Source organism: Emys orbicularis, chromosome 10, assembly GCF_028017835.1.
Source record: "Emys orbicularis isolate rEmyOrb1 chromosome 10, rEmyOrb1.hap1, whole genome shotgun sequence".
NCBI classification, from domain to species: domain Eukaryota; kingdom Metazoa; phylum Chordata; order Testudines; family Emydidae; genus Emys; species Emys orbicularis.
In genome coordinates this window covers 50,981,696-51,103,591 of record NC_088692.1, presented here as the reverse complement: position 1 = coordinate 51,103,591, position 121,896 = coordinate 50,981,696, and the positions used below count along the sequence as shown (strand labels likewise).

Here is a 121,896-nt window from a genome sequence, read left to right as displayed (position 1 = left end):
TAGGGGTGTCCGTGTAGTAGATGGTTGGGGGTCAGGGCCTGTGCGGTGCCTTTCCCCAGCCAGCCATAGAATACAAGGCACAGGGAAGAGGAGGGGGAGAATTCCATTCCCTGCCCGTGTCCCTGAGCCCCTCCCAGGCAGCCACGCGGAGCTGGAGACCTCCCACTCCCCACCCTGTAGGCTGATGCTCCCCCGTGGAACTACAACTCCCATCGTGCCCCGCGCTGCCCCGCCCCTCCCAGCCGGGGGGCTGTTTAACCCTCCGGCTGCCGGCGAACAGTGCGAGCGGGAGCTCAGGTACGCGGCGGGGTCTGCCGGCAGGTTCTGTGCTGGGACAGGCTTTGGGGGACCCGGAGCGGGGGGGACAGGTTGAGGGGAACGGGGGGAGCTGGCCCTGTGCTGGGGTTGTGGGCGGGGACTGCGGAGCCGGCCTGCTGCGGTGCCTGGTTGTGTAACTGCTCCAGCCCCGCTGCAAACTCGGGCGGGAGCGTTATAAGGGGAAACTGGCTGGGGGGAGCCGGCCCTGTTCTCGGGAGGGGGGCGGGACAGACTGGGGGGGGGAGAAGCTGGCCCTGTACTTGGGGGGAAGCTGGCCCTGTGCCGGGGCAATGGCTGGAGGGGGGATCCGGCCCTGTTCTCGGGGGGGGGAGAAACTGGCCCTCTGCCGGGGGAGGCTGGGGGGGCGGATACTGGCTGGAGGGAGAGCTGTGCTGGGGGTGGGGTGGGGGAACACTGGCTGGAGGGGGAAGCTGGTCCTGTACAGGGGCTCCTGAGGGGAGCTTCCTGTCTCACGGGGACCCAGGGCCCATCTCCGTTCCTGGTCCTGGCCAGCTTGGTGGTGCCCATTTCCTGGCTGTGCACTGGCTCCTCATGGAAGGGGTTGGTGGCTCAGCCCATGGCCAGGTGGTCCCTAATTCCCAGGGCCGGCTCCAGGCACCAGCTTACCAAGCAGGTGCTTGGGGCGGCCACTTCGGAGAGGGGCGGCACGTCCAGCTGTTTGGCGGCAATTCGGCAGACGGTCCCTCACTCCTGCTCGGAGCGAAGGACCTCCCGCCGAATTGCCGCCGCAGATCATGATCGCGGCTTTTTTTTTTTTTTTTTGCTGCTTGGGGCGGCCAAAACCCTGGAGCCGGCTCTGCTAATACCCATCCTCAATGGTATCCTTGTCCACTGGCTCAGCCTTGCAATTGTCCCCTGCACACCTGCCGTTGGGTCCATGTTCACAGGCCAGGCGGGCCCGGCAAAGCCAGGGACAGAGAGAGCTGCCCGTCCTGATTGGTAAGATGCACGTGCTACAGTAGCTGCTCTGCCTTATGCCTGGGTCTTCCCTTCATTTGGGCAGGTGTCTAAGATGCCAGAGGGCCCAGAGCTGCACCTGGCCAGCTGCTACATCAACACGGTATGTGCAGGGCTCATCTTCTCAGGGAAGGTGGAGAAGTCTGAAGTGAGCAAGAACCCAGAGGTGCTGTTTGAGAGCGACGCGTACCTGATCTCTGCCACCTCACGGGGCAAGGAGATCAAGCTGACCCTGACGCCACTCAAAGAGGAGAAGAACACGCTCCCTGGCAGAGGGAGGGACAGGGAGGGGCTGAGCCAGAATGGTCTCCAGCAGCCCATGGATCTTGTCTTCCGCTTTGGAATGTCAGGCAGCTTCAAGCTCGCTTCCGGGGCCGAGCTGCCCAAACACGCCCATCTTCGGTTTTACACCAAGGAGAGCCCACACCGAGCCCTCTGCTTCGTGGATATCAGGCGCTTCGGGAGGTGGGAAGTGCATGGGACGTGGCAGCTGGATCGAGGGCCATGTGTGATGCTGGAGTATGAGAAATTCAGGTGAGATCAACCATGACCTTTCATCTCTGCTTGAGAAACTGACCAGGAGTGTGTGTCGAGGGGGGTGGGGGGGAATGAATGATAGACACAATATTCTAACAGTGAATTCTGTGGGGAGCCTGGTGATAGAATATGGGGCCTTTCACCATTACAGGGACACTTGTAGCTCACGTTTATGGAAACTCTGTCTTGGGTTGAAGACTGTCTGGTGCTTTGCATTCCCAGAGATCTCGCTATGAACAAGGGAACAGGCTTGGTTTAAACATCCTCCTGTTTGGCTTTTTCTTATATAACAAGCAAACAGCACAAAAATAATTCTTAAGTATTGCAAAAGCGAAGAGCACAGCTGAGCGATTTAACCCTCACAGCAATGGCTCTCCAGTGGCTATGCAGACAACCTTGCTATCCACTCAGTTCACCATGTTGAGAACCAAGCGGGGGGAGGCTGAATGGTTGGGAATGAGGTACGTCCATGAGGAGATGTCTGTTATGCAAAGTGGGAGGCTGGAAAAAGCTGGAGATCCCCTGGGCTAGGACCTGTTAACTGACTATGACAGAGACCCAGAGGACTTTGGTCGAGCTCTTGTATTATTTTTTACAAGTTAATGTTTCACTCTTAATATGTGTCTGTTACAGTCATGAAACAGTGCAAGAGAGCAAGAACCCTGCTGTAGCTACTTTAACACCTGCAAAATCCCATGGCAGGCAAGGAGGGGCTTGTAGCTTGGTGGACAAAGGGCCAGGTCCCCAAAGATATTGAGGGTCCTAACTTATGCTGGAAGAGCCTAAATACCTTAGAGGTTGTGGGCCAAAGTGCCTACTTTGTATTTCACAGGTAGAATTCATAGTTGAAGGGCGTATCACCGACTGACAGAGGTTGGAGATTGAAAGGGGTCATTGGGTTGTCTGATGCACACACGCATGCCTGCCTGTCCAGGTACCATGTGGTATGTTCATTAGTGGATTTTCAGGGTTAGTTTTGAATTTGCTGAACATTGGGATTTCCACCGCTTCCCTTCCAATCTTTTCCCCCCTCATATTCTCAAATCTTCCTTTCCCTAATTGTATCCCATTCAGTCATCAGAGGCTTGGTGAGTTTGTTGGTTAATTCCCTGAGCACCTTGTCAAAGGCAGATTGCATAAAAGGATTCCAGAGTCTCAGGCATTGAGTCTTTGTTCATTTCATCCCCCCCCTCTTTGATGAATGAGCTACTCCCTCTTCAGTGCATTTCTGCATGGCCACTTATATTTATTTCCCTTTGGCAGCATTCCTTGAATCCTTGTCTCTCCACTGCAAGCCTCACCTGACTGTACATGTTGGTGTTCCCTTATCTCTTTGCTCTTCTATGTCAAGATCTTAGAGCAGGCCTTCATAAAGCCACTCTTCAAAGGCTCCTTCTTGTTCTTTGTATTCGTCAGTTTCGGAGGACTCTTAGACTGCCTTCAATGCCTTAATGGCGATGTCTCTTGCTGTTCCTCCAGCCTTCTTTGTGCTGTGGTGGGTCTTTAATGCTTCCTCTTATCACACTCAATTTCTTAATTTGCTTCCCTGCAATCAAATACCTTGATAATTGCTGCATTCCGGGAACCCGTTCCCTACGGGGCTGAATTCAAGTAGCTTACAGCACTGGAACTGCAAGTCCGTGCGCTGCTCCTGCTAAGGAAACAGCGGGTCATCCCTGTACATTTACCCAAAGGGTTTCGCCGCTACCTTTATCGTTACCTGTTTTATTGTAACACCTCTTGATGTCTAATGCTGCCCCCTCCTCTCTACTACACAGACTGTCTGCATCTATATTTACAGTCTTGCTATAAGAACCATCCCCCAAGGTTTCACTTGTGCCCGCTAGACCATAACCTCCATCATTTTTAGTTTCACTTCTCCCTGCTTGTGTCTGGAGGCAGACCCTTCTGCAGCAGAAAACCCCACTGGAGAACAACCCCACCTCCCATGTTGGTTACTGTGTTGGAAGCACATCACAGGCTGAGTGAGGTGGTCGTTTCCCCACCCCCTCCTCCCTAGCTGACCGGCCCTGCTGTCTTCCAGGGAGAACGTGCTGAGGAACCTGTCTGACAAGGCTTTCAACAAGCCCATCTGCGAAGCCCTGTTAAATCAGAAGTTTTTCAATGGGATTGGCAACTACCTCCGAGCCGAGATTCTCTACAGGTGAGCAGGGCGAAGAGCGGAGAGGAGGAGGCCTGGCCCGATGGAGATGTGGGTCCAATATCCTATTCCACCCCAGGCTCAAGCCAGGCCTTGTTTACGCAGGGACGCTGAGGAAAGTTCAGATGAAATAACTAAAGCTGTGAAGTTAATGTGCGGGACTTCGAGTGCATTAACCCCCTGAGGAGGATTCAGCTACAGCAAACTAAGAGCACTTTACTTCTGAATGAGCCTCTCCAAATGGGGGTTTATGATGCACTTTCACTGATGTGCCTTAACTTCACAGCTTCAGTTAACTGGTCTGAACTCCCTATGGAGACAAGCCCACAGCCTCTCTGTGCCTCAGCTTCCCTATCCGTACAATGGAGATATTAGCACTGCCTTAGGGGTTGGGAGGATAAATTCATTAGGAAGCATGAGGTGCTCATGTATGTATAGGGTCCCTTTTACATAGTAAGTAGACAGCCAGACCTTGTGATTCCCATCCCTGTAGCTACGAGACCAGCACCATGTAAGGGTCCAAACTGTTGAGAGGCCACCCATTTCCCTTGCTGAAATGCAGCCGGCCCATATCCATTCCAGCGCTAAGCACCTACTGACAGCACTGCCAGTGCACCTCAGCTTTGAGCACTTTGCAGTTCCTGCACTGCACTCGCTACCAACGCAGCCCTGACCTTTATTTTTTTTCCTGAGTGCCCTATATACGCTGGGCATCTCAGATTTGGCCTGCGGTGACACTTTCAGTCTGGGACCTTGCCTGGGGAGCTGAATTACACCCTGCTCACGTGCCATAGTCTGAATGCACCAATGTTTTACTGTGTAGATTACATCCAGCTCTTCAGAGGTGAAAAGCCAATGCTTCCACCCACTGTGTCAGCAATCTTCCTCCCCTCCCTTAGGCCGGGACTCCATTTGCATTGGCTGGCATTTGTGTTGGGGTCCTCACGTAACAGATGGACTCTCCTAGGTTAAAGATCCCTCCCTTTGAGAAGGCTCGGACGGTGCTAGAGGCTCTTCAGCATCGGAAGCAGGTGAGGAGGGTGGAGAAGGCTCACGCACGTGCACAGAAATGTTCCAGCTCATCACATAGAACTCGGGGTTCAGTGCTCGCCCTGTAGCGCCTGAGGATCTGCAGCCCCAGTTACGAGTTGTAGCTTTAACCTTAGAACTTCCACCGCTTCTGGTTCGGGTCCTGTTGCTCTTTCTTCTTGTTAGAAGTGGCTGCTGTCTTGGAGGTGGATCCTCACCATGAATCAGGAGGCCAGACACTCTGACTTCAGGGCCTGTTCTGTGTCTCACAAAATCCCTTCTTACGGGGGATTCTCAATTTAATTCTTCAGGCTTTACCTCCCCATGACGTGCGGCCACACTGCCATGGCCTGGAGTCTGTCAGATCCCCCCGCTCAGCCATATCATTATGTGCATGGCTTGGATAGGTGACCTGTGCAGACAATAGTGCTGCCCATTTAGTAGCTGGCTCTGAGTCAGGCCTGGAGCAGGCAATGCCCCAGCATGGGGTTTGGAGGGGTGGTTTTCTGGAGAGCTGTGAGACAGGGCCTGTTCCCATGTGGTCGTTAAAGCTCCTCTGGCACCTTGTCCAAGCAGGGATGTTAGCACCAGAACTTGCCAAATCCCAGCTCTGCTGACTGCATTCTGGCTCCTCAATGAGCCACGCAGCTTGAGCAGGAGACGGAATTCTTCCCTCCCCGTGCTCAGACTTGCTGTGGGCTCTTTAACAGTTTAACAGTGATTGCATTTGGCTCCTCCATGAAGGAATCACTCGCTTCCTCGTGTGATATACAGCACGTGTATGGTTAGTTTATAAAGCACGTTGGGGTCCTTTGGGAGGACAGATGCTACGCAAATGTCTGCTTCTCCTCCAGTGCCTTTAACTTCTAGGAGTTGCTCTGCAAAAGTGCTGCATGTAAAACTTGTTTGCAAATCTTGAGCCAGATGGACCATGACTGCCTATCATGGCATATACGTCTATGGCTCCTGCGTTGTGTATACATTCTCCTTTGCTGAGGGGGACTGCACTCTGCCTTGTACAGTAGCCACTTGCATATTTCGGTCACTTGGCCATTCCCTCCCCCTACCAATCTCAAATATACTCAAAGGTATTTAGGCACCGAACTTCCACTGATTTCAAGGGAAGTTAGGAGTTTAAATACCTTTTGGGGATCTGGGCCAAAGATCCTAGTTCGCTGTGAAAATAACCCACAACTAAGAGGACCACAGTAGTTTAGGCTCCAAATCTGACTATTCTGGTCTAGTGCTGTGTGGCCTCTGGAGGGGAAGTAGCTATTTAAAGAAAAAAACAAATACCGTTTTTGTCTGACCGGCCTTTCTCCCTCCCCTCCCCTCCCCCGGCCTGTCTCTGTAGCAGCAGTTAAGTTACAAACACCTGCGGCGCAGTCAGTGATGCGTCCCAGCCGTAAGAGATCTTTAGCCTTCAGATGCTGCCAGGCTAAATTCAGCCCTGTGTGGAGTGGTAAAGTGACTGATGTATACAAGTGGGTACTTTACAGAGGCAGGTCAGATTCCCACTCAGCAGGGGCAACTGCATCAAAGTCTGTGGAGTTAGCCCTGCTTATGCCAGGGCTGAATTTGGCCTGGCATCTGGAAACAGGGAGCATTTAGCACCTGGAGGGAGAGGAAGCTGGGTTGGTCGGAGCACATGTCAGGGCAGGTTTAGGCTCTGGTAAGGGAAATCTGGGGGAGGGGCGAGGAGCAGGATGGCTTGGCAGCTGTGGAGGAGTTGCCTTATAGGAAGGGCTGGACAGCTGGGAGGGGATTAGGCTGGTTGTTTTTGGAGTGGGACCAGCAGCTACAAAGGGGCTTGAAGTAGGGTCTGCACCGCAGTCAGAGGTGTAAGTGCAGCCCATGTCGACATAGCCAAGCTCCCTTTGATTCTGCTGGCTCGCTAAAACTAGCAGAGAGGCTGTGGTGCCCGGGCCAGCCACCCGAATACAGGCCTGCCTGGGACCCGGGGTGTGTACGCTGGTGGCTATTAGCAAGCTGGCTCAGATATGTCTGCACCTGCTGATTGCAGGGTTGGGCCTACCCTTGCTGGGAGGAGGAAGGGCTGGATGGCTGGGGAAGGGTTGCATGGGAGAGGGTTGGCTTGGGCTGGGTCTGGGCTGCCTGTTTGAATCTCCTCCTCTCAAACCCAGCAGAGTCCGGACCTGACCTTGAGCAAGAAAGTGAAGTTAAAGCGGGAGAATCCAGACCTGCTGGAGCTCTGCCATGCGGTGCCCATGGAGGTCATTCACATGGGTAAGGAGGCAGCTCAGGGAGCACAGCCCCGGGTTCCTGCCCTGCAACGGGCCATGGAGCCTGTGGGTGGGGGTGACTCAGCTGCACCAGCAGGAGGAGGTGCAATGAGATGTTGAAGTTGGGATTGGATCCCTGCTGCCTCCAGCTGGGCAGACACTCAGCGACGGGGGAGGGGTGGGACAGAGCCCTGCTGGGGTGGCAGGAAGCAGGGGCGCTGTATGAAAACGCTCGGGCTGGGCATTTAATGCCAGTGGGAGGAGGCTGGGCCTTTGCGTGAGAGGCAGGATGACACCAGATGTGCCCTTTGTGCTGCGTGGGGCGCGCCAGTGGCCCCTGCAAAGCTACTTCCATCGCGCTGAAATTGTTCGGATTTCAATGGGTAGCTATTGTCATAGGCCAGTAGCAAAAATCCCCAGCAGCCAGAGACGGGACACTCGATGGGGAGGGCTCTGCGTTACTACAGAGAATTCTCTCCCAGGGGTCTGCCTGCTGGGTCTTGCCCACTTGCTTAGGATCTAATTGATCACCATATTTGAGGTCAGGCAGGAATTTTCTCCCAGGTTAGATTGTCCAAGATCCTGGGGATTTTTTGCCTTCCTCTGCAGTGTGAGGCACGGTTCACTTCAGGTTTAAACTAGTGTCGGTGGTGGATTCTCTGTCACTTGAAGTCTTTAAATCCTGATTTGAGGATGTCAGTAACTCAGCCAGAGGTACAGGAGTGGGTGGGTGAGGTTCTGTGACCTGCAATGTGCAGGAGGTCAGACTAGATGATCCTGATGGTCCCTTCTGACTGTAAAGTCAATAATAGGAGAGACCCATGGTGGCCCTGTTCGCTGAAGAGCAGAGAGCAGGTGCATGTACTGTCCCCCTGCTCAGTGTTCCCGACACAACGGTTGATTGCACAGGACAGACTTCACTCCCTGTCCCAGCTGGGATGTGTCCCTGACTCCGTCTCTGGGACTAAGCGAGGAGAGGCCCCAGGGCCCATCCATTATTTTCCCTCTCTTGCATCCTTTTTGGGTCTGCCTCCGCTTCAGCCTGCTGTAGGTTTTGCCCAGACTTCCCCTGAGGATTTCAGCAGACAGACCCCTCCGCCCCGCCAGAGCTAACTGCATTGCACTCTGACTGTGGTGAGCGAGCCAGACAGCTGCAGACATTGGGGGAGATGCAAAGGAAAGACGAGTGAGCCCGGATACAAGAGAAATCGACCTCTTGGCTTATCAGAGCAGTCGATGTCTCCAGCTGGTGTGGAAATAGAGGCACTCCCTTAAAAACACCAAGCTCCAGAGAGCTGAATGCTTTCAAACTGCATGTGTGCAGGCTGGAGAGGTGCAAATCCATCTCCAGGCCATCCCACACGTGAGAGGGAGCCCCTGGAAGGGTTCAGAAAGATGTAGCTGAGCATTGCTGCTGCCCCCAGCAGGGGTCACTGTAGCATAGAGCAAAGCCCACAGCTGATCAGCCCCTCACTTCTGGAGTTGCAGTGGGAACCCTGTAGCTGAGAGTTTTCCTTGATGCTCATTTTTGTGTCCCACCAGGGGGGAAGGGTTACAGCCCGGAGCCCTCTGATGATGCCGCGGCCTTTGAGGAGTGGCTGCAGTGTTACTGTGTCCCTGGCATGAGGTCGCTGCGTGATGGCAATGGCAGGACCATCTGGTTTCAGGTATGAACCGCGGTGGCCTTGCATTTGGCGGGGCTTGACTCATGATTGCTGTCCCTACTGTGGGGCTTGACCCTGCTGCAAGAGGAGACCGGCAGGACGCCTACCCCAGGGCTGGACTAATGCAGGGGCTTTAGGGGCTGCAGCCCATGGCCTCGGGCTAAGGGGGGCTCTGCGGGCCAGGTGTGGCCCACTGCTTCTTTTAATCCGGCCCACGGCAAGTCTCGGCGCCGCAGGCTGGACACCTGTCCCCTAGCCTCGGCGCCCCACCCTGGAGCTGCGAGCGCCAGCTCGCCAATGTGCCCCTGCGGCCCCTAGGTGGGGGTGTTCAGGGAATCTCTGCGCACCAGCTCTGCAGCTCCCATTGGTTGGGTACTGTGGCCAACGGGAGCTGCGGGGGCAGCACCTGCAGGCACGGGCAGTGTGCACCGCGCAGAGCAGTCTGGCCCCTCTGCCTAGGAGCTGGACATGCCAGCCACCTCTGGGAGCAGAGCAGCGTGGAGCCAGGGCAGGCAGGGATCCTGCCTTTGCCCTGTTGTGCCGCCGGCCAGAGCCTACACCCTGCACCCTAATCCCCTGCTCCAGCCCTGAGCCCATTCCCCACTCCAAACCCCCAGGGGCCCCACAAAATCTAATAGCCCCAGGCCCACAGGAGAGAGAATCCAGCCCGTCCTGCTCTGCATCACCAGGAAACATTAGCTAAGCCTAGAACAAAGTCTGTCCCTTTGTTACCTGCACAAAATTCTCTGTCACTTGCACACTCTAGAGCACCCACCTCTACCTAGTTCCTACGGCTCAGGTGTAACGCTCTTAATTTAGGCACTCTAACTTTACCCCTCCGTGGGCTCCAGGCTCTACTCCTCCAGGCTCAGAGCAAACACCCATTCCCTCTGGACTCCAGGCCTAATCTTTTTGAGGGTTTACAGGGTCTTTTACCAGTGAAAGAGCCTTACACAGTAATATCCTTAACCTCTATTTATTAACAGTCGCCAAAACAGAATGCACATGCTACACATACAATGCTCACCACTCCCAATAAGACAGATGAACTTTCCCTGCTGGTCAATCAGGATCAGGTCATCTGGGGGACTCCAGTTTCTGCACAGTGTGATTGGCGGTGTGTTGAGGTCTGGCAGCTCTGATCCTGGAGTTGGTTCCCAAGAACTTCCTTTTGGACCCCAGTTTATATAGTGAAACTTGAGTTCTGCTAAGCTATACCGTAACCAATCATTTTACTAAAATTTTAGTAACCAATCCTAACATATTGTAACAAAATTCTCTAACCAATCATACCCCCTACCTTAATTAATTTACACCTAGCAAAATTAATTATGTAAGACAGAAACAATCAAAGAACCAGACAAAGATAATACAGACAAATAATAGGGAAGTGGGGACAATAAAGACAAAACAATAAAGAAGTGAGGATTTCACAACCACAACTATTGATAAATGATTTCTTGCCAGACGGAATGCTGTCAAACTAAGTTTTCTTTAACCATCTTAAGATCCATTTCTTTATCTGGTGATAGTGGGTGCTATTAGGACAGGGTCTCCTTCTTAACAGCCCGATGTTACATTGTTTTAATGTAATTTAGATGGAAAGTGAGGATGTGACTTCCTGCTTCTTAGCTAATGGCTGTTGCTCTCAATATGGCTGCAGACAAAGGCCTTAGGCCTTACCATATGGCTACAAGAAAAGGCCTTATCCTTAAACTTAGAGACTCGGAGATCTCTCCCGCTCACCAGCAAGGAGACCGGATGTGCTCAAGAAATCCTGTCTCGCTCACCTGGGCAACTTGGAGGAGGGGTGGAAAGAAATGGACGAGACAAACACCAAGTCTAGGGTGCCAACATTTGGGCTTTTACACTACTTTGAGTGAGCTGCTGCTCCAAGACGCCATTCTGTCACTGCCTGTTGCTCTGGCTAATTTACGGGTGCCCCTGCTGCAGGGTCTGGCAGCATTGCTGAGACCTTTGATGCCTGATGGGGGTTTGAACTGCCCTTTGGATTGGGCTAGGGCACTATCTAAAAGCTTTTTCTTCCTTTGCAGGGGGAGCCTGGACCTATGGCCCCGAAAGGTGAACATCAGCTTTACTCTTCCATGCTTTGCAGGGTTCTCTTGCTTCTGGTTGGGTTGGGAGAGGCAGGGAGATCCGTCACTTGCTGTGGAATTATTAAGGTTAAGGAAACAAGCGATGCTCTTCTCAAACTCTAGCTCACTGCCCTGAATCCAGTAGTGGTTACGCATCATTACCCCTGGGTGACCATTCAGCAGCCCGGGTGAAAGGAGATAGTGAGTCTCCAAGGGTCCTATTATTGTTGGCAGCCCAGTATCAAGTGGCCTGTGTACCCTACAAGTGTCCTTACATGTGAACGTGGGGAAGCTAGCACTGTCCTCTCTGTGCTATACCTGCTCTGTGGAGGGAGAGCTACGCAAACCAGCCCACTCTGAGCACCCTCATTACACTCAGGTCATGTATAGTCCAGGCAAGATGTCTCCAAAACCAGGCCAGCTGTGTCCAACCTCTCTCAGAACCATCTCCAAGCTTCCAGACCAGCTGGGGGAGCTTTTCTTCCTTGGATGGCTTCCCAGAGGGAAAGAGGGCTGGGGATTAGACCTCTGACTCAGCTGCAGTCAGGCCCCTTTCTCGCCTCCAGAGTTAAACTGTGGTCTTAACATTCTCTCCTGCAGGAGAAAAGTCCCGCAAGAGGCGCTTGCGGGTGAATGCTGACCCTGAGCCTCCAAGTCCAAAGGTACAGAGCCTTTGTCTAGACATCTCCTGTATCTCAGTTTTTATGGGGGCCCCTCTACTCCCAGAGTCATTCTCCTGCTGCCCCATTGTGCATTTCATTGGATCTTTGTATGGAAGAAGTTAAACACCATCTCAGCCTTCACAGCCCCCCCATTATTCCCAGATGAGAAAACTAGAACAGAGAGGGACCAATGTGTTGCCATTAGGATTTGGTGAATCGGGACTAGAACTAATAGACCTCAACCTCGCACTCTTGTCCTCTAAACACTACCCTAGATAATACCACCTCTCAACTAGCCCCCTAAGTCATGGACACTTTACTGGCACGTATCCTGACACTAGGCGTGTGTGTGCATGTTTGTACACACGTTTGTACACACATCTCTGTAGAGAGGCTCAGCATCCCAGAGATATTCTGATAGCTGGGATCTCAACCCCACGCTCTCATTAAGCTCATCTCAGGATGACACGAACGCAGTATAAGAATAACAGGTTACTTTATTTTTTAGTAGTCTCTGCTAGTTCAGCAGTTCTAACTCTTATCCACTGGCCTCAGGGGTGGGGTTAAAGAAACACACTTCTATTGTCCAGACATTATTTAATCTCACGTTTGAAGGTGAGCAATGTACTGCAAATGTCTCTTACTTGAATAAGAGACAAATCGCTAACAAGGTCATGCTGACCAAGGGGTGTCTTTGGAACAACGGAAGTTGTGCGACTTGGCGAAAGGAAGCATCTTAAGGGTGGGTACAAATGCAGCTTTTTTTAACTGCTTAAGTCCCTGCAAAACATTTAATCAAAATACAGCTGCTATTGACCCGAGGCTGTGGCATATGTTACTGGTACTACTGCTCTTGTTTGGGTAATAGTGAAACAGCTAATCTAGTCCCCTTTGTTGTTAAACTGTGCAAATCCGCAAACATCCCTACACATCTCTGACTGGCAGACTGTCAAATACCTGTGTCTGTCTGTCTGTGTAACATAGGCACTATCAGAATAAATATGATTCTTTCTAAGGGCCAGCCAAGAACCCCACTGCACTAGGTGCGGTACAGACAGAGTAGTAGATGGTCCCTGCTCCAAAGCCAATGATGTGAGCTCTGTCTTTGCCTTGCACAGCACCAAATGTTCTCTCAGCATTTATTGTAAGGGTTAGTAGTGGCTGCATGAACAGCTGGTGATGTGCATTCCTGAGGTGGAAAACTTTAGGGAGAACAAGGCCAAATTTTCACATTTGGTGCCTGACTTTAGGCAGGTTAAGTTTTAAAACTTGCCCCAGTTTGCTCCCAGCTGATGTGTGTGGAGTAAACTCCATAGAACAGATGGTTAAAACTGTGCATCTGAAGGTTGATCCCAGAACAGCTACAGCACTTCCCACAACAGCCTTTGCCCCCGGTTCCCCTGAACTTTCTAGAGAGATCCCCAAACATACAGAAGAAGCTAAAGTCGCTTCCCCGTGACTGAGAGCGCACATTTCAATCATCTGCCTAGGTCACAAAGCCGGTGCCTACGAGAAGTTCGAAGGGCAGCAGCAGCCAAGAGAAGGTAGCAAAGCGATCTGGCAGGAAGAAGGGGAAAGAGCCCGTCCAAGGAGCTGAGAACACCAAGGCAAATGAAGCAAGAAAGCCAAACGCCAGGTCCAGAAGGAAAGCATCAGCAAGTCAAGAGTCTCCCACGAGCGAAGCTCCTGCTGCAGATAGGAAGAGGCAGGCATCTGCTCGGAGAAGCACAGGTTAGAATGCTGCACTGGCTCCAACATAAGCATGGGAGGGGGATAGGCCCAGATGGCTTATGCTGGTCAGGGTCAGTCTGGCATTTTTTCAAAAGTGGAATAAAAGAGCTAGTGTTCTGCAGGGAAAGGGAAGCCCCATCCACCACCCACGCTCTGTAGGATTGTTGGCCAGGCACTGGAGTTAGAAACTCTGAAGCTAATTCTCTGTGCACGTGTTGTGTGACCAGATCACTGACCGTAGGCATGGTGGGTCCACAGCGAGTGATTCCTTAATGGACACCAGGATAGTAGACTGGTGGGTTGGGGCAGGAGATACCTTACACAGAGTCCTGGGGCCCCAGTTCTGCTGCTTTGACTGCAAAATTTCCAAGTACCAGGATGCAAATCTTTAAAATCGCCTGGTCTGCTCAAGGCAGGGTGGGTACTGAGAGAGAGAGAAGGGTTAATCGTGAGGTGATGAGGATGGCTCTGAGGACCCCAGCTGCAGTAGAGGGGAGGAAGGAGAGGATCTGGCCAGGACTGAGATCTGAGTTCTATTAGGAAATTGGCACTCCCCCCAGCGCCCCCAGGATTCTCAGGCAGCAGAGGTAGCTTCCTGCCCCCTTCAATCTTCCCGTGGGAGAAAGTGAATTTCCCTTGCTGCAGGGAACAGGCAACTTGACTGTCAAACTTTGTCCTCTCACTGCTCTGACTTTCTCCCCTGTCTTTTTAGGAGCAGCTACTGCTGCCCCAAGATCCAGGCGGGTGAAGGCTGAATGACTGGTCTGGCACGGCATCTGTCCTCGCTCCAGCCTGGGGTAACTCAGATGGGAGCTCGCTTGCTACTGCTGCACGTGCTGAGGGAGACGCGCTGGGAGCAGCTGCTGGGGTGACTCTTCTCTCAAGCGGGCGTGCCCGCTGCATTGTTTCTTAGATCCTTCCTCAGAGGGGCTTGCTGCCGGGGCTCTAAGCAGCTGACGCAAGAGCCATGCCCCATGAAATGGAGACGGTGATGCCGTGGCGTCAGCCTCCCTGCTCAGTTACGGGGTTTTATTCCTTTTTAAATGCGGCTCCAGGACACAGCAATTGGGTGACTTTGTATCGAACCCCTTGGAAGCTGCCGGGGCACCCGCTGGTGACTGCAGCTGAGAGCTGGCGGCTCTGGGCAGGGAGGTGGGAAACGCACCGAGTAGGGGAAGTCTGAGGTTGAAACTGTTTCCTGAGGGTCAGGTTAAAAATCCTCAGAAGACCCTAGCTCTTCATTCCCTGCTCCCTGCTCTCAGCTGCCCTTTGCAGCCTCCCTGCCCGCAGCCACGAGATGGCTCTGGCTTCAGAGGCTGTGTTTGGCCCAAGTTAGTGAGGACAGAGCGGAGTTTGCAAATGTTTTTATTGCCCTGGCTGATTCCAGAGTCTCTAACCCTTGCTCTGCAGGAGGGCTGAGCTTTGCAGATCAGCAGCATTTTATCTCGTGTAACTCAGGAGGAGGGTGGCAGTGGCATGTCTGAATAAGGGATCAACTTTGCTACCAGAAACACGTGCAGTCTCTCGGCAGTGGGCGTGCAAGCTTTTCCTTGCTGTCCCGCTCGTATGCCTGAGCGCTGGTGGGGATCAGAAGGTAGGACAGCCTGGGTGGCTCTGTCAGAAATTCACCTCTGCAGAGGGGATGTGCAGACACTTAGCTGTTGTGTGGAGTGAGTCCATCAGTCAGTCACTCCTGAGCTGGGCTGCCCAGAAACCAGTGCCCTGAGGTTACAGGCTCAGCTGCTGTGCCAACCTGCCCACCCTCCCCATAGTGTGGTTCTCTGACTCAACTGCCAGTGCTTTTAGCAATCTGATTTTAGTACTAACAATAAAACTTTTCCATAAACAATCCCTTGTGTGGCTGCTTTGCTATCCCTGCAGAAGACTCTCTGCTGTTCTGGAGGCCAAGTATTAGGGCAAAGCAGCAATACAGTAGTAGTATGGCTTACAGCCAGGTCAGGGCATTCTGCTGGGACCTGCCCTTTCTGGGTGCTAGTGGTTCGGATCTGCCTCTTTTGCAGCTAGTTAAAGGGAGTTCCTAGTGGCCATAGCTAAGCTGTACTGGATTCCTGTTGTGAGCATTCACATGAGGATTCAAATGGGGAAGGAAGCTATACAAATACCTGTCCATAAATGGAATAAAGAAGCCCTTGTAATAACTGGGAGTTAATGGCAGATTCTTCTGGTGCCAGTTCAGGTGCTAGCCTGGATCATTTGACTAGAACTATTTTTTTTTCATGTCTGGAGGGAGTTGGGGGCCTTTGACCGTGGGTGAGAACCCTGGCTCCCCATCTCAATTAGGAAACTGTTGCAGTGAAACTGAAGGGCTCTTGAGAATGCCCCCTGTGACAGTCTGTACCCTTATGCTCACCACTTTGTACAAGAGTGATCATGGTTTTATAAAAGTATGCCTTGTGAGGTATCATTTGAAAGGTCATAATCGGCTGAACATTATTGTCCTGGTAAAATATGTGCGGCAACATTGTGTGTTCAATTATAAGATTCTACTGTGTGATTTTACTGAGACATGCTCCAAGTTTAGAAAAACCGCTTCAAACTATTTGCCCAGAGACCAAGGCTAGCCAGCACCTCAGCACAATCAAATGGACTATCACCTAGTTAAGCAACCATTCTTTGGCAGTAAGAAAGGTGTGAGCGAGAAATTTACATCTTGGCAATAGAACAGCTGGGCTAAACAGACTGGCTGTCACATGAACTCCAGCTGGAGATGATCTTCAAAGAGGAGGAAAAGATATAAAAATGAGGAATAGAGGCCCCAAATCACCTTCCTCTCCTCATCTCTACTCACAGCATCGACAATGTTTGAAAGATAAAGAAAGCATCACTGAACCTGGGGAGGGGTCATGGCTTGGGAGGAATCCAGTCAGACTGTTGTAAGCCTATCGTGAGAGAAACCTTCTTGCTCTAAGTTCACTTAGCTAGTTAGGTTAGGTATTAGTTTGCGTTTTACCTTTTATTTCTTTGTAAACAATTCTGACTTTTATGCCTCATTCCTTGTAATCACTTAAAATCGATCTTTCTGTAGGTAATAAACTTGTTTTCCTGTTTTATCTAACCCAGTGTGTATTTGGATTGAAGTGTTTGGGGAAACTCCATTTGGACAGCAAGATTTGTGCATATCCATTTTCTATTAATGAAATGACGTGTTTTCTCTGAGCTTTTATTGTCAAGAAGGAGAGAGCTGGGCAGTGCAAGTCGCACATTTCTGGGGACACGTCTGGGACTGGGAATTTTCTTGTGTCCCTCTGCAGTATAATTCAGGAGTGGCTAGCGAAGAGCACTCATCTAAGGGTACATCTACACTTACCGGAGGGTCCGGCGGCAGGCAATCGATGTTCTGGGATCGACTTATCGCGTCTAGTGAAGACGCGATAAAATCGATCCCTGATCGCTCTGCCGTCGACTCCGGAAATCCACCACGGCAAGAGGCGGCAGCGGAGTCGGCGGCAGCGGTCGACTTTCCCCCGTCCTCACAGCCAGGTAAGCCGACCTAAAATACGCAACTTCAGCTACGGTATTCACGTAGCTAAGTTGCGTATCTTAGGTCGGACCCCCGCTGTAGTGTAGACCTAGCCTTACTCAGCTGGGAATAGTTTACATGCTAGAGGCTGTGAGTGCAAGCCAGGAGTGGTTGCTCTCACAGCGAAGCAGTGTAAAAGGCAGCCCATGTTGGAGAACTGAGGAGACGCAGCTGTCCAACAGTCCAGATTGTACCCTGGACCGGTGAGAGTGAGCCAGTATGGCGTACTGGTAGGAAGCCAGTCCAACCCGTACGCAGCCCACATTAAAGCTCTACAGGCAGCGCTTTAACATTCCTGCCCCTTTTGCCTTCCCTGTCGGCCCTGCTGGTAGGGTCCATACCGGCAGGGCCACTGACGGGGGAGGCAAAAAGGGCAGGGTGCTTTAACGTCGTTGTCCCTTTTGGCCCCGCCCAAGTCAGCAATTTAAAAGGGCCAGGGGCTCCCAGCTGCTGCTACTGCGGCAGTGGCCAGAGCCCCGGGCCCTTTTAAACCATCGCCGGAGCCCTGGGCGGTGGGGGCTAGGCAGCGTGGATGGGCTGGCTGTGGGAGGCTGACCCCCCCCCAGCCCCGCCCCTTCCACCTGAGGCCCTGCCCCTTCTGGAGCTGGCCCCCCTACCGGTAAGAATTTATTATTACTTTCACCCTTGACCCTGAAGAATGTCACAACCCCCAACTTTTCCACTTCGTCATCTTTAGCAACATCCGAGGCTCCTATGCTAACAGGCAATGGTGAAGTCGTTCACCTAGGAAACAAGTGACCAAAGCAAGTTGCTACAGAAATGCAGCTGGCTTTTCATAGGAAATATTTCTCTTGGTCTGATGAGTGATAGCACAGCTAAACTGTGCCATGATGAGAGGTAACATCCTATCCCCAAAACAGTGTTTTTAGAAGTGACTCCTCCTGGTGCAGGGCATGGTAAGGGGATTCATGGCCCAGGGTGGCACCTACTGCTACAAAAGTCCCAGTTGAGCAAGAAATGCCCCCTGCACCTTGATTCCTTTCTTTCACATTTATTTATCAGTGACCTCACATGCATGTGTCTCTTGCGGTAAGTGGGGAGCAGGGAGACACATGGTCCAGTGGATGGCCCGCTGGACGAGGATTCTGCATCTAGCTCACCCACTGGCCTGCTGGGTGATCTTTAGTCTATTAGCCAGATTTAAAAAGGGGTCTTATTAGTGACCTGTCAGCTAGAAAAGTGTCATTGTTATCACGTTAGGTGCATACCTGGTGCTCATCACCAGGGTGTATGGCGCTGCGGAAAGAGGGTCAGTTTTGTTATATCATAAATGTTATTAGGTAGCCAATTTGGAAAAATCATAAAATCACAAAGAGCAATAACTTGAAGCAACATAGTGTAATTTTGACCAGAATTGGCAGAAAGCTTCTAAATACAATTGATAATGTAACTCTACACTCAAACTAGAATTGGTTGGGAAATATTTAGCCCCAGGTGATAACTTTTATGCATTTTCCCTTTGGTTAAAGCAAAAGTCTGTAGTCACATGACAGCATGAGCTTGTTTGACCATGTGTTACATTGTCAACTGGATTTATATGAGATTTTCTGCCTGATATTTTATATTTTATGACTATTGGCTACTGTCCAATGGTTCCTGCACTGGCAAATGATGATAATACAGTGTATACCATGATGAACTATTTTCAGGCTATGTTCTGCTCTCTGGACCAAGACTGGACCTATGTTGTGTATGATGAAGCAATCTACTGCAAAGCACAGATTATTAAATAGAGGAATCAAAAGGAATTTGACCATGACCACCTTGATGTGGGAGGCATGCATCGTGCAATGAATTTCATGGGTGGTGTAAACAGTATGATGCAGGAAACTGGATTTGAAGACCTCTTTGTTAAAGCCAGCAACTATGGTGCTTCAGTCAGCCATACACTAAAAAGGACAGCATTAAAATCCACAAACTTATAAATGAGGCAATGAATCACTTGAAATGGATGGCACTTGGCGATTCCATGATCTCCCAGAAGATGAGAAGAGATGCATGTTGGAGAAAACTTGAACATGCTTTGACGCTGTGGAGAAAGCACACAGAGAAGACAGAGTGGAAGCACAGAATGCTGTGGCAGACTTCATAAACAGACCCCAATCAGCTCATGGACTCTTATGTTACCCAAGGAACAATCTGTTCAGATACATAGTTTTCCCAGAACAGAAATGTAATAGAATTCTCCCAACTACCGATGGATTACATAGCAGCAAAGAGAGACGATAACAAGTCTATGGAACTTGAGACATCTGTAGTGTGATCACGTGAATTATGCTAGGTGGGGATGTGTAACTGTAGCAGAAGCCAGACTTCTGGAGGAGCAGAAGCCAGCTATATATCATGCCCTAGCTGATAGCCAAGGAGCAGTATACTGGACTGCCAGACCCTTCAGTGGCATATGGCGTGACATGGCCATCGAGCAATCTCTCAAGAAGGACTGTGGGAAGCATCATCATCTTTGCACAAAAGATAAGGCTCTGACCAAGTATTACCTGACTGCACATTTTGAGGCAGTTGTAACAGCTATGACAAAACAAATGTGTGGAATGCAGCCTTCAGCAACAGAGCTCCACCAAGAAGCTACCACACAGCGCATGGCTGCAGATGAAACTGCTGTCCCAGATATTAGAAAAGTTGTGACTGAATGACAAATCCTTTTAGCCCTGAACACGTGTGAACATTGCAATGTGTATTGGGGCCCCACCTGAAATTGCAGAAAGTTTGTGAATGAGAAGAGAGAATGGCCTACAAGTAAGGAAGCAGTTTGTAACCAGTAGGCTGCAAAGGGGTGAGGTAGATCTCTTTGATCCCATAGAAAGGTCTAATCTCAAATCATTTGGTAATCTCAACAAGACAATCGAACAAAAGAAGCAGCAGATAGCACAAGAGACAGCTATTGATCATCAGATATTCTGCAAGCTGACAGTTATTGCCTAGCTCAGAGAGGTTGGTAGCCAGGGTGATATGAAGTGTGAGCTGGCACCTGTTCCACTTTCCCTCTTCAACTTGGATGGAACTCTAAGGGCTTGTCTATACTACCCGCCGGATTGGTGGGTAGCAATCGATCCAGCGGGGGTCGATTTATTGCGTCAAGTATAGACACGATAAATCGACCACTGATCGCTCTCCCGTCGACTCCAGTTCTCCACCAGAACAAGAAGCACAAGCGGAGTCGACGGGAGAGCGTCAGCTGTCAACTTGCCACAGTGAAGGCACCACGATAAGTAGATCTAAGTACGTTGATTTCAGCTACGCTATTCACACAACTTCAGCTACGTGATCTTAGATCGACCCCCGGCGGTAGTGTAGACAAGCCCTAAGAAAGAACCCAAAGAGCAGCGCATTGTCTTGGCTGGAGAAAAATCTATCAATGGTTGAGCTAGCAGCATCCTGTGAGCCAACATTAGCTATTACTGACGTCATGAGGATTCTGCCAATGGTGTGCACCAATCCTGCCAAGTGAAAAACTTTTGGGGAGCTGTCTGATCAGCTACTGAACATTTATCCTTGACCTAAAATGTCAATAGCCTGCTGTTGGTGCAAATGAAGAATCAATGAAAACTGGTGAGAGAGCCCACAAGGGGAATGTCCAAATGCAAGAAATTTGGAACTAGACTGTGGTAACGCCATTACCAAAGCAAGATTTGAAGATCATATCAAAGAAATACACGTAACAATGCAAACTTTCTCCTCAGTGACGGGATCGGGGAGTGTGAACAGAGATGATCAGCTGGTCGTGAAGTATACCTTGCTGGTGGGTTTCACGACATCGCACAAACAGTGAAAGTAGTGCCTGGCACCTATTCTGCAATACCAGAACTTGAGACAGATCACAAGGAAGCAGGTTCGTGAGCCACATGCAAGAACGTGCTTGAAAGTCTCAGGGAAGGAGAACACCAAGTTGGAGTGGAGGGAAACAATCCCAGAGTTAGGACCCTCCTTCCAGGTGATGACATGATATCCTCTCACATTAAGGATACTCCTCCATGGGAGGTAACCCCAGTTATTGGGAAGAGACAAGTAATTATAGGACTAGAAGGGACCTTGAAAGGTCATCTAGTCCAGTCCTCTGCACTCATGGCAGGACTAAGTATTATCTAGATAATGGGGATTCGATTATTAGAAATATTGATAGGTTTTGTGATGACTGGGAGAACTACATGGTGAATTGCCTGCTGGTTGCAAAGGATGTGGACCTGTCAAGACATCTAGATTGACTTATGTGCAGAGCTGGAGGAGGAGCCATTGGTTGGGGTATGTGTTAGTACCAATGACATAGGGAAAGGTAGGAGAGAGGTCCTGCAGGCCAAATTTAGGCTGCTAGGTAACAGTTTGAAGTCCAGGAACTCCATAGTCACATTCCCTGAAATGCTTCCAGTTCCACACACACGGCCAGTTAGACAGGAAGAACTGCAGGGTCTCAATGCAGGGATGAGATGCTGGTGTTGGGATTTAGGTTTATTGGGAACTGGGGAACCTTTGGGGAAAGGAGGAGCCTATACAGGAACGATAGGCTCCAGCTAAACCAAAATGGAACCAGATTGCTGGTATGTAAAATTAAAATAGATCATAGTTTTTAAACTAAGGGCTAAAAGCTGCAGAAGAGCATAGAGTTTGGACAGAGACATCCCTTAGGGGAGGATTAATTTAAAGGGGATACTCTATATCCTAATAAAGAGGAGAGGATAGAAGCTGATAAAGTGCAGGTAGGAACTGAAGAGTCAAACAAAAGAGAGTCCCATTCAGTTACATCACATGAAGGCAGACAACTAAATGTGATATTTTATAAGCGCTTGTGTACAAATGCTAGAATTCTAAATACAAAGATGGGTAAACGTGAGTGCCTCATATTAAAGGAGGCTATTGATATAAGAGACATCACGGAAACTCAGTAGAATGGTGATCAATGAGACACAGTAATACTAGGGTACAAAATATATAGGAATGACAGTACGTTGTGCTGGTGGGGGCGTGGCACTATATTTGAAAGAAAGCATAGAGTCAAATATAGTAAAAATCTTAAAGGAATCAAACTGTACCACAGAAATTCCATGCTTGAATAATAAGAATATAGCAGTAGGGATATGCTACCCCCCACCTGACCAGGATAGTGACAATGACTGTGAAATACTGAGGGAGATAAGAAAGGCTATAAAACCAGAAAACCCAGTAATAATTGGGAGATTTTAACTATCTCCTATTGTCTGGGTCCATGTCACTTCAGGAAGAGATGCAGAAAGAAAATTTCTAGACACCATTAAATGACTGCTTCTTGGAGCAGCTAGCCCTGGAACCCACAAGGGGAGATGCAATTCTTGATTTCGTCCTAAGTGGTGCACAGGATCTGGTCCAAGAAGTGAATCTAACCGAACTACTCGGTAATAGTGACCATAATGTAATTAAATTTAACAGCCCAATAGGGGGAAAATACCAGAGAAACCCACCATGGTAGCATTTAGCTTCAAAAAGGGGAAGAACACACACACAAAGGAGAAGGCTAGTTAAATGGAAATTAAAAGGAGCCACAAGAGTGACATGCCTGCAAGATGCATGGAAACTATTTACAAACACCATAATAGAGGCTCCAATGAAATGTACTGTATACCCCAAATAAAAAAAATAAAAAAAGAGGACCAAAGAAATGCCACTGTGGCTAAACCATAGCATAAAAGAGGCAGTTAGAGGCAAAAAGTCATCCTTTAAAAAATGGAAGTCAAATCCTTCTCAGGAAAATGGAAAGGAGCATAAACTCTGGCAAGTCAGGTGGAAAAGGTAGGTCCAGAAAGAATTTGAAGAGCAACTAGCAAAAGTAACTGGTTAAAAGATTGAAAACTGACAATTTATTCCTACCCTTTGTTTTCTAAGTGGAGAGAGGTAACTAGTGGGGTCCCCCAAGTATCTGTACTGGGACCAGTGATGTTTAACATATTCCTAAATGATCTGGAAAAGGGGGTAAACAGTGAGATGGCAAAGTTTCCAGACAATAGACAATTACTCAAGCTAGTTAAGTCCAAAGCTGACTGTGAAGAGTTACAACTAAATCTCACTAAATTGGGTGACTGGGTAACAAAATGGCAGATGAAATTCAATGTTGATAAGTGAAAAGTAATGCACATTGGAAAAGCACAATCCCAACTGTTCATCCAAAATGATGGGATCTAAATTATCTAGTACCACTCAAGAGAGAGATCTTGGAGTAATTGTGGCTAGTTCTTTGAAAACAGCTGCTCAATGTGCAGTGGCGTTATAAAAAAAAATATGAGGAACCACTAGGAAAGGGCAAGATAAGACAAAAAATAGCATCATGCCACTTTTTAAATCTATGGTACCTCCACACCTTGAATACTGCATGCAGTTCTAAACTAATCTCAAAAAGTATAGAGGAGAATTGGGAAAAGTATAGAGAAGGGCAAGAAAAATGATTAGGGGGGATGGAACAGCTTCCATAGGATGAGAGATTTTTAAAAAACTGTTCCTGTTCTGCTTAGAAAAGAGGTGACGGGGGTGGGTGATAGAAGTCTATGAAATCATGAATTGTATGAAGGAAGTCTTATTTACTCCTTCACATAACACAAGAATCAGGGGTCACCCTATTAAATTAAACAAACAGAAGGAAGTGCTTCTTCACACACACAGTTAACCTGTGGAACTCATTGCCAGGGGATGTTGTGAAGGCCAAAAGTATAACTGGGTTCAAAAAAGAATTAGATCAATCCATGGAGGATAGGTCCTTCACTGGCTATTAACCAAGATAGTCAGGGATGCAAACCCATGCTCTGGGTGTCCTTAAACCTCTGATTGCCAGATGCTGGGACTGGGTTGCTTAATAATTACCCTGTTCTGTTCATTCCCTGTGAAACACCTGGCACCGTCCACTATCGGAAGACAGGATACTGGGCTAGATGGACCCTGGGTCTGACCCATTATGGCTGTTTGTACGTTCAAAGCAAACACTCAAAGTAAGCAGGGTGATAATGTGGAGCTTGGACTCAGATAGTGCATGTGTGCACTTTTTAGGTTTTTTTTATGCTTGGGGGTTCCTTCACTATAAACTGATATCTTCTAGTGTCTTTGGTCTGTGGGATGCAACTTTAAATAGCTAGTTAGTTAACAATGTTTTTTTTGTTTTACATTTCTTCTGGTTTTTAATAACGCAAATTTAATACACAGATTAACTTTGTTTACAGTGTAATGGGGACCAAGTCTTTTATAACACAAGCTATACTTTTGCAATTGTATAGATATTCATTTTTATTTAAGGTGCATTACTAATATTTGATACTAAATGTAATGCTTAATTGCTAGAACAGATGCTCACAATCTTCTATTAGAATGTGTATTGCTTTCCCTTGCTGAGCACTCTGTTTTAGCAAAAGAGTTAGTAACATAATTTTTACCAAGCTTTTTAGAGTTAATTTGCTTGTGATACCAATTCCACTTTTAAGTATTTAGAAACACAAACTTTAACAACAATTACTTCCCTGTAACAGAACATAAACCAAAATAAATCTTAAATGCAAGTTCATGCAAACACTTTGAGAGTATTAAATTTTTATGACACTTTGTGTTTGGGAGCCAAAGGTGGAAACCTGCTGAAACTGTTTGGTTAGCTTTATGCATAAAATTGTTATTTTAAAACATTTTTGCCATGACATTTTTATAGGGATATTTAAAATTGCAAACAAGTTCATAAAAACCCAAACAAGAAATTGACATTTTAATATTACCTTTACCTTAATGTTGAGATTTCCCCTTACATTTTTTCTTTATTTTTATTTTTATTTTTTATTCAAACTGTGATTAATAAAAGAATTCTTTTGGTTTTTAATTGTACATCTATTTCTGCCTCAACAAATAATGCATATATTTATAACTGAGACCTTTTTGAACTTTAAAAAAATGGTGGTAATAATATTATGATGCTTATACCCCAAACATAATAGTAAAATAGTGTGGTACCACTTATATTTTTTAAAAAAGGTATAAAATTGACTTTTGTTGCAACAAAATAAAAATAATTAAAAAAAAAAGTGATGTTACACACACAACATACAAACAGGACAGCATACATGACGTACATGACAAACTTACAATTAAAAACAAATGGCGCCAGACTTCTTATTTATACCTATATGAAATAAGAAAAATAAAAAATATTTTAAAAAATAAACAAAATGGTTAACCATTTAAATAAGCAAGTTATTACCTTCATTTTTAATAAAATGAATTCATATTAATATTTGAAAAAAATTATTGTATTAATTTAGTAACAAGGCATTTTCCATTATTTTATATTAATTTTATTTTAAAACTCTGTGATAATAAGGAAAGCCCATGTTTCAAATATTAGTTAGTGGTTAGGATTAGAAGCAGAGTGTGCATTTCTGTTGCTTGGCAACCCTATCTTCAAGCAAGTTAGGAGTAATTCCAGCTATTGCATTCCTGAAGAGTTAAATTTATTTATTTACTGGAGTTTTTTAAAGTAAAATGTTTACCTTGTTTTTTAATTTGTTTGATTGTTGTTTTGTTCTATTTTTAAGCTTTCGGAGGTTTCTGTAAAAACTATAACTTTTAAGGGGGGGAGGGGATGAAGAGCAACCTAGGAAGGTAGTGAGACCTGAACATTAACTCTATAAAGTTATCTTAAGGTACAGGCAGCAGCAGCAAGTTTAGCAAACTGAGAAAGGAGATAAAGGAAAACTTAACCGTATGTAAAAATATTTGAGAAAGAAGGTTGCGTTTTTAGCCATGAGCAAGGAGTGTGGCTCCAGGGGTTAAAGCACTTGGGAACCCGCACCCCTGGTTTTTATCCTGGCTTTGAAAGAAAAGTGAGGATTGTTACCTGTTCTTGCAAAACCTCTATTTGTTTCCCCCAGTGTTTGTTGCTTTTGTCCACATGCCAAATGGAGTGCGGGAATGCTCTTACATGCTCCAGTTAACTGTTTTTGGGCAACGCCATCTGTTAATGCATCTCTTAATTTTGCTAGGGCCACCTTTTTCCATTTCTGTTCCCATTCTTCAGGCACAGGGTAGCTCACGCTTGCTGATGACCACAAATATTTATAACAGGACAGCACATCTTTTTTTTTTTTTTGTAGGTTTTTTACAGCTGTTTCCACAACGTTTTATTCTGTTCCCATGCTTGCTGTCTCTGGACTGCTTGCCACCCTGTTAGGAGAACGGGAGCATTCCAGAGCTCTGTGGCTTCTCCTGCTTTCTTTTAACTCTTTCTTTGTTTTTGTTATTTGCCCTGCCAATTTTGTGGCATGTTGTCTTAACTGTAACAGCCATGGTTATAGTTTGCAATATTCTACATTTGAAGGCTACAGTCTCTGCCCTAGCCTTACAGATTCCATTCCATGGTCCTTCCCCACATATGTCTCCGGCACAGCAGATAACCTCAAAATATGTTTTATAATTAAGGAGTAGGGGGTCTTATCTGCATAACTTCAGAAAAATAGCAGACAGAAAACCTTTTCTCAGCTGAGTACATTCTACAAATAATGACGAATATTTTGATGTAATACATGGTACAAACAAACTCATAATGTTGTGTGACTACAGACTTTTGTTTTAACCAAAGGCAAAACAACACAGGCATCTGTATAAAATATATCATTGGGGGCTAAATATTTCCCAATCATTCCAAACCAGTGTTATTTTGAGTATGTAGTTCCATTATCAATTGTATTTCAAAGCTTTCTGCCAATTTTGGTCAAAATTAAACCACCTTTCTATGAGCTGTGGCTCTTTTTGTGATTTTATTATTTTTTCAGATTGGATGCCTGATAACATTTAAACATTGTGTGATACAGAAAAACTGCACCACTTTCAGCATCTCTATCCACCCTGGTGATGAACACTAGATAGGTGCCTAATGTGGTAGAAATAACTTTTTTCTAGCTGATAGGTTACCCCTTAGCGCTCACCCAAGGGCCAAGCTAGTAGACTACTTGGGCAAGCCACATCACCGCTCTGTGCCTCAATTTCCCAGCTGTCAAGTGGGGATGATGATACTGAAAGCGCTAGGGCCTGAATCCACAAAAGGGTCTGAGGCATCACAATGTTTAACGTTTAGACACCTAGAAAATCACAGGAATAACCCTGCGGTAGGGGCCTTCACAGTGAATGGGGTGAGACAGGCGCCTTTAACAATCCACAAAGCCAGCAAGGTAGGTGGGGAGTCAATGGAAGAGGCCAGCAAGAGGGATGTGCTAAGTTCCACCCCGCCCCTCTCTGAGTTCAGCCCCCAAGTCTGGGCTGGTGGAAAGCACCTATCGTTGGTAGCAATCCACAAACCAGGAGCAGACAGGGGTTTGGCCGCCTAAGTCACAAGCAGGGCCCAATCCAGTGAGTGTACTCAGAAGCTGCCTAACTCCACAAAAGAGCAGGGACAAAGGGGTTCAAGTCCCTCCTCTGCCAGATGAGAAGGGATTTGAACAGGCCTCTGCCACCTCTCAGGTGAGTGCCCCAAGCAGAGTCATTCTAACTTTCTCTGCCCTTGTTAATTATTCAATTATTTAATTAAAGTGAAACAACTTCAATAGGAGAGATTGAGAGAGACTACAAGAGAATATCCCATTTTCAGGGCCCTGACCTGAGAGTTAGCAGATCCCTGCTCAAATCCCTTCTCCTTATCTGGCAGAGCGGAGACTTGAACCAGTGGTCTCCTCCCAGCACTCTAACCACAGGGCTACAGCTGACAAGGGAAGGCCTCCCCCCACCCTGGCTGTCCTGTGGAGCTAGGCAGTCTCTGAGCATGCCCACTGGCCCCACCCATGACTCAGGGGAACACCAGGCTGTGGCTCACTCACTCTGGGGTGTAGGTGGGAGGCAGGTGCCTAGACACCTCAAGTGAGGCAATGGCATGCATGTAGAGAGGCAGAAACCCAGCACCTACTGCAGAACCTGAGGTGCCTGCAGGGTTAGATGGCAGCTGAACAGGAGCTTTGAGGGTCACAGCTGAGCCTAAAAACAGGGCTTAGGAAGCTTTGTGGCTCCTACACTAGGGATTTTATTATCTGCCTGGCGCTGGTCTCAGTGAAGGGCAGCGGCCCCATTTCTGATGCCACAGGCAAGAGTCAAACAGTCAGAACTTTACTCAGCACGTGATTCAGTGTTTAATGCTCAGTTTTTACAGAAAGACCAGGCAAAAAGACGCTGCCTGTCTGCAGAAACAGTAAAGTGCCTGCAAACAGGGAAGCACAGGACTGTTAGAGTTGTAGGACACGCAGTAAAAGGAACCGATTCTGCCATTATCAAGGCTCAAACCCCAGCACCACTCCCCTGAAAGGGACAGGATTCTATTCAGGATGTCCACTTGTGGGTTAAGCCAGTACACCACCAGCTCTGTGATCCCCGCCCCCAATCGATATCTCCCCACCCCTCGGCATTACTAAGGCCATGGCCCACCATCAGGCATTTACACTCAGAATCAGCGCTGACTTGAGCCCAGAGGCTGCTGATCTCTGTCCTGACGCCGCCCCTTGGCGCACACTGAGAAGGGGCAACTCCTTACTATCCCACTGTGTAGCCACAGTGCTGGAATCGACGTGTCCATGATTTGAAAAGCTAGTGAATCGCCCAGAGCACGGTGATTTCTGCCTGGTTCCGGGATAGGGGCTGGGCTGCCAGCAGCGGTAGCCCTCTTACTGCCTCAAGATCAAGAGGACAGAGCGCACTTGGAATGGCGTAAAGGAAAGCTTCAGGCCATGCTCCTCCAGCGGCAGATGGCTGCTCGGGTCTGGCCGTTCCAGGAGGTCACAGCTGGGGAAGGAAGAGAAAGAGAGAATGAAGCTGAAGCCCCAGAATAAAAAGGTCTCACAGCAGCCTCTCCCTTCCCCCACCTACTTACCTGATTGCTTCCTTCACAGGAAGGGAGGTCTGGAGCCACGTGACCACAGTGCTGCCATGTGACTCATACAGCCTGACCACCAGCCCGTCCAGCCTGTCCTCAGCCTTCATGGACAGAGAGAAACATTATTCTCAGGATCAGCCAGATGACTGATGATACCTGATCTCCAAATGCTTTACAAAGGGGGGGGGCAGTATCATTACCCCATATTAGAGACATGGAAACTGAGGCACAGAAAGGGGAAGGGACATACACTGAGTAGGCCTGTGGCACAGCTGGGTCTAGAAGCCAGGTTAGCTGAGTCCCAGTCCAGTGCTCTAGCCACTAGCATATGCTGCCTAGACGGCACGGTGCCTCCTCCCAATCATCAATGTGCAAGAGCAGCTTTGGTTCACCATTTCGACTAGAGGATAGCCAGCAGGGAGAGGTCAAACTCTGAACCTGGCTGGGTCGCCCCTTTTAGAACAGACGGACCCTGAGTTCTGTAAGTCCCTGCAGGAGGCTGTAATGAGGAGTAATGCTTTGCAATTCTCTTCCAGAGCCCTCAGAGTGCTGACGCAGGCAGGAATTGTTCAGCCCACCTGGGCAACGGAGATACCAAGGCCTGAATTTCCAGAAGTGGCCACTGAGTTTAGGTGCCTGCACTGTGAATGTTCACATTGGGCCTGATCTCCTGAGGAGCTCAGCCCCATCCCCACCCAGCAAAGTACGCTGGATTTGTGGGCACTCAGCAACTCTGAGCATCAGGCCCAAGGCACTGTAAGCTGGGGGCCTAAAAATGGAAGAGAAGCTGCCACTGCTATGGGTGCAAGATTTTGGCTAATGTGATTCTCCCAAGTCCAAACAGCGAGCCAGGCTGCCTGACTCCCAGACTCCTGCTATAACCACTAGCCCACACTGCTTGCCCTGTCAGTGTAGGAAATTCCTGCTCAGCTCAGCTCAGCTGAATGTGAAAGATCTGGGAGGTGTGGGCAGATTAAGGATGAATGGAAAGGTCCAATCACTGGACTAGGACTGAGAGCTGTAGCTAACTCTCCTGCAAGGCACTTGGCCTCTGTCAATCCAAAGTGCTGTAACAATGCACAATGCTAATACAAGAGCTGCCAGTGCTTTGTGTCTGCAGATACCGCAGCTGGCGTCTTTCAACACACCGCTGCCCCCCTTGTCTCTCTTTGGGGCACGTGCCTGTTTGACGGTTTCTAGCACAACAGCTGGTGAATGCACAGAGAAGGCACTCCAGGCTGGACACTGCGCTGACACAGCTGGCACGGTGTGCAGAGGGAAGTTCAAGTTGTAAGCATAACGGATCACACCCGCCTCCTGAAAGGAACCTGCACAGAGAATACAACAGCAGCTGTCAGGAGTTAAGCGCTCAGCACAGTTAGAAACAGCAACAGCGCCATCCCCAGTGAGACGGGAGCAGGCACTGTGCCGCGGTCCCACACGGGAGAGAGCTATTTTCTTTGCCCACATGCTCCCTTCAGGAATTGGCAGGCTCCTAGGGGGCATATCAGTGCTGTGCTGCTCAGCCCCCGAAACTCACCCCTGTGAGGCATCACGGCATAGGTGAACTCATGGGGTCCAATATCTGCAGTGGCATCTGGTGACTTTGGCGCTCTCAGCCTGGAGGAGAGGGATGAATTAAGGGGGTGGAGCCTCTTACACTGGCAGTGCCTAGAACCAGCCCCACTTCTTTTAAACGCTAGTGCACATGCACTACCGGTGTCAAACCACCCTGCTGTTCCATCACGCAGCAGGGACCCCTGCAAACTGCACCACAGTCAGGCTCCGTGGCAGTGCCCCGTTGGGGGAGGAGCTCCTGCCACAAGACTGCGAACGCCCGCTGCACTCACACGCCAGAGGCCTAGGGTCTGTCTTGACTTGTCACCAAACACTGACCCAACACTTGGATCAAAGTATTCAAGAAATTGATCCCACCATAGAGAGCAAGGTGCTGCAAGCTCAGTAACTAGATCAGTGACAGGCAATCCTTAGTGGCATGAATTCCTGACCACTGCAGGAAAGGGTTAAAACCTTGTCATCTCCGTACTTGACGGGACGGGGCAGAGAGCAGATCCCGTTATAAATGGGACACATTCTAAAGCACAATATGCACTAGGGTTTCCATTTCCAGTCCAATCCCGCTGCTACATACAGGGTGCAGACCACAGTGTTTGCAAACTTAAACGATAGTGCACATGGGACTGCAGCATCCCCAGTGAGCAGAACTGTAAACCCAAGGCATCCATTGCCCAGCCCCGCCTCCCACCCACTCACAGCGAGAGGCTCATCACGTTCTTGTGCACCGACGCGCCGTATTTGCAGTCATTCAGCAATGCCACCCCGAAGCCGTGCTCAGACAGGTCCATCTACTTGTGACTCCACACCTTGGGGAAACAACCGGCCTGGCATTAGGGGGCTGTTACCCGGGATGGTTATTTGTGGAGCAAGGTGGGTGCCACGCAAACTGTCTTACTGACCAAGAACACAAAGGGTGGCTGGGGGAGGCAGACGATGGCCCCTTGGGCTCTGCAGAGGGCCAATCCCTGTGAACAGCCTAGATCACCAATCAGGAGCGTAACTGGAAAGCTAGTCCCCATGAAGGAAAGGCGGATCGGGCTCCTCATCAAACTGACCGGCAGCTGCAGTGAGGCCAGGATGCAAATTCCCTAGCTCTGGGGAACTGCATGACCCACTAACACTGAAATGCGACCTTGTCTGCCCCAGGCTGGCTCTACACAACAGCAAATCACAGGCCATTCTGAGACAGTTCAGCGCCCATCTGGATCCCCCGGAGGGAGCTTGTGATTGGGCAGTGGGAGGCTGGTATTTTGCTATGTCAGTGTACAAAGCCATATCTGCGCCCTGGCTGGGAGGGATTTGAATAGCGACACAGACTCAGCGACCCAAGATTTTGTTCTCACTGAGGTCCCTGCTTAAAGCTCTACTCTCTTGGGATATGGGGACTCTGCTCCTGCTGGGTTCACCTCCCCCCAGGAGACAGCCTATCCCTGCAGCAGTTCAGCGAGCAGCTGTGGTCCGAGGCGAGCTGTTCTCAGAGGGCACGCGGGGTGGGGAAAGAAGGGACGGTGTCGATCTATCAGGGCTATTTCTACCTAGAGAGCTGGGGCAGTGGCAGGGCCCAGCCTGCTGCCCTCCTACCTCGAACCGAGCCCAGTCCCAAGACGTGTTCCAGTGCGTCGGCCTCTGCAGGTGCCCAAACTGAATCTCATACGTTGCATTCATGCTCCGAACCTGCAATGGGAACTCCACCTTCAGGAATCGGTGAGCCTCATTCCAGTCAACCTAGAGCAAACGGGGCGGCCAAAAGGAGGCTCAGGTCATTGTGGGGGAGACGGGAAAGATGGCGTCATCTTCACCACAGTGGCTCCCCTGTTCTAGCTTCCCCAGGAACTCCCCATTGTCTAGTTAACCCCACCCAACAGGGACCTGGTTCCCTGGTAAAGTATCGAGCAAGGGCTAAAACTGGCCCGGGACTGTACTCTATTGCCTCTGAACGTGGGAAAACACGATCACATCAATCCATCCCAGTGGCTTTAAACAATCCCAAAGCTCTTCCGAAGTGCTTCGTTATATGCCAGGGGTGGCCAAACTGTGGCTCGCAAGCCACATGCGGCTCTTTTACAGTTAAAATGCGGCTCACTGAGCCCCCCGAGACCTCCTCATTCTCCCCCTACCAGACTGGGGAGGAGAAGTGGGGGGAGGCTCAGGGCTTCTGCCCTGCAGCAGGGTGGTGGGGCTCAGGGCTTCTCCCAGAGACGACTGGCACTTGCTGAGTGTGGGGGGCAAAATTAAAACATTCGCCCCTCCAACAGCTTGAATGATGCCCTCCCAGGCACACACACCCCTTACCCTTAGTGGCCCCTGTCTGTAGCTCCCAGGTGTTAGCTCCTTGTGGAGAGACAGCAGCAAATGGTTGGGAGCTGCAGCAAGGGGCCGCTGCTTTAGCTCCATGGAGAGAGGCAGCAGCAAAACACTGTCTCTGCAGCTCCCAGCTGTGTGCCGCTGCCTCTCCCCATGGCCGCAGCTTCCAGCTTGCAGGCTCCAGGAGCTGCTGTGCAGGGAAGGGGCCTGGCAGCACCATGTGACTGAGTGGGGCTAGCAAACCCTGGCAAATATTTGGGGGGCATGTAACCCCATGTGGCCCCCCCAATGTTGCCTCCGGCTTCTGCCCAGCAGGGTGGGGGGTCTTGGGGTTCCAGTCCCTTGGGGCATACCTGCCAGGGTGCAGGGCTTCAGCAGGAGTGGGGCTGAAGCCCCAAGCCCCAGGAGGCATGCCCTGCTCTCAAACTTCTGAAGATTGTCGTACGCAGCTCAGACTCTCGGTAAGTTTGGCAGTATATGCAGTAAAGGCTAGATGGGAATAGGGGCATCCAGGAGAGGCAGCAGAGGTGATGGGTGTTGCCTCCAGTGAGGAGACGCACCTGTCTTTGGTTACGAATGTTCACTATCTTGGCTGCTTCTTGACTCTCCTCCAGTTCCGGTCTTGGCTTGCCTAGGATGCAACCTTTCCTTGGACCTCGCCCCAGTCATCCACCTTTGCCACCTCTATGCTCCATTCCTGCAACACACTCATCCTTCTGGGATTCTCTCCTCCCCCCACAGCAGTCTATATAAGGAGGGCGTGGCCTGCACAAGCCTTTCCAAACCTGGGTCAGGAATCGAAGATAAGGACACATGGCATCCAGGATGACTTCTTGGGTGATGACACTCCGCTCACTGATCTGCAGAGAGAATTTCACACTTCCTCGCAGGCCCCCAGCCAGGACAATCTCCAGAGGTTTCAGAAGGGTTGTGATTGGCTTCCTAAAACAGATGTCAAGCATAAGGGTTAAGATTCAGGGGGTGACAGCTCGGTGTTCAAAAGGTTAACGTAAGGCTCCTACACTCGGAAGACAAGAGGGGAGCAGGGATACTCCCCACCCACCTGAGGCTGCATTTTTCTCACCAGAGGAATTCTTAGAACCCCTCCCAGGTGCTGTGTAATCTTACACTATTCTACGCTACTCCCCTGGACACGAAGAGCTGGAAACAACAAGCACATAGTTTTCCATTGCAGAAGTTTTGTCATCTCTCTGGGAAGTTGGTTCTTTGCTACAATCCCAAGAGGCAGAGAGCTTTGCAGAGTCCTAAAGAAGTACCAGTACCCACAATGCACTGCTCACCTACCTGGTTTCCAGGTGATAATCCATCACGTCCCAAGCATCCCAGTACAAGGGAACATCATCAAATATCACAAACTGGTTAGCGCAGTGACCATCCTGGACTGACTCTCTGAAACAAAGCAGGGAGGCAGAGGATCAGCAAGGGAACAAGAAGCTGCAGTGGATGACACAAGAATTCTGTGACCTGAAACAACATTCCAACAGCCTGGAAACAGGCACCTGCCACTTTAGCTTCTCTGGGAGGAGACTAGGTGGGAGAAATGAACCAGCCTTTCATTTGGCCGACTGATGTTCAAGCCCCACAGGCGGCCTTAGTTATGATGAAACTGAGGAGGAGAGGAGGCCTCAAATTAGTCCCCACTGGGTTTCACACCCCGGTCTGTCCAGGCAAGGTGGAATCACTGGAGATGATTTCAGTGAGAGCAGATCCATATTCTATGAACGTTAAGTAAAACCAATGTAGACCGTCAGCTCTTTGGAGCAGGGTCAATTTGCTCCTGTATTTGCCCAGTGCCTGGCACAACGAGCCCCAGTCTGGATTGGCCCTCAGGCATGGCTGCAATAAACACGATGAATAATCGTCATACCTCCCCGAGTGCACTAAGCGAAGCGACATCACGTGCCCCATGGAGTCCAGGTGAGCCGCGATAACCCCATTCTCCATGGTCACAGAGCCATCTGCCTGGTGAGAAAGAAGAAAGAATCAGAAGAGAGCACAGGCTCCACACCAGCCAAAGAGTGAGTGTGTGTGTGCAATGCTACAAGTTACTGAAAACGGTGTTGCAAATCCAGCTTGGGAGCTTGGCCCATGGAGCTTTCTGATGTGCAAGCGAAGAACCCAACAGGGCGGCTCACCTGTTTTGTCACCGTCACGGGATGAGGGGGTGTTAACGACTCCTCCACGGCAGAGCAGCCCATGCTAGGCACCTTCACCAGGGCTGAAAGGAAGAGAGGCAGAGCGGTTCACTCAAACGCTTTTCCCTTTAGGAGATGTCTTCTCTCTCACTGCGTGTCATTGGGCCCCCTCTTCGCTAGGAAATACCTCCCCCCTGCTCTGATGTCCAGGAGCTTCCCACGTGAAAATAATTTTCCATGTGATGCTGAGGGAGATGGAGCCTATTTCTAGAGATCATGGATAACCCTGATCTAGAGATAATGGATAAGCCAATGTCTGTCTCAACTGTGCGAGAGGCAATGGCTCTGTATCCTCCATGTGACTGGAATTAGACAGCCATCACTTTGTTGGTCTATTTTTCCTGGTCCACCTCCCCTGCTCTGCTCCTGTCCCCCCCCCACCAGAAGATTTAGGGTGCATCTGTGCTTTGTGGGGGATGATCTGCAAGTCTTTAGATAGGCAGGACAATGGCACCTAAGGTCTTTGCTCCAGTCCTGGAGACGACTTCAGTCCGTTCCCAGGGCAAAGTGTTCAGAACAAGGAGGCTTTCTGCTGTCTCGGGACCAGTCGGCAAAAGTTCTCCAAACAAGGACCGAACAGCATCTTTAATGAGGAGACCACACATGCTACGGATTTCTGGGCAAAGAAAAGGCATTTCAGTTCAGAGCAGACTATTATTAATTATAGAGCACCCCAAAGTTGGCTAGGCCCTTTAGAGACATACAAAAAAGACAACGGAGTGAGAGAAAGGATGTAGTACACACTGGCCTCAGAATTGCTTGTCCATTTGCCCCATCATGCCTAATCTTACTAAGCAAGTTCTCTTTACTCTTAACCCTAATTCCCCCAACTCCCTTCCATTCATCTGGTGTGTTTAACTCTCGGCTGCATTTTTTCCAGTTAAACTCTGGATTCCCTCCTTGCACCATTCTAACATTCCTCCGTCTTCCATGCAAATTCAGACTGGCCATAGAACATACATTTTTTAACAGTGAGGGTAATTACCCATTGGAACAACCTACAAGGGTCGTGGTGGATTCTCCATCATTGGCAATTTTTAAATCAAAGCTGGATTTTTTTTTCTAAAATATCTGTTCTGGGAATTATTCTGGGGAAGTTCTCTGGCCTGTGTCATACGGGAGGTCAGCGAATTCTTTCCCAAGTGTCTGGCTGATGGGTCTCGCCCACTTGCTCAGGGTCTAACTGATCTCCACATTTGGGGTCAGGAAGGAATTTTCCCTCCAGGTAAGATTGGCAGAGACCCTGGGAGGGGGGGGGGGGTTGCCTTCTCTGCAGCATGGGGCATAGATCACTTGCTGAACTAGTGTAAATGGTGGATTCTCTGTAACCTGAAGTCTTTAAATCATGATTTGAGGACTTCAGTAACTCAGCCAGAGGTTAGAGGCCTACTACAGGAGGGGGTAGGTGAGGTTCTGTGGCCTGAAATGTGCAGGTCAGACTAGATGATCATGATGGTCCCTTCTGGTCTTAAAGTCTACGAGTCAGTGAGATGATCACAATGGTTCCGTCTAGCCTTGGAATTGATGCATCTCTGCAGCCATTCCTAGCAACCTCCCAACAATCCTCCCCATCCCCACTGCTCAAACCAACCCTTCACATGCACGGTCTCTTCCAGTGTCACAGGACTCCTGGGGCCACAGAGTTTCCACCTGCAGGGGGGGGGGGGGGGGAGATCCTCTGCTTGCCAGACTCTGACTGTATAACCAGATACAGTTGGGGCTTGTTTTCTCTGGGTATCGATAAATGGCATAATGCAGACTGGCTGAGTGCAGTGGGGCCACGGCCCAGGGCACTATGGGCATCCTTCCTCCTACCAGCCTCAGTGGAAGCAGGACGCGCAGGGCAGGAAAACAGATTGGGTCCCATTAGTTATTACCAACACCAAGAGCACCACCTATTAATGTGGAGTCCCCGATGCCTGTAGGGCTTGTAACAAAACCAAACCACAACCAAACATTCACCAAACCAGGCAAGGAGTCAGATCAGAAAGCAGGAACACCACCTTTCAAAGCCCACCTGACAGAGGGTGTTACAATGAACCCAACCCACTTGGCAGGAAAAGCCTCTTAGCACAAATCACTCCTCACCTGTGTAGTATCTCATGGCATCCTCCACAACTAGCTGGATACAACTGCCCGGCAACACGTCATGGAACTGATTCAGGAGCAGCAGCCTGAGCACGGGGGACCGAGGCAAGAACCAGAAGAGAGCTATGGATTAGTATCACTATGAATGAACTATGCCATCCTCATTCTAGAGGACAAAGCCCTTTGTATCTTGCTGCCGGCTGATGGGGACTGCAATAGCCAGGCAGTTCTCACATGCACATGGTAACTGTGGCCTTCTGGCTTCAGGTCACCATTTTCACTCCAGCCATCAAAAATGTGAGTTCTGCTGGACCCTGCTCTGCTGCTATTGGAGACAAGAGAGAGTGCAGCCAGCTCGCAGACCCTGAACTCTCTTAGCAGTCACCCGAGCCAGGTATTCCTAGCCTTTTTCTGGGAGGATTCCCTGAGCACAGGTTTGGGAATTCACAGAAACAAATATACTTGTTCCTTCAATTCCCTGCCTTGGCAGCAACCTTGGGCATTGGTGGCATCTCAGTGTCGCCTGGTCTCTGCCTGTGGCACACAATAGTTCAGCCTCCTGAGGACCAGAGGGGTATTTCTAATAGCCTGTGATATACAGGCAACTATGACATACTTGTCCATAAAATGAATTCTTCTAAATCAGTCTGTTGAGAGACTGTCTGGGGTTTGGTCTAAGCTATAAATGAATGAGGCTATTTTTTGGTTTGCTACTTAATATATTGTTTGTTACTATCTCATCTAATGAAAACACTGTGTCCGCTTGTTTTTTATATACCTGAATGTGCTTAACGCTAGAGCCCTGCAAATCTGCGGTTATCCACTTATATCCGCAGATATCTGCATCCGCGGAGGCGGTTGTATTGTTTACCATCTTTGCAGATCGCGGATTGGATGCTGATCCAAATTTTTGTATGTGCGCAAAGCTCTACCAGTGAGGTAGGGTGCGGATACAGATGCATATAAAAGGGGGAGTGCGGATTGCAGGTCAGATACAAGTTAATTATCACAGATGCAGATCCAAATTTCTGTATCAGCGGAGGGCTCCGATTATCACTGCAGCTTTATCCAATCAATGGTGGCACTCGGACGAACTACTTTACCTCCAGAGATGCTGCAGTTTGATGGAAGGATACTGGAAAGTATTTTTCTGGGTCAGAGCAAAACTACTCAGTACTTCAGCATCATGGAGTATCCGCTCGCACTCCCGATTCCCTTTCTTTATCTGATCCCAAAGTAGGAGAAAACAGGTTTTTAGGAAGAGCTATATCAGAGGAGATTTTTGCCATCTGTAGCAAAACATTATATCAGGCATTGGGATGTAGACAGTATCTATTACTGGGGGGGAGGGATAGCTCAGTGGTTTGAGCATTGGCCTGCTAAACCCAGGGTTCTGAGTTCAATCCTTGAGAGGGCCAGTTAGGGAACTGGGGTAAAAATCTATCTGGGGATCGGTCCTGCTTTGAGCAGGGGGTTGGACTAGATGACCTCCTGAGGTCCCTTCCAACCCTATGATTCTATTATGTATTCACAAATAGCAATGAGATTCTCTTTTCCCTGAGGGTACCTTCTCCAGAGCCCCTCCCACTGTAACAGCAGAGATTACAGTCGCTCAGAAATTAGCTAGCTGTTCCGAAAGATGGTACTTCCCACAATGCTCTGTTAATTGATAGCAGCACGCAATGCTGCCGTGTCAGTTTTGGAAACAAGGGGGTTTGGATGGCAGCCTCTCTGTACCATGTTTACAGAGGTTAGGCAGAGAGAGACACTCAACTGAGGGCTGAATGCCCCTTCCTACTACGGGGAAAACCCCCAGTGGCTCAGCAATCAACCCGAGATCCAATGAGCAGCTTTAGCTCATCTCTGGCTCAAACAAGAGCATCCCTCTTGTTTTCAAATGCAGTTCAAAGAGACCCTGTCAAATAGTTTAAAGCTGAGACTTAAGGCCTGTAAAGAAGAAAACCTGAATTAACCAAAAGCAGTGCTACAAACCCCAACCCACCAATGCTGTGCCAGTGCATGAGACCTAGAAAGCGGACCGACTAGAAACAGGGTGTGTCTACGCTGGAACAAGGCTAGCAGAAATGGCATTCAAAACGGACCATCTGCAAGAGTCTTGTCTACACTAGGGCTCAAGCCGATGAGAGTTTTCTGTAAATTTTCCTGGTGCAGTCAGAGCACCAATCATTGTATCACGTAGGGCTCTGTCCTGATAACTTCTATTGGACTAACTGAAAATGACATGGGCTCGCAGCTTTAGAGAATCACAAGGTCTTTGTCAGGTCCTACTATGGCACTAAATTGCACCAATGACGGCACACCAAGGAGATGGATTCAGAGTGGAAGTCTCCCCTACTGGTCAGAGTTAACCTGATCTAGATAGTTTCCACCCACTGCCTTATCTCCCCTCCCATCCCGGGCATGGTAACCTGGGCCTGGGTGGTATAAGTGCCATTGTGTAGCTCCAGGAACAGTTCTCCTATCCAGGTGAACAGCTGGGTCTTCTCCTTCTCCAGCATAGAGAAAAACCGGTCAGGTGTGGACATCTGAACCCTATGGGGGAGAAAGGCAGATAGTGACAATACAGGCTCAGCAGCTGCTGCCCACTGCAGAGGGAACGAGGAGCCCTGTGGTTCCTTCCCTAGCAAAAGTCGATGGATTGCAAGTGGGAAAGCAACAGCCCCAGCTGTGAATCATCAGCTCCCTCCAGCCCCACTCTCCAGAATGGTAGGACCAAAGGGGTTAGCAAAAAGCTCTCAAGAGTCGGCAGTCGGCACAGAGCTCTGAAGGACACACGAGGAGAGAAGGTAGAGCCTCCCCAGACCTGGGTAGCCCATCTGTATCACTCATTCTCTTCAGCCTGTCCAGCATCTTCTGGGTTGGGCCACCTCCTCCATCTCCAAACCCAAAGAGAGTGGTGCTGTGGTTCACACGGCCTTTGTCTCTGTTGTTGTTCATGGTTTTCAGCATCTAGAGAAGATTACGTATACACATGACACGTAGTGTCAGGCCCCCTCATAGTCAAGCCAAGGAGAGCCCGGCAGGCGTAAAGATCAGGCACTAGCTTGTTTCCTCTTCTCACCATGTTCATTCTCTTTTCAGCTCTGCCTCCCGGGACACATCCACCAGGGCCCAGGGAGACAGGAGAATCTGGAGAAGTTGAGAGCCCTCCTGCAGTGACTCATCAACTCCCCACTCCCCCGTGGATTTATCTTTAAAATGCATCTCATTATAAAAAACTCAAGGCTCTGACACATTGCATGGACAGACAAATCTGGGCTTTACTCCAAACACCCCACCTGCTTGTCCTATCACCTTTCCCCACCTCCTCGTTATGTGGCGCTCCCCTCCAACAGCCTTTGTTTACAGCCCAGATGGCGGTGACATTCCCTTGCAAGCTGGGTACACTGGGACAGAAAGACAGAGGCATACCCATCTGCCTACAATGTCATATCGCTCACTTCCTCCACTCGACCTTTTAGGGCATAGGAATTGCCAGGCGGGAAATGGGTCAGAACTTGGGAGCCATCGATGCCTTCCCAGAAAAAGGTGCTGTGCTGGAAGAGAGCAAAATGTCACCAAGGGGGAGTCTATTACAGCCTCACAGGGGGACACCGCAGGGACAGCCAGAGTGGGGCGCATTAGTCCAGGGAGCTACTGAAAATAAACTTCTGGTTGCCCACCATTAACTTTTCAAAGCTGTTGGCTTCATACTTCAGCACCTTACCATGATGTGATCAGTAGCCAAATCTTCTCTTGTCGTGGGCTATGAACTACCTGATCTAGTCAGCCTCACGTAAAGCTCTGGTGAGCTCTTTGAATGAGGGCCTATGCCCAGAGAGCCAAAGGAATAGTTCAGCTAGTACGAAGATTGGTCACATGCAAGCCCACTGGGCAGACTCCCATACACACATGCACGCCCCCCACAGCAGGAAAGGCCAGCTCACCGGGAAGGTGTTCACCAGGCTCCAGCTGAGTTTCTGAGTGAGGAACCATTGTATCCCACAGCCACGCATCAACTGGGGCAGCTGGGCCGAGTATCCAAAGGTGTCTGGCAACCAGAACTGGGAGCAGAGAAGAGAACGTGCGAGAGAGAGAGAGAAACACAACCCCGTCACCTGCTCAGGTGTCTCTCAGACAATGTAGCCGGGTGCACCTATCTCCCCACACATCTCTAGGGCAGAGACGGGAACAGGCCCAAATTCTGGATACCCCATATAGTCAGCCACGTATCACTGCGGCCCTAGTGCTCTCCACAGGGCCCCTCAGCCTGGAGGAAATATTGCTAGGTAGTGGGTGCTATATGAACTGGCCACGGCCTATGTACTGGGGAGTAGGAAGAGGTACGCTGCACTAATATATCCAAGGCTCTAGCAGCCTCCGGCTGGAATTTCTTGTGGATGGTCCAGCGGTTCAGGCACTAGTTTAGGACTTGGGAGACCTGGAATAAAGTCCCTGCTCTGCCATAGACTTCCTGTGTGACCTTGGACGAGTCACTGGGCCTGTCTGTGCCTCAGTTTGCTCATCTGTACAGTGAGAATAGCAGCACTGCCCTTCCCCACAGGGGTGCATGAGGTTAGATACAAAAAAGATCGAAAGAACTCAAATATGATGGTGATGGGCCACATACATACCTTAGATAGATCACTCCTAAGTGAGCGTGTCCCACCAAGAATGAAGCAGAGACACTGGGAATATCAGCTCTAAAAGGGACCACATGGATCACCTCCGCCACCCCCAGAGAAGGAACATGTAGAGGGGATCCACCGAGGAGGAACACGTACCTCCGAGCAAAGCTTCCCAAACTGCTGCTGGAAAAACCGCTGTCCCTGCAGGAACTGACGCACCATTGATTCACCACTGGGAAGATTCCCGTCCTGGAAGACAATGGCAACTCTGAGGAATTCTGTGCAGATCTCCTGCCCCACTTGCCAGCAGAGAAAGGAGAGTGGCCACCCCAGTAGCATGCACCCATGGCAGGCCCAATCCATACAGCTCCCAGCTGAGACACTGCAGTCATGTATGGACTTGACACACCCTCCAGAGGGGTGGGGGAGGGCAACAGAGTCTGGGGAGAGGGAAGAGCTTGTTGACAATACAGCTGAGGGTGCTACTGGGTTATGGTTCCAGGGTATAAGGCTGCCTAATCTACAGTTAGGGGTACAGAGGGTAGGACTCCCTGGAATAGGACTAGAATTCCAGTTGGTAGGACTCCCCAAGCTAGTGTTATGGTTCCAGAGGGTCAGGCTCCCAAGGCTAGGGTTCACATGGATAAGACTCCTTCAGCTAGGGTTGGGTTCCAGAGGGCAAGGCTCCCCAAGCTAGGGTTAGATTTCCAATGAATAGGATGCCCCGACTAGTGTTAGGTTTCCAGAGGTTAGAGCTCCCCAAACTAGGGTTAGTGTTTCAGAGGGTAGGGCTGCCAGGGTTAGGGTTCCAGAGGTAGGGCTCCCCAAACTCAGATTAGGATTCCATCAAGTAGGGCCAGCCCAAGCTAGGGTTAGGGTTCCAGAAGGTAGGACTCTACAAGCTTAGGTTAAGGTTCCAATGGGTAGGGCTCCTCAATTTTGAGTTCTAGAGGGTAGGCGTCCCCAGTTAGGGTTCCAACAGGTAAGGCTCACCGAGTTAGGGTTCTAGCAGGTAGGGTTCCCTGGGTTAGGGTTCCTGAGGATAAGGTTCCCTAGGCTAGGGTTAGAGTTTCAATGGACAAGACTCCCCAAGCAAGGGTTAGGGTTCCCAGGGAGAGGACTCCCCAAGCAAGGGTTAGGGTTCCCAGGGTAGGGCTGCTGTGAGAGAACTGGATGTGATATAACTCGCAGCCAAGTTGTGCACTTAGGCCCCCATAAACTGTAAGCGAGGACACCAGATAGGAATAATCTGGCCTTGCTTAGGCAGACAGAACAAAAAAACCTGCAAGCTGCAGTTTCACTGGCTGGGACAGATAAAGTGAAAGGACAGATTCATGAGAAGGTGTGTGGGAGAGGGAAACATGGAAAACTGACCCTGATTCTGGTTGTCTGTGTCAGTTTTTTTTGCTGAAGCTGTTTTGCTTATATGGAGAATAATGAATTGTTATTGGCTGTTGCTAGGGAAATTGTTAGCCTATTAGAGGCTATTATGAGTTATGCGCTTTGTCTGGAGAAAATCTAATAGTTAGAAAGCATGCTTTGGAGCAGTCAGAGGAAGCTTTTCTTCAGGCAAGGAGCCGACACCTAAACTCCCCATCAGCTGGACAGAAAGGCCCCCAGAAGGCTGGCTGGTGATCACTCAAAACCATTTCAGACTTTGGGTAAATATAAATGTTTGGAATGCTCTAGTCCTACTGCTGAAGCATTTATATGTGTGTGCGCTTCAGACCTAATAAAAAAGTAGTTTTAGGTAAAAGCACTCTTGTTCGTGCCAATCATTTATCAGATGGAAGAGCTATGTCCCCATTGATTTATTCCTGACACTGCCTGGAGAGAAACAGTTAAGTTGCCACTGCAGTGCTGTGGGTTCTGAAAACCCGGGGTAACAGGGCTGCCCAAGCAAGCATTAGGATTCAAGATGGTATGACTCCCCAAGCTAGGGTTGGGGTTCCACAGGGTAGGGATCCCCAAGGTAGCATTAGGGTTCCAACAGAGAGGGCTCCCCACACTATATTTAGGTTTCCAATGCATAGGACTCCCCTGGCGAAGGTTAGGGTTTCAGAGTATAGGGCTCTCCAGGATATATTTAGGTTTCCAAAGGGTAGGGGTCACTGTGCTAGGCCCCAACGCCTAGGATTAATGTCCCAAGGGTAGGGGTCCCTGAGCTAGGATAAGGGTTCTAAAGGGTAGTGGTCTTCGGGTACCATTAGTGTTCCAAATGGTAGGGTTAGGGTTACGTTTCCAGAGGGGAGGGCTCCCCAGGCTAGGGTCTGGGTTCCAAAACCCCTCCCATGATTTCCCTTGAGGGTCTGAGCAAAAGAATATGTGAAGAGAAGGCATCTGAGACTCAGTAACTGATCTGTTAGAGAGAAGACTCAGGGGGCGATGCAGAAGGGCTACTGTGATCTTACCATTTCTACCCAGGTGCCACCAACAGGTATGAACCGTCCCTCTTTGGCATAGTCCTGAATCTGAGCGTACAGCCCAGGATACCAGTTCCTCACCCACTCAAACTGCTGGGCCTGCAAAGAAGACAGAGCCATAAAGCACCCGGAGACTATTCTAGAGATAATCCAATTTGTCTAAAGCTTCTGGCTCACAGCAGCTGCAAACCTGAATTTTTAGCAGGCATTGGAGCTCAGTGCAAATAGGACTGGTCCCAGACCTGGCAGGACAGCTCTCTGCTGCCAGGCAGGAGGCTTGGGCTGAAATCTGCACCTGGCATCTGGGGTTGGGAGCATGGTAGAAGCAACTTGGAGACCAGGGATAGAGAAGTCCCTTGCATAGCAGCCCCCCTCCCAGCCACTTACCATGCTCCTTCGAATATGCACTAACTGTGACGAACTGGGACTGTTCTTACTGTGATCTGTAAGTGCTGACAGGGGAGTGTGGCTAGGATGGTCTCCATTGGGGGATGGGAGAATGACTGAAGGGAAATACCTGAGCCTGTAACCTGAGAACCCAGGAGGGGGCTGGGGCGAGGTGACACCTTTGCCCGGGAAACTGAACAAAGGCTGTGGGAGGGGTCGCTGAAGGCAGACTCGGGGAAGCTGGCTGGTGAGGTGGCTGGAGGCAGGGAGGGCTCTGACCTCTGGAGGGGGGCTGGGATGCCCGAGGACCCCAAGATGGACCTAACTGAGGGGTATCCTGCTGTCTGTGCCTGCACGACCTGTCTCGGACTGTATTCCCGTCGTCTAAATAAACCTTCTGCTTTACTGGCTGGCTGAGAGTCATGGTGAATCGCAGGAAGCCGGGGGTGCAGGGCCCTGAGTCCCCCCTTACTCCGTGACAACTGGTGGCAGCGGTGGGATCTACTGCACCCCGTGGACGGCGCTTCCTGCAGTAAGTGACTGGGGAGAAGTAAAACGAAGGGGGATTGACGGGGACCAGGCGTGCTGAGGAGTCAGAGAGAGACGGTTATCACCCCTGGGAGTGTGTGACCAGCGAGAAGGACTTTTGCAGTAGCAGGGTCCCCCGGGGGATCGCAGCGAGTGGTCCCAGGGGCGGAGGAGTCTGCAGCTCGACCCTGGCAGAGAGGTGGTGACCTCGAGAAGGGCTGGCACACTAGGGGTCTCCCTGGAAACTGTGGGGAGCGGTGAGCACACAGGCCTGTGAGTGGCCAGCAGGAAGATGTATGCCAAGCGGCTTAAGAGCGACCTGGTGGAGCTGTGCAAGCAGAGGGGGGTGCGCATTGGGAAGCTCACCAAAGAACAGCTCATTGCCCAGCTGGAGAAGGGAGATCGCGCGAATGAACCGATCCCTGTCTCGGAGGGAAGCAGCCTGGCAGATGCAGCGCAGGCCCCAGTGTCTGTCCCAGCTGGGAGTGGTCAGCCGGCTGCTGAGGGCTTCCCAAGACCCCTCCTTCCTATGCCTAGGGGAAGGGTGGGGAGGAGCCCAGCAAATACCGAGGGTGCTGTGACCCCCCCGGCCAGCAGGGGATCCTCCCGGCCACGCTCGCCGGCCAGCAGGGGATCCTCCCGGCCACGCGCAGCATCTGTGGAGCGGAATGGGCTGGAATGGGAGAAAGAGCTAAAACTGAGAGAGCTGGAGGATCGTGAACACCAGAGACAGCATGAAGAGCGACAGAGACAGCATGAAGAGAAACTGAGGCAGCATGAACGGGAGGAGAATGAGAGACACAGGCAGCATGAAGAGAGACAGAGGCATCATGAACTGGAACTGGCGAGGCTGAAGGGCCGCGAGACCCCGGCTGCGGTGAGTGAGGGGGGACCCAGGACTGCACGAAGCTTTGATAAGTGCATCATGGCCCCACGTAAGGAGGGGGAGGACATGGATGACTTCCTGGATGCCTTTGAGACGGCCTGCGAGCTGCACCAGGTTGATCCTGCAGACAAACTCCGGGCTCTCACCCCCTTACTGGACCCCAAAGCCTTGGCCTTGTGCCGCCAACTAGAAGAGGCGGAAAAAGGGGACTATGAACTATTCAAAAAGGCCCTGCTACGTGAGTTTGGGCTGACTTCTGAGATGTACCGGGAAAGGTTCCGGAGTCAGGATAAAACCCCGGAGATCTCATATCTGCAACTAGCCGTCCGCATGGAAGGATACGCCAGCAAGTGGGCTGCTGGGGCCCGGACAAAGGAGGACCTGGTTAAACTGCTGGTACTGGAGCAACTGTATGAGCGGTGCCCATCCAACCTGAGGCTGTGGTTGGTGGACAAAAAGCCAGAGAACCCGCGACATGCAGGCGGGCTGGCCGATGAGTTTGTAAAGAGCCGGTCAGGGGCTGGCAGGGAGGAGTCCCAAAGGAACAGTCCCACCTCAACGCAGAGCGAGAGTCACCATGGGCCATCCCAGCGGGAAAATGCGGAGAAACCCCACCAAAGGGGAAGATCCAGCGTCAGGTCCATCCAACCCACTCGAGGGGACCCCTGGGACATGGTCTGCTATCACTGTGACCAAAGAGGTCACATACGGGCCCAGTGCCCCAGGCTCAGGGACAGACTGAGCAGACCAAACCCACAGAGGGTTGACTGGGTAGAGACCCAGCCGGGCGAGAGGCAGCACTCCCAGGGAAGGGGGGCTGGCAGAGTACCACCTGCTAAGGAGGGAGGAGAGCTCCAGGCCTGCTCCTCTGCGGGGCGGGATGCTCCAGACTCAGGGTTTTTGGTTTATACGGTGGGCGCGGGGCGGTCCCTCCGGAAAGAGTACCTCGTTCCCCTGGAGGTGGATGGGAGGAAGGTCGATGGATACTGGGATACGGGCGCAGAGGTGACGCTGGCCCGGCCCGAGGTGGTGCCCCCAGATCAGGTGGTGCCCAACACCTACCTGACCCTGACGGGGGTGGGCGGGACACCAGTCAAAGTGCCCGTGGCGAGGGTACACCTGAAGTGGGGGGCCAAGGAGGGCCCCAAGGATGTGGGGGTGCACCCGTATTTGCCCACTGAGGTGTTGATGGGGGGGGACCTGGAGGACTGGTCAAGCAACCCACCAAGTGCACTGGTTGTGACCCGCAGTCAGAGCCGGCGAGGGGCACTGCGCCCTGGCCTTGGGGAGGGTGCCTTGCCCGAGGCGCAGGACCCTAACCTGGTGGGGAGGGAACGCCCAGGGACACGGCTCAGGGAGGCTGCGGCCTCAGACCCAGCCGGCAAGAGAGAGCAGGTGGCCATCCCTGTCCCAGCTGCTGAGTTCCAGGCCGAGGTGCAGAAAGATCCCTCCTTGCGGAAGATAAGGGACCTGGCCGACCTCGGTGCGGTACAGGCCATGGGGAGAGGTGGCCGGAAAAGGTTCCTGTGGGAGAAGGGGTTCCTGTACCGAGAATGGGCTCCCCCAGGGAAAATGGAGTCAGGGGGGTTCAGGAGGCAGCTGGTGGTACCCCAGAAGTATCGCCGCCAGCTGCTGTACCGGGCCCATGACACCCCCCTCTCAGGGCACCAGGGAACCTGGCGTACCCAGCAGAGGCTGCTACGGAGCTTTTACTGGCCTGGGGTCTTTGTTACTGTCCGGCAGTACTGCCGATCCTGTGACCCCTGTCAGAGGGGAAGGAAGGCCCGGGACAAGGGGAAAACGGCTTTAGGACCCTTGCCCAGCATAGAGGAGCCTTTCCAGAGGGTGGCCAAGGTTAAAAGGGGGGCTCTGAACCAAGAGAGCCCGAAGCACAGACCTCCAGACTGGAGCGCTGGGAGAAGACCGCAGCCCAGTTGGAACCCCAGGGGTATTGGGGTGGGAAAAGGGCACAGGCCGCATAACCCTTCCCCCATGCGAACTGCAAATGCCCTCGAGCACCCCCGACCTAAGGGGGGGAGTGAAACTGGAGGGGCCTGGTGTAATTCTCACCCAGGAATGGGAGGGATGCTGGGGCATCCATGGGAACGGGGGTAGGTTCGAACTTCCCCGGGTCACTGGCTAAAGTGACCCCGCTCAGTTCGGTCTCGAAGGGGGGAGATGTGGCGAACTGGGACTGTTCTTACTGTGATCTGTAAGTGCTGACAGGGGAGTGTGGCTAGGATGGTCTCCATTGGGGGATGGGAGAATGACTGAAGGGAAATACCTGAGCCTGTAACCTGAGAACCCAGGAGGGGGCTGGGGCGAGGTGACACCTTTGCCCGGGAAACTGAACAAAGGCTGTGGGAGGGGTCGCTGAAGGCAGACTCCGAAGCTGGCTGGTGAGGTGGCTGGAGGCAGGGAGGGCTCTGACCTCTGGAGGGGGGCTGGGATGCCCGAGGACCCCAAGATGGACCTAACTGAGGGGTATCCTGTTGTCTGTGCCTGCACGACCTGTCTCGGACTGTATTCCCGTCGTCTAAATAAACCTTCTGCTTTACTGGCTGGCTGAGAGTCATGGTGAATCGCAGGAAGCCGGGGGTGCAGGGCCCTGAGTCCCCCCTTACTCCGTGACACTAACCTTCCGTCTATCTTTGCTCCAAGAGTTTTGCTGCCCACCTGGGAGCGGAAGATGACAACTCACCTGCGAGCAGACAAACGTGAACTCCGGGTTCTTCTCCATCAGGCGTATGACGGTCACCCAGCTGCGAGCACACTTGCGGATAGACTCCTCGTATGGCCACAGCCAGGCTGCAGGGACAGAAGCAGGCTGAGCTCACTGTGGCCACATGGCCTTTCCATTTTAAATGGCCATTATTTTATATACACACACAGCCTGCCACCTGCCAATGCCCATTCTGTGCTGCCTTCTCCTGGCTGGAAAGACACAACTGAGCCTTATCACAGCTATGAAAAACGTGTCACAGACCATGAAATCTGGTCTCCCCCGTAAACTCTGATCTTTTGTGTACTTTTACCCTGTACTATATTCTTTTATACTATAGGGCAAAAGTATATACAAGTACATAGCATTTCTCAAATGGGGGGTCCCAACCCAAAAGAGGGTCTCAAATCTGTTGTATAGGGGTTGCAGTATTGCTACCCTAACTTCTATGCTGCCTTCAGAGCTGGGCGGCCGGAGAGCGGCAGCTGCTTGCCAGACACCAAGGTCTGAATGCAGTGCCGCTGCCAGCGGCAACACAGAAATAAGGATGGCATAGTATGGTTTTGCCACCCTTACTTCTACGCTACTGCTGCTGGTGGCACTGCCTTCAGAGCTGGGTGGCTAGAGAGCAGCGGCTGCTGGCCCGGAATCCAGCTCTGAAGGCTGCGCTGCTCCAGCTACCCAGCTCTGAAGGCAGCCAGAAGTAAGGGTGGCAATACCGTGACCACCCCTACAATAGCTTTGCAACCCTCTTTTGGGTTGGGACCCTCAGTTTGAGAAACACTGACTTAAGGGCTTTACATGTTTGTATTTTGCCGTTTTTCCATACATATTCATGCTTTGTTACAACTCTGTGAAATTTAAGATTTAAATATCTGAAATCGTGACATTCAAGATTTTTAAAATGCTATGACTGTGAAATTCATAAAAATGGACTGTGAATTTGATATGGCCCTACTCATCCGGGATCCAAGCTGTGCTGCCTTTACAAGAATCAACCACTGCGGGGTGTGAAGACATGGGAAAATCACACTATTAAAATGTCAATGGATTGAAGCATGGCTGTAAGTCCTGAAGAGTCCTCAGCTCACGGGGCTGCTGCCTGTCCTGGATACCTCACTTCCTTTTCCCACAATAGCATGACTAGGGAAAACCCCACTGGGAATTTGAAATCTAGGGGCCAGGCAAAGGAAGTAAGGAATGGGCATGGAAGGCTTTGACATGCCCCTTTGTAAAGGATGCCTTCCAGCCCTGTGGTAAGTTACCATCTCCAGCCAGGCTGACACGGCTACATACATTTTGTAGCTGATAACTGAGATTTCCCTGTCCCTTCCCCTAGAGGCTAGAGCATCACTTCTACAGAACACTCAGTGCCTGCTCGCCTGAGAACTGCTCCCCTCTGGCAGCACCCAACATCACTGGCCAGCCCTAACCAACCACAGGCCTTTCAGTAAGCACGCATCCCCTGGACCCATTCTTACCAGAATCGATGTGGCAGTGGCCCATAGCATGGATGGTGTGCTGGCTCTCGCCATTCTTCTGGCTGAAGATGGAAGAGGCGAGGTGACGCACTGCAGGGAAGGTACAGGAGTCCGTGACATCAAGCAGGTTAACCATCTGATTGGCCACGTACAGTGTCTGGAAGCTCCGCTGGTTTTCCTCCCCGAGGAGCTGAGTGAAGGCAAGAGTGAGAAGAGAGAGACGCTTAGCTCAGCAACTCTTATATTGGACAGGTTGAGAGTCTATACAAGGTGACGGATAGCACGCTGAACTGCTGCACATGTGGACAGCCCATTAGCTGTGTCCTACCAACTTCCCACCTCTCTACCAATGACACGTGTAGCCTGAGGCAATACAGACGCAAAGGTGGTGTTTCCTTCCCCTAGTGTACGAATTTCGCTTTTTTGGAACTCAGAGGCTGCAGTTGTTAGCTGGCATGATGAGACAGACAAAGGAGACACTTCCAGTTGTACACAAGCTACAATGGCAAATGCTTACTCCTTCAGGTCTTTTTGGTAGAGCTGGGGGAAAGAGGCCAAACCAAGGGAAAGTCATGAAAAAAGGAAGAGGAGGGAGGTAGAGGAGCTGGAGAATAAAAGAGACAGCGGACTAAAGTATTTACCTTGGCCATGTCCACTAGTATCTCAAAATCTACCAGCAGCTCATGGACATCCCTGTTGAAGACCACAAGCTCCGCCTTGTTCAGGGTGAACTTCTTGTCAGGGTCAGGAGGTGCAATCAGGCTGCCTTTTCCAGCCCCAAAGAGACCATTGCAGGCAACTTCCACGTAGACAGTCAGACTGTAGAAATGAGAAAAATGGAAACAGAAGTCACCAGAGATCAATGAGCAACTCACTGTGTTCTCTGCGTAGAGACTAGGAAACAAGATCTGCCAAAAGCACAGGAATGGTCGGACCAGGCCAGGCCAGTGGCCCGTCTAGTCTGGTATCCTGTCTCTTATGGTGACCAGTGCTTCAGAGACAGACATACTACACCTACCTAAATGTGCAACACTGTCCCACATGGGACAAATTTCTTCCTGATCCTAGCTAGTGAGTAACTCGCACCCTGAAGCACAGCAATCAATAAACCTTATCATTGTATCCAGCCTGATGTTACCTCATGAGCTGAGCAGCCAATAGGTGACAATGCTGCATCACTGGTCTTCACAGCTCTGAGCAGAGAGCCCTGGGCACTTTCCCTGTGTGGTGTGGCTGTGCCAAGAGTACCTCGTAGGCCCTCCAACCAGTGCAGGGTGGGGGTTTCCCTGAATTTCAGCAAGCATCAATGCTCACCTGTGAGGCTCCGCCTCCTTGAGGCCATCTGTCAGGATATAGCTGGTCTTCTCCCCTTCTTTAGTCAAACCCTGTGTGTCACGACAGGGAGGAGGGACATTAAAATAGCTCCATGACAACACTCACATCAGAGATGTTAACACAGGTTCAATGGGAACAGCTGCCATTCTGCATCAGTACAGAATCACTAACCCATGACTTGTTGATACATATCAGCAGAGGGGCCCCTTCTGACACATGGCAGATTACCCTGGAGTTGTGCGTACTGAGACTGTGCTCACTGTTGGTCTTTGTACTAGTTCCATAGGCAATTTGCAGCACCCTGCTGAATGAAGATTTTGCTCAGACTCCCTAGGACATGTCTCCATGCCCCATCAAACACACACGAAAAACATCGTGGAAAGGGTCGGCTTCTCCTGGAGAGCTGCTGCAACCCCAGCATTAATACCAATCCCATGGGTATTCCATGCCACAGACCAATGGTCAGGAATATTGGATTAAAAACCTCACAAAACAGGGAAGTGCTATATAATTAGAGGAAATTAAAATCCAGTCTGATTCAAACCATGTAACAAATGGCAGGGAATTCCTACAGCCCCATTATAAGGGGCTGAGACAGAGGACATGTCATGGAAACAGCATTGATTGCAGCACTGCCTATGACATACTTCATAAAGATCTAGCATTGGCACACGCACTTCCTCTTACCTGAACCGGCTGCGCATCCCTCCACACCATCCCTTCCCCATCGCTTTCCCACAGGAGATGTACTTCCTTCCCCGCCCATTCTCTGGGGATGCTAAGCTCCACTTTAAACCAGCAGGTCCACCACCTAAAAATGACAGGCACATACACTTCTGAACTGATGTTGAGCCATTAATGATTAAGCATTTCCCTATGAAAGGTTAACATGCACAAGACACTACAGCCTCAGCAGAATCTCTAAGGAGGTCTGTGGGGAAATCACGTAGTACGTACAGACACCAATGCACAAACACACACAGGAGACAATCCCTCTAGGGCTTGCTTTTATTTTTTCCTAAGAGTGAAAGATGCTCAATTGACAGCCCCATAGACAGAGATCTACTCTGTATAGATCAGGTACGATAGGGCATGGTCAGCAGCAGTACAAGCACACTCTGCCTCCACCCATACACATCAAGCCAGACCCGCCAGGAACATCCACGGGCAGTTTGTTCTCCATGGCTCATTCAGTCAGAAGATCATCAAGGGGGGAAAGTTTAGAGGCGCTTTTACAGTACAGACACCTGTTGCCTAGGAACTGGATTGAGACACCCACACATTCCACCCAGGTCCCAAAGAGCCAGGGCATCTCAGACAGCTGTTGGGTGGATCAGGCAGCTGTCTAGCAGTAGTTTGACCTGCTCTCTCAGAGAAATCAGGACACTGAGATCAGCTTTCTTTTCCACGGCATTCCCCAGTGCAGCAGGGCTTGGCAGTGTTGTAGGTGGCAATTCCATGAGGACAAAGGAGCTGCCATGCTGGAAGCAGAAGAGGTGCACAAAGGGGGTCTCACATTACCAGCATGGAGCGAGACTAGAGAAAACTGTGACTGCAGGGATAGAGCAGCTACCCACCAGGCAAAGAAAAGGCCTCAGAAGGGGAGAAAAGGGATGAAATAAACCCTATTTCATGAAGGCCCAAGTCTCAAAGATCCACTCCCCGCACCTCCATAGCCTAACATGAAGTATTCCACAGGGTCTGCTGTCATGGGAGTCAAGTTGAAGGAGAGGGACTCAGGATGGACAGACAGGTAATTAGCTTCCAGAGATTTTGGGTCAAGTTTTAGTCTGGAGTTTATTTTTATAACCAAATTACAAGCACCCAAGAAACAGGTATTTATGATACCTCCTTTAACTGCCCCAGCATTATCACAGGCCTTCTGTTCTGCCTGGAGATTTGCCGATAGGTCCAATGCATAAATCAAAATCAAAGTCCTAAACATGGAGCTGAAAGAATCCAAAAGAGTGAGGTAGATGGCTGAGCAAAGAGATTTCAGAGTGCCTGGCTCGCAGTCCAGTCCTGCCTCTGACACTGACTTGTCATGCGGCCTCAGTCAAGTTACTTAACTTCTCCGTCCCTCAGTTTCTCCCCAAATGTAAAATAGGGAGGATTATATATCTTCTGTCCTACTTCATCAGGGGTTTGTGAGGATTAGCTAATACGCGTACAAGTAACCTGAAGTTAAAGTGCTAAAGATATCTTTAGGTGTAGAAAAAAAATAGTTGTATACACACAGATGTTGCACACAGTCCTACTGATTAATCTGCAGCACCTGGGGAGTAAAAATGGAATCTCACACACAGAGCTCATTGTGTCCCTCAAGGGGAAAAACAATAGCGACTTCACATCACTTCCTCATTTAAATAAATGGCAGTTAAAAATCAATTCACATCACTTTGTTCCTCTAAGGCTGGTACTTACGTGGGTCCAAAGGAGTCCCCAACTTTCGTAGGTCTGAATTCTTGTCTGACAGCTTCATCATGTGGGATTCGCTGAGGGGTCTGGAAGCAGGAGAGAGACACCAGGGGGCAGGTGTCCCCGAACAGCCTGCAGTAAAGATGACAGGCAATAAAGCCAATCACCCCAAGGTACGAGGATCTGTCTCCCAATCTCCCGACGAAGGCTAAAGCTTTGTCACGCTTGGTTTTTCCCCAGTGGTTCACCATTGCAGAAACATTCAGTTTAAAAAAAACCCAAACAATGTTTTAAAAAACTAACAATCCCGTTTCTTGTTAGCCTGACAATAAACCTGGGTGCCCAGCGTGGCATGTGGTCACCATCGGCAGCAGAACACCTGTATCTGCCTTGTATATTTTCACTACCACAAGTGCCAAGCCATGGAGATTTTCTTTGTTCCCACAAATCACACAATCATAGAAACGTACGGCTGGAAGGGACCTCTAGCCCAGCCTCCTGTGCTGAGATAGGACCAAGTAAACCTAGAAGACCATCCCTGACAGGTCTTTGTCCAAGGTGTTCTTAAAAAACCTCCAGCGATGGGGATTCCACAACCTCTCTAGGTTACCTGTTCCAGAGCTTAACTATCCTTATAATTAGAAAATTTTTCCTGGTGTCCATCCTAAATCTCCCTTGCTTCAAATTAAGCCCATTACTTCTTGTCCTATCTTTAGTGGATGTGGAGAACAATTGATCACCATCCTCTTCATAACAATGTTTCCCTTTTGTTCTTTTCTATTTAAATGATAGGAGCCCCCATTCAAAGCATTACAAATACCTTTGCAAGCAAAGGTTACAGCGGTATTCCCCATATTAGCACTGGATGAAGCTATGACAATCTACACCAGCTGAGAATCTGTCCCTAAGTGTACTCACATGAACTACATATAGCGATACCATGGTACAGTTATCTACTTGTACAGATTTTAAAGACACTAGCTGAGCAGTAATAGTCACATTATGATTTAAAGCATCAAGAGGAAATTTATAGTCCAGACAGAAATTCCACTCCTGAAGCAGCAGAGTGACATAGTCTTAGGCCTGCTTAGGTCTACACTACGATGTTAGGTCGAAATTAGCAGTGTTACCTCGATTTAAGCCTGGACCCGTCCACACGACAAAGACCTTTTTTTTTTTTGACTTAAAGGGCTCTTTAAATCGATTTCTTTAATCCACCTCCAACGAGGGGATTAGCGCTGAAACCGGCCTTTCCGGGTCAGATTTGGGGTAGTGGGGACGCAATTCGATGGTACTGGCCTCCGGGAGCTATCCCAGAGTGCTCTATTGTGACCGCTCTGGACAGCACTCTCAACTCAGATGCACTGGCCAGGCAGACAGGAAAAGGCCCGTGAAATTTTGAATTTCCTGTTTGCCCAGCGTGGTGGAGAGCCCAGGTGAACATGCATAGCTCATCAGTACAGGTAACAATGATGGAGTCCCAGGATCGCAAAAGAGCTCCAGCATGGACCGAACGGGAGGTACGGGATCTGCTCACCATATGGGGAGACGAATCAGTGCTAGCTGAACTCTGTAGCAGTAAACAAAATGCCACAACATTTGAAAAAGTCTCAAAGGGCATGAAGGACAGAGGCCATAACAGGGACGCACAGCAGTGCCGCGTGAAAATTAAGGAGCTAAGGCAAGCCTACCACAAAACCACAGAGGCAAACGGAAGGTCCGGGGCAGAGCTGCAGACATGCCGCTTCTACGCTGAGCTAAATGCCATGCTAGGGGGTGCAGCCACCAGTACCCCAACCCTGTGCTTTGACTCCGTCAATGGAGAATCACGGAACACGGAAGCGGGTTTTGGGGACGAGGAAGATGATGATGAAGACATTGAAGATAGTTCACAGCAAGGAAGCGGAGAAACCGGTTTCCCCAACAGCCAGGATATGTTTTTCACCCTGGACCTGGAACCAGTAACCCCCGAACCCACCCAAGGCGTGCTCCCAGACCCTGAGGGCACACAAGGCACCTCTGGTGAGTGTACCTTTGTAAATATTACACATGGTTTAAAAGCAAGCATGTTTAATGATTAATTTGCCCTGGCATTCGCGGCCAGTACAGCTACTGGAAACGTCTGTTAATGTGTATGGGGATGGAGCGGAAATCCTCCAGGGACATCTCCAGAAAGCTCTCCTTCATGTACTCCCAAAGCCTTTGCAAAAGGTTTCTGGGGAGGGCTGACTTATCCCGTCCGCCATGGTAGGACACTTTACCACGCCAGACCAGTAGCACGTAGTCTGGAATCATTGCATAACAAAGCATGGCAGCGTATGGTCCCGGTGTTTGCTGGCATGCAGACAACATCCATTCCTTATCTCTCTGTTATCCTCAGGAGAGTGATATCATTCACGGTCACCTGGTTGAAATAGGATGATTTTATTAAGGGGACGTTCAGAGGTGCCCGTTCCTGCTCTGCTGAACAGAAACGTTCCCTGCTGTGGGTGTGGGGGGGGTGGGGAGGGGGGTTAGTTGGGTTTGTGCAGCATGTTAACCCGGAAACCGCAGCCCCTCCTTTTAAATTGCAAACCCATTTTAAATGGCCAACCCAACGGCTGCTTGGTATGGGAAATGAGGGCCCTGCTGTTTGAAACCATTCCCACATGTTATGAAGGTTAAAAAAGCCAAAAGACTGTGGCTTACCATGGCTGCCTGCAAGCCGAATTCTGTTGCCTGGCACTGTGTGAGTGATCTCTCACACCAAACCGGCAGGCCCTCAATATAAGAGGAAAAATGCGACCTTGTAACGAAAGCACATGTGCTGTGTAATGTGAACAGCAAGATTTAACGTTAAAGAGTGTACCCATTGTTCTCTAAAATATGTCTTTTTAACTACCACCTCTCCCTTCTCCTCCACCAGCTGCAAATGTTTCTCCTTCGCAGAGGCTAGTGAAGATTAGAAGGCGAAAAAGGCGCACTCGGGATGACATGTTCTCGGAGCTCCAGATGTCCTCCCACGCAGACAGAGCACAGCCGAATGCGTGGAGGCAGACAATGTCAGAGTGCAGGAAAGCACAATATGAACGCGAGGAGAGGTGGCGGGCTGAAGAGAGCAAGTGGCGGGCTGAAGAGGATAGGTGGCGTCAGCTTGCTGACAAAAGGCAAGAGTCGATGCTCCGGCTGCTGAAGCATCAAACTGATATGCTCCAGCACATGGTTGAGCTGCAGGAAAGGCAGCAGGAGCACAGACCGCCGCTACAGCCCCTGTGTAACCAACAGCCCTTCTCCCCAAGTTCCATTGCCTCCTCACCCAGACGCCCAAGAACGCGGTGGGGGGGCTTCCGGCCACCCAGCCACTCCACCCCAGAGGATTGTCCAAGCAACAGAAGGCTGGCCTTCAATAAGTTTTAAAGTTTTAAAGTGCAGTGTGTCCTTGTCCGTATCTCCTCCCCCACCCCACCCGGCGCCTCCCTCCTCCTCCACCCCTCCCGGGCTACCTTGGCAGTTATCTCCCTATTTGTGTGATGAATTAATAAAGAATGCATGAATGTGAAGTAACAATGACTTTATTGCCTCTGCAAGCGGTGATCGAAGGGGGGAGGGGAGGGTGGTTAGCTTACAGGGAAGTAGAGGGAACCGGGGGAGGGGGGAAGGGGGGTTCATCAAGGAGAAACAAACAGAACTTTCACACCGTAGCCTGGCCAGTCATGAAACTGGTTTTCAAAGCTTCTCTGATGCGCACCACGCTCTGCTGTGCTCTTCTAACCGCCCTAGTGTCTGGCTGCGTGTAATCAGCAGCCAGGCGATTTGCCTCAACCTCCCACCCAGCCATAAATGTCTCCCCCTTACTCTCACAGATATTGTGGAGTGCACATCAAGTAGTAATAACAATGGGAATATTGGTTTCGCTGAGGTCTATCCAAGTCAGTAAACTGTGCCAGCGCGCTTTTAAACGTCCAAATGCACATTCTACTACCATTCTGCACTTGCTCAGCCTATAGTTGAACAGGTCCTGACTACTGTCCAGGCTGCCTGTGTATGGCTTCATGAGCCATGGCATTAAGGGGTAGGCTGGGTCCCCAAGGATAACTATAGGCATTTCAACATCCCCAACAGTTATTTTCTGGTCTGGGAAGAAAGTCCCTTCCTGCAGCTTTTGAAACAGACCAGAGTTCCTGAAGACGCGAGCGTCATGTACCTTTCCCGGCCATCCCACGTTGATGTTAGTGAAACGTCCCTTGTGATCCACCAGTGCTTGCAGCAGCATTGAAAAGTACCCCTTGCGGTTTATGTATTCGCTGGCTTGGTGCTCTGGTGCCAAGATAGGGATATGGGTTCCGTCTATCGCCCCACCACAGTTAGGGAATCCCGTTGCAGCAAAGCCATCCACTATGACCTGCACATTTCCCAGAGTCACTACCCTTGATATGGCAGCTCTTTGATTGCGTTGGCTACTTGGATCACAGCAGCCCCCACAGTAGATTTACCCACTCCAAACTGATTCCCGACTGACCGGTAGCTGTCTGGCGTTGCAAGCTTCCACAGGGCTATCGCCACTCGCTTCTCAACTGTGACGGCTGCTCTCATCTTGGTATTCTGGCGCTTCAGGGCAGGGGAAAGCAACTCACAAAGTTCCATGAAAGTGCCCTTACGCATGCGAAAGTTTCACAGCCACTGGGAATCGTCCCACACCTGCAACACTATGCGGTCCCACCAGTCTGTGCTTGTTTCCCTGGCCCAGAATCAGCGTTCCACGGCATGAACCTGCCCCATTAACACCATGATTTGCACATTGCTGGGGCCCGTACTTTGTGAGAGGTCTATGTCCATGTCTGTTTCCTCATCACTCTCGTCGCCGCGCTGCCATCGCCTCCTCGTCTGATTTTGCCTTGGCAGGTTCTGGTCCTGCATATACTCCAGGATAATGCGCGTGGTGTTTAAAGTGCTCATAATTGCCACGGTGATCTGAGCGGGCTCCATGATCCCAATCCTATGGCGTCTGGGCTGAAAAAAGGCGCGAAACGATTGTCTGCCGTTGCTTTCACGGCAGGGAGGGTGGATCCTGATGACATGTACCCAGAATCACCCACGACACTGTTTTTGCCCCATCAGGCATTGGGATCTCAAACCAGAATTCCAATGGGCGGCAGAGACTGCGGGAACTGTGGGATAGCTCTCACAGTGCAATGCTCTGGAAGTCGACGCTAGCCTTGGTACTGTGGACGTAGTCCGCCGACTTAATGCACTTAGAGCATTTTGTGTGGGGACACACACAATCGACCTTATAAAAATGATTTCTAAACAACCGACTTCTATAAATTCGACCTAATTTCGTAGTGTAGACATACCCATAGACCCAACATGTCATTCATTCATCTGAGTTATGAAGAAGGGGGTTACAATGCAATTATTGGTTTGTTCTTTTCCAAGAAAACAGGATTGAAGGATTTTTTAAAATGTAATACAAGTGGGGGGGTTTCAGACATCCCCCCAGGTTAGTGGCTGCACCATGGTGCTATCAGAGTAGCGCATGTGTGCAGGGAGCTAGCTGTGAGAACAGTAATATCGCTCTGAGGCGGGTTGGTTCCCACTTTCTCCCACCCAACGCAGCCTACCTGACTCCTTTGCGCCCCATGGCAGGATTGGGGGGGGGGGGGGAAGAGACACACATGTGGCAATACTGTTGATCTCACATCTAGCTTCCTGTGCATGCATAGATTCAGGCTCCAATCCTGTAATTTATTTTAAGTGGATGGGCTGTGCATCTACACAGAAGCCCCATTAACTTGAATGAGGCTCAGTCTCCACGCTGGGGTCCTCCTGAGCAGAGCCAGGTGCAGGAGCAAGGATTTACGTGACAGCTGCCAGGAACAGATGCAGTCATGGTAGGGTCTATGAAAATAGTATTTTTGTTTAACTATGTGAGAGCTAAATAACAGGAAGATTGCGGTGCTGGTAAGACAGATGGGTCTGTGAGAGGATCTCTGTTATGAGCTGCTCCACAGGGTGAAAAAAAGAACCTCCGTCCTACACTGTGAGAAACCCAAAAGAATTGTCAGAATCCGAGAGAAAGAAGCAGCAAACCTGAAACTGACCAGCCTAACTGGAGAGTGAAACAGCAAAGGGGAAAGAAAGAGCAGCACAGCCTTTGATTTTTAAAGCCTTTAATTTTAAACACACAATAAAGGATCTTACTAGTATCCCTTCACACACACAGACACCCCAAGCCTGCTCCAAGCTTTCAGAGCAGCGACACCCGGGCTGTAGCAGGTGGGCACACCACACCCGATCGCCCCCCGCCCCGGGGCACGGCTGGAGTCACTGCGACTCTCAGGCAGACCCACAGCCCGAGCAGCGGGTTTCCCGGGGGAGAAGCCACGTCGCTTTCCACATCCAGACCCGTCCGATCCCGGCCCGTGCTCATAGCCGGGCCAGCAGGAACCAGGGGCCGGTGGCGGCTCGGGTCCCCCGCCGGCCAGCGGAGCTCGCTCCGCAGCTAGCGCCCCCCCCTCCCGCCCAGCGTCCCGAGCCAGCCCCGCGCCCACCTCGGTCCTGGCACGCCGGGCCGCTGCAGGCACCGGGGGTGGGGCGCTGGAAGTGAGGGCGCTGAGTGGGGGAGGGGGGCAAGCCCCGCCGCAGGGGCTGGGGGCGGCCGGACCCCGCCCCGAGCGGGAGCACAGGCCCGGCCCGGGGAACGCCCGTGGGCCGCTGGTTCCCGGCCGGAGGGGGCGGAACTCGCGGCGGACCGGTCCGGCTCCCACCTGCCCAGGAGGTTGCAGTCGGGGAAGCGGGGCTCGGAGAGGAACTTCTCGGCCCGCTCCAACGCGGTGCGCCGCCGCTTCAGCACCTGGGACCATGGCCCCGCGGAGCAGCGCGGACACGGGCCGAGCCACAGCTCCGGAGTCCGGCAACAGGGGAAGCCTGTACCTGTGGGCTACTGCGCATGTGCGGGGCCGGGGGGTACGGTGGGGAGTGAGCGCCCCGGGGGCGGGGCCTGGGTCCCGCCTCTCCCTGTCGCCTAGCAACGGGCAATCCGGCTCCGCTTCCGCTCCCCTGTCCCAGATTCCTGGCCCGGGCTCCCCCCTGCAGACGCTGCGGAGAGAGAGCAGGACGCACACCCCGGTGGGGTCCCTCACACTGCTCTGGGGAAGGGCCCCCCCTGCCCAGCTGTGAGGGCTGGCCTTACCATGAGGCGAACTGAGGCGGCCATCTCAGGTGCCAGATGGGGTGGAGGGTGCCACTAGAACCCAGAGTGTAGAAAATTGTATCTGCTGCTGGTGCACAGAGATGGTGGAGTGCTGTGCTGGAGGAAGAAGGGCACAAGAGACATAACAGGCAGGCAGGAGAAAAGGTGAGAGGGAATAACAGAAAGCAGCAGGAGCTGCAGGGAGAGAGAGGAGGAGGAGCCTCTTATTTACCTCTCTAGCACCCCCAGGAGCCTGGACTGATTAACACCAGCTTCTCAGGGAGCTTCCTGTTTCCTGCTGCTTCCCTGAACCCACTTGAGGAGAACAGGCAGTCAACTGAAGTAGTAGATAGGGTTACCATATTTTAAGTGTCCAAAAAGAGGACACTCCACCAGGCCTCGGCCCCGCCCCAACTCCGCCCCCAACCCCACCCCCCGCCCCACCCCTTCCCGGCCCCGCCCCAACTCCTCTGCTTCCCGCGAACATTTGATTTGCGGGAAGCCTGAAGCAGGCAGGCAGCAGGTAAGCTGGGGCTGGAGTGGGGGGGCGCGAGGAGGCGCGGCCCAGTCCGGCCCCCCCAGCTGAGCGGCTCCCTCTGGTGGCCGGCCGGCCGGCCGGCCCAGGGCAAGAGGCTCTGGCCCCGGCGTCTCCTGAGCACCGTCGGTCCCGGCCCGGCCCCCGGCTGAGCACCGCCGGCCCCCGGCCCCGCACCACCGGGCCCCGACCAAGCACCGCTGGCCCCGGCCCCCGGCCGAGCACCGCCGGCCCCGGCCCGGCCCCAGCCCCCGGCCGAACACCGCCGGCCCCAGCGGCTCCGGCCCCCGGCCGAGCACCGCCGGCCCCTCCCTCCCTATTTTCCCAGACATGTCCGGCTTTTTGGGATTTCCTCCCGGATGGGGATTTGAGGCCCAAAAAGCCGGACATGTTTGGGAAAATCCGGACGTATGGTAACCCTAGTAGTAGGAGCCAGTTAGGCCCTTAAGACGCTGATATCTTCCCTCACTCAGGCCCTGCTACCAGCCTGCTTATTTGTCCCCTTCAATTGAGTGTTGAGAGCCACTGTAGCTGGCACAGAACAGCAGTCATGAGTGAAAGAAGAAAACGCCCCTCTGGGGCAGCATTCAAAAAAAGAAAGAAAGCAAAGGAAGCTTTTCTAGCTAAGCAGGAAGGAGCTCTCCTGAGATACATAGACACAAATGTTCACGGTGAGCCTTCTGGCCCCAGTGAGGATGTGAGTGGTGAGGAGATGCCTGATCTTCCAGTTAGTCAGAGTGCAGGTGACCTGGCAGCTACTGCAGCATCCATATCTCCATCTCAAATGGATGTAACCATGCACATTCCTGAAGAAAAGTGTAGATCAGAGAAGAATGTGGTGGAGGTGCAAGAAACAGCTGCTGCTGAGTTTAGTTCCTTAGGTCTAGATGATCCAGGACTGTGGACCCACTTGAGCAGTAGCCTGAGGGACTTCCTTGTACTGCATGGGCCACAGCAAGTGAAAAACTTCATGTTCCCCAACAGGGCCGGCTCCAGGCACCAGCCTGGCAAGCAGATGCTTGCGGCGGCCGCTCCGGAGAGGGGCGGCACATCCAGGTATTCGGCGGCAATTCGGCGGACGGTCCCTCACTCCCGCTCGGAGCGAAGGACCTCCCGCCGAATTGCCGCTGCAGATCGCGATCGCGGCTTTTTTTTTTTTTTTTGGCTGCTTGGGGCGGCCAAAACCCTGGAGCCGGCCTTGTTCCCCAAAGACAATGAAAATAGAAGTTTCCATCCAACACATTACTGGCGTGAAATCCCCAATGGTGACAAAGTGGAGAGGCCATGGCTTATGTGCTAAAAAACCCAGAATGCTGCATACTGTTTTTGTTGCAAACTCTTCCAGTCTAATGTTCCAGCCACATTGGGTTCTACAGGAACAAAGGACTGGAAAAATCTGGCTAGAAATCTGGCATGCCATGAGAAGGCAGCAAATCACCAGAGAGCATCCCATAGGTGGAAAGAGCTTGAGATGAGATGAGATGAGGTTAAAGGCCACCGTAGATGATCAGCATCAAGAGAAGATTGCATCAGAGTCTCTTTACTGGCAAAATGTTCTGAAAAGGCTCATTGCTATTGTGAGAATGCTTGCTATCCAAAACCTAGCACTGCGTGGCACTTCAGATCAGCTGTATGTGCCAAACAATGGAAACTTCCTTAAAATTGTGGAGCTGATGGCTGAGTTTGATGCTGTACTCCAGGAGCATCTAAGAAGAGTCACCACCCAAGAAATGTACACACACCACTACCTTGGAAAAACAATTCAAAATGAGATCATACAGTTACTGGCAACAAAAGTCAAACAGAAGATCGTGGCAGATTTGAAGTCAGCAAGATATATTACTCTGTTATTCTGGACTGCACACCTGACAGCAGCCATACGGAACAAATGACTTTAATGGTGCGTTTTGTAACAACAACAGAACCTAGTAAAAATGTCCCTGCAATGGTGACTGTCAGAGAGCATTTTCTAGAATTTATTGACATTGATGATATTACAGGAGCTGGTATGACAAATGTGCTTCTTCAAAAGCTGGAAGATACGGGAATTGCGATAGCTGACGTGAGAGGTCAGGGCTACGATAATGGTGCCAACATGAGAGGAAAGAACAGAGGAGTGCAGACACGGATCTGAGAGTTAAACCCTCAAGCTTTTTTTGTCCCATGCAGTTCTCATTCATTGAACTTGGTGGTCAGTGATGCAGCATCAGATTCTAGTGAGGCTGCTGAATTTTGTAATGTAATTCAAAGCATCTATGTATTTTTCTCTGCATCAACTCATCAATGGCAAATTTCGAAGCAACATCTGGGAACATCCTCTCTGACACTGAAACCACTGAGTGCCACACGATGGGAAAGTCGAGTGAAGGTGATAAAGCCTATCAAACACCAAACTGGGAAGATAGATGATGTCATAGTTGCCATTATGGAGGATAATGCTATGACAGGAACTGTTCGTGGGAGAACAGTGGCAGAGGGAAATGGAATCACCAGAAACATACATAACTTCAAATTTCTGTGTGGCTTAGTGTTGTGGCATGACATACTGTTTGAAATAAATGTTGTAAACAAGAGACTCCAAGGTGTTGACCTTGATATAGCTGGAGCAATGGAACAACTGGACAAAGCAAAGTCATACCTACAGTCTTCCCGGTCAGATGAGGGATTTCAAAACGTTTTGAAGAGTGCACAGAAGTTGGCAGAGGAACTTCACACTGAAGCTATTTTCCCACCCATTCAAAAAAACAAGAGTCACTGAAGAAGACATTTTGATTATGAGGCACGGGATAATCCCATAAGAGACCCCAAACAACAATTCAAAGTTGAATTCTTTAACCAGGTGCTAGATTGTGCAATACAGTCAGTTGAAGAACGTTTCATGCAGCTCAAGGAACACAGCATTATATTTGGGATGTTGTATGATATTCCAAAACTTCTCACTATATCTGAAGAAGATCTACACCAGCAATGCAGGGCACTAGAGACTGTGTTGACATATGATGACATGCGCGATATTGATGCGAGTGATTTAGGTGATGAACTGAAAGCCCTTTCAAGATACATTTCAGCAGGATCAACTCCAAAGGCTGTTCTGGAATATATGTGCACAAATAAGATGAACACCCTGTTTCCAAATGCTTTTGTTGCTCTGCGCATACTTCTAACACTTCCTGTAACAGTTGCCAGTGGAAAACGCAGCTTCTCCAAGCTGAAGTTAATAAAAATAAATCTACGCTCCACAATGACACAAGAGAGGCTTGGTCAGCCTTGAAATCATCTCAATAGAGCATGAGCTGGCCCAGACTGTGGACCTTCAGCAGGAAGCAGTTCAAATCTTTGCAACCAAGAAGGCACGGAAAGCACCACTTTGATCATTCAAACAGATAAAAATGCCCGTGTTTACTATGCAGACAAGAAAAGTTACATTTGCTGTTCAGGCGTTTGAAAGTTAAGTGTTACTTACAATTTTTGAACAAGGCATTTTAAGTTGTTAGTTCTCCTTTATTGGGGTAGGTAGCAGAGCAGTACCAAGAGAGGAGTAGAATAGGAAGAAGGCAGAATTGAGACCTTTCAAAATTTTGGCCCAAGCAAGGGGGCATGGGGGCGTCATTTGAGCTCCCCGCCTCAGGTGCCAAAATGTTGTGGGCCAGCCCTGCCGGCTGTGAACAGCCATGGGGTCAGCCCTGGGATTGCCGTGGGAACCAGGCCCTGCTGTGCTGCAGGCTCCCAGTGCCATGGTGGGCCAGTCACTTGGGCCCAGATCCTCACGGGTTTAGGCACCTAAATCCCATTGAAGTCCTACCTTCTCTGTGTCTCAGTTCCCCACCCCTGCAGTGGGGGTTACAGCCCTGCACTGCCTCCCACTGGTGGTGTGAGGATAAAGACCTTAAAGATTGGGAGGTGCTCAGCTCCTACAGTAATGGGGCCACAGGAGTACCTAAGACAGACTACAAACAGGCAGAGATATGAGAAAATACACACACACACACAGATGTGAAACACACACATTCCAAAACAGAACCATGCAGGATAATGTATGTTATAAAACACACACACACACACACACACAGATGTGAAACACACACACTCCCAAACAGAACCACGTAGGGTAATGTATGTTATAAAACACACACACACACATACAGATGAGAAACACACACACACCACTCCCAAACAGAACCATGCAGGGTAATGTATGTTATAAAAAACACCCACAAACCAACCACACACAACTAGCCCATGGACCAGGCTGAACTTGTTCCTGTCACTCTCATTTCACAGGCCCTTTCCTCCTAGTGTTTGTCACACTCACTTGTTGCATCTTGTTTTAAAGCAGGCCCTGTCCCTGCAAACACTGGCCAGGATTCCACAAGCTGCCCTGCGCACTCGAGTCCTTACCCCTACAAGGAGCTCCATGGAAGCCAAGGAGGGTCTGCCACATGCTTGCAGGGATCCACCGAAGTGGACCCGTTTGCGGGATTGTGTCACTTCTGCATGAGTTTGCTCATGTGAATAGTTTAATTGACTTCACTGGGGCTCTGCACATGCACAAAAGTCCTTCCATGTGGATCAGTTAGAGGATCAGGGGCTTTGGCCCCCAAGCTTGTTTGAGCTCCGTACAGCCGCAGGGGTCCACCCACACTCATCTCATTGTAAAACTGGGACCTTTGAAAGAATACGGCTTTTTCATCTCAGCATTTACAAACATCTCCCTTTAATGTGCTACTTTATAGTCATCACTGCACGCAAGAGAGATGATTAATCCATTTTAATTAGTGATAGCACTGGGACTTCTACTGAGTTTGACCCCATTGCATGGCAATTTTACACCTTCCAATATTTTTACTCACACCACTATGTTGTCACTGTTACATCAGCTGCATTGTAAATGAATCCTAGGTAGACAGGGGACCCCATTTCACACACTCTCAGGCTCAAACCCTGCTAGCAGCTCCGTGTAGGTGGACGCCCGCAGAGTCTTCGGTGAGCTTCATCCTAGGTGCAGTGAGCCACCCACAATGATCAGCTTGTAACATCGGGGCCTTCGTTGTGACAACTTGTTTGATGATCAGAACAGTTGCTGAAATCATTCCCAGAAGTGTGAGCAGCCAGAGAAGCTTGAACTCAAGAATGCATTAAAATATACACTCTCTATCTCCACTTCTGCAAATGTGCTCAATAGGCATTCACGTTGTTCCCTAAGAGTTTAATAAGCATGGGCTATTATGGAGCTAGAAATCAGACAAGGGCAGTCATTTAAAGATACATCTCTGTAAGAGAAGAATTTGGGCCCTGTGAATTTCCCATGTTGCAGAATTTGGCTTCCAGAAAGTAGCAGAGTACAGAAAGTTCCACACCGTCGTTGCTTGTTCTCTCCATTCACTCATACTGCACCGTGATCCTTTGTCCAATGAGGGTTTTGATCTGACCCGAATTGTTTTCAGGATGCAGTTTCTTGGGATTCTGCGGCTAAGTCATCCCACCCCCATGGTCAAAGCCATGGTAGAAGGCTCTGGGGGAGGAAATCTCCATGAGGAGACCCTAGCTGAGATACCTCCACATCATCCTGGTAGGGGGCGAAGAGGGAACAAAGCCACAAGGCCCACCCTCAAGCCCTGCACATCCCCAGAGCACCGCAGAAGGCCAGGGCTCTCCATGCAGAGGTCTTTTACCTCCAGACCAGCTCTATCACCAAATTCAGTTGAAGGCAATGGGAACACTGGCTCCACAGCCCCACTGAAAATCAGCCCCCAGGTGTCCCCAGTTGGGCACAAGAAATGAAGGCACCCAAAAATCAGTAGCTGTTTTTGAGAACATTGACCTCCCCCTCTCTGTGCCTCAGTTTCCCCATCTGTAAAATGGAGATAATACTCCTCACCCACCTTGCTAAAGCACTTTGAATGACGAACACTTGTTAATGCTTGTTGGAGAGACTGTAGAGAGAGAGGAACTTTCCTCACACACGGATCAGAGACCTAGCAGCAGCCATATTGCTTCCCACCCCTTTGACTGAGTCCCTGGAATGCCCAGTGAAAATATGCGTCCACTGAACAATTCTAGACTGCCTTTGCATCTCTCATGGCCACTAAACTGCTCCTCAGTGGTACATTGGAAGAGCAGATGCCCCTGACAATACTGCCTGGGGTTGGGGGGACAAGATATTCTTGTTACAAAGGAACATTGAGATGATCAGAAAGCCGGAGCCAGGGACCATCCTATAGTTTGGCAGCTTTTCCTTAAGAGAGTCAAGAGCTTTGATTCATTCTAAATTAGACTCTTCCTCAGTCACTCTGTGTGAGTGTGTGGATACAGAGAGAGAAAGTACATGGGTGTGTACCTATATGGGTAGGAAAAAGCAGGGAGAGGAGGCAGGGAGCAGAGACAGGCACTAGGGAAAGACACCCATGGGGAATGGGGAGCAAGTGGGTTGGGGGAGGAAGAGCCAAAAAGGGACAGAAGGAAAGAAAGAGGCGGGGGGGGGGGGGGGGAGAAGAGCCCACAGGCCCTAGGGAAAGGGGTTGGAGGAGGTGCAGAGGAAGAGAATAGAAAAGAATGAGAGAGAGAGAGGGAGAAGATGAAGGGGGAATAAAAATCATAGGGAGAAGAAGGGATAAAGAAATGGCTCAAGGGGAGGAGAGAGCAAGACAAGCCACCACGTTATGATCCAGCCGGGTTAGTGGAGCCTGTTGTAATAATTTGGGCCTCGTACGCCTAATCCGATTGTAAGCTTAACTTTGGGTAAGTGGATAAAAAGTTGATCAAATGTTCCAATAACTCATAACAGGGAATGTTGAGGAAAGGGAGACAGACTGAATGAGCCCAAAGGGAAAGGCCAACTAGTAACTCAAGGACAGTGTTAAGATCATGCCTGGTCAACAAGAGAACTGTGGGGCTGGAAATCAAGGGACCAAAACTGGTGTGTCGGAAATGAGGTCTAATTGGTAGACAAAATAATAAGGGGAAGGATTATTCCACCCATCGCTCCCTTTAGGGTCCGTTAGAAAAAAGACCTTCGGGGAGAATGAAGTGCTCTGACTGGGAGATGGGTGGACAGGAAGAAGTGAACTTCACCGCATGGCTGCCACATTCACCATCTCCTCAGGACCTCAGGATCCACCGTAACGCTGTTGGGCCTTCATGATCCTGATCCTGATGCTGAGAAATGTCCTGTCCAGACCAGGCCTGAGAGAGAGGGATTCAGATGACACGGCCACCTCCACTGGCTCCAGCCAAATCCCAAACACCACCTGGGATGTAAGACTTTGGTTCCTGCTGTCACCACCGCCCCCACCTTTGTGTGTCATTTTCCTTCCCTCCTATTTCTCCTCTTTCCTTTCCCTCTCCTTTTGCCTTCTGTTTAGTAAGAGTCTGGCTGAGCTGGGCAAGACTGCATATTTTGCAACACTGCTGTGATCCTGTGATTAAAGAGGCAGCAAAAAGCAATATTCTAAGCAGCCCAATGCTGGTACAAGTTTGCCAGGTCTCAGAGTGGCTGATGGGACCGTGTGCTGTGCCTTTAGTTTGCCAGCAGTAAGGCTGCAAGTGAAAGTCAACACCAGAAACTGAAGCTGCTTTTTCAATCTTCCCCTTTTTGTGTGTTTTTGGCTTGTTCTGTCTTTTCGGAAACAGCAGCCGTCTGCAACAACAGATCCAGCCCATCTCAACTAACTCCTTCTCTTTACCAAAACCAACCAAACAAAAGCAAACAAAAAACCCAAAATAACAAAGAGAAAAACAAAGGACAGTTATTACCATCTTTAATACCATCAAAGAGACCTCCAGACAGGGCGTTTCCCTTCTAAAAACTCTCTATAGCAAAAGAATATTGTTAAAACAAAAGCCTCACTCAATACCCTACATTTCAAATGTGTGAACTGTTTCCTTCTTGTTTTGTGTCTTTAATAAAAGGTTACAAAGATTTTGAAGGGGGTGTTTGCTGGGAGACTAAGCAGACCAATGTCTGTGTGTTCCAAAATCCCAAGCCTTGTTTCACTGTTTAGTGCTGTACAGTGGCAGGAGTCATGTTAACACCTTTCAATCTCGAGGCCAATATATTCCATGAAACCGAATACAAAAACCTTCCAGGCTATGGCTGCCTCTCTGCCCCCACCTCATACTAGCCCTTGGGAGAGCTGCATTGCCCAGCTGCCCCACACCCTCCCCTCCTAGTGCCGGCCCCACAGCCACCCTCCTCTCCATCAACCCCACGGTCTGAACCTTGGGGTCAGCTACAACTCTACCCTTCCCCCTCCCCCAACCCCACATCCAGGCTGCTGCCCAATCTTGCCAGTCATAGAATCATAGACTATCAGGGTTGGAAGGGACCTCAGGAGGTCATCTAGTCCAACCCCCTGCTCAAAGCAGGACCAATCCCCAACTAAATCATCCCAGCCAGGGCTTTGTCAAGCCTGACCTTAAAAACCTCTAAGGAAGGAGATTCCACCACTTCCCTAGGTAACCCATTGCAGTGCTTCACCACCCTCCTAGTGAAAAAGTTTTTCCTAATATCCAACCTAAACCTCCCCCACTGCAACTTGAGACCATTACTCCTTGTTCTGTCATCTGCTACCACTGAGAACAGTCTAGATCCACCCTCTTTGGAACCCCCTTTCGGGTAGTTGAAAGCAGCTATCAAATCCCCCCTCATTCTTCTCTTCTGCAGACTAAACAATCCCAGTTCCCTCAGCCTCTCCTCATAAGTCATGTGCTCCAGACCCCTAATCATTTTTGTTGCCCTCCGCTGGACTCTTTCCAATTTTTCCACATCCTTCTTGTAGTGTGGGGCCCCAAACTGGACACAGTACTCCAGATGAGGCCTCACCAATGTCAAATAGAAGGGAACGATCACGTCCCTCGATCTGCTGGCAGTGCCCCTACTTATACAGCCCAAAATGCTGTTAGCCTTCTTGGCAACAAGGGCACACTGTTGACTCATATCCAGCTTCTCGTCCACTGTAACCCCTAGGTTCTTTTCTGCAGAACTGCTGCCTAGCCATTCGGTCCCTAGTCTGTAGCAGTGCATGGGATTCTTCCGTTCTAAGTGCAGGACTCTGCACTTGTCCTTGTTGAACCTCATCAGATTTCTTTTGGCCCAATCCTCTAATTTGTCTAGGTCCCTCTGTATCCTATCCCTACCCTCCAAAGTATCTACCACTCCTCCCAGTTTAGTGTCATCTGCAAACTTGCTGAGGATGCAGTCCATGCTATCCTCCAGATCATTAATGAAGATATTGAACAAAACCGGCCCCAGGACCGACCCTTGGGGCACTCCGCTTCATACCGGCTGCCAACTAGACATGGAGCCATTGATCACTACCCGTTGAGCCCGACGATCTAGCCAGCATTCTATCCACCTTATAGTCCATTCATCCAGCCTATACTTCTTTAACTTGCCGGCAAGAATACTGTGGGAGACCGTATCAAAAGCTTTACTAAAGTCAAGGAATAACACATCCACTGCTTTCCCCTCATCCACAGAGCCAGTTATCTCGTCATAGAAGGCAATTAGGTTAGTCAGGCATGACTTGCCCTTGGTGAATCCATGCTGATTGTTCCTCATCACTTTCCTCTCCTCTAAGTGCTTCAGAATTGATTCCTTGAGGACCTGCTCCATGATTTTTCCAGGGACTGAGGTGAGGCTGACTGGCCTGTAGTTCCCCAGATCCTCCTTCTTCCCTTTTTTAAAGATGGGCACTACATTAGCCTTTTTCCAGTGATCTGGGACCTCCCCCGATCGCCATGAATTTTCAAAGGTAATGACCAATGGCTCTGCAATCACCTCCGCCAACTCCTTTAGCAGGGCTGGCTCCAGGCACCAGTGCGGAAAGCAGGTGCTTGGGGCGGCCAATGGAAAGGGGCGGCACGTCCGGGTCTTTGGCGGCAATTCGGGGGCGGGTCCCTCAGTCCCTCTCGAAGTGAAGGACCCGCTGCCGAATTGCCGCCGAAGAATGAAGCGGCGTGGCAGAGCTGCCGCCGAAGTGCCGCCGATCGCGGCTTTATCTTTTTTTTTTTTTCCCCCACTTCGCCGCTTGGGGCGGCAAAAAACCTGGAGCTGGCCCTGTCCTTTAGCACCCTCGGATGCAGCACATCTGGTCCCATGGACTTGTGCTCGTTCAGCTTTTCTAAATAGTCCCGAACCACTGCTTTCTCCACAGAGGGCTGGTCACCTCCTCCCCATGCTGTGCTGCCCAGTGCAGTAGTCTGGGAGCTGACCTTGTTCGTGAAGACAGAGGCAAAAAAAGCACTGAGTACATTAGCTTGTTGCTAACATACCTGAAGAAACCCTTCTTGTTACTCTTAACATCTCTTGCTAGCTGCAACTCCAAGTGTGATTTGGCCTTCCTGATTTCACTCCTGCATGCCTGAGCAATATTTTTATACTCCTCCCATGTCATTTGTCCAATCTTCCACTTCTTGTAAGCTTCTTTTTTGTGTTTAAGATCAGCAAGGATTTCACTGTTATTTACTATTCTTTCTACACATCGGGATGGTTTGTTCCTGCAACCTCAGTAAGGATTCTTTAAAATACAGCCAGCTCTCCTGGACTCCTTTCCCCCTCACGTTATTCTCCCAGGGGATCCTACCCATCAGTTCCCTGAGGGAGGCAAAGTCTGCTTTTCTGAAGTTTAGGGTCCGTATTCTGCTGCTCTCCTTTCTTCCTTGTGTCAGGATTCTGAACTCGACCATCTCATGGTTACTGCCTCCCAGGTTCCCATCCACTTTTGCTTCCCTACTAATTCTTCCCGGTTTGTGAACAGCAGGTCAAGAAGAGCTCTGCCCCTAGTTGGTCCCTCCAGCACTTGCACCAGAAAATTCTCCCCTACACTTTCCAAAAACGTCCTGGATTGTCTGTGCACCGCTGTATTGCTCTCCCAGCAGATATCAGGGTGATTGAAGTCTCCCATGAGAACCAGGGCCTGCGATCCAGTAACTTCTGTTAGTTGCCGGAAGAAAGCCTCGTCCACCTCATCCCCCTGGTCTGGTGGTCTATAGCAGACTCCCACCACGACATCACCCTTGTTGCGCACACTTCTAAACTTAATCCAGAGACTCTCAGGTTTTTCTGCAGTTTCATACCGGAATTCTGAGCAGTCATACTGCTCTCTTACTTACAATGCAACTCCCCCACCTTTTCTGCCCTGCCTGTCCTTCCTGAACAGTCCTTCCTGGAATAGGGTTACCATTCGTCCGGATTCCCCCGGACATGTCCGGCTTTTTGAGCTAAAAATAGCGTCCGGGGGGAATTTGTAAATGTCCGGACTTCCCCCGCCCCCATGCAGAGCGCGCGCGGCTAACAGGGCAGCCGGCCGGATGGTGCCACTTACATGGGGCTCCGACAGCCAGAGAGAGCCCCTCCTCCCCCTGCAGCTGAGATCACTCCCTCCCTCCCTGCATTCGCAGATCACCTCCGGCAGTCTGGAGCCAGGGCCGGCTTTAGGCCGATTCAGCCGATTCGGCTGAATTGGGCCCCGCGCCAAGAGGGCCCCGCGCCACAGCTCTCCACCCCGCCCCCAGCTAACTTCCCCCTCCTCCCCTCCCCTGAACGCTCCGCCCCCTGCTCCTCCCCCGCCCCTGCTTCCTGCGAATCAGAGGTTCGCGGGAAGTCTGAAAAGAAGCAGGGGCGGGCAGGCAGCACCTGGTAAGCTGAGTCAGGGGTGTGGGAGGGGGACGTGAGAAGCGCTCCGGGGAGGCGCGGCGCGGCCCAGTCCGGCCCCAGCCGAGCACCTCCGGCTCCAGCAGCTCCGGCCCCGGGGCGCCGTCCCCGGTTCTGGCCGAGCGCGCCGTCCCGGCCCGCTCGGCTCGGCTCCGTCCCGGCCCCCGCGGCTCGGCTCGGGTCCGGCCCAGGCCCCGCAGCTCGGCTCGGCTCCGGCCCGGCTTCCTCAGCTCGGGCCGGGCCCGGCCCCCAAGGCTCAGCTCGGGCCCGGCCCCCAAGGCTTGGCGCAGCTCGGGCCCGTCTCAGCCCCCGCGGCTCGGTTCGGGCCCGTCCCGGCCCCCGCGGCTCGGCTCGGGTCCGGCCCAGGCCCCACAGCTCGGGCCGGGCCCGGCCCCCAAGGCTCAGCTCGGGCCCGGCCCCCAAGGCTTGGCGTGGCTCAGGTCGGGCCCGTCCCGGGCCCGTCCCGGGCCCGTCCCAGCCCCCCAGCTTGGTTCGGGCCCGGCCCAGGCCCCGCAGCTCGGCTCGGCTCCGTCCCGGCCCCCGCGGCTCGGCTCAGGCCCGGCCCCTCGGCTCAGGCCCGGCCCACCGGCCCGTGTCCGGCCCCCCGGCTCGGCTCGGGTCCGGTTCGGCTCGGGCCCGGCCCCCCGGCTCAGCTCCAGCCCGGCCCCGGCTGAGCGGCTCCGGGCCAGACCCAAGCCCCATGACCCCGGCTGGAGCTCCGGCCGGAGCGCAGCCCGATTCCTGGGGGCGGGGCTTGCGGCAAGCCACAAAGAAGCAGGGGCGGGCAGGCAGCACCTGGTAAGCTGAGTCAGGGGTGTGGGAGGGGGACGTGAGAAGCGCTCCGGGGAGGCGTGGCGCGGCCCAGTCCGGCCCCAGCCGAGCACCTCCGGCTCCAGCAGCTCTGGCCCCCGCGGCTCGGCTCGGGTCCGGCCCAGGCCCCGCAGCTCGGCTCGGCTCCGCCCCGGCTCCCTCGGCTCGGGCCGGGCCCGGCCCCCAAGGCTCAGCTCGGGCCCGGCCCCCAAGGCTTGGCGCGGCTCGGGCCCGTCCCGGCCCCCGCGGCTCGGTTCGGGTCCGTCCCGGCCCCCGCGGCTCGGCTCGGGTCCGGCCCAGGCCCCACAGCTCGGGCCGGGCCCGGCCCCCAAGGCTCAGCTCGGGCCCGGCCCCCAAGGCATGGCGTGGCTCGGGTCGGGCCCGTCACGGGCCCGTCCCAGCCCCCCGGCTCGGTTCGGGCCCGGCCCAGGCCCCGCAGCTTGGCTCGGCTCCGTCCCGGCCCCCGCGGCTCGGCTCGGGTCCGGCCCAGGCCCCGCAACTCGGCTCGGGCCCGGCTCAGGCCCGGCCCCTCGGCTCAGGCCCGGCCCCCCGGCCCGTGTCCGGCCCTCCGGCTCGGCTCGGGTCCGGTTCGGCTCGGGCCCGGCCCCCCGGCTCAGCTCCAGCCTGGCCCCGGCTGAGCGGCTCCGGGCCAGACCCAAGCCCCACGACCCCGGCTGGAGCTCCGGCCGGAGCGCAGCCCGATTCCTGGGGGCGGGGCTTGCGGCAAGCCACGCCCCCAGGAATCGGGCCCCGCTCTTGCTAAAGCCGGCTCTGTCTGGAGCTCCTCCCCCGCTCCTCCTCCCCTGCTCCCCAGAGTGCCGGGACGAACGGCAAAGGCCGTTCCTGAGCAAGCTCACAGAGACTTTAGGCGAAGGCCAACAACAAGGGGGCCAAGGGGTCGGAGAAGGGGCAGGGAGGTTCTGGAGGGGGCAGTCAAGAGACGGGGGGGGGCTTTCTGGGTGTGGGGGTGTGGATAAGGTTTTGGGCAGTCAGGGTACAGGTAGGGGGTAGGGTGCTGGGAGGCATTTGGGGGAGGTCTTAGGAGGGGGCAGTTAGGGGACAAGGAACAGAGAGGCTTAGGTAGGGGGTGGGGTTCTGGAGGGCAGTTAGGAGCAGGGGTCCCAGGAGGGGGCAGTCAGGGGACAAGGAGCGGGGAGGGGGGTGTTTGGGAGTTCTGGGGGGGGGGGCTGTCAGGTGGCAGGGGTGGGGAGAGGGATCGGAGCAGTCAGGGGACAGGGAGCAGAGGGGTTTAGATGGGTCGGGAGTTCTGGGGGGGCTGTCAGGGAGTGGGGAGTGGTTGGATGGGACGTGGGAGTCCCAGGGGTCTGTCTGGGGGTTGGGGTGTGGATAAGGGTTGGGGCAGTCAGGGGACAAGAGGCAGGGAGGCTTAGGTAGGGGGTGGAGTCCTGGGGGGCAGTTAGGGGCAGGGGTCCCAGGAGGGGGCAGTCAGGGGACAAGGAGCGGGGGGAGGGTTGGGGGTTCTGAGGTGGGGAAGTGGGAAGGGCAGGGGCGGGGCTAGGGCAGGATGGGGCGGGGCTAGGGCAGGACAGGGGCGGGGCTAGGGCGGGGCTCCTCACGTCCTCTTTTTTGCTTGCTGAAATATGGTAACCCTACCTTCCTTTACCATGTCTCTACAATCCCCCTCATCCTCTCCAGCCCACCTGCTCCAGGCCTTGATCACCCATCCCATTAATTCTGCCCTCCCCCCACATCTCCTCTCATTCCCCTTCAGAGCCCGCTGTAAAATCATCTCACCCGTCAGACCAGCCCATTCTGATCCCTCCCCTGGCTCCCTCGCAGGTCCTACGCTAGAGCTAGCAAATTCCCCAAAAATGCATCTCTCAGGGCCACCCAAACCGGGTGCGAATTCAGCAAATCCTTTCAGCCACACACAAAAAGGGAATGTTTTGTTTTAAAAGTCAAACCAGTCTGTTTGGACCATTCCACAGCAAAATGTTGTCACTTTTCATTTTGAAATTGAGGCAACTTTAAAAAAAGTGGGGGGAGGGTTGAAAAACACCCACAAACAACCTGAAACGAAAAACCAAAACAATTTTGTTTCAGGCCAAACCGAACCAACATTTATTTTTTTTGTATTTCTCCAACTGGCCCCCAAACTGAAAAGTCACTGATTCGCTCAGCTCCATTCAGCACCCGAGTGCAGCTCCTTGTTGAGTCTTTGCAAACTTCTTCCCCACCTAGCTCTCCGGGCTCATTCCCCCGCCACTCTCCCAGCCATTCCCTTTGTGTCCTTCCCTGGCTCTCCCTTGCCAACCCCCTGCCACGCTGCTCCTCAGGCTAACATTATTCTCCCTTTCTCCTGCCCCAAACTTCCCTCTCTTCCTTCAAGTTCCTGCGTAAACAAGATCCTGCTCAGGAGAATGGGAAATCAAATAAACCAAGCAAGAGATTCGCTGCTCTTTGGGGTCAGGCCTGTGCCCTCCCCTGTGTTGTACAGCCCCCAGCATGCTGTTGGGACTCAATAAATACCCACGGGTCCTGCGCTCTGACTGCCTTTTATTGCAGACTTTAGGAATGGGATTTAGTGTCTGTGTGTATCCTTAGGAAAGAATCTTCTCAGCCCTTTTATTCTCTCGGCCCAGGGCACCGATGCAGCTGTGGCTGGACTAACAATTGGAGCGCCTCACGCTGAGACAGACGGCCAGTCCAATCTCATGCTTCAGGGATTCCATGGTCACTGAGGGGTGAGGAAGGAATTTTTTACCCATATGTCAGAGAATAGCAAAGCTGGCCAGGTGCATTGTGGGCATTTCACCTTCCCCTTTGCTGCTGCAAGAGGCAAGATACTGGAGTGGACTGACACAGAATGATTTTGCACCTTGTGGTCGAATCTCCTTTTCTCATGACACATTATACAGACAGGGTTTGTGGGGAGGCCCCGGGGCTCCCTTGGATTAAAATTCCCAACAAAAGCCAAGAGCAATCCTCCCTTAATCCAATCTGGGGGATGCAAACCCCAAGGGCCCTAGCCAGACAGCCCCAGCCCACCTTGCCTCTGTGATGTCAGCAGTGGCCCTGTGTCACAAAGGGGGCAGGCAGCCTGTGGCTCAGTGTGCTCTGGGAGCTGGAGGAGGGAGCACACGGCTGTCTGGGCTCTGCTTTTCAGACAGTTGGGAGTGTTTTTTGGAGCGCATAGCATCTGTTTACACAGAACTCGTGGAGGAATCCACATCCTCACTGTCATCTGCGATTATATGTGAGACATCAAAATTCTTCTGTGGCTCGACCATCCCAGCACAGGGGTGAGGGACCTTTCCTAGTGTACCCTCAGGGTTAGGAAAAAGAAGTACGAAATTATACCAAGCTCTGAGAATCAGCCTTTCTTTAGGTAAATATCTAAAAAGCAAAAATGGAAAACAAGTTTAAAATCACTGATTTAAATCAAGATTTCCTGTGCTTGCTGATTTAAATCACAATGAAAATCATTGATTTGACTTGCTCTGATTTAAACCAGTCCATACTGCCGTGAACTCGGTGTGGGGTGGAAAGGGGTCATTTTAAATTGTGTTGGATGTCAAGTAATTTTATCCCAAAACTTAGTACAAATATTTAGTTTAGAGAAACAAGAAATGCTAGGCTAGTTCTTACTCTCTCTTTTTCTGACTATTCAGGGTGTGACTCCACTAGTTTAGTCACAGGGGCTCTTTTACATACCTTAGGGGACACCGTGATTAAAGCCAAGCAAAATAATCACTGTTATTAATCATGGCTATTTAAAGAAAAGAAAACACTAAACAAAACAACAAAAGACAGAACACAAATGATAAAAGGCTGATTTCTGTCTAGTCTCATCTGTATGCTTCTCTCTGGAGAGCTTTTAACAGATTACACCTTTGTGAGCAGGCTTGCCTTTGATGGGGCACTTTTCTTTTGGTAAATTGAAACCAAGGTCTTCTTTCCCAAAATTATTGTGAGTCATAGATACTAAGACTGTTTATGGATGGGCAACATAATTTTAAGAGCAGGCGGATCCTATTAATAACTAGACTGTTTATATAGATGGGCAAAGTAAGCAATTTTAACTCAATCCTCTGAAATAGAAGAAAGTAGTAAAATTACTTAGTTAGAAGAAACCATTTAAGGAGCTGTCTTGAGACTGGCCAATTAACAAAATATTTAGAATCTTAAATTCAGTTAAATCCCACTATTTCTCCGTTTCCCAATGATTAGCCCTTGTCTCTTTCCCAAATGCATGGTCTAAGCATTTAGTGGTTAACAGGAGAAACTGTTAACATCTTAAATTACAACAGCATTTCCATATCACAACAAAACTGTTGCAAGAGTTTATAACTCTAATCCCTTGGCAGGGTTTTAGTTAACTTCTCTTACCAACACATGCTGAAGTTTTGGGGAGGTTTCCTTGGGCTGGTTTCTTCCCGAGTCTTCTCTCTTCTGTCTGTGTCAGCTTGCTTGTAGAGAGGGAGAGGATGAGTTGAGTTTGAGCAGGGTAGCAGAGCGTGTGCAGGGTGCTCACTTAGAGTTTTTATACTCGTCTCTTCCCTATTTCCGTGCAATTTTAGAAAAACACACCTCTCTCACCCTTTCATTGGCTCCCTACATTCATGGAGCCTCTTCATCTTATGGACAGGTAGTTTGTTAATGTGTATATGTGTTAGGGTTGTACCTCTTTCTTGACAGTTATATTTCCTTTGTTTTTGTTGGAGAGATTCTCAGAACATCTTCAAATTTAGTCTTTTAACTCTTAACTTATTCAGTTCATTTTCTGAGATATTTCTTCAGTTTCATTAGGGTTCAACAGGAAATGAAATTCTGTTTTTAAAAAGTCCAAACCTGTGGTTTATGTACAGGTTTTTAGTTCTCGAAGCAGTCTTTTAAAATTAAATCATTCTTAACGAGTCTTTAGCTTAAATACGATTGAAGAAGTTGTTGATTCTCTAGAACAATTGTTGATGATGATTCTTCTTATCTTTCTGAGTTGGGGGAAGGAGTGGCTAGAGCTCTGCCAGTAACTAATTACTTCCCCATTAATATAATAAATAGTCTAGACTTAAATGTCTTCTTATATTGGTAATCAGCTGAGCAAGGTCATTAGATTTCATGTTAGTACATAATGCATTTTACCACACGTAGTAATGATATTAGAAAACCACATTTGCATTGAATACTTTGCATTCAGTTAAAATACTTTGCAAATATGCAAATATGCCCTCCAAAACAGTTTGCCATTTCAATATTTTAGAAATCAACTAAGGTTTTCTACAAAACTTTTTCTCAACTACACGCATTCTTCTCTAAAGTTTTAAGGACACAAGCAGAGGGTTTTCTTGCAAAGAGGGGCTGGTAGAGCCCACTTTACAGCCTAGATTTATTGTTCTAACACATCCCTACATTCATTTTGGAATATCCAACATAAATAACATCCTCACCTTCTCCTACAGGGCCAGATCTTTCCTAAAACATTTCTCTTTATAACATTTGTTTTATTGAGATAAAGGATTAGATCTATAATAAACTGGCAGCTTATAGAAGACAGAAGTGTTCTGGTGTAGATAAAACACTCTTTTGGTTGGTTTGACTCTTGACCCAAGTTCCTTAGAGTTACAAGCGGTTTGTTATAGCAATTAAACTTCTCTTAAATATTTTGTGCAAAACAGAAATGCCAATAATCAACACATATTTTAAACATAGCACAGAAAGAAACTAGTATAAAAGTTAAAGCAGATTAAAATGAGCACAGCTGCCTTTTAAAGTTTGTACAGACACTCTTGGGGGACATAAACAGTTTTGTGGTCAAGGAGATGTTATTTTCCGGACATTTGCATGTTTCTGGATGACAGAAAGCTGAAGACTTCTGCAATTTCTTTGATTAGCGTGAACATTTTATAACCTAGCTAACTAAAACTGGGCTACTGTTCTATTTTCAAGCCTCCTGGTGACAATATACTTATAGCTATGTTTGAATGTTCAGTAAAGGCACAAACATGTTTGTAATGACCTAACATTATAAAAAGAAGTGATAATAATGATATTAATAAAATTTTACATCAATATTGAGGTCTCACCACCTCATAGCAGTCTTGTCTCCAGCCAGGCAGGCAGCAAAAGAACTACGCCTGGGTCCCCTTGGCCCACCTAGAACCATGTGTGAGTATGGTGGGGTCTGTGTCATGGGAAGGAAGCCCCAGGGACTCATTCATGTTGGTTCTTGTCTTAGGAGCCGATATGGATCTTTACGGCCACCTCCGCCGACTGCTGCGCCGGTCTGGAGGTGAGTAGGAATTCTCCCCAGAAATGGACCCTCCTCTCCCCCCATTGCTGTCCTGTCCAGAGCTACCTGCAGGGGACCACTGGGAATCTGCAGGGAATCTCCATGTGCTTGGGGAGTCAGGGTCTCCTGATGGAGGAGGTTTGTTTTCTCCAAGGTTCCTTGCAGCATTTTAGTTTTATTTAAACCCCCAGACATTTCTAGCCCTTCTGGACTGGCAGGGAATTCTCTGGTGGGATCCCAATGCAGCACTGCCATCCCGGCCTTGTCTGCACTCTCCTTGTCTCCTGAGGGAGATCTGTTATTAACTAGAGAAGCGGGGACAAGCAGAGCTGGGGAAGTCCTGGCCTCTTGGGCTAAAATCTCTAATGGAATCCTGCTGGTTAGGGAAGAATTTGGGGCAGATTCTCCCCAAATTTCCCCCTGGCCCCTATTGCCCCTGCCCATGTTATCTCAGCTCCCTACCTGTGGGGTGAGGTGTTTGTCAAATGCCTTGGCAATGGGTGTGCAATATAAATGCTCTTGGCTGTGACTGGTGGAAGTCCCTCTCCAGAGGTGCCCTGCAGTGTGATTAGTTCCCCACACATATGTATTGTCTACCTCACCCCCCTGGGATTTCTATCAGTGACCAGGAAAGGAGGAAATGACCCCCACCCCTTTGCACTTATCCACAGCCACAGACCAGGGGAAGGAGGATACAGCAGCAACTGAGTGTTGCAGCCCTTCCCTGTCTGGGCCTGCTTCAGGTAAGTAGGAAACAGGGGTACCGACTCCTCAGATTCACCCCTTTTCCTGCGTAACCTTCTGGAACCTTCATGTTGAAATGTTTCCAATTCATAGTAAGTTGTTACAGATAAGGCTGCAACAAAACCCAGGTTCAAGCCACTAGGTCAGTTACAGAAAATGTATTTAGGCGACACTATGAATGATAAAACCAAACTTCATTCAAAAATAAAACGATTAGTTAAGCAAACAGGTGCGTAATTACCACCTACACTGTCAACACTAACTGTTGTATTGTGGATCAATGCGGGATCAGTCCACTGACAACAGCGTGAAGTACAGCCTTAGAACCCTGGGACATAACGGTACCCTTGGGGCGTTAATTGGAGCGCTCACCGAATTAACAAAACAACTCCCAGTAGAAGCCATTCTCATACTATTGAACGTGCAACTGCCCCTTACACTAATTATATTTCCATCGCCTCCTTATTGACTCTTTACATTACACGTGGTTTACATTAACATCTGCACCAATATCCTTCCCATGCTATTAGTATAGATAACATTTTAATAAAACAGTCACAATTCTCAAAAACACTCATTAAAAGCCCTGCTTAAGCCAGTTATAACCAAAACCTAACAGTAGCATAACCCCGGGCCATGTCCTTGCTAACTCTTACTTTCCCATAACAGGATCTCCAACTTATGGCTAACTTTCCTCACACTAACAACTTCAGTTTTCTAAACTCTTCTACACTTAAGCTAATTTAGGCCCCAGACCTATTTTCTACTTATTTCTTAACCTAAATCATCCCATAGGTAGGCCAAATTCACAGCCATGAAAAAGTCATGGACCATGAAATCAGACCTCCCCCATGAAATCTAGCTATTGGAGGGTTGGGGAAGGGCAGGCTACTACCATGCCCCTGGCTCCAGCTGCTAGTCCCCTCTGGGCTGGGGAGGGACGGAACTGGCACTTCCCCTGCACAGCCGCCCTCGCGGGGGAGATCAGACCCCCCTCCGGGTACATACCCCGGTTGCTCGGAAGGCAGCGCAGAAGTGAGGGTGGCAATCCCACAAGCCCGCTACAACAGTTTTGCGACTCCTCCGCAACTCCCTTTTGGGGCAGAACCCCCACTACAACATTGTGACATTTCAGATGTGAACATCTGAAAACCTGAAATTGAGTTTCAAATCCTATGGCCATGAAATTGATCAGAATGGACCGTAAATTTGGTAGGGCGCTACCTATAGGCTATACCTGCCCTTTGCCAACTCCCTCCAGTGAGTCGGCCCCCTCCTTCCCATTACTGAGGTTCTGCTTGTGCCTGGCATTCGACTTTTCCAGAGGCCTTGTGGTCTGCACTGCCTGAATGAGGAGGGCTCTTGGAGTCTCCATCTCCCTGCGGTTCTCCCTCCCCAGGCACTGCACGCGCTAGATTTCTAAATCCTCCAAGCTGTGTTTGCTGCAAACTAGTCCCCACCCCCTGCACTGCTGAGACCCCATTGCGCACTGTGTGAGAGTCGGGGGCTGTGATTGTTGGCCCCAACCTGTGACAGTGAGAAGGAGAGCTGGGGTGGCTTTGCCTCTGTTTAGAGAATCGCTCCTTTCTGGGTCACACAGGTGTTCTCTGTAACTGAGAAAGTTCTTTGGTGACCCAGGTGTGACTGTATTTGTTACTCAGTGAAATCAGGTTCATTGAAGTGTCACAAGAGGACTGGAACCTGCTGCTTTGGGTACACAAAACTCCCTTCCCCTCAGCACTATCATTCACATCATTCCCCTGGCGGTTCAACCAGAGACCTTTAATGGAGAAATTTAACCCTTCTCTTCTATTGACAGACACAGCAGTGCAAGAGACTGCAGTGTCAGCCAGAGATGGCAACCCACCTGTCACAGAGTCTCCTGGTCCAGGTAGGCAGAAAGCGGCGTGATACACAGCCAGAATTCCTTTCCAAGGCCAAAGTTGCTGTTCATCTGCACTGTCTTTTACAGAATCAACATAATGTTTAGTATCGGGGGCAGCTATGTTAGTCTGTATCCACAAAAACAACAAGGAGTCCGGTGACACCGTAAAGACTAACAGATTTATTTAGGCATAAGCTTTCGTGGGTAAAAACACTTCTTCAGATGCACAGAGTGAAAATTACAGATGCAGGCATTATATAATGACACATAAACTAACATAATGTTTAGTTCTAGCTTGTGCAAACAGTATAAGTCCCGTGGGATCCTTCAGGGTGAACAGTGGTATATTAACGCAGGGTGCTATATTAGAGAATCACAACAGTTATTATGAGAATAAACGTCTCATTAGCCTCAAAATTCAGAAGGATGTCCACAACTTTAAACTAGCTTTGACGGGGACAGGTGAGCAAAGCCCACAGGTAAGTGGAGAACATGGAGACCTGGGAGATGGGTCGGAAATAGGAGGGAGCGTGGGCTATAATGGCAGAGAGAAAGGAGGGTCAGGGCAAAACTGGGAGGTAAGATCAAATCAGTATGTTAGATGCCTATATACAAATGCGAGAAGTATGGCTAACAAGCAGGAAGAACTGGAAGTGCTAATAAAGAAATACAACTATGACATTGTTGGCATCACCGAAACTTGGTGGGATAATACACATGATTGGAATGTTGGTATGGATGGGTACAGCTAGCTCAGGAAGGATAGATGGGGGGAAAGGGAGGAGGTGTTGCCTTGTATATTAAAAATGTACACACTTGGACTGAGGTGGAGACGGACATAGGAGATGGAAGTGTTGAGAGTCTCTGGGTTAGGCTAAAAGGGGTAAAAAACAAGGGTGATGTCATCCTAGGGGTCTACTACCGGCCACCTAACCAGGTGGAAGAGGTGGATGTGGCTTTTTTTAAACAACTAACAAAATCATCCAAAGCCCAAGATCTGGTGGTGATGGGGGACTTCAACTATCCAGATATATGCTGGGAAATTAACACAGCGGGGCACAGACTATCTAATAAGTTCTTGGACTGCATTGCAGTCAACTTTTTATTTTGGAAGGTTGAAAAAGCTACCAGGGGGGAAGCTGTTCTAGATTTGATTTTAACAAATAGGGAGGAACTCGTTGAGAATTTGAAAGTGGAAGGTAGCTTGGGTGAAAGTGATCATGAAATCATAGAGTTCACAATTCAAAGGAAGGGTAGAAGGGACTACAGCAAAATAGAGACAATGGATTTCAGGAAGGCGGATTTTGGTAAGCTCAGAGAGCTGATAGGTAAGGTCCCATGAGAATCAAGACTGAGGGGAAAAATGACCGAGGAGAGTTGGCAGTTTTTCAAAGGGACACTATTAAGGGCCCAAAAGCAAGCTATTCCGCTGGGTAGGAAAGATAGAAAATGTGGCAAAAGACCACCTTGGCTTAACCACGAGATCTTGCATGATCTAAAAAATAAAAAGGAGTCATATCAAAAATGGAAGCTAGGACAAAGTACAAAGGATGAATATAGGCAAACAACACAGGAATGTAGGGGCAAGATTAGAAAGGCAAAGGCACAAAATGACCTCAAACTAGCTACGGGAATAAAGGGAAACAAGAAGACTTTTTATCAATATATTAGAAGCAAGAGGAAGACCAAAGACAGGGGAGGCCCACTGCTCAGTGAGGAGGGAGAAACAGTAACAGGAAACTTGGAAATGGCAGAGATGCTTAATGACTTCTTTGTTTCGGTCTTCACCGAGAAGTCTGAAGGAATGCCTAACATAGTGAATGCTAATGGGAAGGGGGTAGATTTAGAAGATAAAATAAAAAAAGAACAAGTTAAAAATCTCTTAGAAAAGTTAGATGCCTGCAAGTCACCAGGGCCTGATGAAATGCATCCTAGAACACTCAAGGAGCTAACAGCGGAGGTATCTGAGCCTCTAGCTATTATCTTTGGAAAATCATGGGAGACAGGAGAGATTCCAGAAGACTGGAAAAGGGCAAACATAGTGCCCATCTACAAAAAGGGAAATAAAAACAACCCAGGAAACTACAGACCAGTTAGTTTAACTTCTGTGGAGTCATAGAATATCAGGGTTGGAAGGGACCTCAGGAGATCATCTAGTCCAACCCCCTGCTCAAAGGGGGACAACTCCCCAGACAGTTTTTTTTTTTTAAACTCTAGTTCCCTAAATGGCCCCCTCCAGGATTAAACTCACAACCGTGGGTTTAGCAGGCCAATGCTCAAACCACTGAGGTATCCCTGTGCCAGGGAAAATAATGGAGCAAGTAATTAAGGAAATCATCTGCAAACACTTGGAAGGTGGTAAGGTGATAGGGAATAGCCAGCATGGATTTATAAAGAACAAATCATTTCAAAGCAATCTGATAGCTTTCTTTGATAGGATGACGAGTCTTGTGAATAAGGGAGAAGCGGTGGATGTAGTATACCTAGACTTTAGTAAGGCATTTGATACGGTCTCGCATGATATTCTTATCGATAAACTAGGCAAATATAACTTAGATGGGGCTACTATAAGGTGGGTGTATAACTGGCTGGATAACCGTACTCAGAGGGTAGTTATTAATGATTCCCAATCCTGCTGGAAAGGTATAACGAGTGGGGTTCCGCAGGGGTCTGTTTTGGGACCGGCTCTGTTCAATATCTTCATCAACGACTTAGATATTGGCATAGAAAGTACGCTTATTACATTTGCAGATGATACCAAACTGGGAGGGATTGCAACTGCTTTGGAGGATAGGGTCAAAATTCAAAATGATCTGGACAAGTTGGAGAAATGGTCTGAGGTAAACAGGATGAAGTTTAATAAAGACAAATGCAAAGTACTTCACTTAGGAAGGAACAATCAGTTTCATACATACAGAATGGGAAGAGACTGTCTAGGAAGGAGTATGGCAGAAAGGGATCTAGGGGTTATAGTGGACCACAAGCTAAATATGAGTCAACAATGTGATGCTGTTGCAAAAAAAGCAAACATGATTCTGGGATGCATTAATAGGTGTGTTGTGAGCAAGACACGAGAAGTCATTCTTCCGCTCTACTCTGCGCTGGTTAGGCCTCAATTGGAGTATTGTGTCCAGTTCTGGGCACCGCATTTCAAGAAAGATGTGGAGAAATTGGAGAGGGTCCAGAGAAGAGCAACAAGAATGATTAAAGGCCTAGAGAACATGACCTATGAAGGAAGGCTGAAAGAATTGGGTTTGTTTAGTTTGGAAAAGAGAAGACTGAGAGGGGACATGATAGCAGTCTTCAGGTATCTAAAAGGGTGTCATAAGGAGGTGGGAGAAAACTTGTTCATCTTAGCCTCTAAGGATAGAACAAGAAGTAATGGGCTTAAACTGCAGCAAGGGAGGTTTAGGTTGGACATTAGGAAAAAGTTCCTAACTGTCAGGGTGGTTAAACACTGGAATAATTGCCTAGGGAGGTTGTGGAATCTCCAGCTCTGGAGATATTTAAAAGTAGGTTAGATAAATGTCTATCAGGGATGGTCTAGACAGTATTTGGTCCTGCCATGAGGGCAGGGGACTGGACTCGATGACCTCTCGAGGTCCCTTCCAGTCCTAGAGTCCATGAATCTATGAAAAACTGCGTATTAACTCGTGTGCACGGTTGCAGCAATTAGCTAAGCAGTTGCAGTGACTGCTTGTGCAAACGATCATTGTGATCTGTAACTGGCTGACTGTGTGTCAAGCAACCATGGCTGTGGTTGGAACTGTGGGTGCTACTGAGCACACACATTCCATTCCTGGAAACAGACACCAATGCATTTTTCATGACTGAGATGCCCACGTTTTTCATATGTATATTACAAATGGCTTTGTGAGTCATGATCAGATTCTGTCTCAAGCACTGCTGCTTTGGTGGCTGTGCAGTGAGGTGGGCCAGAATAGGTAACTTCTTGGTCAGAACATACCTCATAAACTCAAATACCTCATGGAACCAAATGCTCTAGGTGATAGAGCCGCCTTGCTGAATCCCAAGGAAGAGGAGAGGTACCACAAAGATTTTATCCCCAAGGAAGGGGGATCCCACATTTCAGTGCTGCAGCTCTGTACATCTACCTCCATCCGAGCCTTGCAATGTCTCTGTCTCCTTGGGGTTCTCCATCTCATGAGTTACGTCCTTCTGGCTGAGGGGGACCCAATGGAATCCCCTTCAAAGCCCCTAGTCAAGCAGAGAGCCTCCCCATGTAAATGGAGGTTCCCCCCCGACCTGGAGCAATTCCAGCCATCTTGGGAGCCGCAGACCAGCCCAGAGAATTGAGCCTGGGTCTCATTCCACATGGCAATGCAGAGCACCGGGCACCAGAGCACTAGCTTGGCCTCCCAAGAGTGAGGTGTGAATGTTCTGAGGTCTGTGCAGTAGAAGAGAAACTCCTGTGATCTGTTTACATTGGTTCTTGTCTTAGGAGTCAATATGGGGTTTTTGGACCGTCTCTGCCAAAGACTGACTCAGACTATTGGTGAGTAGGAATTCTGCCCAGAAGCGTCCCCCACGATACAGATTTACCCCAGTTCCTCTCTGATTCCTATTGCCCTTACATAGAATCAGTCACATGACACCTCACCCCACCACTGCCCTTCTGAATTACAGGATGGACACCTTTCCGAACGGACAGGACAAATCTGGACTCCAGCCAGCCAGGCCCCACTGACTCTTCTGTCCCAGGTAGGAGTCAACAGCCTTTCGCTGTGACAAATCACCACATGTCTATTTCTGTCCCATCAGGAAGTTCCATCCCAGTGCACACGGGATCATTCAGTGCCTCCGTTTTCCTAGCTTCATAATGGGGCTAACAAGACTGACAATCTTCACTGGGGTCTGGAAGGTGTGGGTAATGTTTGTAAAGGGACTGGAAGAGGAAATGCCCGAACTCAGTGTTAAGTAACATGACACTGTCTGGGCAGTGATTGGTGGAAATCCCTCGCCAGGGGTTCCATAAGGTGCAGACAGTTCCCACACAGTTGTATGTCCCTGTCGCCCCCAGGGCATTCTATTAGTGACCATGATTGCGGGAAATTAACCCACCGTCTGCCTGTATCCACAGACACAGAGGAGCAGAAGGCGGCCCAAAAACAAGACCCGGCGCCACAAACCCTGGCTGCAGGAACGGGCAGCCACTGCAGCACTTTCTGTGCTGAGCCTCCTGATCCAGGTAGGCCCATGCCCAGTATTGAGTGCCAGGAATAAAGCGGGGAAAGCAGCCACAGTGACAGCCAAACCCCAGTGCTGGGAGGGCAAGAAGAGACTCCACCCAGGCTCTGTGCCCTGCTCTGCACATGCACATAAGCCACTGCCCTCTGCTCCACCTTACACGCCAGCCTCCGTGCCATCCCACGCTGGGCTAAAGCCCTGCTGCCACAGGGCAGCACTGGAATCATCACCGGGCAGCCTGGGTGCCAGTAAAGGGGGAACTGACCCACCAGGCAGCTCCCTCTACCAGCTCAGCTCCCCAGTGGCTCTTCATAAGAATATAAGAATGGCCATGCTGGGTCAGACCAATGGTCCATCTAGCCCGGTACCCTGTCTTCTGACAGTGGCCAATGCCAGGTGCTTCAGAGGAATGAACAGAACAGAGCAATTATCAAGGGATCCATCATCCCCTGTCATCCAGTTCCAACTTCTGGCCATCAGAGGTTTAGGGACACCCAGAGCATGGGATTGCATCCCTGACCATCTTGGCTAATAGCCATTAATGGACCTATCCTCCTTGAATTTATCTAGTTCTTTTTAAATCCAATTATACTTTTGGCCTTCACAACATCCCCTGGCAATGAGTTTCACAGGTTGATTGTGCATTGTGTGAAGAAATACTTCCCTTTGTTTGTTTTAAATCCACTGCCTATTAATTTCATTGGCTGACCCCTGGTTCATGTGTTCTGTCAAGGGGTAAATAACACTTCCCTAGTCATTTTATGATATTATCGGTCTTATTATCTATCCCTTTCCTAATGATTCCCAACATTCTGTTAGCTCTTTTGACTGCCGCTGCACATTGAGTGGATGTTTACGGAGAGCTATCCACAATGACTCCAAGATCTCGTTCTTGAGTGGTAACAGCTAATTTAGACCCCGTCATTTTGTATGTGGGATTATGTTTTCCAATGTGCATTACTTTGCACTCATCGACACTGAATTTCATCCGCCATTTTGTTGCCCAGTCACCCAGTTTAGTGAGATCTCTTTGTAACTCTTTGCAGTCTACCTGGGACTTAACTATGGTGAGTAATTTTGTATCATCCACAGATTTTGCCACCTCACCATTTTACCCCTGAACAGCAAAGGCCCCAGTACAGATCTTTGGGGACCCCACTATTTACCTCATTGTGAAAACTGAAAATATATTCTTACCCTGTCTTTTAACCAGCTACAGTCCATGAGAGGACCTTCCCTCTAATCCCATGACTGCTTACTTTGCTTAAGAGCAACCTTAGTTTCCTTCTGTTCATTTTAGGCACCAAGCGAAAGGCCTATTCGTCACCCAGGGGACAGCTCGCCCCAATCAGCAAGGAGGAGGAAATGCCAAGGAAGACCACAGTGAGTGAGGAGAGAGCGGGAAATCCACAGCACACTGGGGAAGTGCCCATGGCACAGATGGTACAAGGTTCCCTCCATCACCAACTTAGCCTGGACTCCCGCCCCCTACTGCCTTTCCCACGACACACTGACCCTCTAAGGCTCTGACCCCCTTTCCTCATCTCTTGCTCCCAGATTCACTGCCATTCTCTGGCCCTAGAGAACATGCTCTGACCTCCCCCCTTGCCAGGGCAGGTGTTGCAGACAGGAGGAGAGAGGCAACTCCATTCCCAGCACCTGGCTCTGCTTTCTTTCTTCTTTGCTGGCTGGTCAGCAATGGGCTGCATTAGGGAACCAGGGAGAGAAATAATCCTGAGCTTCACCTCTCCCCAGAGTGTCCCGCGCACTCAGCTCTCCCTGGACCCGGGGCAGGGTTAGCTGTTAGCCCAGCCTATACCTGCGGAGAGCAAGGCTCCGGGAGGGGAAGTGGCTGGCCCAAGGCCAGAAAGCAGGAGTATACATCCCTGGTACACTCTGGAAGTGACCATTGTAGGAGGTGAGCAGGCAGAGACAATGGGCCAGATCCTTGGCCCCTGGTAAGGCCGCATGAAGGGACATTAAGCTCTCCCTTCCAAGCTCCCGCGTGGTTTCCTCAGCCCAGCACGGGGGCAGGGAGGAGCCCTTGGATGCTGTCTCCCCATCCCTGACCTGTCTGCGTGGGTCTCTAGACTGTCAGCCCTTCAGGACAGACATTGTCTCTGGCTGCGTTGTGCTGCACCCAGTGCAACAGGGTCTGATCCTGACTGGAGCCTCTGGGCGCTGCCATAACATCAGTAGTGATAAGTAATCAGGGCAGGCCCCGCTCTTCCAAACCGGGCCCCGCCATCCCTGCCATCCTCTCAGCACACACCACCCCAGCTGGCGCCAGGTACAACTATCCTGTTGAACCAACCATAAGTGATACTAGGCTAGTGCAAACCAAGGGGTCAAATGCCCCTCCCAGAGAAGGGAGAGTCCGGCACCAGCTGGAAGCTGCTCTCCACCAGGGCCATAACTTTATTCCTTCCAAGTCTGGGTTGTGGTAACCCAGCTGCTGATGGAGACTCTACACATTGGGGCTTGTCTGCCTGACACGTCATCGCCATGTCCTGCGTCTCTTCTCTTGCACAGGGCCTTGCTTGCGTGAGGGACATGGATGAGGCTGCCCTGAGGAAGGACATTGGCACCCTCTTCCCAGCACTCCACTCCATGGTAAGAGATGCTGGGATCACTCAGGCAAAATCCCGGGGCCTGTTGGCTTAAACTGGGTAGGCTGTGGGAAGAGCTGGCCCTGCCTCATCCTGTTCCCATTGGGGGATGGATCCTGGAGAACTCTCCTTTGGTTTCTTTTCCTCCCACTCACCCCACCCCCTTTGACCGGGAACATCAGCATCCCGCACCTTGTTCCAACACTCCACATCTTCGGTTCCTGACCCGTCAAACTCTGCTTCTACATGAGCCATGGCCCCCGAAGCCTCGGCGTCACTCATAGACTGATCCAGCTTGCTGGCCTGTTCTTTAGATGGGAATTAGAATCTGCCTCTCCACCCTCACCCCTTCACTCTGCCATCCGAGGGCTTGGCCTGAGAGACACTTGATCTAGTTTGCCTTTGCTGGTGTTGCTTTCTTCCCTTAGGTGTGTCATCTCCCCAGAGAGCACCTGGAGGAGCGGAGAGAGGCCCTGGACTCTCTGGTCCATCTGGGTAAGAATGGACCCATTCACCTTTCCCAGAGAAGGAGATTTCTCAGAGCCTGCAGAATTTCAGAGCCCAGGCATAGAACTATATTCCCTTCCCCTTTATGATTCACCCACCCCATTCTGATTCACTCCTCTTCCTGCAGCTCGCTTGTTCCTGGTGGAGCTGCTTGTGTTCCTGTTCAGGAGGCTGAACAAGGACGAGGAAGAGGAGACCTGTGCCAGTCTCTTCATTCTGGACCGGATAGTCCGATCCAACGGTAAGTGACCCCACAGCGAGGCCTCGTCTTTTGATGTCTTATGGCCTCTTGTGCAATTAGCAGCGCTTAGCACTGGGCCTCATTGGGGTCATTTATACCTGTCTGCAGTAGATAATCCAAGTCCTGCAGCCCCTCAGCCGATGCTGCGGCAATGAGAGAGGACAGTCACTGCTGGAACTGCAAGCGTGGGCAGATGCAGCTGGTTACCCATGGGGGTAACCTGCCTGGAGGGTCATGTAGGGACATTGAGATTGCTCTAAGGTTCCTGAGATCTCAGGTCCCTGCACACCCCGGTTTAACATCAGCCCTGCCGAGCCGTGTGTCTGTGTCTCTTACAGTTTCCGAAATGACGCACAATACCGAGAAGCTGTTCATAGCCCTGGGGCCAATCCTGCAGAGCACAAGCATACGGGTGAGTCTGGAACCATGGCCAACGCGGCCAAAGCTAGTGAATGTCTGCCTGCCAGTGCAGAGCCTGCCGGGACCCTGTGCATCGAAACACATGACCCATCAGTGCTCCATAGTGTAGGGCAGAAGGTGGGGGAGAGAATCCCTGCAGGGCTCCGGCTGCGTTGTCATCTATGGGCTGCCTAGCAGTATTTCACCAAACCCCCCGCTGAGAAAGGATCCCAGCCTGGACTGGGAGGGGACAAGGTCCCTCCACACTGTGTGCAAATCATTTCTGTTTCTGTCTGGGTCTGGCAGGTCAGAGAAGCCCTTGCTTATTTTATAAGGACAATGGGGGCGCATGGGCTCTTGGAGAAATCTGCCTCAAGACCCTTCATTGACTTCTTGGTGCGTCAGTGCACCCTGACCCTCGACAGCACGGTAAGAATCCGCAGAGACCTTAGTGACGGGAGTCCGTGAACAGGGCAGAACATGGGGTCAAGGGATAGGGAAGGGGGGCAGCTGCAGATGGGGAGGGGCAGGCGATGGGCAGCAAATAGGACTTGGGAAGCAGATGGAACTGGGGACGGCACCCTCCGTCTACTGATGGAAGATGCTGACAAATAGAAGACAGTGTTTTTTCCTCCCAGCCCATTCTCTCTGATCCCTCTCCCAGCTGCCATCCGGGCTCTGTCCCTCGCGCAGGGAGGGCAGGACCCCTGGCTTCCTCCTTCTCTCGCCTCACTGTGATCATCCACCTTAGGAGACTAAGCCATGATGGATCTGGTTTTCACCAGGCAGAGGGGTGGAGCCTAGAACTGGCTCCACACAGACCCTGGGCTGCTTATGGCACAGTCACAGCCAGGGTTGCGCCTTTTCTCTTCAAGCCCCATTTTCACCCCCTGCCATGCCCACTAGAGTTACCGTGCCACGGAGGTCTCCACCGAATCTAAATCTCCCTGGTGTCTCCCTTACTTCTCACCCTCAGGAGGAAGCAGACGGGAGGCGCACCATGGAGCTCGAGGTCCGCCAGCTCTGCTCCAGCACCCTGCAGTCCCTGGCTGACTCCCCCAGAATGGCCAATGTAAGTGACCCTGCCCCTCTCCATTGGACACAGGCCTCTCTGGGTCTGAGCTTTTCGATGAGACAGCCCCCAACCAGACTTATTTATCTGAGCCTCCCCGCTCCAGAACATCATGGGGTTGGGTAAAATGGACCCCGGATCCGAGCCAGACCTGGGTCTTTGGAACAGGGAACACTCACCGGCTGAGTGCCCCTGCACGCCAGCGTTTGGTGTCATAGGGGCTCTTCTGCTCGAGTATCCCCTGTGGTCAGTCATGCTGGTTCTGCAGCTTCCATAGCTCAGTCCCTCTTCATTGGTCCTTCTGTTAACTTTTCCCTGGCTGTTACAGGGTGGGGTCTATACAGCCCATCACATTCTTGTTTTGCAAAAGCCAACCCTAGCCCAGGAGTTCCTGCCTCTCACCCACACTACCCTGGTGCCTACGGGAGAGTCCACTGAGCTGGGAGACACTACATCCAAATCTCATCTCTGCTGACTATTGCTTAGGTTTCCACACACTGCACAGACCTGATTACTGACCCAGGCGTCAGAACGCAAGCCTAAGCAGTCAAGTATTAGCCAGCCCCCTTCCCACACTGAACAAATTAACAGCGAGGTTGCGCACGGTAACTTCAGGCAGAGCTGAGACTAGAAGCCACATTTCTAATAAGGCAGACCCAAGTATTGTGCACTCAGCTACACTGTCTTTCAGATTGAGCATGCCCAATATACGTGCTTTAGTTACTACAAGTGGGGATAGACCCCCGGGGATTCCTGATCTCCACTGTTCTATACTGTCTAGCAAAGAGTTGTGTAACCCTCTGGCACAGTGTGTGTGAAGTCCCCCTCTTGTCCACACAGCAGACAGCAATTGCGTCTGTGCTTCAAGTGGCGCAGGTCTGTGTGGGGATGTGAAGGTCAGAGCTCAAACCTCCCTGAGCGCCTGTCATGGTTTCACTTGATAGTATTGGGTTTCCTAGTCTCCTCTTTATTTATCAAGCTGGTGTATTGCGTTCCTGCCGTGAGAACACAGCCTTTCCCAGTGGGACTGGAGTTAGGAAATACTGTGCTGTCAATGATGATGCTACACTCAACAAAAGGTGGGGGGTCAGTCATGTGTCACTTGATTTGGTGCTGGAGGCAGACACTGATAGGTGTGAAGGGGGAGGGGGTGGGGATCGCTGCATGGTTCAGGCTGGGTAGAGAGGTCTGGCTGGCGGTGGCGAGGCCAGGGGTCCTGTCTAGTGTAGGAAAGAGAGAGCTGGTGCAGGAAGAGGCTATTTCCGTACTGAGATGGCTTTTCTCTGCTCTGCAGGTTTTATGGCCTGGGCTGCTCCTTGAACTGAGCCCAGCAGCCCATGGGCCAGCCCTGCCTCTCCTCCTGCAGACCTCGGTCGAGGTGGTAAAGAGGATGCAGGAGGAAGGCAGGCTGCCCTTGGCCAGGAGGTGTGGCAAGGCGAACAGAGGTGAGTCCCAGTATTTTATCCACCCGCTCTTAGTCCTTCTGTAGCGAGAGGCGTCTGCCCCCAGGTGAGGGTGGGGATCAGCTCTTGGCTCTGGTTCCGGCTCACTGCAAGGACACAGCCAGCCGTCAAGGGCACAGGTAGAGCTCAGAGATGAATGCAAAAGATCCCTCCAGAGCCTGATGGGATGCCCCCCCTTTCTGTTCACAGGGTGTCGGTCAAGCCCCAAGTCCACTCTACCCCAGGAGCTGCTGGCTCGGCTGCTGGTGAGTAACCCGCCGCCAGGAGGTTCCTTATGCTCAGTGGGAAGGGGCCGCTCCTGGAGCTGGCATGCAGTGTGTGGTGGCTCTTCTCCCCGCAGCCCCCAGAGGAGCTGGCTCGTCACATTCCTCGCGTTCATTGCACATCGACCCAGCGCCTCTCGGCATCTAACAGAACCAGCGAGCTCTCTGAGCCAGCCACCTTCCTGGCTCCCCGATCCTGGGGCTGGACCAGGTCCCCCAGCACCAGTTAGTGCAGCCCTCGGACGGCTCCAATAGAAGGCAGCTGGAATGAGCCCTTAGGGACTGTTGTGCCGGCCCCCTTCTGCCCCCTGGCCTCCAGCATCCTCCCTTACCAAGGGGCAGCTGGGGATTCCCTTTATGGCCCAGCTGCCTCTTTCGGGCTGCTTCAAGCTCCCCTTGTGCTGCTCTAACCTAGGCCAAGGATCTGACCCAGCAGCTGCCTGACGGCCTCTGGATAATCCTGTCTCCCTTCATCTGAGCTAGAGCCAGCCCAGGAGTGAGAGGATGGAAGGAGCCAATAGCTGGTCCATGGAGTGTCCAAGATCAACTGAAATATCCATCTCAATCCTGTCCTGGTTGTCAGCTCCACCTCCCTGCTGTCTCCTTCCCTCCATCACTGAGCTCTCCCCCTGCACCTGTAGGGAGCTCCCTTCTCACACTGCCTCGCAAGGGAGGGGTACAGCCACCTCTGCCTCTTTGTCCGCCAGGTGCTCGGTGCGTCTTCGTTTATGACGGTGCAGGTCAGAAGGGCAGCCATGTTCCTCCTCTTCCAGCTCATGAGCATGTTCCAGGCCGGGTCGGGCTGGTTCTGGAATAGCTACAAGACGGAAATGCTCCTCTATGTGGAAGGTGAGGAGGGAGTGTCTCCCCTTGCAGGAGCAAAGGGAGGGGACACCGTGATGCTGGGCTCAGAGAGGGAGAGGCCAGGGCCTCCCTCTGAATCCAGTATAATATGATGCTGTGACCTTGGAATCAGAGAGGATCACGTCAGGATCATATCCCTTGGTTCATCTAGCCCAGTCCCCCATGCCTAGACAGGAAGGATCCTTTCCAGGACCGTATCTAACCTTCATTCGACATCTCACACCCTGGGGAAGGATCTTGGCAAGCAGAACTCCTGGGTATTTCACATCAAGGGGTTTGGGTCTGAGGAGCATTGTTGTCCATCAGCAATTTTCAAAGAGCCATGGGTCCCCTCGGGGCCCGTGAGTCGGCAGCTCCTCCCCACCCCCTGCCAAACAAGAGCCAAGTTGAAGGCTGCTCCTCAGTAGAAGGGTCTAAACACAAAGGAAACTGACCTGCCCATCTCTTCCAGATCACAAGACCTGCTTCTGCCAGAGGGAGTGGGAGCAGCAGCTGCTGCAGGTAAGGATCAGAGAAATGGAGGGCTGGAAAGGAACTCAAGAGGTCATCTAGTCCAGCCCCCTCCACGCTGAGGGAGGATTAAGAGGCCCCTCAGCAGCACTACATTGTGGGACAGAGGAAGCGGCTGGGTCCAGCAGATGCAATTGGAGAAGCACTAGGGGCAGCTCACAAGGATTCAGAAGCATTAGGAGAGACGTGGGGGGTGACAGTGCACGCTCCCTCTTCCCCTCCCCTCCCAGCTGTGGTGGGTTCCTGGCTGGAGCTATTGAGAGGACCAGTTTCTTGGCCCCTCTCGGTTCTAACTGGCTCTTCTTTCCCTGGCAGTTCCTGGAAGACCTTCTCTTCTTTATCTCGGACCACACCTGGCTGGGCTGTTTCATCACTAGTATCAGGCGCCAGCTGGCCCACGGTGATAAGCGGCCCGGTGACAAGGTCAGTGTCCTGGAAGGAATTGGGGTTCAGTGCCTAGTTCAGAACAGCAGTCGCTAACCAGGGGCAGCTTGGGGTCAGTGAAGCAGACAACTATACCCAGTGGGCTCTGTGCATGCCAGGCTGTGCCCAATGCATCCAGCATGATGGTGTCTCTTTCGCAGAGCTTTCTCTACAAGTGCTGGGGCACCGTGCTGATGTTTTTTCCAGCAGAGAGCATCAAGCCCCAGCTATGGCTTCTGGTGGAGATGGTCGATTTCCGAGAAGAAGAGGAAAGAGAGGTGAGGTCTTTGCTCCTCCACTGTCAAGTGATCCCTCATTCTTTGTCAATCCCCTGATGCTACATGTGTATGTTCTGCCTTGGACAAGGTCCAGTGGATTGAAAAGATCTTCCTTATACCCATGCCCATGGCAATGACTTGGAGAGCCCATCCTGGCCCCTTGGCTTGTTGCTCAGCATTCCCAACCTCCATCTTTCTGTCTCTCAGGGATTCGCCCAAGCGCTTGGGCTGTGTGCCAGGCAACAGCTATATGAGGTTTTCGCCATCCTGGAGCACTGGGAAGAGTTTGTCAGCAGGGTGCAGCTCCAGCCTTCTGCCGGTGGCTCTCTGGAGGTACGGTCCCACCTAGCATCTCTGCTCTTTCATCCATCCCTTCACCAGCCTTTGCAGGTAAAGGGACCTGCCAGGGAGGACCCTGCTTCCCAGAAGCCTGTTCAGTGAAGAGCTGAATTTCCAAGCAGTGGCTCAGCCTCCGTGGAGGGAGCCCTTTCCTTACTCCTCTGTGGAGTTGCAATCTCAGCACAATGGGGTGGATCCAGGGGGGAAGGTGGGTCCTGTTGTCTAAGCTCTCCAGGGTATCTCCTGGGGAGCTCAGACATGCTCCACGCAGCCCCATAAACAAGGCTCAGAGAGGGCCCAAAAGACACTGCCATGCCATCAACTCCAGCTGACACATTTCTCAGCAGAACAGACCCTTGGTCTTCCCCTGAACTGGGCTATTTCACAGACCTTCCTGGCAGACTCACCAGGGCTGGCATGTCTGACATTAACCTGCGTCCCCCCTCTCCCCGCACCACCACCACCACCACCTTCCCAGTAACGCTCTGGGCCAGTGCAATCCACTGTAGTCCCAGTGACATCTCTGGAGCTAGGCTGAATTAAAGCAGCTGCTAGTGCGTCCCCTTCGGCTGCCGGGTCACCTCAACCACCCAGTCCTGGGGAGCTGGGAAGGGCCTCGGAGTCCAGGCAATTCAGCTCAGCAGAGTAGCCTTTGGTGGCTAAGCCGGCTGGATGAAAAATCCTCCCCTGGCCCCATTTGTAAGTTAGGAGCAGCTGGAGGCCATCCCTTCTCCTTACTCTTTCCTTTGCAATTCTCAGGAGCCAGCTTCCATCGAGCAGCTGAGAAGCCTCCTGCTCCTCACCTATGGGCACGTGGTCCACTCACACCCCACGGATCTCATCCTAGAGACCATAGGCTTCAATATCCTGGCTCCCATGCGACACCACTATTTTCTGAGCCCACACGTAAGTCAGAGCCCTCCCCTGACCGCCCACACAGCACCTACCCGGACTATGCACAGCAGCACAGAGCTATGTCTTTGCATAAACTCAGCTCAGAGGGCTGGCCCTTTGCCCCAGGAGGGACAGGAGACATGGGAACAGCACCACTCTCTGTGACTGCCCCATCTCAATTAGCTTCTCTGATTCCAGGCCCATGGAAGCTAATGGAAGGACTCCTATCTGGGCCTTGTTAGAGTGTAACTGAGCATCACTTGGTGCTATTGTCCCAGAGACGACTGTACCCTGTTTGGTACCTCTAGGCTTGTGCTGCACTCAGGGATCAGAAGATAAAGATTTAGGGCCTGTTTCCCCACACACTGCAGTCGATGGTGTAGCTGGGCACAAAAGGCGCACGGAGGGATTCAGGCCCCTAGCCCGGTTGACAGGCTCTGGTGCTGAAGGGGGATTTTTGAGATAACTCTAGGTTGTTTTCTTGCCATCGGAGGTTTGAGGCCGACGTTCAGTCCTACCCTGGTTACGATGCCCATATGCGCGTCCCAGCGAAAAGGAGAGGGGATGCTACTTTGGTTTAACTGAATGTTCTCCTTGGAGAACGGATGCCTTGGTAGGGAGAGCCCAGCCAACTGCAGAGAGCAGCAGATTCCTGTCCCAGATCAGACAATTACGACCTGATTGTCAGGGGAGCTGAGCAGCCCCAGGGCCCACTGACAGCTCTGGGAACTGCAAGTGCTCAGCACCTCTGGGAATCAGCCCGTTCCTTGCATTCATCTCCAGAGATATTCCCCTAGGCCAGGGGTTCTCAAACTGGGGGTCGGGACCCCTCCGGGGGTCACGAGGTCATTACATGGGGTGTCGCGAGTTGTCAACCTCCACCCCAAACCCCGCTTGCCTCCAGCACTTATAATGGTGTTAAATACATTAGAGAGGGTGTTTAATTTATTAGGGGGGTCACACCCAGAGGCTTGCTGTGTGAAAGGGGTCATCAGTAAAAATAGTTGGAGACCCACAGCCCTAGGGAATGCAAAGATGTTCCACTCGGCAAACCAGGTCCTTTCCCTTAGGGCGTGAGGGCAATCCCGCCTAGGACAGCAGCTCCCTTGTAGAGACTCGCCCTGTAGCCTTGTGTCTCAGCTCTCTATTGCCTGTGGCTGTTTCCTCATTGTTCTCTCCCCCTCCTGCCTGTGAGCCCAGGACCCACTGGTGAGATCTGCTTTTCTGAGAAGCCTCGCACGGGTGGGTGAAGCTGTCACGCAAGTGAGCAGGATTCCCTTGGTGAGCCAGGACACATACACCGTGCTGTCCCCCCTGCTGGTGAGTGAGCACGCTGGGGTCCTGGGGGGGTCCCGAGGGCAGATGCACATGCCCCAGTCTCTGGCGTTTGAAGGCCATGTGCTGGGTTTGCGACCCGGTGCCCAGGGCTCTACATTGTGCACTGCAAACCCAGTGCTGATGCCGGATTCTTCTGGTGCGATTGCAGCCCAAGGAATGAAATGACACTATTTTCCATTAGCGGATTCATGCTGCTTACACCTGGGACCATTCCCCATCCCACTTCTGAGGGATCTGCCCGGCACCCAGCAAGCGCCCTGGGGATTAACTCCAAGGGTTTTCACTCCGGGACATGATCCTGAGGCGTTAACAGGCGCAGCCCTCCCTTGGTTTGCAGGAAAATATTTGACCTCAGCTGTTCAGGACTCTAATGCTCCCCGTCACAAAATCGCCTCTGCCCAGATCCCCCTTCCCTGCTCCGTGGCAGATGCTGAAGTTTCCGGATGTGCCGTCAGGAATGGCGAAATAGGGGCTCTGGTGAATGTCTCCTCCATTCTGGCCACATGGCCGCTCCCAGGCCATCTTCCCAGCTCCGTGCCCCAGTGCACTGCACGCTGGGGCTGAGGGTCGGTGGGGGCGTCAAACAGCGTTTGGAGATTCCACGTCTTGCTGAGCAACCGGGCTCCCCCAAATTCTTTTGCCTCTGACTCTCTGCTTTGTGCTGCAGGAGATGCTCAGAGTCAAGGACCGGGCCCGGCTGCAGAGCCCCGATCACCAGCATGCCCTGCTGGCCATCTCATACATAGGGTACGTCCATGGGGCCTGACTCAGCTGCGGAGCCCAGCAGCCGGGGAGGGGCAGATGGAGGGAGAGGAAGTGGGGGAGGGACGAGCTGCAATAAGAACCGGAGGATGTTTCTCCCTGGTGGCTCACTAACGGGCCATACCCTCCTCGGCCTCCGGGTCACTTTATCCAGCCCCCATCTCTGCGTATTGCCTGGTAAGAGGGAGCCCCTCCCGTCAGCATGAAGTGCTATGAATGGGTGCAGCCTCAGAGCAGGGCCCAGGATCAGCCCCGGAGAGCAGCTTCCCCAGCAGAGCCCCTGCCGGGCCCAGGGGGCATAGGCATCTCCAGACAGGACCATTCCCTAGGCGGTGGCTCTGCTGGAGATGTCCCCTGGAGCTCTGCTGCTAAGGGAGGGAGCTGTCCCTCGTGCCATCAAACTCAACCTGACTCATGCCAGGACCTGTCTCCGTTCTAATGGCCCCGTCTGCTCCGTTCCTTCCAATCAGGAAATTTGAGCCTCGCCTGTCTAAGGAACAGGAGGCTGAGACCATCAGCACTTGTATCACCAGTGCCATGATTCAGCGCCCAGCCCTGGCGAAGCTGAGAGGGACTGAGGTGGCAAAAAGCTCCGCTATCCAGGCAGAGGTTAGTGAGGCATGGACAAAGCTGCAACTTCCACCTGCCTCCTTGGCTGGGAAACTCAGCCACCCCCCTGGCTGAGTAGCTGGACCCTGGCCCGATGCAGAGAGCTGCGTGTCCAGCCGAATCCAGCCCCTCGGTTTATTTTCCAAAGGGCTGGTGACAAGTGGCTACGCAGTTAACTCTGCAGTGGGGTTGGCAGGGAGAACAGCTGTAGAGGTGAGTGTCTGTGAGACTGTACAGAATTACCCTGGATTCTTGGCACAGAGAGCTAGAAGCTACCCCCCGTTTACACCAGCTGAGGCTCTGGCCCAGAGCGTTAAATAGCATTTGGTGCAGAGGGAGCAAAGCATGGATTCGGGACAGCCACACGGCCAGGCCAGGACTCTCCCTGCCACAGAAACAGAGATTGGCTGGAGCGGGATGAACAGCTCAGCCCTTGGGGAGCCAGCGGGGTGTTGGGGGGCAGCTGGGGCCCCTCCAGAGCGGGAGGAAGGAGGCCTTCCCTCCAGAGCCCAGCTCAGTACATGTGTTGGGGAGCCCAGGTGGGAGGAAGGATTCTTTGGGGTAGGGCAGCCCATGGTCCAGGTGAGACCCATGTCTATGTGCAGGGGGATCAATATCACCTGGGTAAAGGGACCCCGAATACCAACAGCACCTGGCTCCAGACCGGGGGATCCACTCGTCCCCCTGCCTCGTGCACCCCACCTCCCTTGCGATTTACTTCCCTGCTTCTCTCTGCTCCAGTCTCTCCAAGAACTGCCCTGGGAGGGCCTGGATCTTGTGCTGCAGACATTCCTGGAGCAGCACCTGACCCCCACCACGCTACTGCATCTCTTTCTGGTATGATAGGGAGGGGGGAGGGGCCCATTCGCACTGGCCATCTGGGGATGGGCCGGCTGGTCAGGTTCTACCCGAACCACAAGAGGGAAGGCTCCAGTTGATCCCGAGGGGGCTGAGCAGGCCTCCCAGCTGCTGTGAACTAGCCAGTCCCCATGGGGCATACACCCAACCCTGGGATCCAGCAAGACAATCCTAGTCCTGCCCCAGGGGTGTCACTTTGGCCTCCTACATTTGGCCTGGAGCCCCTGTTCCCCTGAAGGAAACAGCCCTGAGACCCTACAGGATCAATGGGGAGAATCCTCAAAGCGCTGAGCCCAAGACCCTCAGACCTGTGCCAACCCCTCCCAGACAGGAGAGGAGCGCTGAGTTCCAGTGTCCGGAAGTGGAGGAGAAGAGGTTAAATGCTCCATGTCCTCTCCCTGCTGGGGCGGGAAGCAGGTTCTGGAGGTCGCCCCGGCATTGCTGCCGCTCACACGACTTTCTCCCTGCTCCCCAGCACTTGCAGCCGTGGATCTGCTCTCCCCGGGCCCAGGAGAGGAGCCGAGCTGTGAGAGCCAGCGCCCGGCTCTTCATGTTCTACCGCTTCAAAGCCATCACCGAGGTGAGCAGCGCAGACCCTGCTGCCCCCCGCCCCCCCCCCCCCCAGCACTCACGGGAAGCGGGGGGGGGGGGGGAATACAGACAGAGCTGGGCTCGTCCCGACCTATGTCCTCAATTTCTGTTTGGTGGCCCATTAGGACCTGAAACCCATGGCAGAGCAGGGCTACATGGCCGGGCTGCTGACAAGCCAGGCCTTCGATGCTCAGGAGGCCACCAGATACTGGGCATCTCAGGCTCTCTACTGGCTCTTCACGCCTTGCAAAGGTAAGATAGAGCGGAAGCAGTCGCCACTTCTCAGCCTTCACAGCCCCGGCCGTTACCTAGCGAGCAGGGCTGCAGAGAGAACATGGCGCCTTCATCGCAGCCCTGACCAGAGGGACACAGAGCAGAAGTGGGTTGGTACCTACCGGGCTGACCTGGCATCTGCCCTTCACCAGGTGCCTGGGACCATCTGGGACCTCCCCTGATCCCACCCCAGCCCCAACACACCTTCTACATCAGGGTGAAGGGTGGGCAGTTGGCCCAGAAGCCAGCTGAGAGCTCACCCTAGCTGGTCGTTCCCAGCTGCGGCCGGAGTCTGGCTCTTTGGCACCTCTGATCTGGCTCGAAGGGGAGGGGGAAGAATCCGGCCCCGAGAGCTCTGCCTGAGCACTGCTGGTTTCTTGTGCAGCTGTCGTGTACACCAAGACAGGGGCGGTGGTGAGCGTGCTGAGCAAGACGCAGAAGGATGCCAGCTGCAGAGAGAACCCTGTCCATGTTGCTATGGTGAGTAAAAGACTGTGGCTGGAGAGACAGACACACACATGGGAAAGGGGGGTTATTGTCTCCTTCCCTCGATGAGGAGCCGGCAGATGGAAATTCCTGGGTATGGGCTCCAGTGCCCACTCACATAGCCCTGGGCACAGGCTGCCAGTGCCTCTGTCCCCGTTCCCCGAAGAGCAAACCCACCTCCCCAGGCCGGGGCTCGCTGCTCACACTCGGCCTGTGCCTTTCCCTGCAGCTCATCGCGAAGCACCTGCAGTCGAGTGACCTCATGCCCTTCAGCTTCACCCTGCTGGTGGGCCTGCTGGAGAAGGAGGAGTGTGCAGACCAGCTGGCGGGCGTCATGGAGGCGGTGCTTGGAGAGCAAGAATCAGAGCTGCAGAGCCAAGTAATGGCTGGGCATTGGAGGCACCATGCTGACATCTCGGGCAGCTCCATCTTGCCCTGTGCCTAGAATTCCTGGGGCACGAGGGAGGATGTGGAGGGGAGACATCCCTTCTCACCATCATTGATCAATGGGACCCATCCTTGCCCTGTCTGCAAGGGGGCCGCTGGGCACGGCCCTGTAATGGTTTTCAGGCTTTGATCCCAGGAGTCTGGCTTGCCCAGCTCACTCCCTGGGAAATGTGCCCTATCTCCAGACCCATCCCCCAGCTGGAGGAACAGAGCCTGCGGTGGGGTCCCCCATGTCCACTGACTCTTTGCCCAGTGGGCATGGATTGACGTACAGGATGGAAATGCATCCCAGACGCTTAGATCCCACTCTGGTGCTGAAGGGGAGGTACAGCCAGGATATCCGGGGAGTGGGGTGTCACTGGGCAGCGGGATTGGGACCCTTAGTTCTACGGTGCTGGATCACGGGTGGGGTTTTCAAGGTACCGAACCCAGAACCCCCCTCGGCTCAGTCACTCGCTAGGAGAGTTTATCCATGGCCTCCGCCGGGCCATGTGACCGCTGCCTTGTTTCTGAGCCTGCCCAGTTCCTCCTGGCCCTTGCCTGCCACCCACCCACAGCGGGGGTAGGGTCTCAGCCCCTGCTTTGCCTCCGCAGGTGCAGGATCTCCAGGCGGCTCTTTCCTACACACTGAGCCCACCCCGGGGGGGGCGGCTGAGTGATGGGACGAGAGACATTCTCCACCTACTGGCCAGACAACACACCAAGACCGCGGTCAGCATCCTCCTGAAGATGCCCTGGCCTTACAAACGGTGAGCGCCGGCCCCAGGGAAAGGATAGAACACCCCCCTCCGGCCTCCGAGCCCCCCCTTAATGGGGTCACTCCACAGCACCACGGTTACATGCAGCACAGCCCCTCCCCTTGCACACAGGCCCCCAGGGAACAGCCCTGCCCCAGCATGCTGTCACCATTAGCCTCCCTGTCCCTTGGAGGGCTCCGTGTGCTCTGGGACCCCCGGCTCAGGGCTCCCCGAGCTGAGCTATTCCTAACACAGCTGTCACCCTCCCCCACTTCGTTCTGTGCACTGCTAACCAGTCCACCCCATCCAGGTTCGGCTGTGCAATGGCTTGGCTGGCTGGAGGCCAGAACAGTCTTCCAGCCCCCCCACCCCCCATCACTACACAGACCAGGAGAGACCCCATGTGAGCAGGGTCACCCCCTCTGTCAGCATGGCCCCCCGCTCCCGGCAGGGCATCCCTCCAGGCTGAGGCAGGAGAGGGGCCAACCTAACTGCATTGCCCCCACAGACGCCCCTACACTGAGCATGTCCCCGCAGGGGCACCCCCTCCCCCCAGCTGGGAAATGCCCTCTCCCCCTGGAATCCCAGCCTGGTATCTTCCCCATCACCGCACGCTTTTAGACGTCTCATCCCACCCCTAGAGGCTGGTCTTCTCCGATTCACCAGCCTGCCAGGTTCCCCTGGGCCAGCAGCGCCTTCCCTGCATCCTGCCCAGAGCCGACAAGCACAGAGCCCATTTTACAGCCTTCTCCAAACCCCCCACCCCAGAGCCATGGCGTGGCCAGAACTGGAGCCTTGTTCCTCCTGAACCCCCCACTCTCTGCCCCATGGGGAAGGAGCTCCTGCTCTCCTTGGCCGCAGCTCCCACTCTGTGCCCCCCCCGCCCCCAGTTCAGGAGATCCAGCCCAGCACCTAGCCCTAGCCCCTCCCAAGGGTGGGCACCTCCTCACACCAGCCCCCACCCCTGAGCCCAGAGTCACTGCTTTCCCCCATGGGGGCTCTAACCCCAGCCCCTCTGGTTCCCATCAGGAGAAGGCAGCAAGGGAGGGAGGGGGCCCCCGAGCTGGGAGAAGTGAGTCTGGCCACATCCACCCATCCCTTTCTGTGACACAGCGCCCCCTGGCAGTGCCCAGGCAGGAAGGTATGAACCCCTTAGGACTGGACAGTGCCTGAAGGGCGTTGAGGTCAGCCACCAGCAGGCTCAACCTGCTGCTTCTGGCCCGTCACCCCTCGGAGGGCATCATCCCCGGTGTGTACCAACTGGGCCCGTCCTCTGTGTGAATTCCTTACCTGCCATCCCTCTGTCCGTCACAGCCACATCAAGGCCATCTGGAGATTCCTAGGTGCAGACCCCATGCTGACCAGGGAGGTACTGCACATCCTGCTTTACGACAGCCCGGAGAAGGGCCGGGCTAACCCTGGACAGACCCAGGACAGGAGCTGCCCCCAGCCAGCCCGGCTGCCCCCGGCGGTAAGTTCCCATCGCTGGCATTCAGCCCTCTTTCCCGGCTGCATTCTGCGCACGGCCACGGTCTTCTGACTGTATCTTTTCCCTTCCAGACCACATGCGGCCTGTGGGAGCTGATCGGGGCCTTGGGGCAAGCGGACACGCTGGAGGGACGCGAGGACGACCTGTTCGCCTCTTGCTTCCTCGCCATCGCCTGCCCCCCGGCACGGCACCTCTCGGGAGCCCAGCAGGACTTGCCCAGTGACACCAGTCCACGCAGGTAATGTGTGGGGCCGATGGATCCCAGCACCCACGCAGTGTCTGGGCTAGCCCCTAGGAGGGGGAAGCTTCCTGCTTGGACCTTCGTTGTCCAGGGACCCCCGACACCTTCGGGGGACCGAGGGTTCAGATCAGCCAGGCTTCTCGTGCTTAGGAGCGGGCAGAACTGCCCCCGGATACTCAGGGAGCCGGAGAGCTCCTCAGAGTGGGCAGCTCAGCAGGGTGATGAGGGAGCTGAGCCGGGGGCGGGGGGAGGGGGAGCAGAGCTGGGGAGCAGGGCAGAGCTGGCTGCTGTCTCTATTTACTGTCTACTTTGAAGGCTTTGGCCCGGCCTGTCACTGAGCCACTTCACCCCTTTTCTGCAGTGGGCCCTGGGGGGCAGGGCTCAGGGCAGCAGGGCATTCAGGGTGGCACTGCATGTACTTTTCTCCCCAGGGTCAGTTTCCTGGGCGGGATGGGGGGGGGCAATTTTCACATCTTTGGAGGAGAGCGAAGGTCACATCTGCAGACACTCCCCCCTGCCCCCACAGTTGCGGGGGGAGAACCAAAGGCAGAAGTGGGGCAGCTTCTAGGCTCACCCTGATCCCTTCAGTACTGCAGCAAGGGAGTCCTGCCCCCCCCCACCCCGCCCAGAGAGCAGGAATCCCCGCATCACCATCTCCTGCCTCCTTCTCTTCCCAGCATGGCCGTGCAGGCCCTGGCGCGGGTGCTGCGCCTCAGGGGCAGTCAGCCAGCTGTGGAACTAATGGACCAGGAGCGAGGCTGGCAGCTGCTGGAGGAGGCCCAGCCCGAGGGGTTCACTCTCCTTAGCAGGTGAGGACAGAGGCTGGAGGAGTCATGTTCTCGCTCTGGAGCCCAGTGGGGCAGAGATGGGAGGGGGTGGCCGGGACCGGGCCGGATTCCGGCATGTGCAGGGTTGTCATGCACACGTCAACACAAACTCTTGTTCTCTCCCAGGGCCATAGTGACCCACCCAAACCTGGCCCTGAAGAGCATCCCAAAGCTTCTCCTTCCCAGCCTCCAGGCCAGCCAGGAGGGCGAACGCATGGCCTGCACCGCCCTGTTCGCAGAGGTGAGCCTGGAAGACCGGGGGGAGGGTTAGCCAGGCCCAGAAGCTGATGGAACAGGGGGCCAATAGCTGGTCAGCCAATGAGAGATGGTCCTGGTGGTGTATTGCTTGTAAATTAATCCCTCTGCTGGGGGCTCTGTGGTGGGATTTGGGAGCACCCCACTGGAAGCAGAGGGAGCGCTCTGCCCTGCATATGTCACTTCTGTTAAGCTCAGCTGAAGCCAGCCCCTCGTGAACAGCAGTCGGTACGGATCTATGTCACCTCCTGGCCCCTGATCATACTCCCTTCCCCTTGCTCCTGCCGGGCTAGGACCCACTGGCCTCGCCCAGCCCTCTCTGACAGCTCCTTTCGGTCCCTTTAGTTCCTCGGCAGCCCCCTGCTGATGGAGAATGAGCCCAAGGCGATGCGGAAGCAGGTTGTGAAGGCCATGCTGCAGCGGACAGAGGACAGCAACATCCACGTTCGAGGCAGAGCGCTGCACGGCCTCAGGAACGCAGTGACCGAGTTCCCGGACAAGGTGGGTCTGGAATGGCAGGAGACTAGGCAGAGAGGGCTGGGTAGGAAGCGCCTGGTTCCCCTTCTCCCCAGCCTGTAGCTCCTATGGAGCAGACTAGGCTGTAGGCTGACTTGCCCGGACTCTGGTTACACTCAGGCTGACAGAGCATTGCTCACCGAGCGGCGTCCAACCCCTTCTCTGCAGGTCAGGAAAAAGCGAGACCAGATCCTGGAGAGCTTTGTCCGCGCCGTGTGCGAATGCTGCGACCCCCGCACCATTCTGGAAGCCATGGAAGGGCTCTGCTGGATGCTGCGGGACCCCAAGGCGCCTCTGAAGGCTCACGTCGCCGTCCCGCTGGCCCTGCAGGCGAGAACGTTCTTTGAGGATGTAAGTACCAAGCAGGGCAGGCCCCATGGCACTATAGGGCACCCCACAGGGGGAGATGCTCAGGACCTGCCCTCACGTGGAGGGGGCTCAGTGTCCGATGCAGGCACATTCCTGGATTTGTGGGGCAGCTCAGCTCCTCTGCTAGGGAAGGCAGGGATACAATCATTCTTGGGCCCTGGGCCCACAATTGTTCAGCAGCCCTGGGGCCCAGCAGGAAGGAGGGGAGTTTGCAGAGAATTGTCCTGTCATTTGAACTAGCTGAAACCTCTCCGGGCTCCGCAGCTGCCAGGCTGATTCCCAAAGCATGTGAGGGCCTGAGCCTGTCCCCTCTAACCACCCTGCGCCCCCTGTCTGCAGGAGAACAGCGACCTGAGGCGGGCCTCCATGGAGCTCTTTGGCCACCTCAGCAAATTTGTTTCCAAGAAGTCATCCCTCTTTGGGGCTGAGGTGGAGAAGAGCATGGGGACGCTGCTCATCCACCTACAGGACGGGGACCCCCAGGTGGCCCAGGTGAGTGCAGCTGAGGGCTCATAGGGGCAGGGGTGGCTGGGGGCATTCTAACAGCATGGCAAGGGTGGTGCAAACTCCCCCCTCCAAGCCCCAGATCTCCTCAGTGCTGCCCTGTGGCACCCAGGACCCCCCACTAATCCAGCCCTCCCCCACCCCACACAGAGCTCTGCCAGCCCTCAGAGTGTAGCTGTGGGGTAGATCTGTGGGGTTTCCTTCTCCTCCTCCATTCCCCACAGGCACCTCCAGCCTCCCTGCCCAGCCAGCCTCTCCGCGGCTGTGGCTCCATTTTACAGCCTGCCCTATTTAGTGGCCAGGTCCAGGTCTATCTCTGGCCCCTAGCAAGTGACCTAACCCAAGCAGGGCCACAGGGAAGGGCAGGTCGCTGAGGCCGATTGGGTCTCCATTGCTGCTGCCCTGCCCTCACTTGTGTGCTAGCTCCTGTCTGGGAATGACCAGCCTCCTGCAGAAATCCCACCACCACCCGCGCCCCAGCCGAGTAGCAGCCCCCAATAGTGCCTGGGATTGAGGGGAGGCCAAATACGTTGGTCACCGGGCAGTGCTGTTAACCGCCCACCGGGGACCCACAGGGAATGGCCCCTTCCCTGTTCCAGGAGTGTCCCTCCCCGGCCCCAGCACTCGGGCCTGGCTCCCCTCAACCCCTCAACCCAGCCAAGCTGGAGATGGGGGCTGTGGGGGCCTGGGGAACAACCGTCAGGCCAGAGGAGGTTCTGCAAAGAGGTGGCTCCTTGCTGCTCCGGCACAGCGGAGTCTCTCCAAGCCACGCAGAGCCTGCGAGTTGGCAGCCCGTTGTGCTCAGGGACTCACCCAGGTCCCTTCTCGTCCTCTCCGGCAGGCGTGCAGGGTGGCATTGCTGCACTGCGCACCCTTCCTCAGTTACCAGCCCCTGCGCACGCTCGTGCAGAGCCAGCTAGCCGAGGGGGCGGCTCCCGCCATCCCCGCCTTCCTGAGCGAAGCCTGCAGGACCCTGGTGAGTGAGCTCTGGAGTGTGGGCCCTGCAGGACTGGGGGGTGGGAGGACCTAAGCACACAGGGAGCTTCCCTGCTCCAGGGAGCCCCCTCACTGACTCAGCCCCATCCCCTGCCCTTGAGGGTGGCTCCCCTACAAGTCATCTCTGTCCCATGGGAGGAGTCAAGGGGGAGAGGGCTCTGACAGCCAGGGGTTCCTCACCTCCCTAGCAGGCAGCTCCCCTCAGCCTGGGGAGGGTGTGTGGCTTGGGACTAACTGGGTTCTTGGCTTCCCAGCTCCAGGACTGCCCAGGGAGGCTGAGCAAGAAGGCTGCCCTGAGAGCAGCAGCTGCCCAGCAGCTGATAGGTAAGAAAAGAGCTGGAGCTCTACTTCCTATTATCCCTCCCTGCCCCATGAGTCCGGGGCCCAGTGCCACATGCACACTGCCAACAGGGGGGAGGGGCTGGCCTCCTCTGCCCACACACAAACACACCCAACTCCCCCCCCACCCGCTTCTTCCCATCTCCCTGGGACAAAGGGGGAACCAAGACTCCTTTCAGCCAGATGCGGGAGGGCTCTGCGGCCAGAGGGTCTCCTCTGTCCTGGCCCTGGGCAAGCCCAGCACCTGCAGCAGGAGCAGGCCCGAGGGAGAGATTCTGCCTCCCAAAGGTCTCACCCTGGTTCCCCCCCACCCCACCCCACCCCGCACGAGGCACTGGCCCCAGCCAGGTCCCCCTGCAGCCTGTACAGGGAGGGCAGAGATTGACAGGAAGCCCCAGCCCTGCCCACCCCAGCTACCACCAGCCATGCAGGCAAAGAGCCAGGGCAGCAGCTCTGCCACACTGTGCTTCACGCCAACTCCCAGTGGGGCTTGTGTGCACAACACCTCTCCTGGCCTTTGTGGGGCACGAGGCCAAAGGCAAAATGATCCCAATAATCTTGGGGACTGACTCTCCACCCAGCTCCTTCCCCTCCTCTGCCCGGATGGATTGGGGGTGGGGGGCACCTTGAAAGACAGAAATACAAGCGGTGGCTGGTGCCCTGCATGCTGTTAAATAACCAGGCCCGCCTGCCTCCCCTAGGATACATGATGGGCAATTGAAGCCAGAGAAGAGCAGGAGGCTTGGACCACCCACCCTGCTGTGAGTCACGGCTGAGGGGTATTGCTGTGCTGGGAGGAGGGGCGGGGGGAAATCGGGGCAGGGTTCTAGGGGCAGGGGGCAGCAGCCACATCGCACGGTGGCTGGGAGCCAGAACCCAGTTAGAGTGACCTGCAGAGCGTAGGAGCAGGGAGAAAACCCTCGGGGCTGGTTCTGGGGTATCTTCTCCCTGGCTATAGTTTGAAACTCCCTGCCCTGTGGGGTGTTCCCATCCTGGCCCAGGCAGGAGCCATGGCTGGTCAGCAGGATCTGGGAGTCAGAAGTGAGTCGTTCCTGGCAGGCAGGGGGCAGTGGCAAGCAGAGAGGGGGTGGACTCCACAAGAGGGAGGGAAACCACCTCCTATGGGAGACCCGGCTGCTGGAGGAGACTTTTTCCCCTAATCCCTCACCAGCTGCGGTGCCGCGGGCAGGGACTCTGAGCAGCCCCAGCCAAGGGCGAGGCCGGGGGTTGCTCCGAGCCTCATTTGGTGCTAACTCTGCAGAACCCAGCCTGGATTGCTGCCTGCCCCCTGCAAGTGGCAGCTCCAAGAGCCCCTGCACGCACGGAGCAGCTGACCCCACCCCAACCCCCCACCCCGCCCCAGCTATGCTTATGGGTGTGACGTTGTGCAGTCTACATGGTTTTATAAAAACATGATAATAAGTGAATATAATGTAACTGGGATAGTTTTATAAAAAATTTGATAATAAGTGACTATAATGCAAATGGGATATGCTTTGTGCAAAAGGTCTCTTGTAAGGTATCATTACAAAGCTCATAATCTACTGAGTGTGATCATCCTATTTGTAGAAATGTACCACTCTTGTATCTAAAACTAGAAATATAAAATGTAACTCTGAGGGCCTATTGTAATTATGTAAAGTGTGGGCCATTAATGATGGTTTGGAATCTTGATGACTCCCATTGTCTGCAGATGGCTGTTTACCTGTGAGTCTCCCTGTATATGTGTGTGCTGGCAAGTGAGTAATGAAGTCTTGCAGTGACATGTGATCATGTCACCTGAACTGGAATCCATCTTTAACCTGGTGCTTTTCCAGTGAGGGGAGGGGGTGGGAACCCAGAGGAACAAAGGGTTCCCGCCTTATGCAAAAGATATATAAAGGGGTGGAAGAGAACTGAGAAGGAGAGAGGAGCCATCATGGAGAATTCCCTAGATAACACCTGAGCTGGAACAAAAGCTGTACCAGGGGAAAGAATTGTGCCCAGGCCTGGAAGGTGTCCAGTCTGAGAAAAACTTACTGAAGCATCTCTGAGGGTGAGATTATCTGTATTTAGTTTGATTAGGCATAGATTTGCGCATTTTATTTTATTTTGCTTGTGACTTACTTTGTTCTGTCTGTTACTACTTTGAACCACTTAAATCCTACTGTCTGTATTTAATAAAATCACTTTTTATTTAGTAATTTACTCAGAGTATGTATTAATACCTGGGGAAGCAAACAACTGTGCATACCTCTCTATCAGTGTTATAGAGGGCGAACAATTTATGAGTTTGCCCTGCATAAACTTTATGCAGGGTAAAACGGATTTATCTGGGTTTAAACCCCATTGGGAGTTGGGCATCTGAGTGCTAAAGACAAGCACACTCCTGTGAGCTGGTTTCGGGTAAACTTGCAGCTTTGGGACTAGTGATCCAGACCCTGAGTCTTTGTTAGAGCAGACTGGAGTGTCTGGCTCAGCAAGACAGGGTGCTGGAATCCTGAGCTGGCAGGGAAAACAGAAGCAGGGGTAGTCTTTGCACATTAGGTGGCAGCTCCCAAGGGGGTTTCTGTGATCCAACCTGTCACCGTGGCGTAGTCAAGCAGGATCTGTGCACAGCTGATTGCTTTGAGATACTGGTAGTGATTTTAAGTGAGTTTTAAGTGTGGTGGCTGGAGAACAGACAAAGTGGTTACTGGTTTGTTATTTTCTGTTTGCTTATTTCGGGAAAGGAAATTAGGGACAGAAAAGGAAGCAAAATAAGTAAGAATGAAGATCAAAAGAAGCTAAAACTACACAAGTTGCAAATTGCCCAGAAAGACTGAACAATGGGCGCTGGAAATGTCTCTGTTAACTAAGAAGCCCCTGAGCTGAGTACATCTCAGTTTCAGTGAACTGCAGATGGGTGTGGCCCAACCTCTGTCTGTGCTGAAGCTGACTGGAGTGTCTAACCTAGCAAGACAGGAGAGGAGGGGTGCCTGTTCTGGCAGGAGGGTGTTCTCTGTGGTATCCCAGCTCATCGAGTGGTGGTCTCAAGGGACTGTGACAGGTTGGATCACAGAAACCCCCTTGGGAGCTGCCACCTAATGTGCAAAGACTACCCCTGCTTCTGTTTTCCCTGCCAGCTCAGGATTCCAGCACCCTGTCTTGCTGAGCCAGACACTCCAGTCTGCTCTAACAAAGACTCAGGGTCTGGATCACTAGTCCCAAAGCTGCAAGTTTACCCGAAACCAGCTCACAGGAGTGTGCTTGTCTTTAGCACTCAGATGCCCAACTCCCAATGGGGTTTAAACCCAGATAAATCCGTTTTACCCTGCATAAAGTTTATGCAGGGCAAACTCATAAATTGTTCGCCCTCTATAACACTGATAGAGAGGTATGCACAGTTGTTTGCTTCCCCAGGTATTAATACATACTCTGAGTAAATTACTAAATAAAAAGTGATTTTATTAAATACAGACAGTAGGATTTAAGTGGTTCAAAGTAGTAACAGACAGAACAAAGTAAGTCACAAGCAAAATAAAATAAAATGCGCAAATCTATGCCTAATCAAACTAAATACAGATAATCTCACCCTCAGAGATGCTTCAGTAAGTTTTTCTCAGACTGGACACCTTCCAGGCCTGGGCACAATTCTTTCCCCTGGTACAGCTTTTGTTCCAGCTCAGGTGTTATCTAGGGGATTCTCCATGATGGCTCCTCTCTCCTTCTCAGTTCTCTTCCACCCCTTTATATATCTTTTGCATAAGGCGGGAACCCTTTGTTCCTCTGGGTTCCCACCCCCTCCCCTCACTGGAAAAGCACCAGGTTAAAGATGGATTCCAGTTCAGGTGACATGATCACATGTCACTGCAAGACTTCATTACTCACTTGCCAGCACACACATATACAGGGAGACTCACAGGTAAACAGCCATCTGCAGACAATGGGAGTCATCAAGATTCCAAACCATCATTAATGGCCCACACTTTACATAATTACAATAGGCCCTCAGAGTTACATTTTATATTTCTAGTTTTAGATACAAGAGTGGTACATTTCTACAAATAGGATGATCACACTCAGTAGATTATGAGCTTTGTAATGATACCTTACAAGAGACCTTTTGCACAAAGCATATCCCATTTGCATTATAGTCACTTATTATCAAATTTTTTATAAAACTATCCCAGTTACATTATATTCACTTATTATCATGTTTTTATAAAACCATGTAGACTGCACAACGTCACAATGGGGATACGAAATTCTAGCTCTGAGCCTCCCTGTCTTCAACAGCTGATCATGCCCCAAAGGGCTGCACCAGAGCTGAGGAAACAGAGCCAGGTGCTGAGGAAACACATCCCAGGGCTGGAGTGTGCAGTCCAACCCCTTCCCCGCATCACGGGCATTCGTTCTGTCAGAGGCTGACCCTGCCAGCTGCTCACTAGGCAGAAGCCAGCCAGGTGCTGAGCAGGCTAGCCTAGGCCTGGTACTTAAATACCTGGAGAGGCTGCAGTCAGCCCAAGAAGGCTGGGCAGGGGGTGGCGTAGAGTCGCAGGCTGAACTGCAGGCCGCAAGCAGACCCAGCGTCACTTCTCACAGCCCCAATCCACAGAGCAAGAGTGGAATAAGGCTGCAGCAGCCAGAATTTCCTTCACTCCGGCTGCAGGGCCTGGGCTCGCCCAACATGTGACCCTGGCTGTCAGAAAACTCCCTTTAAAAAGCGACTCTCCTGCCCCTCCCCCTCCGAGGACAAACTGCGGGGGGCAGCTCTTGCTTAGGGAGAGGGAGTTTGAGCTCTTTACATTGGCTTTGTAGTGAAGCGAGCTCCTAACCAGCAAGGCCACTAATAATAGCAAGAGCCAAGAGTTTATTTGAGCTGAACAAGTTCTTTAAAAGATGCAGGATGGGGAGTAAACAGAAGCCTAAATTACAGCAGGTAGCATGTAAGCGGGAAAGTAGAAGTGCTAAGATGGCTTGTGAAGAGCAAATAACTGAAGGGCTATAGACAAACCCTAAAAAAACACTTTAAGGAGATCAGAAGCCTGTGAAAGAAGGGGTGGATTCAAGAGAGCAATTAAAGACGACAAGGACATTGCTGAGAAGCTAATATTTTTGTGTGTGCATCTTCTGCCTTTATCACACAGGTTGTTGGAGAGAGATCTGTCCCAGACCGGTTCTCTTCTAGTACTAGAGGTACCATCAGGGCTTGAGATAGCAGCAGAGGCGGGCCTGGACCAAGCTGATAATTTACAAAGTAACCCCCACACACACACTTCTTCGAGCTGGACGGGTTTCGTAGGACCGCCCCGAGAGGAGATTTAACCAATCAGGGGGCGTTCCAGGGCGGGTTGACCTGTCCGGAAGTGGGTCATGTAACCCCTCTAACAACTCCTTCCACCTCCCTCTACCAATCAGGAGGAAGGGCCCTATCATCAGTCAAACCCTAACCCCACCCCTTGACCCCTTAAAACCTGCCCATCTGTCACAGAAGTCCTGCCCCATGGGGGTAGTACTTCCACGGTCAAGGCGGCCACATGACTGGATGCAAGGTGTGTCATGTGACCCCTCTAAGAGCTCCTCCAACTGCCCTCTACCAATCAGGATGGGTTTCTCCCCCATAGCTCTGCCCCGAGAGGAGATTTGACCAATCAGGGAGAGTTCCGGGGCGGGATGACCTGTCCAGAAGTGGGTCATGTGATCCCTCTAACAACTCCTTCCACCTCCCTCTACCAATCAGGAGGAAGGGCCCTATCGTCAGTCAAACCCTAATACCACCCCTTGACCCCTTAAAACCTGCCCATCTGTCACAGAAGTCCTGCCCCATGGGGGTAGTACTTCCACGGTCAAGGCGGCCACATGACTGGATGCAAGGTGTGTCATGTGACCCCTCTAAGAGCTCCTCCAACTGCCCTCTACCAATCAGGATGGGTTTCTCCCCCATAGCTCTGCCCCGAGAGGAGATTTGACCAATCAGGGAGAGTTCCGGGGCGGGGTGACCTGTCCAGAAGTGGGTCATGTGATCCCTCTAACAACTCCTCCCACCTCCGTCTACCAACCAGGAGGGGTTTCAGCCGTTGTGGCCCACCCCGAGAGGAGATTTGACCAACGGGGAGGAATTTGGGGGCAGGGTGGCCCGTCCAGGAGTGGTTCGTGTGACCCCTCTAAGAACTCCTCCCATCACCCTCTACCAATCGCGATGGGTTTCGGCTGCATAGGACCGCCCCGAGAGCATATGTGACCAAAATAGGGCAGGTTCTGGGACAGGGTGAACTGCCCAGAAGAGGGTCGTGTGACCCCTCTAAGAACTCCTCCCAGTGCCCTCTGCCAATCAGAGCGCAGCACCATCACCCCATAACTCCCAGCGCCAGGCAGAAGAGGCCATCTTTTACCAAGAACGCGTGTTTTAGAAATCGTGGAAACATGGACTCCTCCACCACCCCCGTGAGAACTTCAGACTTAGTTTTACCCCCGAGCACCTTTGGACTTGTGTGGAGAAAACGCTACATCAGCAACAGTTCCGACGGGGGCCCTTTGACTCAACCGTTGATGGATACGCAGGAACCCGACCCGAAACCCAAACCTTCGTGAGGCACCATGATGAGTGTGATGGCCTCTCATTGTCCACCCCCCTAGAGGTGGAAGGTGATCATGGCTTGGAGGAGTCACCGGCGGAACAGGTGAACGGAAAAGACTTCGCTCAGGTAAAGGAATGATTAAGAAGTGATGGTTAAGGATGGGGTGTAATGGGGTTAGGAACCGACCCAGGATTACGTAAATCTAAAAACAAGCAGTGGGGGTGCTTACACTGTTTCTTTTCTGAAAAATCTCTCAACAGCTCGACGATGCCTTTCTAGATGCCTTTGAGAACTTACACATTGGAAGAATGAACCAGCTCAGACTCCCTTGTGGTAGGGGTTATGGCGTCCATTTTTACAGGCGGCTGTAAAAGGTTGTGTTAAACCAGGCCATTAATAAAACTTATTTAAATGTGTCAATATGAATGTGTCCCCCTCCATACTTGTGTTAGTAAAAGACGGTACCAGTAACAGTCATGTCTACACACACGGCTCTGTTAAAGAAAATATATTACACCCCCGGGGAAGTTGGGAGCTTCGGCGGGGTGAACCCTCTTTTTCAAGTGATCAAAAGGCATAGTAAAACTTTAAATAGAAGACAGGTAAGTGCTTGGCTTTGAAACCAGGATGCTTACACTTTACACAAACCGGCTCGAATACGTTTTAAAAGAAACAAGACCATTGTTTCAGATGTGAATGCGCAATGGCAGGCAGATTTGGTGGATATGCACCGGTTCTCTAAACACAACAGCGGTTTTAAGTACATGTTAACAGTGATAGACATTCTATCCAAATATGCCTGGGCCTTAGGCCTAAAAGACAAGACGAGTGGTGAGGTATCCAAGGCCTTTAAAGCTATTTTCAGCGCAGGTCGCGTGCCTCAAAAATTACAAAGCGATCGGGGGAAAGAATTTTTAAACAAACCTTTAAGCAGATTGTTAAAGTGGCATGGAGTTCACCATTTTGTTACTAATAATGAAGTCAAAGCACCGGTTGTGGAGCGATTTAACAGAACTTTAAAAACTAGGATGTGGAGATATTTTACAGCCCATTACACTTTTCGCTACATTGACGTGTTACCTGATTTTATAAAGAGTTACAACCAGAGCTTTCACAGAACTATACATACCAGACCCGCTGATGTTAATCCTTCAAATTCTCTGAAGGTATGGAAAACGGTTTACGGAGATGGTTTTAAAATAAAACCGGTTGTTGCCCCTTTTAGAAAAGGTGACCACGTAAGACTATCTAAAACCAAAGGAGCTTTTGAAAAAGGTTATGAACAGACGTTTACCGATGAGATATTCATAATGCATGAAGCTGTAACCAGGGGCCAGAGACCTGTATACCGATTAAAAGATTACGAGGGTGAGACAGTTACTGGATCTTTTTACCCTGAAGAATTACAAAAAGTGAACCCCAAACGAGACAGGATTTACAGGATTGAAAAAGTTCTAGCGGAGAAAGGAAAAGAGAGAAAAAAGCAGCTACTGGTGAAATGGTTGGGGTGGCCCGATAAGTTTAACAGCTGGGTGGAAGCTTCTCAACTCTGTGACATTTAGACACGAACAAAAACGATTCCTCCTGCAAAGACAGAGAGAGAGAGAAATGAGCGATGGCGGGTTTTACATTACTTTGCCCAGCAATGCCAGCTCTGCAGTTTTTCCCCAAAACACCAGCTCGAACTTTACAATACGGCTAATTAAGCCCTTGGATCCCCCGGGTGCCTGGGAGGTGGGGTTAGTGGAAATACAGTACCCGCACAGCTGGAATACTATCAACAAAGACACCCCTTTCGAAATCACCTTTGGAGATATGACGTGGAATTTCATCCTACAATGAGGTTATTACTCGACCACACCCAAATTACTGGATCATACGCACAGCACCGTGGCTCGTCATCCCGGACCCCCTGAGGTGGTCATGAACTACGACCCTGTGGGTAGAAAAGTGAGATTTAAATCTGCCGATTTTACATATATGTTTTCTGCCGGTGGGGAGCTAGCTAACATTCTGGGTTTGGGCCCCAAGCGCAGCATCCAAAAATTCCCCTTCTCAGCAAACATCACAGGGGGTTTTAACTCCTTGTATCTGAACACGGATATCATAGAACACCAGTTTGTGGGGGACTTTTCTGTTCCCCTGTTACGCTGCGTCCCTGTCCGAGGAAGGAACAACGAGTTTGTTACCATCACCTACGATAAACCTCATTACGTCCCTGTCAGTAAACACCACATCGATACCATCACCATTGAAATAAAGACAGATCAGAACAGACGCGTCTCATTTCGCTTCGGCAAGGTGATCGGCAAGCTGCATCTGCGTCCGCGGAGCGAGCGAGGTTTCTAAAAAGCAAAACACTATTATGGCGATCCTAAAAAATTACGGCCACCCCACCATCTACAGGAAGTATTACAAAGTCCAGGCTGGATATGCCCTTCCTGGATATCCTGGGGCCCCCGTGATGTATGGAGCTGGTGTGGGTGGAATATTTCGTAGCCTCTTTCGAAAAGCCCTACTGCTTTTGAGGAGGGGGCTAGAGATTATTAAACTCCACGTAAAAACCGCCGCTCAGAACATAGCTAAAGACGTGGTAGGTCATGTCTCCCGTGCTGTTCTGGAGAAGGTGGGGAATACAGTTTCACAGGCAGGATCGGGGCTGATGTACATTAAAAGGAGGAAGAGAAAGAGAAATGCATCATACCCGCAACGCACAGGTCCCCCGAAACCCTTTAAAAGAAGGGCTTTGACATGCAGGGCTGGCCATAAGCGAAGGTCCAAGAGGAAGCCTGGGTGAAAGAGGAGACGCTCTCTGCCTGGTAAAAGAGACATATTTTAATCAACATGGCTTTTGTTCACTGCGGGTCTGAAGAGTGCACCAAATCCGAACTAGACTTGTTCCAAATAGCCCCTGCGCAGACCAGCATCGAGAAAAGCATCTACATCGAGGTGCTGCCTCTATGGGCTGTTTACGGAGTCTGCCCCCATTGACTTTTTTATAGCAGGGAATGGCATAGATTATATGGATTTAAACAACACGCTGCTGTACCTGTGTTGCAAGATTATAAAAGGAGACGGAACTGAACTTGCCAAGGACGCCGTGGTGGGCCTGGTGAATTACCCCATGGCCTCTATTTTCAGTCAGTTCGATGTCACGCTGGGAGACCGCCTCGTAAGCCAAAGCAACAACTGTTACCCTTACAGGGCCTTTATAGAATCGGTGCTCAATTTCAGCGACGACACCCTCGCCACGCAATTTTCCACCGGCCTGTTTTACAAAGACGCTGCTGGACAACATGAAGAAATGGAGTTGGATGGCGGGAATCTAGGGTTTGTGAGGCGTGCAAAGCTGACGGCCCAGAGCAGAACGGTAGAGCTGCTGGGTCATCTACACAGCGACCTGTTTTTCCAAGAAAAACTTTTGTTGAACAGAGTAGATGTGAAAATTAAACTGACGCGCAGTAAAGACGCTTTCTGTTTAATGGGCAGTGCGGCTGAATGCTTTAAACTGCGCATTGTATCAGCGTCCCTTTTTGGGAAGAAAGTACAGGTGGCCCCGAGTATCCATCTGGGGCACGCGGAGGCCCTGCTTACCGCTAATGCTAAATATCCTGTGGACCGTGTGGGAATGAAAGTGTTCAGCATCCCCGCGAGCAGCAGGGTCAGTAACCAGGAGAACCTGTTCTTGGGACAGTTACCCAATATGCTTGTCCTAGGGTTTGTGGGTAATGATGCCTTTAGTGGAAGTTACGCTAAAAATCCCTTTCATTTTAAACATTATGATATTAATTTTGTGGCTTTGTATGTGGATGGTGAACAGATACCAACCAAGCCTCTGGAACCAGACTTCAAGGCAGGACACTGCGTAAGAGACTACATGAATCCAGGGCCGGCTCTGGCTTTTTTGCCGCCCCCCCGTGGGGAGCGCAGCAGGGGAGGGCACCGAGTCCGGCCGCAGCCCCGCTCTCCCCGACCGGCCGGAGTGCCGGGAGAAGGGCAGAGAGCCCGGCCGGGGCCCCGCTCTCCCCGACCGGCCGGAGCGCCGGGGGAGGGAGGCCCCGCTCTTCCCTGCCGGCCGGAGCGCCGGGGGGAAGGGCGGCGAGCCCGGCCGCGGCCCCACTCTACCCGTCCGTCCGGAGCGCCGGGAGGAGGGCGGAGAGCCCGGCCGGGGCCCCGCTCTCCCCGACCGGCCGGAGCGCCGGGGGAGGGAGGCCCCGCTCTTCCCTGCCGGCCGGAGCGCCGGGGGGAAGGGCGGTGAGCCCGGCCGCGGCCCCACTCTCCCCGGTCGTCCGGAGCGCCGGGAGGAGGGCGGAGACCCCGGCCGGGGCCCCGCTCTCCCCGACCGGCCGGAGCGCCGGGGGAGGGCGGCGCCGCTCTTCCCTGCCGGCCGGAGCGCTGGGGGGAGGGCAGCGACCCCGGCCGCTGCCCCACTCTCCCCGGCCGGCCAGAGCGCCGGGAGGAGGGCGGAGAGCCCGGCCGGGGCAACGCTCTCCCCGACCAGCCAGAGCGCCGGGGGAGGGCGGCCCCACTCTCCCCAGCAGCCGGAACACCGGGGGGAGGGCAGAGAGCCCGGCCGGGGCCCCGCTCTCCCCGACCGGCCGGAGCGCCGGGGGAGGGTAGCCCCGCTCTTCCCTGCCGGCCGGAGCGCCGGGGGAGGGTAGCCCCGCTCTTCCCTGCCGGCCGGAGCTCTGGGGGGAGGGCGGCGACCCCGGCCGCGGCCCCACTCTCCCCGGCTGGCCGGAGCACCGGGATGAGGGCAGAGAGCCCGGCCGCGGCCCCACTCTCCCCGACCGGCCGGAGCGCCGGGGGAGGGCGGCCCCGCTCTTCCCTGCCGGCCGGAGCGCCGGGGGGAGGTCGGAGAGCCCGGCCGGGGCCCCGCTCTCCCCGACCGGCCGGAGCGCCGGGGGAGGGCGGCCCCACTCTTCCCTGCCGGCTGGATCGCCGGGGGGGAGGTCGGAGAGCCCGGCCGCGGCCCCGCTCTCCCCGACCGGCCGGAGCGCCGGGGGAGGGCGGCCCCGCTCTCCCCGACCGGCCGGAGCGCCGGGGGAGGGTAGCCCCGCTCTTCCCTGCCGGCCGGAGCTCCGGGGGGAGGGCGACGACCCCGGCCGCGGCCCCACTCTCCCCGGCCGACCGGAGCGCCGGGAGGAGGGCAGAGAGCCCGGCCGCGGCCCCACTCTCCGCGGCCGGCCGGAGCACCGGGGGAGGGCGGCGAGCCTGCCGCAGCCCCGCTCTCCCCAGGTGAGCGCCGCGCCCCTCCAGGTGCCGCCCCAAGCACATGCTTGGAGGGCTGGTGCCTGGAGCCGGCCCTGCATGAATCTGGTACACATGGCTGGTAATCACATGAAAGATCGTTCTCTGTTAATCGACCGTGAGGAGTTTGCACAGGGTTACACCTTGTTTGCCTTTGACCTGTCTCCCAACCAGGAATGCGCCAATCACTATTCCCTGATTAAAACCGAGAACCTGAGAGCAGAAATACGTTTTGGGAAGGCTTTAAGGGTCACCGTCAATATGATCGTGTTTGGGGTTTTTGACAATGTCATAGAGATAAATCAGAGGAGAAACGTTCTGTTTGACTACATGTGAACATGGACACTGTGCTGCTCTCACGTGTCTTATCAACGGACCCTTACACGAAAAAGAATTTCTTAGATGTGTTCCCTTGCGACTGGCTCCCTGGAGGCAAGCTGTCTCAGAGACCCCTAGGTTTGGTGGTCAACACGCATCCACACAACCAACCGGGTCAACACTGGCTCGCCTTGTATCT

General features: G+C 52.0%; 2 protein-coding genes across 2 annotated transcripts; one reads left to right on the top strand and one right to left on the bottom strand.

The window, feature by feature from the left end:
* Nucleotides 1-240: 240 nt before the first annotated feature.
* On the top strand, nt 241-14,178 carry NEIL1 (nei like DNA glycosylase 1). Its single transcript, XM_065412487.1, has 10 exons — nt 241-297; nt 1,343-1,830; nt 3,878-3,997; nt 4,962-5,025; nt 7,168-7,270; nt 8,809-8,933; nt 10,985-11,012; nt 11,627-11,688; nt 13,179-13,419; nt 14,132-14,178. The coding sequence occupies exons 2-10, from the start codon at nt 1,352-1,354 to the stop codon at nt 14,176-14,178; spliced, it is 1,269 nt and encodes a 422-aa protein (XP_065268559.1). The 5' UTR covers nt 241-297; nt 1,343-1,351.
* A 14,454-nt stretch (nt 14,179-28,632) lies between these two features.
* On the bottom strand, nt 28,633-61,030 carry MAN2C1 (mannosidase alpha class 2C member 1). The gene is given in 27 exon segments (XM_065411952.1): nt 28,633-28,750; nt 28,839-28,942; nt 30,024-30,169; nt 30,382-30,461; nt 31,116-31,225; nt 32,001-32,144; nt 33,509-33,665; nt 34,029-34,133; nt 34,612-34,706; nt 34,880-34,962; nt 35,394-35,555; nt 37,028-37,113; nt 38,131-38,252; nt 39,457-39,580; nt 39,852-39,997; nt 40,489-40,584; nt 40,975-41,091; nt 41,812-41,904; nt 44,067-44,177; nt 48,581-48,687; nt 50,083-50,272; nt 50,724-50,901; nt 51,397-51,467; nt 52,105-52,228; nt 53,842-53,967; nt 60,582-60,715; nt 61,007-61,030. Coding segments are annotated over 27 exon segments (3,153 nt in total).
* Between the last annotated feature and the right edge of the window lie 60,866 nt (nt 61,031-121,896).

Bases quoted from the DNA above. Each gene is read 5' to 3' on its own strand.
- NEIL1 (XM_065412487.1), top strand. From the start codon at position 1,352: ATGCCAGAGGGCCCAGAGCTGCACCTGGCCAGCTGCTACATCAACACG. The intron at 5,026-7,167 runs GTGAGGAGGGTG...TCTCAAACCCAG, and splicing joins CTCTTCAGCATCGGAAGCAG to CAGAGTCCGGACCTGACCTT. The intron at 7,271-8,808 runs GTAAGGAGGCAG...GTGTCCCACCAG, and splicing joins CATGGAGGTCATTCACATGG to GGGGGAAGGGTTACAGCCCG.